Here is a 110,315-nt window from a genome sequence, read left to right on the forward strand (position 1 = left end):
GCCACTGGTTTAGAACCCCCAAGAAATAATGAATAGAAGTGCCCGCACACAGGTCTTTCCCAGCTCTGCGGTGTTTGCAGCACTCTCAGCACTAGGCTGCATGTGAGTCGCCAGCTGACAAGGCAGTGCCTGGTGACTAGTTCAGACACAGATGCAGATGACTTATCTATTAAATTGTTAATTCTATTTGAAGATGGTCCTCATGAGCATTCACTTCCCCGAATTTAACGTATTAACGCTCATTAACCTACCTTTAAACCCATGGCCTAAAAATAATTGTACCAGCAATGACATTTCATTCTCCTACTGTGAAAGGGGAGAAGAAATGGGTCTGGACCTCAAGTGTTGAACCCACAAGCAACATGACCAACCATATGGGGAGGAGGTGACTTGCTGTCCCCTTTCTCATCACGTTGGGGTTCGGGGGGTATTGGAATAGGAGTCTACAGAGGCCGGTCTGTTTCCAGGACCCCCTCCTCCTGCATGCCGGGCTCACACTGCCTTGCTCCCCCCCCCCCCCCACGCCCCCACCCCCACCCCCAGAGCCAGTGGTCTGCTGTGTTTTGTTTTTGTTTGTGTGTGTTTGCCTATAACTTTGCGAAATGTTCGGGAAGGAGAGACAGAAAGTCTTGGTCTCTGTGAACCAGCACAATGTTGCTTTCAGCTTAAATGTCCACTGGGAAACCTCAAGGTTTTCAATGTCATCATTATGGAAAACACAGATTACAGAAGGAAATAATTCAATGTCACTCCTGGCCCTCGTTGGGATTCAGTTTGACCTCAGTTTGTCTTCTTTTTGGTGGGTTTTAAGTCTTGAGAAAATTTGCCTAAGAATGAAGAATCCAAAAGGGATATGGTAGATTTGAGTTGGGGGTGGTGGGGTGGGAAAGAGGTTTAATTGTAGTGAATGGTCATATTCTAATACCTGCTCACGTTGTACCTGGGTGTTTTTCTTCTTTCCTTTCACCCCATTCGGATTAATACGCTCGATCGCCGGTTTAGTAGAAACTCCCCTAGCAGTCTAAGCAGCCAGCGTGTGAAGTAGCTACGCCCCGTGACCTGCTTCCCCTTCAATCTTTGATCTTCCCAGCTGAAACCAGCTCGGGCGCCAGGCTGCGGGTGGGAGCTATCGGCCCCGCCCGCCCGGCGCGGCCCCGAGGCCAGTCCTGCCCCCGGCCGCGCGCCCCGCCCCGGCCACCCTGGCCTCCGCGCCGCCGCCCAGACCCGCCGCAAGTCCGAGGTGCTGCTGCCGCCGCCGCTGCCGCCGCCGCCGCCGGGATGTGACCTTCAGAGCCGCCTCACAGGATGACCGGAGCCACCGCCCCGCGGCGCCCGCGGCTCGCCACGGCCTCCCCGGCACTCTGACCGCGCGCGCTCCCGGCTGCCCGCCCGGCTCCCGTCCCCCGTCCCGGTCCCCGGTCCCCGGCCTCGCCATGCCGCCGCCGCCCGGGCCCGCCGCCGCCCTCGGCACTGCGCTGCTGCTACTCCTGCTGGCCTCGGAGTCCGCGCACAGTGAGTACCGCGCGGGGGCCGCGGCGGGGGCTGATCCAGAGACCCGCTCCGAAAGACCCCGCCACCCGGGGGCAAGGGCCACGCCAGTGCCCGCGTGCCAACCCGGCCCGTGCGCCCCTACTCCGTGCGCTCCCGCCCGCCGCAGCATCCCCGGGCCCGCTGCTGGGAGGACGCAGCGTGCGGGGCCCCGGGTTGACAGCGTGCCCCCGCTCTCTCTCCCCTCTCTCTCTCCCCCCGCTCCTCCCCGCGCCGTCCTCCCACTCGCGTCCCGGTAGCCGTGATGCTGCGGGCGCGCGAGGCGGCGCAGTTCCTGCGGCCCAGGCAGCGCCGCGCATACCAGGTCTTCGAGGAGGCCAAGCAGGGCCACCTGGAGAGGGAATGCGTCGAGGAGCTGTGCAGCAAAGAGGAGGCCCGGGAGGTGTTCGAGAACGACCCCGAGACGGTGAGCGGGGGGGCCGGGCGCGGGCGCCGGCGGGGGAGGTGAGGAATGGGGAGGTGTGCCTCTGGCGCTCCGGGATTCCACGACTGGGCGGGACCGGGACCGCGGCGCGGAGCATTAAAGCGGCCAGGTCACCACGAGTGCTGTCCCCGCAGCACCGCATTTCTGCGAACATGCGTCCGTGCGCGCCCTTGTAGGGAGTCCCAGAGTTCCGCAGACTTCCCTTTGCTGAGTCTGAGATGCGTCTCCTTCACGTGGGGTGACCGTGCTGCAAGTCACGCCCAGAACTCTTCAATACGGAGATACTGCGTTTGGGAATGGTGAAAGGCCAGGAATATGGGGTATCTGGACCCGGCTCACCCTCAAGCCTCCTCCACACCTTTTGAGCCCCAATTCTCTAGGTGACCCCCAGGCGCTCCTATTAGCTGGGGGCAGAAACAGATCTTTGAGCAGGGGTCCTGTTGAGACCCTGCAGCTCTCTTCTTCAGTAGACTTCCGAAGGCAGCCACCTTAAAGGAAATATGCAACCTAGGACACCTCCATCAGAATAAACTAGAGGCTGTAAAATGTAAAAGAAATACCATGGTTAAAAACAAACAGCTTCCTACCTCTCCTCTCCCTTAACTGGATGGGAGGAGTAGAGCTGCCCACAGCTTCTTGATCCTCATGAAGAGGAGCAGAGGGTTTGCCTGAAAGAGGAATTAAAAGATGTGCAGGCTGGGTCCTGGTCGGTGTTGCTCAGTTTGTTGAGTGTTGTGCTGTGCACTGAAAGGTCACTGGTCTGCTTCCCGCTCAGGGCACATGCCCAGGCTGCAGGCTTGATCCCCAGTGGGGACGCATGTGGAGCCAGGCTATTTCACGTTGATGTTTCTCTCTCTCTCTCTCCCTCTCATTTCTTCTCTCTCTAAAATCAATTATATATATAGAGAGAGACTGGAATGACTTGTAGCAGTAGGTCCCAAAATATGATTACAGGAATAGTGCTAGAATATATATGGAGGGGGGTACCTGTAAGGGGGCACAAGGTCAGGGGGCCTCAGGGTGGAAGTTAGGAAAGGGCCTCAGTGCGTGCGCGCGAACACACACACACACACACACACACACACGCGCGCGCGCGCGTGTGCGCCAGCCCTTTTCAGCAAGGTGTTCTTTTAGAAACAGCTGGTGATTTCAGAAGCCTGATGGTGCTGGCTTAGGACATATTTCTATTAATAATGTCCTTGGAGACTGTAGGACGCCAGACAGCCAAGTGCAGGCAGGGAGCAGCCCAGGTGTGGGCTTGGCGTCTGTGCAGGAGCTGTGCGATCTTAAGGGGAGGAGATGTGTAAGAGCGTTCATGGTGGTATGACCTGTGGGACCCGTGAAAGCCCTAGATGTCTATCTGTTCCCGGGCAAGTAACTTTGGGAAGTAGTCGTGAAAGAAACGGGGTGGACTTACATTACTTCACTTCATGCTGTGAGGTCAGGGTGATTTCACAGCTGGTTTTGGTTCTACCAGCTTTTTTCTTTTAAAGAATCCTCTGGAATGAAATAAATGTCTCATGCAATAAACGAAAGGCTCTGTGTGACCAATGCAGTCTTCTTTTGGACTTGTCTTTCTGATCAGTTGACTTGACCATCCCTTCTAGGTCACCTTTCTGAAAACAAGCTCTAAAATGATTGACTGCCACTGTGTGGTTCTCTCTGGCACCATTAGTTGTTGCCTCTGCTGCGCTATGATAGGGTTATTTTCTCCAGTGTTACTGCCTTCAGTGTCAACACAGTTTCAATCCTGTCCTAAGGAGCAGTTTTGCAGGGTCTGTTCTGGCCTCACTGTTTTCCCTTTTTTTTGGTGATAAATCCTAATAGCCCAGTGACTCATGCCTCTGCAGAGGCTTTCTGAAGATCCTAGTGGCAGGGCTGTGTGCCTGGCCATCCAAGATCCCTGCCCAGCTGTGAGATTGTGTGACAGGTGCAGTGTTCTCCATCCACATGCCTAGCCTGGCATATTTATTCTGCTGAAAGTGTTGTCTGGTTTTGGCCGTTGGCTTGTATTCCTTTTCCTTGAGAGGCAGTGTGGAATGCTGGGAGGAGCTGGGTTAGGGTTAAGGGTCAGGAGTCAGGGTTAGGAGTTAGGGGCTGATTTGAGTCCCAGCTGTTCTGGTAGACCAGTTGTCCACTTGGATGTGTCCAGGTTTCCCACTCCATCTCCCTGGCAGTGGTGAGATCCTCCAAACACTACTCACTGCTAATGTATTTTAGTAAATATACCTGTTGAAAAAGGTAGTCCTATGAGTTCCCCTGCTCCAAAAAGTTTAGGGCTCTCACTAGAAAATATTTATTCCTTGCATGCAAAGATAGCTCATTTTGCATTTTTTGATTGAGGCTGATGGGGTGACCCAGGATGATGAGCACCGGCCTTATTTAGTTTAAGAAGTCCCCTGGACCTGGCCATGTGACTGTCACAGGACCTCCAGGGCCATAGTATCCTGATGTGAAAGGCTATCCCAGAATTGGCACTTCTTGGGTTGTAATCACCTGACCCTCTGATGGGTGTGCTCGTAGGCAGTGCCAGTCCTCAGAGGCCAGGGTCACCTTAGTGGCTGATTCCACCTGCCCTACCTTGCTGTCTGCTGGGTTAGGATGCTGGAAGCAGCCTGCCTGTCCACAGTGTGTCTGGCTCCATTGTAATCACACCTGCCCAATTTTGGTTCTGCCTTTGGTGGAGTTTGCAACACTGCTCTTTCTTGCTGGCTGAGAAGGCAGTGCTGCGTGTTCCGTTCCCATTCCTGGGCCTCTGGAGACACCCTGGTAGAGGAAGCCTCTAGGAGGGACAGGGGAAGCTGGGGGTGGGGTGAGGTAGACTTGGTCCCCTGGAGCCAGCTCTCTGGGCTGCAAACCCTCTTCCCCTGAGCTCAGAGGTTTGTGCTTGTTGAGCATGCGCTGTGCGCTGAGTGTGCTCTAGGTCTTCCTCTCTGATCTGAATCTTTCCAGACTGGGCTGTTTTCCTCTTTTGGACGAAAGAAGGAGTCTGACCTTCAAAGTTCTTCTTGCCCTAGCTGTTTTGGCTCAGTGGATAGAGCAGGGGTCCTCAAACTACGGCCCGCGGGCCACATGCAAATACAAATATTGTATTTGTTCCCGTTTTGTTTTTTTTACTTCAAAATAAGATATGTGCAGTGTGCACAGAAATTTGTTCATAGTTTTTTTTTAAACTATAGTCCGGCCCTCCAACAGTGTGAGGGACAGTGAACTGGCCCCCTGCTTAAAAAGTTTGAGGACCCCTGGGATAGAGCATCAGCCTGAGGACTGAAGGGTCCCAGGTTCAATTCCGGTCAAGGGCACATGCCTGGGGGTTGTGGGCTTGATCCCCGGTAGGGGGCATGCAGGAGGCAGCCAATCAACGATCTTCTCTCATCATTGATGTTTTTATCTCTCTTTCCCTCTCCCTTCCTCTCTGAAATCAATCAATCAAAAATATTTTAATCTTAAAGCTCTTCTTTAGCAGGTAGCTGTTAGTGCCATGGCTTTTCCTGATTCCTGGGGCTATCACATACCTGGCTGCAAAGGAAGGGACTCGTAGGCATTCTGGTCACCTGCTTTCCTCCTGGGGGCAAACTGTCTCCCACCCACATTCTTTCTGGCCCCAGGAGAGTGGCCCAGGGCCCAGGAGAGTGGCCCAGGCCACCGTTGTTGCCACTGCTAATCATGTTTCTCCTCTCCAGAGCCCAAGGGGTGATTACATTCCCTCCTTATCTTGTTTCCTTTGGTGTTGTTACTCTCTGTTCCTGGCATTTCCCTCTCCCTTGCTTTTCCTTGTTCTAGGGCCCTGGGTAGTCCGTCCCCCAGCTGTCTCCACGGGGGTTCTCCTGAATTCTTCTGAAAGGTCACCCAGGCCAGCCCCGAAGGTCATCTTTCTACGTAAATCCTTTAAGGCAGGTGGGTTCTGGACGCCTTAAAGACACCATCTCAGTGATCACCCTCTGCTTTCTGAAAGGATTCTGGACAAAAGGCTTACCCGCCCGCCCTGCTGTCCAGGTACACGTCAACACCTGGCAGCACTGGGCTGCCCCTGCCCCTGCCCCTCAGCTTGTGGGGAGGAAAAAATTCCAGGCTGCAGCTTCTTATCCCACCACCTGGTTTAATTTGAGATGCAAACAGTAATATTTACACTATTCTCAACTGGCTAGTGGCGCACCCTGAAGACTTCACAACATGCTTGGCCGCTGGCCTGTGCTGGAGTGCATTTGTGTCTCTTTGTCTCTGTGTCTCTCTCTCTCTTTTTCTCTATGTCTCTGTCTCTATCTCTCTCTGTCTCTAGCTTGGTCTCTCTGTCTGTCTGTCTTTCTGCCCCCCCTCTCTCTGTCTCTCACTCTTTCTGACTCTATGTCCCATCTCTCTCACCCCACCTCCAGCTCTTGCAAATGCAGGGGAACCCAGTTGTGATGGGTTCCCTACCAAGGAGAGTTTCGGGGTGCAGTCAGTTTCAGAACTGCATCTGCATTCCCAGGGCACCTGTCTTCCTGAGATCCCAGATTCTTTGGGGACAGCTTGGGAAGGAGCACCCCCATACAGAAGTGAAAGCCCCTCCCTCAAGTTACCCCTCTTTGGGGTGACCTAAGGGATATCATGGGGGCAGAAGTGGGGCCCCAGCAGGAAGGTGGGGAGGGAGTTGGAGGGGGACCTTGTCAGCCCCAGTGACTTCCCTTTGAAATGCAGGACCCTGAGCCGGGGTGGTGACACCTTGGCAGTGACATCCAGGATAGCTGCTGCTCACCTGCACCTTCCTGCCCCCCACCTGCCCTCCACACCCCACTCTGCCTCCCCAACACACACACACACACACACAGACAGCTTGTTGGTATGAAAAATTGTGAAGGCTACACCAGAATTGGCATTTATTGGGTTGCCTACACATGCACATATATGCAGACATACACTCAGATACATACACCCATACTGACACACAGTACACCCACACAGACACATAGACACACCTACAGGCACACACAGCCACACACATGCACATACTCTTCTCTCTGCAACTGTGGCCCCTCTTCACTGAGCCCAGGCCCCTCACCCTGTGCAGCCCCTGTCCTCTCTTTTATGGGTTCTGTTGCTTGGGGAGCATCCTGATATGCAGAGCAAATGGTTCTGCTCCCACTGACCGCTCTGGGCCCAGGCCTCCCCTCCTGGGACCTCTCCCACTTGGGCTGTTGCCACTGGAGGCCTGAGGAAGCCCGTCACAGGGGCTGGGTCGCTGAATTGTTGTTCGACCGGTTGTGCTTTCTCTGGAGTTGGCTCCTGCACAGCTCAGAGGCCTGCAGACGGCTGGTTAGACCCGAGCTGGCACCCACAGGTCCCGGCACCCAGGCTGCCACTGTCTGGGGGTGGGTCTTGAGCGAGATACAAACCCTGCCTGGCTACCCCCAGTCGCCTTCTGCTGTCCCTGTGCCTACCTATATGTTTGTTTTAATCCTAGGAGTCTGCAGGGACTTAGTGCCAGGCTCTCCGGCGTAATAACAGGCCAGGCCCATAAATTACACCTCATCCTCGCCAATGGGCTCAACATCTGCGGAAAACCAATTAAAGACATTTCAAAAAACACTGAACGTCTGCCTTTGTTATTTAGGAACAAAACGCCCTTTTAAGAAACTGATGCTGATGGCCTGTTTCTTGAAATTCCAAGGGGCTGGGCCAGGACATTTCAAACACCTCCCAGGTGAACAGTCTCCAGCACCATTGGCAGGTGTCCCAACTCCTTCACGCTTCGTTTCCCCTGGTTTTTCTAAGGTCAGACCGGGAGCTGTTTCTGTAATGCACAGAGTCGTTGTGGGTTAAGGGTTCGTATTTGATGTTGGAAATACTCTGCCTCTTCAGTGGTTATTATAGGCCAGTGATTTCATTGCACACCTGGTGCATATGCCTTGTACATTTGACCCTGACACAGTCGTTCATTAAAAGCTTTGAATTAATTTTTAAAGGGGAGTTGGAAGTGGAAGAAGTTCAGAAGGACATCAGTCCTTTATCTCCCTCTGACAAAGGCACAGTTCTGCTTGGACTGATTGCAGGGATTCAAAATGTAATATTCCCGAGAGATAGTAACATAGCACTGTCATACTTTTTAATACCATACTTGTTTTCTTTGGGCTTGTTTTTTTAAATTGCAGCTGAAATTTGTTTCTTTCTGGTGTTAGTGCCCATGATAATAAAATACATTTTCCCCACATTGGTCTCTAAAGCCTGCCATCTAGACCCAGTTTTTCAAAGATCTCTTCTTGGAATGTTGGGCTCCTTGGACATCACACGGCTGGGCTCCGCCAGATCCTGGGCGGGGAGCCCTGGTCACTGCTGCAGCCTCACACTCAGCGGCCCAGGGCCTCCCTGGGGCTGGCTGGGGCCATCTGCCTGGGATGGCTGGGTGACTGGCGGCTGCAGGTGCAGCCTGCCTGGAACCCTCTGCTGTGGACACACATTTCTTTAGCACGACGCTTCAGAAAGGAATGGAAGGCTGCTTAGGAGGGTCCTGTTGGCAGTTGTCCAGGGGCTGACATAGGCATGTGGGTTTGTGCTTACTTCCTGCCTCATTGGATAGCAAACGCCTCAACTTCAAAGGCAAATCCACCGTTTGTGATGTAGGAATCTGTTGCCTGCGTGCTTGCTACAGCCGTAATCACCAGATGCATTCTCCGAGTTATCCTTGTCCACGTCACGCTTACCACATGCACGCTGTGATTTAGCATGGACCCAGAGAGGCACCCAGGTGCTCATAAATTTCCCTTTCATAAGCTAGGAACAAACAAGAATTTTGCAATAATGTTTATGGCAGATGAGAGTCTTGGGCATCATCTTGTTTTAAGCACTCCCGTGAAACTGGGGCCCAAGAATCTATTAAGGGACTTGTCCAAGTTAACTCAGGACTTGTCAAGTTAGTGGGAGGACTCAGATGGAAACTCAGGTCCCCCAACCCCAAGTTTAACATGCAAATGCTGAAGTGATAGAGACCTTCAGAGCGTGGGTCCAAAGAATTGTCTATACAACCAGTGGGCAAACTACGGCCCGCGGGCCAGATCCGGCCCATTTGAAATGAATAAAACTAAAAAAAAAAGACTGTACCCTTTTATGTAATGATGTTTACTTTGAATTTATATTAGTTCACACAAACACTCCATCCATGCTTTTGTTCCGGCCCTCCGGTCCAGTTTAAGAACCCATTGTGGCCCTCGAGTCAAAAAGTTTGCCCACCCCTGGGCTAGATAGTGGCTTCTAGAGAAAAATACCTTTGCCCCAAATATTGCTTTAAACTACTAAGTTGTTAATCCTGTACTCTGGTAAGTATTTTCTTCTAGTTTACGTGATGGGAAAATGCCTCATTTTGTTTTTCCCAAAGAAAACATAAAAAGAGAAGTATAATTTTGCATTTGTGATGTTGGTGTGTATTCCTTAGTACCTGCCCGGTTTCCCTAAAGCAGGGAGAACTGTGCCATCCAAGGGGGGAAGGAGGAGGGGAGGTGGTCATGGGCTCTCCTCCCGCCACCGTTAAGCCTGTAAGCTGTGGGTGGGTGCCAACGGTGCTTCCCACCACACTCTCCTCTTCTCCGCTTCTCATCTCTCTCTTCCTCCCTCACACTGGCTTCTTTCCTCCTTCCCCATTTTGGTCCATGCTGCTCAGCCTCTCAGGCCTTGGGTAAAAGTCTCAATCCCCTCTGCTCTCCATCCCCTCCCACCACTGCCTGTAACCAGCGGCCTCGTCCTGAGGCCTCCTCCCGGGGCATGTCTCCTGCTTACCGCCTCCCTGACCGCCCTCGGCCATGGTGGACAGGCTGACATTCCCTCCCGTCTGTAAAGCTCCCCACTGGCCTGTCTGCGCCCATTCACACCCCCAAACAACCGGGCACAGCCGCTCCCCTGAACGTTTTGGGATCAAGCCCAACTCTCTCACCGGGCCTGTCGAGGCAGCGCACCCTCTCCAGCACCCGAGATCACCAGGCCTCTTCCACGTCCAAAACAGACGGATTTCCCTCCCTGTTTCTCTGCTCCAGCGATGCTCCTGGCTGTGTGTATTCTACCCGCAGGCACCCTGCTTGGGGCCCTCGGGGTGTGGTCTTTGATTCCAGCAGATGGACAGCGCTCAAATCTCAGCCCAGGGGCTGTGCAGCCAGGGCAACGGCTGGAGCTCTCCAAGTTCCAGCGGCCACCTGTCGCTGGAGACGGAGCGGCCGCCTTATGTGACTCGGTGAGGATGACATAAGCAAAGGGAGTACACTGCTTCCTCGCTGGGGCTGTGGCCAATCAGCATAAACTTACAGCTCTGGAGGTCCGAAGTCCGGTTGGGTCCCCGGGGCTAAAACCAAGGTGTCCCATGGCTGCTTCCTTCTAGAGGTTCCTGGGGGAGAATCCATCCTCACTCATCTTTCAGCATCTAGAGGGGCCACATTCCCTGGCTGGCAGCCCCTCCTCCACCTCCACAGCTGCCATTTCTGGTTCTCTCTCTGCCTTCTTCCACGTGTGAGGATAGTATAGACATAATTTTAATAAAGCTCTACTGGTTCGCCCCTGTGAATCTCGTTTCCCCAATAAGAAGGTGGCTGGCCTAGCAGGCAGGGTCCACCACCACGCCCCAATCCCGCGAGGGCTGGCTGTTTCCTGCTCCTTCCTGTCAGCACATCTTCCTCACTCAGTGAGTGACATTGCTGCGTTTGGCCTTGAGAACCAAGGAGTTTGCTGAGCAAAGCTGTTGATGATCAGCCAGCGCTGTGCAAAGCGAGAGAGGCCTTTGCCAGGAGAGCACATGAGTACAGGAAGAGAGGTCTTTGAAAGTGACTCCAGTTAAAACACATCACATTACACAGTAAGTATACAAATCAGTCTTGGGAAATGAAACTGTAAAATATAGAAATAAATTTGGTCCATCTCATACTCTATAAAAGTCAGAGTACAAATGCAATTAGGCACTAAATTTTTAGAACAAAGGAAGATGGAAGTAAGAATTTGGGGAGGGAGCCAGGCACGATTTTTCCGAAAACCATGATTTTTAGGACGTTTCTTCTGACCATAAATGGAGATATTTTTGCTAACAACAAAAAAAAATGTGTGATGGCTTTGTCCATATTCTTAATCATCAGGTTATTCTCTTGGAAGCAGCCATTCTATGACACTCACAGACGTCTCCTTCTTTTGGCCTACACCCTGACTTGTCAATGCCTCTGCACTGGGTGGCTCCCAGACATTCTCATGAACTCATGAGATCTTGACCCTTGGTAGATTTATAATTTCACTTTGCGGGTGATTACAGTTCTGTTGGCACTGATCTGTCAAATTCAGCTAGCCTGATATTTTTTGCTTCATACATTTGAAAAATGTAAACAAGGAGACAGAAGTGTATTTCTCGTGCAAGAGGCGGGAGGAAGGCTGAGTCGTGCTGCTCAGTAGCGCCCGCAGACTCACATGACCTGTTTGTGCTCCGCTGTACTGTGCGTGGCTTTTGTCTTCAAGGCCTCCTCACACGCCTGCCAAGATGCTGGAGCACCAGACATCACATCTGCACTGTAGCAAGGAAGGTGGAGAAGCAAAGCTCCCCTCTCCCAACTCTCTTCACTCAGTTTCACCCTGTGCTCACATCTTATTGGCTAGAATTTTGTCACAAGGCCACCCCTCCTTGCAAGAGAAGCTGGGAATGTAGTGTAGCTGGCTGAGTGCAGTGCAGCTCTGAAATAAACCCAAAGTTCTGTTACTAAGGATGGAAGGAGAACTGGGCATCTCTGCTATGGGGAAAAGTTATTTGGGAACAAACCTCTTTTAAAAAAAAAAGAGAAAAAATATATATACATATATATATATATATATATATATATATATATATATATATATATATATATATATTATTGATTTTTTTACAGAGGAAGGGAGAGGGATAGAGAGTTAGATGAGAGAGAAACATCGATCAGCTGCCTCCTGCACACCACCTACTGGGGATGTGCCCGCAACCAAGGTATGTGCCCTTGACCAGAATCGAACCTGGGACCCTTTAGTTTGCAGGCCGATACTCCATCCACTGAGCCAAGCCAGTTAGGGCCTCTTTTATGAGGTTAATTCCTGTGAATATTTCCAAGCCTGGTGATAGACACTGTAATTAGCCGTGCCTGAGAGTTTTTGCACAACCCACCTCTCAACACGGGTCTTTCCAGCTACGCTCACACAATCTGTGCTGTACCTTTTAATGCAATACTTGGTGGAGGGACCAGCCCTCCCCTCCATCCCTTGGTGTCCCACGCTGGGCCTGTGCAGTCACCTTTCAACCTGCAACTGGCAATGAGGGGAAGTGTGTATTTCAACCTGCAGCTGGCAATGAGGGGAAGTGTGTATTTCAACCTGCAGCTGGCCTGTTTCTTGAAATTCCTGCAGCACTCATCGTTGGGGGCCCAGGCATGGCTGGAGTGGAGCCCGGGCCTCCACTCAGGCCTCCTTGCAGTTGCCGGGTGCCCATAGCACATGAGAGCGTATGTGTACAGTGCAGAGGGACGTGCTGTGGGCAGGTGCAGCGTGCAGCGAACATGGTCACTAGGGTTCGGGGAGGGGATCAAAGTTTTCACACGCCCAAGAGATTCTGCTCATACCAGAGCCCTGAGCATCCAGAAGAGCATGAGTCAACTCACCTTGCTTACACGTGTTTCAGTTTTGTCCTAACACTGGCTATGAAAAGGAACTTGGAGAACTTGGCTTTCCAGTGGGCTGCATCCACTCCCGAGCTCCCTGCTGGTTTAGACCCCTCTCCCTGCCCCACCGTGTGTGTCGGGCACAAGGGGATGGCCGTGGAGGAGGAGGGTGCCTGGAGCTGGGGACTGCAGGCCGCACAGGCCCTGCAGAGCTGCAACCGACTCCAGGTCAGTGACGGGCTGTGCCTCTGCTCATCGAGCCAACGCAGCTCCCGGGCCCTAGGCCAGGGTTTACGCCCTGACCAACTTGTGATGCAGGTGGGGCCGGCTCTATGTGCTGTGTCTGGTGCCTTTATTCACAGAACAAAGAGGAGGACGATTTTCATAGCCCTCCTCTTCTGTCAGGACGTGGAAGGACAAATGGGAATGTCTCTTTCTCCGGGGAGAGTGTGCAGCACGTTTTATGTGTATTTGTGTTAGCTTTGCTTTTATTCGGGGTTAACCCTCTCTCTTTCCTAGATTACCAGGCAAATTAGCACATGTGCCCTCCCCCACCCCAAATAAATCTGACACACGAATTAGGATAAATTGTCACCCGGTTTTATGACCCTGTGGTTTCAGTAACCACATTCCCATTAGGTGTGGTTCAGTGAGGAGCAGTGAGCACGGTTTTTCTATTAATAATGTGTTGTTTTCACAACATTAGAACTCGTTATTAAAGCATGCAACACATAACTATAAACTAAGCACGATTTTGAACAATATGATACACCTTTCCGGGAAGTTGTGATCATGTAAATGTTTATGTGTAATGAGGATACTTTGCTCGGAGTTGTTCATTGTTTTCCATTCTTTCTTAACCTAATGATCAGTTTCCTAGGCCGGAGTGCACACTTTTTGCATTCATTCTAAGTCTTCTCTTTCGGAGCCAACACCTTTCCGTTTGTGACAAAGCTCTGCGGCCTTTGTTCTCCCTCTAAACCAGGGGTGGGCAAACTTTTTGACTCGAGGGCCACAATGGGTTCTTAAACTGGACCGGAGGGCCGGAACAAAAGCATGGATGGAGTGTTTGTGTGAACTAATATAAATTCAAAGTAAACATCATTACATAAAAGGGTACGGTCTTTTTTTTTTTTTAGTTTTATTCATTTCAAACGGGCTGGATCCCGCCCGCAGGCCGTAGTTTGCCCACGGCTGCTCTAAACCCAGAAAGATGTCACGGGCCTGCTTGCACCCCATGAAGGAGGCAGCAAGCCTCCTCCACCCTCTGGTCCGAGAGGTTTCACCGGCGCGCACCTGGCCTGGCCTCCTTTCCTGTGCTCGGCAGTTGGCCAGTCCCTGACCCAAAGCAAGAGAAGGAAGTGAAACCAGGAATGCCAGGGGCCTCTGAATGCTGGCAAAGAGGGGCAATCCCTCCTGCCTTCGTAGCTCCGACCTCCAAACCTGGCCTCTTTGTCACTGAACGTTATCTTTGCGACTGTCACACAAGCTGAAATAGCAAACTTGCTCTATTACCTTTCCTGTAACGGGTTTAAGAGTTTTGGTTTTTAAAATCACACCTTTACTAGAACATGACTTTCTAAAATCTCATCTGTGTGCATCTTAGCAAAGCGTTCCCAGCTCCACCCAGTCTAAGAACTCTCATTGCCCTCACGTGGTACCACCCAGCCTGCCTCTTTCACAAACAGCGAGGAGGGAGCTCTGGCCACACATTCGAGTGAAGGTGACGGACGAGGCTGTGCCAAGACCAGTGTATGAAGCTGGCAAATCTGTGGAAGAGCAGCGCCCTGTGTGGGTGGCCCTGGGGGCACCTCTGCCCATCACTCTTCAAATGCCACGCACCCGCTCCCGTCCACGCTCTTCCGGGATGCAGTGTGCCACTGGGAGCCCTTTCTAGCTTCGTGACCTCAGTCACACTCCACCACCCCCATTGAGCCTCAGTGTCCTCGTCTGTGATAATGGGTTAATACAAAAGACCTTCCTTGGATGTGGTTGTGAGAATCAAACAAAACAATGTAAAAATGTGGAATGTCACCAGCATGCAGTTGACACCCAACATCTAGTGGCTGACGTTGCTTAGTCAGCTGCTTGGTTCCATGAAGGGGGGTAATTAGGGCCAAACTGTTCCATGACTGGCCCAAAGGGGGAGATCAGAGTGGATGTGGTGGGGCTGCTTTAACCAGCCACAGCCTGAAGGGCTTCCCAGCAGGTCCCTGCTGCTCGCCGAGGTAGGGCGGGTGGTTCTCGTATTTGACAGTCCCCTGTGCAGTGCAGAAGTCTTTAGCTTGCATTTATGGACAGAAGACTCCTCGCTTATACCCTCCATAACTCACCCAGCACCACTATGGTTTACAAACACAGGCAAGGCACATCAGTGCCTATGTGTGGATAGTCACACAAGGTCTCCACGTGTCTGTGAGGACCCCTCCATCCACAAGGGTCTAAGACCTGGCCTTTACTTGCATTATTTCTCGTCCTCTGAGACACTTTGAGTGGCGCCTTCAAAGTCGCCACAAAGGGCATCGCTGTTGCTGGTTACAGAAAGTCTAACCACGTTCACGGTTCTGCAGAAGCCGCCTGGGCTGTCCCCTCTCACTTCCCTCGTGCCTCCAGGCAGGAAGTGGCTTTCTGGGTGGTGCTCGCTCTGCTGGCCCTGACACTGAGCCATCTGTGGAGAAATTCTCCGCTCTCCTCAGACACCTGCTCCCCGAGAGTCTATTTCTATCTACTGGGGGAGAAAGGCGAGGTCCGATGAACCAACTGGGGACTCTGCTGTGTAGGAAGCCTCATATTGTGCCAGTAAACTGTTGCCCTTTTTCTTTTTCCGCAGGAATACTTTTATCCCAGATACTTAGGTAAGTTTAAATCACTGCTTCCTTTAGTTGTCATAAAGGCATAGTTGGGGGATAGTCGTTACATGTCAGAGAAACAAGGGGTCAAAACCTCATTTACCAAGTTATTCCTGGAGGGAAGATCGCTTAATTATACAGAGAGTTTGAAACTATCCAGAGCACGTAGGTCAAAACACTTGTGTCTTTTGTACCATAATGATCCGTGTTAACCTCAATCCAATGCCATTATTTGCAAACCTCTTTTCTGCTCTGAGTCCAAGTTTAGCTTATTATTTGGGGATATGACCGATTCAGTAATTCTCAGACTTTTTGATCTCAGGACTCTGCATTTCTGACATTACTGAGGATGCCAAAGAGCTTTTATTCACGTGGCTGGTAATTAAAACTGAGAACATTAAAGAACGTTTTTATTTCATTTGAATGACAGGAATGTACAAGCAAACACGCTTGGCCACTGAGCAGTGATGTCATTGTGTGAGGGTGGCTCTACTGTACGCTGGGGGGAGAGAGAGAGTAAAGGGCAAACGACAACTGAGTCCTATCAGGACGATGACACTGACCTCCCCAACCACCCGAAGGGCCCTGGGTTCCCCTGAGAACTGCTCCTTCAACGAATACCGTTCTAAGATGGTTTGGGATGCATATCACTTACAATGAGAGAAATGTATTCCAGGTCTTCCTTGTTAATTTTATAAAGTCCATGTAGGTAAATGTCCCATTGGCCTTACATTTTCCTAGAGGTACCTTCTCTGGGTCTGTATCTGGCAACAGGCCGAATGGACCGGTGACTGGCCCTGAAAAGCCCAGGAACCCGCCTGCTTCTGGGTGCTCTGTTGGTCTCTGCTGGCCTCGCTCCTGGGTATGCGAGGTTTGTTTCCTGAGGCAAAGGATGACCAGTTATCCCATGAGCCCACCCTTTAGGGGCCATCTGTTGCCGGGCCAGTGTCCCCTTAGGCACAGAGAAGTAGCAGGGACCTGTGGAAGGACCCGATGAACTGGTTCAACACCCATTCTGCACAACTTCAAGCTTCCTATCATCCCGGGATGCATGTGCTCAAGAGGCCAAGCCTCCCGTCCCCATCCCCATGCCCGTGCGGAATAGCCAGTGTCAGTCTGCATACGCAGTGGTGGGCCTCGACCCCTTTGGCGGTCGAACAACCCTTTCACAGGGGTTGCCTAAGACCATACTGCATATCAGATATTTACATTACGGTTCATAACAGTAGCAACATTACAGTTATGAAGTAGCAACGAAAATAATTTTATGGTTGGGTCACAACATGAGGAACTGTATTTAAAGGGCCAGAAGGTTGAGAACCACTGGCATACAGCACCTCAGACAGCTTGACTTTCACAGTAAGGTCCATTTGAAATGGAAGTTTAGCTCTCTGACTACGACCAGAAAACTTACTGGATGTTCTTAGTGATTCTTCCGTACACGAGCAGAGGGAGCCCCTGGAGGAGCTGCGGACGGTGTGCACAGTCTGCCCCTCGGTGGAGGCACTTTCATTTGTTAAAGTGTATTAACAAAAGCTAAACGGCGTTATTGCTGGCGGACCGGAGCACTCAGGTCAGCGTGAATAGTCTGCTCTCCCAGAGGTCCCAAGAGGCTGTGGTATTGTCTCTAAAGCCTGTTTCGCCTCCTGCCTGAAGAGTGACACGCCACCCGTTTCTCTCTTGCAGCGTGCATTAGTAAACATGGATCTCCGTACTCAAAAAACCCAGACTTTGTTCAATGCGTTCAAAGTAAGTCCGTCTCCTTCCTGCCTTCCTCAAAGCCCCGTGAGTTTGGGTAACTGTAAGCTTTGTTGTGGTTTTCGGGGGGGTCTTGAATATTTCCATTATCTGAAGGGGCTATCGCACCTGCCTGAGGTCTCCCTTTTCAGTGAACTGTCTTGTTCAAGCAAGTATGTTTTGGTTTTGAATCAGCAAGAAGCGCACAGGGTACGAAACGTAAACCTTTCCTGAGGGTGTAAAGAGAAGGCACATCCCTGGCCCTGCCTCCTAGTGAACCTGGGAGTTCTCTTTCCCAGAGGCCACCACGTTACCAGCTCTAAGAATACATGATATGAGCAGTGTCGAGGGCGGCTCCCCCTACACACGATCTGACCCCACTTTTGCCACCAGATATGGTGGATACCTCCCATATCAGTACATACAGAGCTGCCCACTGTCAACATTGGCCATGGGTGAGGGGCATAATTTAACCAATGTGTATTGGTGGACTTGTAAGCTATTTCCAGGTTTTTTTGTTACTATGAACTAAACCAGAATGACATCCTTGTGCCTTTGTCACCTCTCACACATCTAAGTATATCTGCAGGATAAATTCCCAGGAATGGAATTGCAGAATGAAACCTATATTTATTTTTCCTCTTGATGAAGATCTGACCCTAATTACCTCAGTAGCGGGTGAGCAGGAGCGCCCATCCCCCACATCTTCAATAGTCTAATGTATTTTTTTAAACTTTTTTATCTTCTCCAATATAAGTGGTGAAAAATGACACTTTATTTGATATTTTATTCAGTCATTTCTGTTTGTTTTTCTTACTAATGGGTGAAGCTGACCTTCATGTGTCTAAGGCCTTGTATTTCTTCTGTGAACAATTTGTTCACATTCTTTTTTTTTTTTGACTTCTTAGAGATTTAATCTAACTAACATCGTGTTCTGAACTCTACAGGCTTGAATTTTGAATATTTTTATGCCGCGTTTTTTATTTTATTTTTATTTTATTTTTTTTATTGTCAATTTTTTTCTTTTTATTCATTTATTTAATTTTTTTAATTAGATCTTTATTGTTCAGATTATTACATTTGTTCCTCTTTTTTCCCCCCATAACTCCCCTCCTTCCAGCTCCCACCCCACCCTCCGCCCTCACTACCCACCCACTGTCCTCATCCATAGGTGCACGATTTTTGTCCAGTCTCTTGCCGCATCTCCCACACCCCTTTTCCCCCCAAGAATAGTCAGTCCATTCCCTTTCTATGTCGCTGATTCTATTATAATCACCAGTTCATTCTGTACATCAGGTTATTTATTCACTTGATTCTTAGATTCATTTGTTGATAGATGCATATTTGTTGTTCATAGTTTGTATCTTTACCTTTTTCTTCTTCTTCCTCTTCTTAAAGGATACCTTTCAGCATTTCATATAATACTGGTTTGGTGGTGATGAACTCCTTTAGCTTTTCCTTATCTGTGAAGCTCTTTATCTGACCTTCAATTCTGAATGATAGCTTTGCTGGATAAAGTAATCTTGGTTGTAGGTTCTTGCTATTCATCACTTTGAATATTTCTTGCCACTCCCTTCTGGCCTGCAAAGTTTCTGTTGAGAAATCAGCTGACAGTCGTATGGGTATTCCCTTGTAGGTAACTGAGTTTCTTTCTCTTGCTGCTTTTAAGATTCTCTCTTTGTCTTTTGCTCTTGGCATTTTAATGATGATGTGTCTTGGTGTGGTCCTCTTTGGATTCCTTTTGTTTGGGGTTCTCTGCGCTTCCTGGACCTGTAAGTCTATTTCTTTCACCAGGTGGGGGAAGTTTTCTGTCATTATTTCTTCAAATAGGTTTTCAATATCTTGCTCTCTCTCATCTTCTGGTACCCCTATAATTCTGATGTTGGTACGTTTGAAGCTGTCCCAGAGGCTCCTTACACTATCTTCGTATTTTTGGGTTCTTTTTTCATTTTGCTTTTCCAGTTGGGTGTTTCTCGCTTCTTCGAATTTCAAATCTTTGACTTGATTCTTGCGCTCCTCTGGTCTGCTGTTGGGAGTCTGTATAATATTTTTTATTTCAGTCAGTGTATGCTTACTTTCTAGATGGTCCTTTATCACACCATCGAGGGTCTCATTAGATTTCCTGTACATCTCATCAAGTTTATCGACAGACTCTAGAAGCCTCTTGAGAGACCTCAAAAGTGTGGTTCTGAACTCAATATCCTCCCTTGATAGTTTTGTCCTGTTTCTTTGTCTCCGCATTTTTTACGCTTTCTTGGTACACCCCCTAGTGGTCTTTGTGTGCAGTCTTGTTGTAGTTAAGCCTTGATTGTTATAGTTAATACTAGAGGGATTTGACCTCCAGGCCGACTGGCTGTGATAATCAGCTGTGTTTGCAGTGGAAGAACTTGTGTCCTCTAGGGAGGTGCTAATCTAGCCTTTGCCTGAGGCTATCTGGCAAATGCCTCTGTGCAGGGCTTGGGCGGGGCGGGTCCCACGGGATCAACAGGGCGGAGGAGGGAGCAGTTATGGCTGCTCTCAGTCCGTCCCCAGGGGCTCTGCCTCTCTGTCCCAGCAACAGCTGCAAACCTCGGAGGGACCGTAGCCAGACAGTCCTGCTTCTCCTGTTTGAGTCTGGGTCCCTAGAGACTCGCCCGGATCTGGAGCTCTGAGTCTGAGGCTCCCTCCAGATTGAAACAGACAACCACGCCCTCAGCCACCAGCCCACGCCGCACGCACTCCGCACCTTAGTATTTTACTTCAGCACTGCGCCTCCTCTGATTCTCGGTTCCTCCTAGTTGTAGAACTTCCATTCAGCCAGCCTTCCTGTGGTTCTGGATGATGTCCGTTCTGTCTTTCAGTTGTATTTTTGAAGTGGTTGTTCGAGGCAGCAAACTCCGGCGTTAACCTATGCCGCCATCTTGGTTTCTCTTCTCTGTTCACATTCTTGACCTATTTCTCTCAATTTATAGGAGCTCTTGATTAGATTTCTGCAAATTTGCCATTTGTACCAAAGGTAGCAACATTTTTTACTTGGGCCATAATGCTTCTTTTTATTATTGTTATTTTAAGTTATCATACAGTAAAAAGGATACTCTTGTTGCATGAATTTTAACCCACTCATAGAACTTGTAACCACCTCCGCTGAGCCTGACTCAGGGCCTTCCTTGGTCTGAGAGTTTCAAAGTACAGCCCGTGGTGTTGGCATGTTTACTGCACCTGCTCTACAGGTGAGGAAAACTGAGCTTTGAAGGGCACAGCCAGGCTCAACGTAGCAGGACTCGCCCTGTACTTGTTGTCAGACCTGCCATTGCAGGGATAGCCTAGAAGGCTGGCCAGACTCCGAGCTGCTCGTAGTATCTGGCTGTCAGAGGCTCAGGGAGTGGGAGGGCTGTGTGACCCAGAATCCCTTCTCCCCCTGGGAAGAAGCACCCGTTAACTCAGAGGGGCCAAAACCCATGGCCATGCATGGAGGGAAACCTGGAGCAAGCCCCTCCCCTCAGGGTCAAGCCATGACATCAGCCTCCCCGGGGTCATCCATGACCTCACTGGGGCCTGAGGCAGGCGTGGGAGCAGGTCAGCTTTGTGTCATTTTGGCTTGTAGTTTTTAGTTAGCACTTTTCTGTCCATTTGTTAAACCAATTTCTTATTTTATAATAATGTACTCAAATTCATTAGGCTGTTTTAGTTCCTGGGTTTTAAATTGCCCGTTTTTTGAGGTTATAACAAAAGTTACTTAAGTTTTATGTTTAACTGTATGATCCGCCTGGAATTTCTCCCGAGGAGGGAGGGGTCTGGATGTGTTCATATTTTCCCAGATAGCAGCCCCCTTGGTCCAACACCATTTATGTGAAAGCGCTGGGGTTTGGCTCAGAGAAGGGCCACCGCAACCCTGGGCTACTTTGTTCCTATGTGAGAGATTTCATGGCATTAAAGTGACTTAAATTGTTTGAACAACAAAGATGATTTCTTAATGGGATTGAGACTTACTCTCCTCCTGGGTGGCGGGCAGCCTGGGAAATGAGGAAGGAGGGAGAATCTCAGAGCTGTTTCCTGAACTGATGCTTAGAGGGGAAATCTCGTGCAGCTGCTGCTTATGCCAGAAGTTTTAAATGCAGTTCCTAGAAACTTAGGAAGCTGCCTCCATGCCTGGTCTCTCTGGCCAACTTGTCCCAACTGGGCAAGCCTCTCACCCTTCCCTCCCTGTGGACCCAGTACCTCCTCCTCGGGCACTGGGCCAAGGCACTGGGCTTCTCCGATGGCTCCTGGGCATGACAGGAGTCTCTGAAGCCTGAGGCCCTGCACAAATGCACCGGCTGTCCTTACGGAGGGACACTGTAAAGACTGCAGGGAGTTGGGATGTCATTCAGGGAAATACGCACACCCTGTCTTGTGGGCCCCGAAGATGTGCCTTCTAGGCATGAATGCACATGGGGTCAATTCAGGCAACTTTGCACTGTTTTTATTGCCGGAGGATTGAGCGGGTAGAATTTCTGTCACTAGTGGGAATGGAGTGCTTGCGATATATTGAGCAAAGGAATTTTCTAAGACTTGCAGGGGAGAAGGAGTGGTTTTTATGTGCGTAGAGTTACATCCCTCAGTTTGCAAAGTCTCGGGTCCCTTAATCCAGTCCTGGAAAAGGTGTGGCTGGGGTTCTAGCAGAGCCAAAAGCAAAGCCAGTGTCCAGAGTTTCCGTCCACGGTGGAGCTGAGTCCGACGTCGCATCGGGCTAATTGCCGTCTATAATCCACTGTGTGGGTCCTACGTGGTTGTGAGCGACATGGGTGACATAGGGGACACCACCCCCTGAAACAGGAGTCCCAAGAGAGAAAAGAGGGACCTTCCTTTGCTCTGGAGTGAAGTTTCTCAGATTTCACGCCCTTGCAGTGATGAACAGCCCATACATAAACAGATCTTGTGTTATAGAATACATCATGCCTGTTCTGACCACTGACTCGCTCCCAGGTGTGACCGACAGGTAAGCATCTTCCCATGTCACCCAAACCTTACTGGGCATGCATCTATTGTCTAGTCCCTCCAGCGATCTACAGGGAGCAGACTTGGAAAATCTTAACTACAGCTTCCTGGCAAAGCTGTATAAATGGCATGCCTATATTATGTAGTCTCCCCTTTGCTCCTTTCTTTTAAATAATAACCAGGTTATTATAACAGTACTAGAGGCCTGATGCACGAAATTCGTGCAAGAGTAGGCCTTCCTTCCCCCGGCTGCCAGCACCAGCTTCCCTTCCCTTCCCTTCCCACCCGGGACCCGGGCTTCTCTCGCAGCCCTGGCTTCGTCAGGAAGGTTGTCCAGAAGGACATACAGAAGGATGTCTGGTCTAATTAGCATATTATGCTTTTATTATGATAGATAATTTTCATCTGTTTCTTCCTAAAAATAGTCCTATCTGGTGATGATGGGCAGTTTATGGCTGAGTGCTTTGATTATCAATTATTGTTCAAATTAAAGCAAATGGCCTCAAAGTGTTCATCCCAGACAAGCCCCAGGCCTGGGGCAGACTTTCCCACTGACAGTTCCGCCTTCCCTGCTCACAGATTCCCTCAGCACGTTGGTGTGCCTCCAGCGGGAGGGCCTGCGGTCGGTTTCTGAGGCCTGGGTTTCTCTGCTTTGCCCAGGCCAGGCTGGAGGAGATCCAGGCCTGATTCTCCTCGTGAGGGAGGATCCCTTTGCCCTTTCTCTTCGGTCAGAACAGTGGGCCTCCCCACGGAAGCATGCTGTCCAGGCTATAACTTGTCATTACCTTCCAATTTGGGTGGAGTAAAAAGCACCTGAGGAAGCGGTCCTGTTGGATCTCAGATGTTTCACATTCCAGGCCACAGCCACAAAGGAGCTCCTTCCTCCCTCTCCTTCAACACAGCCGTCTCAAGGCCAAGATAAGCCCATTATCTCCTAAACAGCTCCTTCCATTCAGAGGCCTGACGTCAGGGCACAGATCACCTGTCAACTCAGAAACCCTCTGCAGGCTTGCTGGTGGGGAGAGGGAGGGGCGTCAGGGAGGGGGGCTTAAATGGATGCATTTGGGCCTGCAGAGGTTTGTCTCAATCCCAAAGAGGTTTGCTGGGCACCTGCCGAGTGTCAGGCTCTCAGATACTCATTCCTCCTTCCTTTTGTCCTGGGGATAAACTTTGTTTTTGTTTTTCTTTTTTTATTGAATTTATTGAGGTGGCATTGGTTAATAAAGTAATATAGGTTTCAGGTGTATAATTCTATAATATATCATCTATATATCGTATGGCGTGTTCACCACCCCAAGTCAAGTCTCCTTCCATCACTATTAACCCCCTATACATTCTTCTACCTTCTTCCACCCCCTTTCCCTCTAGTAATCACCATACTGTTGTCTCTGTCTATGAGTTGTTGTTTCTTTTGCTTAACCCCTTCACCTTTTTCATGCAGCCCCCTACCCCCCTCACTTCTGATAGCTATCAGACTGTTCTCTGTATCTATGAGTCTGGTTTACTTTGTTAATTAATTTTGTTCACTATATTCCACAAGTAAGTGAAATCATATGGTACTTGTCTTTCTCTGACTGGCTTATTTCACTTAGCATAATACTCTCCAGGTCCATCCATGCAGTCACAAAACATAAAGTTTCCTTTTTTACGGCTGAGTAGTATTCACTCATCTACTGATGGGCATTTGGGCTGCTTCCAGATCTTGGCTACTGTAAATAACACTGCAATGAACATAGGAGTATATATATTTTTTCAAATTAGTGTTTCGGGTTTCTTCAGATATATTCCGAGAAGTGGAATCACTGGGTCATAAGGCAGTTCCATTTTTAATTTTTTGAGGGAACTCCATACTGCTTTTCATAGTGGCTGCACCAATCTTCATTCCCACAAACAGTGCGTGAGGGTTTCCTTTTCTCCACATCCTCTCCGACACTTGTTGTTTGCTGATTTATTGATGATAGCCATTCAGACAGGCGTGAGGTGATATCTCATTGTGGTTTTTATTTGCATTTCTCTGATGATTAGTGATGTTGAGCATCTTTTCATATGTCTATTAGCCTTCTGTATGTCCTCTTTGGAGAAGTGTATATTCAAGTTCTTTGCCCATTTCTTTTTTCTTTCTTTCTTTTTTCTTTGCCCATTTCTTAATTGGATTGTTTGTTTTTTTGGTGTTGAATTTTATAAGTTCTTTATAAATTTTGGATGTTAACCGCATATCAGATTTATCATTGGCAAATATGTGCTCCTATTCAGTGTGTTGTCTTTTCATTTTGTTGATGGTTTCCTTTGCTGTGCAAAAACTTTTTAGGTTGATGTAGTCCCATTTCTTCTTTGATTTCTATGGTTTTGAGTCTAACATTTACATCTTTAATCCATTTTGAGTTTATTCTTGTGTATGGTGTAAGAAGGTGGTCTGGTTATTTGGGGGGGGGGGGGTGCACGTATCTGTTCAATTTTTCCAACATCATTTATTGAATAGACTACCTTTATCCCATTACATGTTCTTGCTTCCTTTGTCAAATATTAATTGACTATAAAGGCATAGGTTTATTTCTGTTCCATTTTTCTATATGTCTGTTTTTATGCCATTGCCATGATGTTTTGATTTCTCTGTCCATGTAGTATAGTTTGATATCAGGTATCATAATTCCTCCAACTTTGTTCTTCTTTCTCAAGATTGCTGTGGCTATTCTGGGTCTTTTGTGATTCCATATAAATTTTTGGAATATTTGTTCTGGATCTGTGAAGTATACCATTGATATCTTGATAGGGATTGTGTTAAATCTATAGATTGGTTTGGATTATATGGACATTTTAATGATGTTAAGTCTTCCTATCCATGAACATGGTATAGGCTTCCACTTACTTATATCTTCTTAACTTTCTTTCTTCAGTGTCTTATAATTTTCTGAGTATAGGTCTTTTACATCCTTGGTTAAATATATTCTTAGGTATTTTGTCTGTTTTGAAACAATTGTGAATGGGATTGTTTTCGTAGTTTCCTTTTCTGATAGTTCATTATCCTATATAATAAAGAGGTAATATGCAAATTGACCATCATGCCCTCGCACAAGATGGCTGCCCATGTGGTCAAAGATGGCTGCCACAAGATGGCTGGCAGGGGAGGGTAATTGTGGGTGATCAGGCCAGCAGGGGAGGGCAGTTGGGGGCAACTGAGCCTACAGGGGAGAGAGGGCAGCTGGGGGGGACCAGGCTGACAGGGGAGGGCAGTTGGGGGCAATTGGGCTGACAGGGAAGCAGTTAGGCGTCGATCAGGCTGGCAGAGGAGTGGTTAGGGCAGCCGTGGGCAAACTACGGCCCGCAGGCCGGATCCGGCCCTTTTGAAATGAATAAAACTAAAAAAAAAAAAAAGACCATACCCTTTTATGTAATGATATTTACTTTGAATTTATATTAGTTCACACAAACACTCCATCCATGCTTTTGTTCCGGCCCTCCGGTCCAGTTTAAGAACCCATTGTGGCCGAGTCAAAAAGTTTTCCCACCCCTGGGTTAGGGGGTGATCAGGCTGGCAGGCAGAAGCGGTTAAGGGCAATCAGGCAGGCAGGCAGGCGAGCGGTTGGGAGCCAGCAGTCCCGGATTGTGAGAGGGTTGACCTGTGGGATTGGGCCTAAACCAGCAGTCAGACATCCCCCGAGGGGTCCCAGATTGGAGAGGGTACAGGCTGGGCTGAGGGACACCCCTCCCCCAGTGCATGCATTTCGTGCACCAGGTCTCTAGTTGGTGTATAAACATGCAACAGGTTTCTGGATAATTAATTTGCATCCTACTATTTTATTGAATTCATTTGTCAGTTCTAGTCATTTTTTGGTGGAATCTTTAGGGCTCTCTATATACTGTATCATGTCATCTGCAAAAATGAAAGCTTTACTTATTCCTTTCCAATTTCAATCCCTTTTTTTCTTCTTCTTCTTGTCTGATTACTGTGGTTAGGACTTCTTCTATGATGTTGAATAAGCATGGTGAAAGCAGACATTCCTGTCTTGTTACCAATCTTAAGAGAAGCACTTGTAGTGTTTGCCCATTAAGTATGATGTTGGCTGTGGGTTTGTCATATATTACTTTTATTATGTTGAAGTATGTTCCATCTCTTCCCATTTTTTGAGGGTTTTTATAAAAAATGGGTGCTGGATTTTATCAAATGCTTGGTCTGCATTTATTGATATGATAATTTGCTTTTTATCTTTCATTTTATTTGGTGTATCACTTTTATTGATATACGGGTATTGTACCAACCTTGCATCCCCAGAATAAATCCCACTTGATCATGGTATAGGATCTTTTTAATGTATTGCTGGACCTGGTTTGCAAATATTTTGTTGAGGATATTAGCATATATGTTCAGCAGATTGGCCTAAATTTTCTTTCTTGTAGTGTCTTTATTTGGTTTTGGAAATAGAATAATTCTAGTCTTGTAAAATGAGCTTGAGAGTCTTCCTTCTTCTTAATTTTTTATAATAGTTTGAGAAGGATACGTTTTAGTTCTTTGAATGTTTGGTAAAATTCACCTGTGAAGCCATCTGGTCCAGGACTTTTGTTTTGGGGGAGTTTTTGTTATTTTTTATTACTGCTTCAATTTCACTAGTTGCAATCTATCTATTCAGATTCTCTGAATCTTCCTGACTCAGTTTTCGAAGATTGGATATTTCTAGGAGTTTATCATTTCTTTCAGATTGTCCAATTTGTTGGCATACAGTTGTTTGTAATATTTTCTTGCAATCCTTTGTATTTCTTTGGTGTCAGTTGTTACTTCTCCTCGTTCATTTCTGATTTTATTTGGGTTCTCTCTCTTCTTGATGGGTCTGGTTAACCGTTAAAGGTTTGTCAATCTTGTTTATCTTTTCAAAGAAACAGTTCTTGGTTTTATTAGTCTTTTATATTGTTTTTGCTAGATTTTATTTCTGCTCTGATTGTTATTATTTCCTTCCTTCACTGCACATTTTTTGGCGAGGGCAGGGAACCGTAATGCCTTCTACCGGTAAGCAAGTAGAAACTGGGTCCAGCGATCAGAGGAATTTAGTCATGGAGTAGTGGGTCACCCACAGCTGCCTCAGATCCACCTGAGGTCAGCCCTGAGGTCCCACATGCTGCATGGATGCCTTTCCAGGCTGCTGCCCTCGCTGTAATAAGAGTTATACTCTGGGGGCAGAAAGGATGGGGAGGGTGAGGTTGAGTCTAGACCCAGGACTAGAGAGATGAAGGGACATATCTTGGCAGGAAGGGGCTCTGAGGGATTTTCTTCTGGGATGGGTGTTGTGTAGGAATCTCCTAGAAAACCCCACCCCAGTAGAAGTTGGTGTTGGCCTCTCAACCCTGGGGACTATGTGAGTTGTTGTTTTTTAAGGAGGGTTTAGGCATTTTAGGCAAATTCTAGACAAAGTTAACCAGCTCTTCACGTCAAAGGTACATGTATGTACCTTTAACTTTAAATCTTTAACCAATATGTCAAGTGGAGACCCACACCACCTCCTTGACCCTTTTCTCCTGAGGGGGCCCATGTGGGCTTTGGATTGAGTGTTGTGGGAGGTGTCAGGTGAACCAGCTGCTCCGCCTGGGCTCAGGTGTTGGCCAGGCTGGTATGTCGCCTACCTCCAGTCTCTGACCCTCCTGCCATCAGAGCCCCTTCCTGTCAGGACGAAGTCAGGAAAGCAGACCTGTCCCTTCATCTCCCTAGTCCTGGGGCTGGACTTGACCTCACCCTCCCCATCCTTTCTGCCCCCAGAGTATAACCCTCTTTACAGCGAGTGCAGCAGCCTGGAAAGGCATCCATGCAGCATGTGGGACCTCAGGGCTGACCTCGGGAGGATCTGAGGCAGCTGTGGGTGACCCACTATTCCATGACCAAATTCCTGTGATCGCTGGACCCAGTTCCTACTTGCTTACCGGTAGAAGGCATTATAGCTCCCTGCCAAAAACAACTGTGCAGTGCCTCACAAATACTGGGAGACATGAGCGGTCTACACTCGCGAGTGTTTTGTGGCGGTTGTGACCATGCAAAACAAGCCCACTTTGAGGTGTGCCATGGGGAGGTCTCAAGAAAGACACAATGAGAGACTTGGGTTCCAGTTTTTAGACAAGGTTATGCAGATTCCCCTAGGATCGGGGTGCACAGACCGCGTGGGCAGCCGAGAACATAAAGCATAGCGACGGGGGCCCACGCCGGGTCCCGCGAGGAACGCAGAGACCACTGCCTTCCTGTGCTGGTGGCAGGGGAGCAGGTCTACCAGGACTCACTGTGGTGACAAGAGCAAGCCCTTCGGTGGGAACGCTGTCCCCAAATTTGGAGTCAGGCTGGAAACATCAGTCATTTTAAGAACAAAGTGATCAACTGTACGTGACACCTGGTGCTTTCAGCTTGGGCCTGTTCCCAGGGGCCAGGCAGTGGAATGCATGGTGTCTGCAGATCTGGACGGGGTGGGGGCAGAGGGGAAAAGCTGAAGAACCATTGAATCCTAGGTCCCCGGGGGTCAGAGGATCCTCTACTCACCTGCCACATTACCTAAGCTGGGCTATTCACTTTGTACATGAAAAAGGTGATAATACCTGATTCACGTGCTGTCAATGGGTGTGTGGCCTTTGGAAACAACACAGGTGACATGGTGTGAATGACAGTGGGTGCTGAGTGTCAGAGAGGGTGTCAGTGTAGCCGGTCTGGGCCGCGCACCTGGGTGGCACGCCCCTGGTGTCACCTGCCCTGCTGCTGCCTGGTGTGCCACCTGCCTGGGCCTGAGGGTTGTGACAGGCAATTGGCCTGGGTGACCACATCTCCAGGGCTGCTGAGGAAATGTACCCAGCTGCCCTTAACTAAAAACAAAACTGAGAAGCCGATTTTGCTGTCGGTTGTCAATGCAGCTAAAATCCACGCACCAGGGGCACTGACGAGTTTCCAGAGGGCAGTTTGGGTGCCTTGCCCATCTGACTGAACGAGACAGCCTCCGCCCTCAGCTTGGGCTTCAGCCATGAACCCTGTGCTGTTCGGGGCATGGATAAGAACTGGAGGAGAGAGAAATAGGAAAACAGCAGAGAGTCACCGGGAGATGTTTGATGTCTGTAGACTCATGAGGGAAAGACAGTCAGTAGATTCTGCGAGGAGCAAAGGCGAAAGCAGCTTTACATGAGGGAAGAGAAAGGGCCTTTCAGGAGCAGACGGTCACGTGGCGCTTTCTGTCTGAGCTGGACGGGACATGCTGCTGGAGGCCAGTGTGGACACAGCCTGGGCTGGGCTGAGTCAGGACACACCTGCTCTCGATGAGAGTCTCTGGGAAACCTCAACAGGTGAGCAGCAGTGGATGCAGTGCCTGCTGCTCCCAGGACCTGCCTGTGTTCCTCCACCGGCTGCGCCTGGCCAGCTCCGGGTTCCTCCACCTCCAGAAACGGCCCAGCCATCGTGTTGTCTGTAGGCATGAGCCTTCCTCAGGCCAGTGGAGTCCGGCCTCTCCACGGTGTCCTGATTGAGTGCCGATGGCAGAGAAAGGGCCGGAAAGGCTTGTCTCTCCCGGCCAGGCCCACATTGGTGTGGCCAGGAGCCTCGTGGGAGGATTCCTGGAATTCTGGGTGCAATCATAGCTCCCCCAGGACTCTAATCTCTGCTGCTTGAAGCATGGGAGCATGTAATCGCCACGCGGACGGGGTAAGTGCCCGGCTGGCCTCGGTCGTGGGAGTTTCAGCCGTGTTCGTGAGAAGCTCCTCCTCATGTGGAGAGCCCTCGGGAGGCACCCCACTGGGACAGTCTCTTAGCCGTGGTCCCTAAAACAGGCGGAAATGATGCTGGTGATTGACATGCTATTATCCCAGGCAGAGGGCTTCCCAAGCGAGTGGGTCGGGCACGTCGGCCTGGGCACTGCCACCCCAGGGCACTGTGGGAGCAGCCAGTGCAGCCTGGGCCTGGGGCAGTCCCCATCCTGGGCAGGCAGACTTCTAGGGGAAATGGGGTGGGGCTCCCACAGAGGCCAAGCCCAGTGGAGAGAATGTTGGCGAAGGTGGATGGGCTCATGGTGTGAGTGGGCAGGGGGCCTGGCCTGAGAGGGTGGAGATGTCCACTGGGGACGTCTGCCTGGAGGGCCCTGGGTCAGCCAGGGCTCTGTTGACCTGCTCCCTGGGAGGTCCGAGCTCATGGAGCTCACTCTCTCCTCCCTTGCTCCCTGAGGGGCCAAGACCCCAACACCCTGGCCCTGTGTGTGTGTGGCCACTCCCTCCTGGAACCAGCCAGGGGCCTGGCCAGCCTGTTCTGTGACCCTAGTTCTGCCCAGAGGTGGGGTTCTATGTGGCCGGCCTGGGCCAGTGGAGAGGACACTGGTGCCCAGGACCTGCCTCAGAGTGCTCCTGCCAGAGGCCAGTGTGCCCCAGGGTCCAACAAGAGTCTGTGCTCCTGCCTACCATGACTGTCTCTCCCCCCCCCCCCCCCCCCGGCCCCCCGCCTCAGCTGGCCGGGAGCAGCTTAGGACAGTTTCCTCCTTCCTTTCATCCCAGACCTGCCTGACCAGTGCTCTCCAAACCCCTGCAGTAAGGAGGGGACCCAAGTGTGCCAAGACCTCATGGGCAACTTCTTCTGCCAGTGCAAAGCCGGCTGGGCGGGACGGCTCTGCGACAAAGGTAAGGCCACCACAGCCTCGGGACAAGGGATGAGGTGTGGGCATCGGGACCTCCCTGCAGGGCCCCTCCCTCTTTTCCTCTCCCTGCCCCAACCACCCTGCCCCACATGGGGACACAGCCATGCTGGTCCGTTCTGGCTGAGACAGGAGTGGGAAGCATGGAAGTGCCTGCAGGCTGTCCTAGGATCCAGGCCCCACACTGGCCAGCCTCCACTCAGCTCCCGGGCGAAGAGGGAGAGATGGGTGGGCAGGGCACGAGAGTCATCCCAGAGTGAGAATGTTTACACAGTTCTGGAGGCCCTGCTTTGCCTCTTGGGACAGGGGCGCTGTCCAGCTGGAGAGGCCATCGGTCAGCTCCTGAGAGAGCTGGGGAGGAGCTGAGGGATTCCTCTCCGAGAGCAGGGCTGGAGCACGGGACGGGGCCACCGCAGGCAGTAAGACCCCCTCGCGGGAGCCTAGCGGCTGCTCACTTAGCCTCAGACCCTAGTGATTAAACGAGAGAGTAGTTTCTTCTCCCTCGAGTCTGCAGTTGTAAGTGTCAGCAAAGAAGTTGCAACCCCCCAACCCCTCACCCCAGATCTCAGGTGGGCCCTTCACTGTGGTGGAGAGCCGGGCCTCCCCTCAGGGCCTCCTGGTGTTTCCTCCTGGGGCCGCTGAGCAGAACTGGAGGCCCTGCCCACAGGTGGTCCGTGAGGGCTCAGCTCAGCCTGTGTGGGGCTTGGCCAGACTGCGTTTGGGCCTTGCGGCTGCCTGGCCATATCCACCCTCGGGCACTTCAGCCTTCTGCCCTCGTCCCATGCACACTCGGATGGCCACGGAGCTGGCACTGAACTATCACCACCCACAGCACAGGAGAGCTCCCTATGCCCTCCCACCTGTGGCCTGGGGGTGGGTGCAGTGGAGAGAGACGTGCAGACACTGCCACATGCTCGAGGCGGATGTGTGTCACCTCCGGGCTCTCCCCATTCCCTCTGTGTCCTGTGTGTGCCCAGATGTCAACGAATGCAGCCAGAAGAACGGGGGGTGCAACCAAATATGCTACAACAAGCCAGGCAGCTTCCACTGCGCCTGCTACAGCGGCTACGAGCTCTCCCGGGACAGCCGGAGCTGCCAAGGTAAGGCCTGGGCCCGACCGCGCCGGCCTCTCTCCTCCTCTCCCCCGCCCTCCTCGAGGCTCCTCCCCTCTTCCACTTTTGCAATTGCCAAGTTGCTGAAGTTGGCAGTCACGTTGGCTCCTCTGCAAGAGGCTTTGGCAGTGGCTGCTTCTTTGGTTCTGGAAGGGAGGGCAGGAGGGAGGAGGGTTTCTGCAGAAGGAGCACATGCCCAGGCATGCCGGCAGCCCGAGGGAGCTGCCCATCACCATCTCGGCAGCACCACAGACGGGATGATTCACTGTGTCTATGGAGATCGCTGCCCCGGAGGGAGTGCGGCTGCTGGGCCTCCTTCCAGTGCCACGGAGCCTGCAGGCTTTTCTGCGCAGCTGAGCGCCCTGGACATCGCAGGGGCCGTGGGCAGGGAGCCCCAGTGCCAGGGTGTCACTCCCTGCACACACCCCGCTCCCATCCCCAGGGCCCGCTCCCCGCCCAGTTGCCAGCATTCCTCCTAGAAAGGCCCCCGCTGGCTGAGTAGAGCAGGAAGGAACTCAGCAGCCCACTCCCCCTTCTGCTTCCAGTCTGGTCTGGGGCTCCCGGAGGCCCAGCACCCTGAGCCGACCCGCGAAGGACACTGCAAACTGTGGCCCATCCCCTCTGCTCCTGTGCAGCCCATGGTGTTGCCTGGTCAGAGCCACCACGAGCCACACAGCAGCTGCACCCCACTTTTCCGGGGGAGGCTTCTCCCTCTCTCCCCCCTTCCAATCCCAATGTGCTAGCGTCAGGCTGAGGGCCCAACGCAGGCTTGGCACCACGGGGCGCATCTCTGAATCAGGACCAGGGCAGAGCTCCCGGTTTGGAAAACAGCTTCCACTTTTGTCCACATCAGTGGCCCCCATTCCTGCATCCATAGGACAGTTCTCACCTGAGTGCACAGAGTAACCCATTGCCCTTCCCATCTGCCTCCTCAACCTGAGACCAGCAGCCTCCATCAGGGCTGCCGGCCAGGCACCCAGCCCAGACCCGGCTCGGCCATGCACCCTGCAGGCATGTCCTTGTCTCCAAGAGCAACCGAGGAGACTGTATTGCTGGGCAAAAGCGTTTTACACATGTGCCCAGTGGTCCCCCAATCCTGAGGACCTGTCTGCAGACCAGAGCTCTTGAACTCGGGTTTGCATCTGGTGCACCTGCAGCCACGGGGGGCGCGGGGGGCAGTCTGGGGCTGCCCATACGCATCGCCAGGTTCCAGGGTGAGGCTCACTACTGGGCTCTTTAGATGCCCCAGGCAGTGACGCTGTGCACTGCAGAGGGAAGCCCTGCTTTAACCTGGAAAGACCCCAAGTGACCACATCTTTAGTTTACTTTCAACCTCCCACCAGGTCTGTGAAGCTTGAGGAGGAGACAGTGGTCTGAGAGAACCCCTGCATCCTGTGGCCTTTTCCCCCCAGAGTGTGGGCAGGACAGCAGGGTGGGGTCTGCACCTGCCCGAGTCAGGGGGCCGAAAGGCACTCCCCGTACCATGACTGATTAGTAATCAGTGTGATGGCAGGAACCCCACCTGGTAGCCAGGCCTCAGCGTGTGCCTGCAGATACTGGCCCTCACACAGCTCCCTTCTCTTGGCCATTTCTTTTGGGACCTTGGGACACCAGACCTAGGCACAGGGCGCTTTGGGGAATGAGGACCATGGAAGATACTGGACTTTTCATCACGTCCTCCTTGGATGCTGGGGGGGAGGAAGAAGTGGGAGGTCCCCTGAACCCCTGTTTCAAGCACTTTCCCTGGGAAGCATGAGAAAAATGGGCACTGGGTTGTGAGTTCAGGGCTCAGGACTCTCCACCATCTCTCCTTGGCTGCAAGAAGGGACTGGGCAGCCTCAGGCCATGTGGCTGGGCAGGTGAGCTGGGCCGGCCCCTCTCCTAAGGAGAGAAGCAGATGAGGACCCCCTGGGAAGAGGGGGGTTGGCACCTGTGGGCCCCTTGGCCACAACACACACATTGGGCTTGGGCTTGGTCTTTATGTGCTCAGTGCCAACACCATCCGCCTGCCTGCCCACGTTCAGCTTTCCTGGGTCGCCACACTGTGATTAATCGTCGGACAGTGGCATCTTCAATGGGCAAAGTGTCAGGAGGACTGAGGAGGAAGGAGGGGAGGGGGGCTAAGGTCATGGAGGCTGCAAGGATGGGGGTCGGGCGTGGCCTGGGCCCCCAGCTCCACCAGCCGCATTGAAGGAGTCTCTGCAGCAACGCAGTTGCTCTGGGAGAAGAAAGTGAGGTGACTGGGGGTCATGATGGACACAGTGGAATTCGGGGTTCCATCTGCTGTTTCTTGTGGGGAAGAGATGGCCCAGTGCTGGGGCTGCTGGGCTGCAGCAAGGACAGACTCCTGCCAGGAGAGAAAGTCCCACTCCAGGCCCTTCCCTGGTGCTGCTCTGACGCTGGTGCCCAAGGGTGTCCCAGGCCAGCAGCTCTGGAACGTGGGAAAATGCCACCTCTCGGGTCCTCCCTGCCACCCGAGTCAGAAGGTTGGGGGTGGGCCATCTAGGTGGATCAGGGCCTCCAGGGGCTCTGGGGCACCTAGGGCCTGAGGACCCTGTGCAGGGCATCCTGGAGTGGCCAGCAGGATAGTATCTGCTATGGTCAGAGTTTGCTCGACCAGCCATCCTTGGTGCTGGGCGGCTGCTCCAGCACTGGGACAAGGCAGCCGCAAGTGTACACGGGGTGCTCACCCAGAAGAGCCGTCTCCTCCCCGCTCCCGGGGGCTCTGCCCGTGTCCCTGGGGCGGCTGGTGCCAGTCTGCACCCACCATGCACTTGCTGAGGGGAAGCCAGGTTTCTAAGCTCCCCGATGGGGGGTTGGCCAGCCTGGCTCCTGAAATGAAATACAGGTTCAGAAGCGTCACCACAGATCCATACTGACACAGGAGAACCGGCTGTTTTACACACTTTCTCTTGGGGAACGCATGCTGTTGGTGTTGGCTCATTCTTACATCTGTGAGCAAGGTCTTACAGCAAGCATGTCGAACTCGCGGGCCGCGGGCTGTGGGCCGCATGCCTCATTTATTTGGCCCGTGTTAGCCTTTGAGTTGGACAGGCTTGTCTGACAGTGTTCATGTTTGAAAGCCTGCGTTTGTTGGTAAACTATCCTTGTAAAGAAATTAGGAATAGTTGGGAAGCTTTGTAATACAGGGCTTTATGTAGCCATAGGAGGAGTCACATGTTATTTGAAATAATCACATTTCTAGAACCAACACTTTCTAGATATTCCTTCTGTTGCTGAAGGGAATGGGTTTTTCACAGCAGGGTTTTGGGTTGCCACAGTGGCAGAGTGGGTGGAAATATCAGGACAGAGCCTTGGTGATGTGTCATTACTGGGGTTTGATTTCCAAAGCACAGAGCCCAGGGTGCGGAGCGTGGAGGCCGTCCCTGGTGGTGGAGATGAGTCCAGGGTGCCCAGGGGGAAGCAAGGGCTCCAGGGATGCAGGGTGGGACTGCAGCTCAAAAGGCCCCCAGGGGGTGCTCTTTTACCTTCCTGTGCTGCAATTATTTGAATTAAACAACAATCTGTGCACACCTCTGGCCAAGCAGTGCTCTCTCCAGTGTCTGAAATGGACCTTTTCGGTCGGGACCCTGATCAGAAAGTCCCTCCATCCTCAGTCCCCGCTCCTGGGCATAGAGCTGAAAAGTCCAATGGATGGAAGGAAGGGGACAGGCAGGAAGGGGGGAGGGGGAAGAAGAAGAGGGCAGGGTCAGGACCAGCAGAACCTGGGACCAGGGTGCTCTCAGGGGCCTGTTGTCAGCCTGCCAGCAGGGCGGCAGTACATTCCTCGCTCACCACGGGCGGCCTAGGCCGGCTGCATCCTCCCAGTCAATCTGGACACAGCTGTGGTCCTCTGGGTTGTTTTGCAGACATAGATGAATGTGCAGATGCGGATGCCTGCGGGGAAGCGCGCTGCAAGAACCTGCCCGGCTCCTACTCCTGCCTGTGCGACGAGGGCTACGCATTCAGTTCCCAGGAGAAGGCCTGCCGAGGTACCCATCCCAGCCGCTGCAGGCACCACACACATACATACACATGCATGCACTGCACGTATGTAAACATGTGCACTGTATGTACGCACGCCACACATGTGTGCGCCACACATATGCACACACATGGGCTTCTTGGTGCAGCTGGGCACCTTCTCCAACATGCCACAGACACAGAGATAAACAACACAAGGCTATGCCTGTGCTCCTGCGGCTCCTGGGGCTTCTCTCCAGCCTCCACTCAACCAGCTGTATTTGGGGTCAGGCCTGTGAGCTCTCCCTTCCCTGCTGAGCCCAGACATGTCTTGGGGAGCTCAGAGAGTTGTTCTCTCTCCCGAGCTTCTTGCCTGGTGCCCTGGCAGCTGCCCAAAACTTGAGGGGGATGATAGGGTGGTCCCAGCCCCTGCATCCTCCTCCAGCACCCAGATCCACTCTCGAGACCCCCAAACACTCCAGGGATTACTGTCCTTGGCACAAACCTGCCCCAGAACCTTCAAGCCAAGCGTCGTACATACGAGATTGTTTGCTGACCTGAGAGTGCGTGGTAGGCTTCACTTATCCTAACATCCTCCCTCACTTCGTACAGTAACTGCTCCCCTAGGAAAGAGCAGGTCGGACGCTGGGGCTGCGGGCCTGGTGCTGAGCGGGAGTTGGGAGGCCAGGGTGGGGCCTCTGGGAGTGGGGGCTTGGAGGTGAGTGCCTCCCAAGTCACAGTGAACACCCCATAGATGTGATCAGAGAGCAAGCATGTGCTTGCACAAAGTGAGGTGAGGACGTTTCCCTTGTGGCCAACAGATGTGGACGAGTGTACGGAGGGGCGCTGTGAGCAGGCCTGCGTCAACTCCCCAGGGACCTACACCTGCCACTGCAATGGACGTGGGGGCCTCAAGCTGTCCCGGGACATGAACACCTGCGAGGTAGCACCCATCTGTAGCCAGATGCTCAGCCTTGCCCTCAATTGACTGGGCGTCCAAGCAGGCTCTTCTTTCTCTTTTTTTTTTTTTGGTCCTTTAGAAGCTGGTGGCCTTTTGCTGAAAGGCCTGGTATGCTTGGGGCTACGTGGAGAGATGTAGGGTGGAAGACATGCTTGTCCCACCCCAGGGGTTTGGTTGTATCTATGGCAGTGGTTCTCAACCTTCTGGCCCTTTAAATACAGTTCCTCATGTTGTGATCCAACCATAAAATTATTTTGTGTTGCTACTTCATAACTGTAATGTTGCTACTGTTATGAATCGTAATGTAAATATCTGATATGCAGGATGGTCTTAGGCGACTCCTGTGAAAGGGTCGTTCGACTGCCAAAGGGGTCGCGACCCACAGGTTGAGAACCGCTGATCTATGGGATTGCTACAGCAGCTCCCTACACCACCACGGACCAGGTGGTGTGGATCTGCAGTGTGCATCGCTGGCATGAAAATGATGTATCCTTGCCCCACGGTTCCTCAGGTGTGCCCTCCGAGCCTCCTGACTCTGAGGTTCCCCAGGTGTGCCCTCCGAGCCTCCTGACTCTGAGGTTCCCCAGGTGTGCCCTCTGAGCCTCCTGACTCTGAGGTGCCCCAGGTGTGCCCTCCGAGCCTCCTGACTCTGAGGTTCCCCAGGTGTGCCCTCCGAGCCTCCTGACTCTGAGGTACCCCAGGTGTGCCCTCCGAGCCTCCTGACTCTGAGGTTCCCCAGGTGTGCCCTCCGAGCCTCCTGATTCTGAGGTGCCCCAGGTGTGCCCTCCGAGCCTCCTGACTCTGAGGTTCCCCAGGTGTGCCCTCCGAGCCTCCTGACTCTGAGGTTCCCCAGGTGTGCCCTCCGAGCCTCCTGATTCTGAGGTGCCCCAGGTGTGCCCTCCGAGCCTCCTGACTCTGAGGTTCCCCAGGTGTGCCCTCCGAGCCTCCTGACTCTGAGGTGCCCCAGGTGTGCCCTCCGAGCCTCCTGACTCTGAGGTTCCCCAGGTGTGCCCTCTGAGCCTCCTGACTCTGAGGTTCCCCAGGTGTGCCCTCCGAGCCTCCTGACTCTGAGGTTCCCCAGGTGTGCCCTCTGAGCCTCCTGACTCAGGTTCCCCAGGTGTGCCCTCCGAGCCTCCTGACTCTGAGGTGCCCCAGGTGTGCCCTCCGAGCCTCCTGACTCTGAGGTGCCCCAGGTGTGCCCTCCGAGCCTCCTGACTCTGAGGTGCCCCAGGTGTGCCCTCCGAGCCTCCTGACTCTGAGGTGCCCCAGGTGTGCCCTCCGAGCCTCCTGACTCTGAGGTTCCCCAGGTGTGCCCTCTGAGCCTCCTGACTCTGTGGTACCCCAGGTGTGCCCTCTGAGCCTCCTGACTCTGGCTGGCCCCTGACCACCCGCTCGGGGCTCACACCGCAGTGTCTCTGGCAGGGAGAAGCTGCACTGGAGAGCAGCCTCCAGTAACCAGAGGAACAACGGGAATAACAAAGCATACCTGACTCGTGCAACCTGGTCAAGATGAGCTTCAGGGGAGCGTGAGTCTCCAAATACTGCTCAACTGATGATTTTTTTAAAATCACAATCACCATATCATTATCTATGAAGAATTCCTCAAAAAAAATGAAACGCATGCCCAGACAAGTAACACAAAACCTAGAAAATGGTCTGACTAATCAACGAAAGCATACAAATGCTTTCCAGCGACCAGAACGCTAACGTTTTAACCATTGCCCCTAGCGGTTCTCAACCTGTGGGTCGCGAACAATGAAAATACATCCTGCATATCAGATATTTACATTACGGTTCATAACAGTAGCAAAATTACAGTTATGAAGTAGCAACAAAAATAATTTTATGGTTGGGGGTCACCACAACATGAGGAACTGTATTAAAGGGTTGTGGCATTAGGAAGGTTGAGAACCACTGCATCAGGAAACCAATGTTAGTGAATGGCAACTATCCAGAAACACCAGCCTCCAAGCCTCCATATTTTATTGATTTTACAATATTTTGTAGTTACTTTTTATGATTCCCTATACTTTGTGTAGGTTTGAAATATTTCATAATTTTAAAAAAACAAGAGGGAAAGGAACATTGGCAGGGAAGGTGACAGTGGCATAGCAGGGAGAAGTGCTCTAGGGGATCCCGCTGGGAGCGCAGGAGCCTGAGGCTTCTGAGGAGACTGGGTCCAGCCTCACCTGGGAGCCCCACACGGAAGGTGGGCTCTCACAGAATCTTGAGGGGTTTTAGCAGGAATCGAGCCCTGACGCCAAGCACTACCTGTGTGTGTGCCGGGGCCCTCACTGGGCGGGGTGAGTGGCAGGACACAGAGGGCTGGGCCTGCGTCCTGGCGGGCCCTTCAGAGCCAGAAGAGGGGCTGAACCAGGGCATGCCCCTGCCTGACGCGCTCCCGTTCCCGCAGGACATTCTTCCCTGTGTGCCTTTCAATGTGGCCAAAAGCGTGAAGTCCTTGTACCTGGGCCGCATGTTCAGTGGGACACCAGTGATCAGACTGCGCTTCAAAAGGTTGCAGCCCACGAGGTGAGAAGGTGGCTTATCCAACAGGCCCCTGGGAAACGGCTGGCTGATGGCTCCGCTCCCCATGTTCCCAGGGTGACACCTAGAATGGTCCCTGGCTCCCCTGGCTATCAGCTCGGTCTTGGCACGGACTCGGCCACAGTGCGGATTTCATGCTGGGCTCTGGGTCAGCGCCAGCAAGACACGTCCCGTAGGCGCTCTGCCCCGGGTGCCTGTGGGGGCTTGGCAGGGGTTGCCGTAGGACACGGGCCTGCTTTCCTGTCTCTTGCTGGGGTCGGTCTGAGCTCTCACCGGCCTGCATCTAACCACTGTGTCTCGGTGCTGTGCTCAGATTGGTGGCCGAGTTCGACTTCAGGACCTTTGACCCCGAAGGCATCCTCTTCTTTGCTGGAGGCCATCAAGGCAGCAACTGGATCGTCCTGGGCCTGCGGGCCGGGCGGCTGGAGCTGCAGCTCCGCTACCATGGCGTCGGCCGCGTCACCAGCAGCGGGCCCATCATCAACCACGGCATGTGGCAGACGGTGAGCGTGGCCCCATGACCCCTCCTGGGCCAGCCTGGGTCTCCTGGGATGAGGCCCCGCAGTTACTCATTCTCTCACACACTCAACAGTTGGTGGGTACTGCACCTGGCAGGATAGGCCCTCTGGCCCCCCAAAACTTGAAGTCTGATTGGGGCATTGTCTCATCATGTGATCAGAGCATGGCTCCCACCTCGAGAGCCATGACTGTCAGCAGGGGCAATCCCACCAGGGGGCATGTGTCTGTATCTGGAGACAGTTTGTGGGTAGGGGCCCTGGCACTGGGTCAAGGCCAGGGAGGTTGCTAGATACCCCGCAGCACACAGAATGCCCCACTACAGCGAACCCTCCGGTTCAGACTGTTAATAGTGTTACAGCTGAGAAACCCTGGTCAGGGTCCAGGCACCTGCTCTGTCTCCACGTGGCCTGTTCAGGCTCCAGGAGCTCACCTTCAGCATAAGACAGGCTCAGATGGACACACTGACACCATCCCGGGCTCTGGCTTCTGGTGTCTGGCCTGTTCCTGCTGAAATCACCCTTGGGCGCCTCTTTATGGAGAAAGTCCTGCTGAGACCTGACCTGGAGGCAGCTGTCCTGCCAGATGTTGGCTTTGGAGCACTCTGCCTTGTCCTGCCTCCCACGCCCGGAGCAAAGCAGCCTGGGGTGCCACAGGCTCCCTCTAACAGTTCAGAGGCTCCATAGTTGGAAGTGGGCCTTGAAAAGTAAATACTTGAATGAGAAATGAGGAAAACGTTCTCTTTTCCTTTACAAGTGGAGATAAAATGGAAAAGTCGCCCAGCCTCTGTGAATGAAAACACTTAGATGTTTGCTAATATTTCCATCCTGTCAAGTACTACTTAGTTCCTTCTCTCCCAACCTCTTAAAGTGCAAGTATCTCCAAAGCGGCAACGCTGCAGATAAAACAATAGATCTGGAAGGAAGCTGCCTTCCACACGGGTTGAAGCAGGTGTTCCCTCCATGGCTGTGGGCGTGAGGGGTCCTGGGTGGCTGGGGATGGTGCCCAGGTGAGGAAGTGGGGCCAGCATGGCCAGTCGGTCGACAGAGGTACCGTCACCCTAAGAAGGAGCTGGTCCTTGAGGAGCAGGGTCAGCTCAGGGACGATTTCTTTCCAATCTGCCCACAGTTTCCAACCAGTCCCTGCCCCCACGGCACCCCACACACAGACACCATGCTCTTTTGACCAAACTCAGACCCAAGTACCTAAATGTTTCTCCACATTAGCCAAAGAGGAAACTTAGATTTCTGGGAGATACACGGTATATAGAGGGATAGGTTTTAAAATATTTTCTACACAGAAAGTAGGAAAGAATGAAAAGTCTTAGAATGAACTCATGTGTTCATTTAGCATCTAGTGGATGCCATGTTCTGAGATAAGTGTTGGAGATTTAGAAATAAAATGTGTTTTCCTGCCTTCAATGGTGCACAGCTAAGAATAAGAAGGACCAAAATGGGGGTGCAGTAATGTCAGGGCTGGCCTTAGTGGGGTGATGACATCAGAGCTGACCCAGTAGGGTGGTGACATCAGGGCTGGCCCAGTGGGGTGGTGACATCAGAGCTGACCCAGTGGGGTGGTGACATCAGGGCTGGCCCAGTGACATCAGAGCTGACCCAGTGGGGTGGTGACATCAGGGCTGGCCCAGTGGGGTGGTGACATCAGAGCTGACCCAGTGGGGTGGTGACATCAGGGCTGGCCCAGTGACATCAGGGCTGACCCAGTGGGGTGATGACATCAGAGCTGACCCAGTGGGGTGGTGACATCAGGGCTGGCCCAGTGGGGTGATGACATCAGGGCTGGCCCAGTGACATCAAGGCTGACCCAGTGGGGTGATGACATCAGAGCTGACCCAGTGGGGTGGTGACATCAGGGCTGGCCCAGTGGGGTGTCATGTCAGCCACAGTTCCCACTCCCTGGCTGAGGTTTAGGGAAGTGCTCGGAGACACTAGATGAGAAAAATGGCTCCAAATGGGCTCCCTTGCAGGGAGAGGATGGGTGGGGAGTGGAGGATGGGTAGCAGTGCTGGGAGGGAGCCCATCGGACCTGAGCCACACCACCAACCACATGGAGGCTGTGTGGGCACACGGAGGCCAGGAGGAGGTGTGGGTAACAGGCATGTCATCCTGAGGTGGGGTGTCTTGTGGTCCTGGGTGGTGATGAGCGTGGTCCCCCGAGGTCGGTGCCCCTCAGATGGCACACTCCCACTCTCATAGCTGGTTTCCCCAGGTCTCCATTGAGGAGCTGGAGCAGAGTCTGGTCATCAAGGTGAACAAGGATGCCGTGATGAAGATCGTGGTGGCCGGGGATCTGTTTCAGCAGGTCAGGGGCCTGTACCACCTCAACCTCACCGTGGGAGGCATTCCCTTCAAGGAGAAAGACCTCGTCCAGCCTGTAAGTATGGCACTCGCCCTTGGGGTCGGGGCCGGGGGTCGGGCTGAAGACAAGGGTTACTGTGAGCCGCCCTGTGCTTAGGGTTAACTAGGTTGGGCGAAGGACCGGAGGAAGGTCAAGTTTTCCCAGAAGTGAACAAGCAGCAGGTGCAACGGATAGCATCTGTCTCAACCATCACTTCCTATGAGACTCATGTGAGCTTTCATCTGAGTTGATAACAAAAATGTCAATTTTGCAGTGGAGATAAAAACACAATGAAATTATTCTTTAACGAAAAGAGCAATCTGCTTTTTCGGACAATTCCCAAGAACATTTGGGTTGTTGACCTTGCCAGAATCTTCATAGGGGAAAAGGCCTAACGGGACAGTCAGTACTAGTCAGGTTTAGAGTCCTGCCCTTCCCACCGCTCCCCGCACCACGCGCCTTCGCCCCTCATCTGTGCTTCTCCCTCTCCCAGCATGCTGATGTCCGGGGCCAGAGTCTTTGGCACTGTGACGATGGTTTCCACACCAGATATGAGTCATGAGTTGGTGTTCTGCATAGTGGGTGGTATTAGCACTATCTTCCCTCCAGAGGGGAGGGGAGGGACGTCCTGTCCTACCCACGGCCTCCAGGACCAGCCCCATTCCAGGGCTTCCCTCCCACAGTTACCAGTTACATCCCTTATGCCTCCTCATTCTACAGACCAAAGCTGATGTGCCCTGATTTGCTCAAAACCATCTACAAAGTGGGTGGCTGGGCTGGAACCAGTATTCCCGGCCCCGGGACTTACATCCATGGGTGCTTGTCCGGTGCCGGGTAAGAAGAGCAGGCACAGCTGTGGTATAAGTGCTGCCTCACCCCACATCCTTTCAGCTAGTGGCCAGTGCTCCCTACTGTGTTTGATAAGTGGGGACGCCGATGCAGACAGAGCAGGTGGGGTTCACGACACAATCCGCGTTCTCAGACTGCAGGGAAGGAGGGCCCACTGTGTGTGCCACACTCAGAGGGGTTCTGCAGTGAGTCATTTGTTGAGGACAGCGCCCCTTTGTGAAGTACACAGCCTCCACAAGTAGGGTTTGGCCATCTTGCAGCCGATTTCCACGGGCCTGAGCCAGAGGGTGCCCCGCCCATCTGACGAGGGTGGCACCCGCCATGTGTTCTCTCCTCGTGGTGTCTGGGAGACGGTGGCTGTGAGGAAGCCACTTGGATTTCTCTGTCTTTCCAGATAAACCCCCGCATGGATGGCTGCATGAGGAGCTGGAACTTGATGAACGGCGAAGACACCACCATCCAAGAAACAGTGAAAATGAACACGAAGATGCAGTGCTTCTCTGTGACAGAGAAAGGCTCCTTCTACCCGGGCAGTGGGTTTGCTTTCTACAGCCTCGACTATGGTAAGTCTGGGCTCCTAGGTGGGGAAGCCGATAGACACTAGGCAATGGAAAACCAAGGGACAGCCTCCTACCTGGGATGGCAGTGTCGGGGGCAAGCCGAGCCCACCATGGGCTGTGGGGCCAGAGGCAGCGGGCGGGCTGGGGCGCAGACCCCACTCTCGGGCCTGTTTTGAGTTAGCCCGTGAGGAAGAAATGGCAGGCGGAGAGAAGAGGCCCCCCCCTGCTGGTGCCGTGGTGGCTGAGCTGGGGAGGCTGGGGAGGACAAGAGGGCTCTAAGAGGGCCTTTGCAGAGAGCTCTGAGACGACACAAACTTGGGTTTGTCCAAGTGGATGGAGAAGCTCCCAGAAGTGTACTTGGCATTGCCATCTCCAGTGATTCACGAGGCACTGAAAGGGGGCAGTATCTGAACATCACAGTGTGGCTGACTTGGGGACTCCAGGGACCCCAAGTGTTAAAGAAAGAGGAGAATGGGGGGGGGGATGACTAGAAGCCGGTGGCCCCGGCCCAGACACTGCCCAGAAGGCTGTCACCCCCAAAAGAATTGAGGCTCCCAAGCCAGTGTTGAAAGCAGCCAAGGAGCTTTCCTTTTACACCTGGAGGCAGAAAGCACCATGAAAGGGAGGTGACGCTCTGTGTGATACTGCACAACGGGAAGAAGGCGGGAGACGGGGCAGACAGAGGCAGGCAGGAGTGGTGGGCGGGGCCCTGATGCCATTGGCACACACTGAGCTGTGTGGGGATGGTGGGGATGGTGAGGGGTGGGGCTGAAGTCAGCTGGGAATCCCTCCTTCATCAGTAACTCAGTCACGAGCGTCCAGGAAGTGAGGGTAGCTGCAGAGGGTGGGCCCAGAGGCCCTCCTGGCTTCTGTAAAGCAGGGCCCAATTTCTTAAAACAAAATGCAACACAGCTACCTCTTTCCCTTTATTAACAAGTGAGTGACAATTTACAGTAAAAACAAATGATCCTAACATGCTGACAAGTGAGCGTTCCCATAAACATAAACTTTACAGGAAATGAATTCACATCCCAAGTCACATTATCGATTACCCGATGAAAGAAAAACTGTTCTGAGGATGTGGCATGAGTGATTTGGATGGTGGTGGATGGCTAAGCAACTCTGTGGTTTGGTTCCGGACTCACAAGGTTTTCCCTAATCTTCTCCTTAGATAGGTTTAAAATCAACCTTTGTTTCTCGAGCATACCCCAGTTGGAGCCCTCGATCGTCACCGTGCCTGGGCTCAGAGGCCTGAGTGGCTCTGAGCTTGGGAATACTAGGAGAGCCATGCATCCTGGCCCAGGAAAATACACACTCACAGAATTGTGCACTCTCTTCTGGTGGGTTCACTGCCCCATGGAGCCCACAGGGCACCCTGTCCAGAGCCTTCTCTGTGTGATGGCTCTTACGAGTGCTTCCTGCGTCTCTCTGGCTCCTGGCCCGCACCCTGGTTCAGGCAGGCTCTGTGGGAATTCCTCATGCTCCCTTTTCCACAGCCCACCGCTGCCCAGGGTCCCAGCATCACTGCAACACCATCTCTCCTGGGGCCATTTCTGGCTTTGCCCGGCCTCTCATTCCCACCTTGCAAGAGTCCCACTGGGGTGCCCCAGCCCCTCCCTGTTCCTAAACCCTGGGCCTTTTATAGTTAAACTTCCACACTCGGTCTTTCACCTGCTCCTCAGCCCAGGGCCAGCAGCATGCTCCCTCCTTCAGACCTCATCTCCACACATCACCTCCAGCACGCAGCGGGACCTCTGAGTTCAAGGAGGGCCCGTCCAGCTCGGAGGAGGTGAGAATACTCCTCCCTCCTTAGCAAGACAGGCCATCCTCTCAGGACCCTGTATCACCAGCCCCCTTGTATCTTCGCTTTAATGATCAGAGCATTACTGTGTCATTAAAGGTATTTTGGAAAAAAAGAACCATTCACTCCTAATTGCACCTCCTAATATAATACATACATGATTCCTTTAGTCTTTATCTTTATACATACAAAGCGAGGACATCATCATAATGTTTAACATCAAATCATATAATATAAAAAGCTTAATTCTTTTTTCACTTAAATTATAAACATTTTTCATGGTGTAACAGAGACGTCACAGGCATAACCTCCAGTGGCTGCAAACGCTCCCATGACAGTACATGGCCCGGTCTGCTTACCCTCTTTGCTGTGTGGTTTGATCTGTAAGTTCTGTGACAGCAAAGTGCAAATGGTATTCAGAATCTATGCATTTTTAATGAGTCTTGAGCTGTACCACTAGTGTCCACTTTATAACAGAAGGTCTCATTGGGAAATCAGGTTCCGTACTCTTTCTTTCACTTGGCAGTAGTTCAAAGTCCGTGTGGACTCGCTAGGTCTCGAGGTCCGAGAAGCCGGAGCCTAAGGACAGTTCCTGAGGAGGGCTGAGGCACTGGTGCCCTCAACAGCGCCAACAACCAGCCGTGGGCCCAAACCCCATCACAGGGGAAACTCACACACCAGAGAACACTCTTCTCGCTTCCTTCACAACTAAAGGGAAAACTTGGCAACAGAGGAAAATTTTGTGTGTGTGTGTGCGCGCGCGCGCATGTGTATAAAATCTATAATTATTTTTAAATTCTGTGTGCATTCGATTCAATGGACGGTTACTGAGAATGGACCATAGTGGACCCCACTAAGGGACGGGACCCACAGATAATTTGAGGAGCTCACAGACCAGTGGGGAGGGACAGAAACAGCGTCGCGATTCACCCTTGGTTCACCTGAGCTCGAGCATGTGCAGCACTGCTTCAGTGTCATTCCGCCTGAACACGCTCCTCCATCAGGATTTTCAAGTTCCTGTGAGATAGAAACACTGAAAAAACAAGAGGGCAGAAGCTTTCTCTTGCTTCTTCATGAGCAGGTGATTCAAACATAAGAAACATGGGGTGGTATTTGCCCTCCAAGAACCACAATCCAGCCCTTCCCACCAAAATGTGGTTTTTGGAACTGTGTGTGTAAGATATAGACATATTATATACATACTAGAGGCCCGATGCACAAAGTTCATGGAGGGGCTCAGCCCTCGCAGCCCCGGCTTCGTCCGGAAGATCGTCCAGAAGGACATCTGGAAGGTCATTTGACTGTCCAGTCTAATTAGCATATTACGCTTTTATTAGTATAGATTTCCTTTAGATGCATCATATGTGGTATATCATATCACTTCTGTATGACATCTGATGCATCTAAATAAAAATCACTCCACTAAGGCATTGGAATAGTAAAAAAGCTGCAACTCAGAGTACACAATTGCATATGGTCTGTTGGGATGATGCCCGTGACAGCTCATAATTGAATTGCAGTTTGAACTCTCCAAAGTGCAGCCAACCTTGTAGAACCGCCTAAAAGCCACAGCTGAGATGCAATGGGACTGGGGCTGTGGCCTCCAACATGTTCTGGGGAAGAGGCGAGTCCTGCAGGAGAGACCGTGAGGGAGCTCAGGGCCCACACAGCACGCCTGCCTGTCCAGTCTGTGGTCACTCTCAGGGGTGTTGGGGAGACCAGGGCACTGGCATGGCCAGGAAGGAAGCAGCTGTCCTCGGTGGCCCTGGTGCCTTTTGACTGAATCAAGTGCCCGAGTTGTCCTGTCACTTCGCAGCTGAGGGCTGTTGGCTCAGACAGTGACAGCTTCTTAAGAGCCCAGCACTGAGCTCTTGGTCGGCTCCCCACCTGCTCCTGCAGCGCCAGGCAGGGCTAGGGCTACTGCGGGTGCTCTCTGCTCACTCCCATCTCTCCCGCGTCTGTATGGCCTCTTGATGCGCCGCCTTCATTGCAGCACGAACATCGCCGGACGTTGGGACGGAAACAACCTGGGAAATAGAGGTCATGGCTCGGATCCGCCCGGCCACCGACACGGGGGTGCTGTTCGCGCTGGTGGGTGACAACCACACTGTCACCCTCTCCGTGGCCCTGGTCGACTACCACTCCACCAAGAAGCTCAAAAAGCAGGTACCACTCCCCATCGGCCCCCAGGGTGGAGGGGCTGACCCAGCGTCCAGCAAGCAACCCTTGGGGCTGTCCACCCTCAGGGCCCCAGTGCCCTTCCTGGGGTCAGGTCACCCATCCCCTGGCCCTGGAAGTTCTGTCCCACCCTCACATGTCTCTCACCAAGTCTAACCAGCCACACTTGGCTTGGGGACACTTGACATAGATCCCCTGACACGATGTCCATCTAAACTGCGTGGCCTGGGGAGGCCAGGGGCCTTCGAGGCAGTTGTGTGATGGGGCGACCTTCCTGCCTATACAGCTGCCAGCTCTGCGGTTTAGAACTATTTGAATTAGTTGCTCATATTTAAATCGGGTGATTTCACTAACAAATTCAGATTTCCAGTTTATCTTGAAAAGTCAGATGCGCAAACCCTCTGAGAACATTGTTCTCTGGAAGCCACCAACACAGAACAGCAAGGGCGGGCGGCAAACATAAACATCCCAGCAGGCAGCCGGGCCCTGCGGCCTGGAGGGCTCATGCTGCAGAACACGCCTCTGACAACACGGGCCAGAAACACACTCTATACCAGGGGTGGGCAAACTTTTTGACTCGAGGGCCACAATGGGTTCTTAAACTGGACCGGAGGGCCGGAACAAAAGCATGGATGGAGTGTTTGTGTGAACTAATATAAATTCAAAGTAAACATCATTACATAAAAGGGTACGGTCTTTTTTTTTTTTAGTTTTATTCATTTCAAATGGGCCACATCCGGCCCGCGGGCTGTAGTTTGCCCACGGCTGCTATATACCATGGGTCAGGAACACACTCCATACCGTGAGTCAGAAACACACTCTATACTGTGGGTCAGGAACACACTCTATACCGTGGGTCAGGAACACACTCCATACCGTGGGTCAGGAGCACACTATAACAGAGCTCTGAGTACAGCTGCCCCTCCACACAGCCTGCCCTGTCCACTTCAACGCAGACCCCACCACTCCCTACTGTCCCCCCGACGCTAAGCCACCTATCTCTGGTCTTGGGGCTATTTTCTTACAGAACAGCTGAGAGGCCTGGAAGTAGGTTTTATTCCCTCGTATCTGTCCAAAGCAGGGAACGTTGCTGACCCTCAGGGGTGCAGGTTCAAGTCAGCCTGTCCTCAAAGGCAGGCAGGCTCTTCTGCTGACCAGGACTAGGCACTGACCGGTTCGGTTTACGCCCAGACGCACTCACCACCACCATGGCGCAGGTGCACGTTCACACCAGTCCCCGGTGTTTGCAATAAACAGCTGTTGTGACCACCCAGGCGGGGTGGAGAGGGCAAGACTGCCTGTGCTATCGAGGGTTTCTTCTGTCAGAGTGTGTTTCTTACCCGTGTTATAGAGTATGTTTCTGACCCGTGTCATAGAATGTGTTTCTGACCCGTGTTATAGAGTATGTTTCTGACCCACATCATAGTGTGTTTCTGACCCGTGTTATAGAGTGTGTTTCTGACCCACATCATAGTGTGTTTCTGACCCGTATTATAGAGTGTGTTTCTGACCCGTGTTATAGAGTATGTTTCTGACCCGCGTTATAGAGTGTGTTTCTGACCCGTGTTATAGAGTGTGTTTCTGACCCGTGTTATAGAGTGTGTTTCTGACCCACGTTATAGAGTGTGTTTGTGACCCACATCATAGAGTGTGTTTGTGACCCACATCATAGAGTGTGTTTGTGACCCACATCATAGAGTGCGTTTCTGTTCTGTGTTGTCAGTGTTTCTGGCCCATATTGTCAGAGGTGTGTCCTGCCGCCATGAGCACCCCAGACTGCAGAGCCCCGCTGCCGGCTGGGTTGTTCATGTTTGCTGTCCACCCTCACTGTTCTGTGCCGGTGGCTTCCTGTGATGCCTCCCGGCCGCAGGAGACCCCTGCCCCCACGGAGGGCGCAGGGCGCGGGGAAGGCCAGCAGGCCTCCAGTCCAGGACAGGGCACACTGGGTGGTTGCCGGGCTGCACCCCCCGCCACCCCTGGGTGCTCAGGTGTGCTTCTGCCCTGCAGCTGGTCATCTTGGCTGTGGAGAATGTCACCCTCGCCCTGATGGAGATCAAGGTCTGTGACAGCCAAGAGCATGTGGTGACCATCTCTGTGACGAAGGGAGGGGCCACCCTGGCTGTGGACGGCACCAAAGGCCAGACTGAAGTGAGCCCCGTGGAGCTGCAGGAGAGGTTGGCCGTCCTCGGGAGGCGCCTGCAGGACCCTTTGCTCACCTTCGTCGGGGGACTGCCAGGTAGGGCTCCCTGTGGGCTGCAGGCCCAGAGGTGGGGGCACTGGCTGTTCTGACCACCCCCAACTCGCTTGCCCCAAACTGAGCCTACGAGTTTCTGCACTGAGATGCACTTCTTTTTTTTAGAGCAAGAGAGAACACAGGTTTATTGGCTAGCATTGTGAGCATTCATGTTCATCAACACCAGCCTAGCAGCTTATCGGTTGAGGTTGAGAACATGTTCCTGGGAACAAGCGTCAGCCTGAACCTGCCCCCCCTCCCCTGCATCCTCCAGAAGCAAACAGCTGGGCATGCGTCAGACAGTGACTCCAGCCAAGGCCCATGGGAAGGCCCAGCTGACCTAGAGCAGGCTGCAGCCAGGTGCCCAGTGCCCCAGGCCGGCTTCCCCCTGAGGCCTGGTGCCCAGCTGCTGCAGCAGTGAGCCGAGTAATTACCAGCCCCTCTTGAGTTGGGCAGGGGGGCCGAGGGGGGAAGGCAGTGCACAGCTGCCGCCTACAGGCCGGGCTGGACCTGTTTCTGATCAGATGGAGAGAGTCCTTGCCCCTGGGGCCTGCCATGAGCTGAGTGATCAGGGCAAAGTGGTAAAAAGGCAGACGAGGGCCAGGTGCTGATGATGTGTAAGCCAGACTCCGTGTGCTCCCGTGGCCCTGCAGGTCTTCACTTGCTGGGGATAGCAGGATTTCAGTCTTGGCTACCAGACACAAATTCCCATTTAGTTTTCATAAACAAAGCTTTGAAGAGGGTGAGAGAGGGCCCAGCGGCCCTGCAGCATGAATGATTCATTCGGGCCAAGAAGATAATATTTATTTAACTGACTTGACTATCTGTGTGCACTTCCTTGTGGGGCAAAGGAGGGTTTCTTGCCAGAGCCTGGCTGGCAGATGGTCAGTGCTTGCCTGTGGGCACATATAAGAGATGGTGATGTTTCAAAGGAATCAGTGCCCTTGAGAGAAAGGCCGGGACTGAGCGGGCCCCACCAGTGAGCGCTGCAGCGGGGACGCCAGGGTGGGGAGCCCAGCCTCCTAAGACGGTGTTTGTTCTTTCCCCGCTGGCCCAGATGTGCCGGTGACCTCAGCGCCAGTCACGGCTTTCTACCGCGGCTGCATGACGCTAGAGGTCAACCAGAAGGCGCTGGACCTGGACGAGGCCGCCTACAAGCACAGCGACATCACGTCACACTCCTGTCCCCCGGTCAAGCCGGCCAGCCCCTAGAGTGACCGCTGCTGCAGGAGGAGCGGCCACGGAGCACTCCTCACGCTTTCTTTTCAAAACAAGCCAGAAGGGAAGGCGGCAGTCGCCCCAGCCCGCCCCGCCCCGCCCCGCGAGCAGCTCCCCGAAACACTGAATCCTCCTCTCGAGCCGAGTTTCTTTTGAGACCTTCTTTACCTTGTAATATATGTGTAAATAGTTGAGAAGACTAATGTAATGACCCAGAAGCACACCCTGACCCCCAGAGCACCCTGTGGGAGGCTGGGCTCCGAGGAGCCGGCCTGAGGGTGGAGGCAGGGGGCCCGCACAGGCCCGAGGGGACCCAGGAACATAATTCTCTGTTATTTTTATTACCAAATGCTTCTTTCTGACCTAAAAGTATGGGGAAATAAACTATTTACAGAAACCTTTTTAACTCTGTGTTGGCAGTCTCTGCTCCTTGCAGCGTCAGTGCTCAACAGCTCGGGGTGAAATGACAGAAGGAAGGACTTGTGCCGAGGGTCTGAGGCCGAGGGGGGCCTCGTGCACAGACCTCACCTCTGCCCACTCGCCGGCATCCCCCCAGCGCCCGCCTGAGCTCCAGGCCCGGGGGAGCTGGGCTCTGTGAGAGAGATGAGCCACCTCCCTGAGCGGGGCAGTGGGGTCAATGGAAGCGCAGGGTCGGCCCCTCAGCCCCACACCTTCTCTGAGGCCGTGAACAGCTGGAACGGAACCAGGAGGTGGGCCTCGCATTGGGCTCCCCCTGGGCCTCCCTCCTGGTGCTCCTGGTCCGTAAGGGAGTGGGGCAGACAGTCCTCACACTGACCCCAGGAGAGCGAGGGGCCATGACACCAGCTGTGGGGAAATGCACGTGGGTGCCGGGAGCCCCCCCACACACAGCGGAGGCCACTGCGGCCTGCGGTCCTGACCTGGGAGAGTACAGTGGGACATGTTCATGCTGTGCCTGACGTGACGGTCGGGGAGGGAGCCCGTGCCCCACAGCCGGGGGCGCCATCACGGTGATGTTCAAGCAGAGGGTCCCAGAGAAGCTTTCGGCATCTGGTGGGGGCTGCACTCGAAGATTGTGTTTCTTCTTTATTTTTAATACCAACCCCCAGTGTGTGGTCGGAGGCGGTCGGGCAGGTTTAGGTGTGTTTCCTTTCAGATCTCGTCCCTCAGATGGCAGCAGTGTCCCATGGCTCCGTCATTCCACCTTGATGGAGTTAACCCCCAAACGCCGCATTAGCCCAGCGCAGAATCAGGCGGCTTAGGTGTCGGTGTCTTTGCGTCCTCCAGGCTGCTGAGCATGAGTTCATAAGTCACGGAGATAAGCAGGGTTCGGGAGGGAGGATGGAGCCTGAAGAATCCACCCACCGCTAAATAATGACTGTGAAACGCACCGAGTGTGGCCCACTGAGGAGGAGCAACGCCCCTCTGGCTTTCCGAGAAGAGGGCAGGGGCCTCGAGGACTGCGTGCGAGGCCCCGCCTGGCTGGGTGGGCCAGGTGGGTGACCCCGAGTGCACCACGTGGCAGGGAGCAATAGTCCCTTTCACCAGAGGCCTGGCTCCCCCTTGAAGGGGCAGGGGTCCCCGTGTCACTGGAAGGAGTTGGCAAACACAGACACCCATCCCGAGGGACCTCCTGGGCCAAGCTCACCCCAGAGGACCAGACTGAGGCATGAAGGTACAAGGGTGACTTGGCAAGGACACATGAAGGCAGAGGTGTGTAGGCCCCCAGGTCCCGACAGGGCTGGCCCGAGTAGCCAGGGTCCACTCCACTGAGGGTCACCATGGGTCCTTCACACACTCACCTGTGTCTTTGGGGTTCCTACTGGCTCGAACCCACATTTCTGCTTCCCGGCCCATCCTACAACCCCATGTGTATGTCAGGCACCAGGTCCACCTGCCCCACCATCAGGGGCACAGCTCGCTCAGGCTGTGCTGGCTGCGTCCTTTACGCAGCATCTGGTTGGAAGTTTTGTTGACTCGGGACTTCAGAAAACTCGTCTAAGAGGTTCTTCGGGTAGTTTTCCACATCGGTGCATGAGAAATAAAAGATGCAGAGAGCACGTGGCAGGCCGTCCCTGAGCCACTTCAACCCACCGTGTCCTCGTGGAATACCCATCACCAGCCACGGTCCTTGTGGAAGGAGGGTCCTCACCAGCCTCTTCTCCCAGCTCTGGGGTCTCCCCACTCTCGGTCTGTGGCCCAGGTGGATGTGTGTGCCGGCTCACACTATAAGTGGACCCCAAGGCCAGGCACCGGGTGCTGGCTCTGGGACGGGCAGGCGGCCTGGGTGGGCTGAGCTGTGCAGGCCAGGGTTTGGAGCTGTAGGACATAGCCTCGGGCTGTCCATCTGGGGCACGAGAGCCCAGTTCCTGAGGACTCTGGCGTTGAACGGGAGGACTCAGGCAGGGATGCCCTCTGCTCAAGAAGCAGGAGGTCTCACCCCAACCCGGATGGCCCCAGAGCCAGCTGAGCACCACTCTGAGAAGCGTGGGATGCATAGCTCCACCTCCTACAGCTACGGGAGCCCAAAGCCACTTCAGGGGCCTCATCCGTTTCTCAGCCCTGTCACTGCAGCATTCCCCATGGTGTTCTCTGATTTTTGTCCACTATGGAGGCGACTCTGGAATGTTCTTGAGGAATGCTCTCCTGGCCGGCTAGGAGTCTCCTCCAGCCAGCCCCAATTCTCCCGAGAAGGCCAGAAAGGCCAAGACCAGGAAGGACACACGCTGAGCTCTGGGCCTGGACACTCTGGAACCCCCACAGGGACACACAACAGAGACCAGCATCTTAGAGGCTTTCTGACTACTTTGGGTTCATCCTCTGTCCAGGGAGAGCTAGGCACACCTAGGTTCCCTGGCGTGGCTTCCTTCGCCTTCCACTGGCTGCCAGAGGTTATTCTAACTACTGCCAAGAAAAAGCTTATAGCAAGCACAGAGCCAAATGCTGCAACACATTCCCCAGCTGTGCCAGCCAGGTCGGCGTCCTTGCCACACTCCAGCCCAGGCAGGGCCAGGCTGCAGAGGAGGCTGTGACAGAGAGTCCCATATCCTCCGACGGTGGGCTGTGACAAGGAGCTGGGAGGGTTCTGGGTGTGAGCTATGGTGATGGAGCTGGGAGGATTCTGAGTGTGCGCTGTGGAGACAGAGCTGGGAGGGTTCTGGGTGTGAGTTATGGACATGGAGCTGGGAGGATTCTAGGTGTGAGCTGTGGAGATGGAGCTGGGAGGGTTCTGTGTGTGAGCTGTGGAGGTGGAGCTGGGAGGGTTCTGGGTGTGAGCTATAGAGGAGGAGCTGGGAGGGTTCTGGGTATGAGCTATGGAGGAGGAGCCGGGAGGATTCTGGGTGTGAGCTGTGGAGATGGAGCTGGGAGGGTTCTGGGTGTGAGCTATGGAGGAGGAGCTGGGAGGGTTCTGGGTGTGAGCTGTGGAGATGGAGCTGGGAGGGTTCTGGGTGTGAGCTGTGGTGATGAAGCTGGGAGGGTTCTGGGTGTGAGCTGTGGAGATGGAGCTGGGAGGGTTCTGGGTGTGAGCTGTGGAGGAGGAGCTGGGAGGGTTCTGGGTGTGAGCTGTGGAGATGGAGCTGGGAGGATTCTGAGTGTGAGCTCTGGAGAAAGAGAGTAGATGATTTGATTGAATGTGTGGAGAGAGAGTAGGGAGTGGATTATGCTATTGACACATTGTCTGAGTTAATTTCAAAGTTTTTTCTAAAGAGAAAAGCAGTAATAATTTTATTTATTTTTGTTCTTTGTGTTTGTTTATAGGATACTATTTATTGAGAATGCCTTTTTGTGTGGAGGGCTATTCTGTGCATTTGAGTCATTTAATAGCATCCTTGCCAACTACACATTAGATATGAGTAGTGCACCCCCCCTACCACCGAAAGCGCGCGCACACACACACACACACACACACACACTTATGACGATCAAAAATGTCTCCAGATATTGTCAGATGTCCCCTGGGTGCAAAATCATCCCTGTTGAAAACTATTGCATTTTAGAAAAAGGAAATTTGACCCCTACCTCATATAACCCAGAAAGTTAACTCTAGGTAGAGTACTAGTATATATTTAAGCCTAAAAGTAATGTGTAACTGTAGCCTGTGGGCCCAATGTGCTCCTCCCTTGTTTTTATTAATAAAGCTTTATTGGCACACAGTCACACTAATTAATTTACTATTATTTACAGCTTTTTTTGTACCAAAATGGCAGAGTTGAGTAGTTGCTACACACCTACTGACCCTCAGAACCTAAAACACTATCTGGCCTTTTGCAGAAAAATTTACTAATCTCTCTGATAGAATATTTTCATGACTAGGGCAGAGGAATATTTATTTATTTTTAATTCATTGATTTTAGAAAGAGAGGAAGGAAAGCAGGGAGGGGGAGAGAGAGAGAGAGAAACATCAATTTTTGTTATCCCACTTATTTATGCATTCATTGGTTGATTCTTGTATGTACCCTGACCAGGGATCGAACCTATAACCTTCGTGTATCAGGACGATGCTCTAACCAACTGAACTACCTGTCCAAGGCCGATAAGTATTTTTTAAATAACACACAAAATGCCTTGATGATAAGGGAAAATATTTTAAAATCGGGCTATGGTAAAATCAAGAATTTCACCCTGGCCAGTATGCTCACTGGTTAGAGCATCGGCCTTTACACTGAAGGGTTGAGGATTCAATTCCCAGTCAAGTGCATGTACCTGGGTTGCAGGTTCGATCCCTGGCCCTAGTCAGGGCATATGTGGGAGGCAACCCATCAGTGTCTCTCTCACGTCGATGTTTCTCCCCCTCTCTCCCTCCCTCTCTTCCGCCCACTCTCCCTCCCTCCCACTCTATCTAAAAGCAATGGAAAAATATCCTTGGGTGAGTATTAACAACAACAAACAAACAAAAAAGAATTTCAAGAACAAAAAACAAAAAAATCAAGAACAAAGTTGGAAGACTGATGCTACCTGACTTCAAGACTTACTATAAAGCAACAGTAATCAATACAGCCCAGTATTACCAACAGAATAGACAACTAGCCCTGGCCAGTGTGGCTCAGTTGGTAGGAAGGTCATCCCATGCACTAAGGGTGGCAGGTTTGATTCCCAGTCAGGGCACATAACCAGGTTGTGACTTTGACCTCTGGTTGAGGGGCATGCAGGAGGCATCCATTCAATGTTTCTCTCTCTCCCTCCCTCTCCCTTCCTCTCTCTAGAGCCAATCTTAAAAATTATTAAAAAGTGGCCCAGAGAATAATTTTTTAAAAAAAAAGAACAGACAGGATAGAAACTCCAGAAATAGACCCACATAAATACAACCAATTAATCTCGGACAAAGGTGCAAAGACAATACAATGGAGCAAAGACAGTCTTTTCAACAAATGGTGCTGCAACAACTGGACATCCATCCACATGCAAAAAAAAAAAAAATGAATCTCGACACAGGCCTTATACCCCTCACAAAATTAACTCAAAATGGACCACAGACCTCAACGTATCAATAAACACACACAAAACCCATAAAACTCCTAGAAGATGACATAGAAGAAAATCTAGATGACCTTGGATATGGCGACAACTTCTCAGATACAACACCAGAGGCACGATCCATGAAAGAAAGAATTGATGAGCTGGACTTCATTAAAGTTAAAACGTCTGCTCTGCAAAAAGCACTATTAAGAAAGTGAAAGCACAAGCCACAGACTAGGAGAAAATATGTGCCAAGGACACACTAGTATCTGATAAAGGACTGTTACCCCAAATACACACAGAACTCTTAAAACTCAACAATAAGAAAACAAGCAACACAGCTAAAGAAATGGGCCAAAGAACCTAACAGATACCTCACCAAACAGAATATGCAGATGAGAAATCAACACATGAAAAAATGCTCCACCTCCTATGTCATCGGTGAAATGCAAATGAAAACAACAGGCGACCACTGAACACCTACCGGAATAACGGAAATCCTGAACACTGGCAACACCGAATGCGGAGCCCTCAAGCACTCTCGTTCGCTGCTGGTGGGAATGCAAAATGCTACAGCCACTTCAGGAGACAGCTGGTGGCTTCTCACAAAACTAAACACCCTCTCACCATGTGATCCAGCAATCACGCTCCTTAATATTTACCCAAAGGAGTTGAAAATTATGTCCAGAGAAAAACCTGCACACGGATGCCTATAGCAGCTTTATTCTTAATTGCCCAAAGTTGGAAGCAACTGAGATGCCCTTCAGTGGGTGAGTGGATAAACTGTGGCACATCTGGACAATGGAATATCATTAGTACTAAAAAGAAAGGAGCTATTAAGCTATGTAACAACATGGAGCTGTGGTCGGCAAACTGCGGCTCCCGAGCCACATGCGGCTTTTTGGCCCCTTGAGTGTGGCTCTTCCACAAAATACCATGTGCTGGCGCGCACGTATAGTGCAATTGAAACTTTGTGGCCCGTGCGCAGAAGTCGGTTTTCGGCCTGGGCGAGTCTATTTTGAAGAAGTACTGTTGATATTTGGCTCTGTTGACTAATGAGTTTGCCAACCACTGACATGGAGGAACCTTAAATGCGTATCACTAGGTGGAAGAACCTTAGGTAATCTGAAAGGCTGTGTACTCTGTGATTCCAACTACATGACATTCTGGAAAAGGCAAAACTACAGAGACAGTAAAAAGATCAGTGGTTGCCAGCGGTTAAGGGAGAGGGAGGGATGAATTGGTGAAACACAAAGGATTATTAGGGGAGTGAAAATGTTCTGCATGACACTGTAACACTCCCATCACACCACAAGGTGGATGGGTGTCATTATATATCTGCCCAAACCCACAGAGTGTACGGACCAAAAGTGAACCTTAACGTAAACTGCAGGCTTTGGGTGAAAATGATGTGTCAATGTTCATTGATTTAAAGGTTGGAACATGGAAAAGGGAAATATTTGCATAGATAACTATTGCCACTTAAGAAGCTGCTGATTGAGTGAGGGCCATGCCCCCTGGACTTCCTTCTGCTCCTGTGGTCAGAACAGCTCAGCCAAACTCTTCCCCCAAAATTCAGAGAGCATCTCTGCTCCTGCCACCTGTGTTTTCATCCCCACGCCCAGAGGTGAGGCAATCGGGCTGCAGAAGTTTGGGACAGGGCGGGAGTGGGGAGGCAGAGCAGTGCTGGGTGAGGACAGGCTGCTCAAGACCCAACCAGAGGTGGTTCTTTACGGTGACAGTGATGGCAAGTGGCCTGTTAACGGAGCACGTGCTGGTCCCAGCTGCTCTAAGTGCTTCACATGCATTCCTGCCCCACCCTTTTTCATGGAGATACAATTCACATACCATAATATCCACCCTTTAAGAGCATACAATTGGATGAGTTCTAGTTCGGCCACTAAAGGTTGTGCCACCATCACCACTACTTAGTTCCGGAATATTTCCATCGCCCCACAAGGGAGCCCTGCGCCCATTAGCAGTCTCCTTGACACCCCCACACCACCAGCCTCCAGCACCCACTGTGCCATCTGTGATCAGGAACGAGGGGGGATAAATTCAACAGGAGACCCACCCCAAGGTGGTGCCCATCAGAGCTGTGGTCCAGCTCCTGTGGGGCATCAAGACTTGGGCAAAGCCAGGTCAGGATCCGCTGCAGCGAGGCAAAGGCTTTGGCAGAGGTGATGCCCCACACGCACTGGGGCGTGGCACCAGAGCACACGGCGGGCCGGGTGTGACCAGACGCTGTGTGCCAGGGGTGGAGATGCTTTCCCTGCAGACTGGGCGACCAAGTGGGGGTGCCTGCAGTGTGCAGGGCGTGGGGGAGGTGTTCTGGGGCCTGGGGGGTGGGGCTTGGTTGTGTGGGAGCCACCCCGAGACTGGAAGTTGAATTGTTCACATATTTTTGTGGCTGGAGCAAGGGAGAAAGACATTTTTGTGGGCAAGAGCAAAATTATTGGCCTTGGAGCTTAATATTTTTTATCAGTCTTGGCTCTAGGTTAGATGAAAAGACTGCAAGACAGACAGAGCGGGTTGGGGGTGAACAGTCTGGGGACACTGACGCCGCTGAGTGTCTCTGACCGGGGGCATGTGTGGAGGACGAGGTTGTCCCTGTGATCTCTGGCACCCAGTTGTCTTCCGGGGTTGGTGACCCGGTCCAGTCGGCACAGGCTCGCTGCCAGGTCTGCAACTCAGCTTCTCTACTGTTAGCAGCGGGGCAGCATGGGCCTGATGCTGCCCCCCAAGGCCCAGCGGGTGCTCGGTGCACGCTCAGGATTCCTGCGGCCAACCTTCCTCCCTGTCCAGGGGCTCGTGCAATAGGAAACGCACCCCATGGGTTCAGCGTTTAGATTGCAAAGGCCTCCTGCCTCCGTGAGCAGTTTGGTTCTTAGACTCCAGGCAGAGGAGTGTTGCTCTTTGAGGCACTTGCTGTGTGACCCCAGACACACCAGCCCCAGGGCGGCCTGGTGGCTCTGCCAGGGTCTATTACTGCCAACATCCAGTCGGGTTATCAGGCAGAGGCGAGGGTCAGCCCTCTGTGCCTCGCGGCCCCGCTCTGGTTTCTGCTCCCCAGACCCCTGGCCGGGTGCTGGCTCCTGGGCTCTCACACTGCGTTAGTCTGTCTTCACGGGCCGCACTTCCCACTCTCCACGGTCTCACTAATAAAAGGAATTCTCCTCTTAACGACACAGTGCCTTCTTTCCTGTTTAGGAACCCTGAGGGTGGGCCCCTCCTGTCTTTGCAAACAGGAAGTGGGGGACCCCAAACCTGTCCTGTGGAGAACAGGGCTATGCTGGGCCACCATCAGATCAGGGTCTCCTGGAAAACACTAGGCACGTGAGTCTAAATTTAACAAAATGATACTCTTACTAAAGACGGCTCGCCAGACCAGCGGCCGGCCTTTCGCTTCCCAGTCTGTAATCAATAGCCTTTCCCAGATCAATTAGCCAGGCTTCTGGGGCCTGACTCCCCAAGTTTGCTATATTCCACATGTGTCACTTCCTTATGTGACGTGTGTGTTTACCTTCTCTACAGGAAGCGTTCTATATGCGCAGGAAATTAAATGAGATACTTCTGTACGAGGCTGAGAATATCTTGTCTGTTGGCCAGATTTGCCTTCACAGCCAGCAGCTGGGAGCAGGAGACTTTGTCCTCTTAAAACGCTCCTCCCCTCACCCCTCTCTCTCCTCCCCGCTCCTCACCCCCTCCCTTATCTCTTTCCCCCAGTGATCCAGGACTGGCATATGGGGGCTCTGGCCTGTCACTCAACCAGGATTGGATCATATCCAAGGACTGTGCTCACCTACTGCCTCAGGTGTGTTTGGCAGCAGGTGGATACACACTGGGCCCTGACTCAATAGCTGTTGGTCTGTGATAGGCAGGGCTGCACCCCAGGCTCTGGCTGTGGGGCCTCAGAAACCACCCACTCTAGTGGGGTAACTACACTGGGTGCCCTACCAAGCAGACCAGGCGCCTCCAGAGCACCCCATGAAGGATGGCAGTTGGAAGCCCAGAAGTTAAGTAGGAAGCACGCAGCTCAGGTAGCAAAACCCTCCAGGTGTGATGGCAAATTTGTAAAAGACAGAAGCACACACAGAGACCAGAGTCACCGCGGGCCTTGGAATCAGCGCTTTATATTTGAGCCAGAGAATCTTGTCGTTTGAGCAAATAAATGCAGGAGAACGCAGCCCTGGAGTGGAGACCCTGCCCCCTCTGGGGGACCCACGTAAATAAATAAACATTCAACACGTTTCCTTTGAAATGATCCTCACACATGGATGCCCCAGGATCATGTTCTCTTTGTAAAATAATAGTAGTAATAACTACCTAGTTAAGAGGAGATGGAAGTGTGTAGGGAAATGGGACTCAGCTTTATGTAAGTGGTGACAGATACCAGAGCAAGGAGGCTCCAGGTAGAACTTGTAGTGCTATTTGGCATCTGGTTTACACGCTGGGTGAGGCGACCAAGCAGAGGTGCCGCCCGAGCCTGGGTCACCTGGGGGGGCTCTGTCCTCACCACTGGTCCTGGCCTCTCCTTGACCCGGGGAGGGAGGGAGGACAGAGACTTCGGAAACGTTCTCCTGATGTCTCTAGGAGGTTGGCCACAGAAGCAGGCGTGGTGGAGGCTGCTTTTTAAAAAAACAAACCAAAAAGAAGTTCTTTTTCAATCTCCCCCCCTGTCATGGTGCGTAGGGGGGAGGCTTCTCCCCGGGGAGGAAAGGGGCTGGAGCATAGAGAGGCGGGGCGTTGGGCTGGAGCCCGAAGCTGGAGCTGGACTGGGACGGAGGCTGCGTGTCCTCGGACAGAGAGAGGTCAGTGGAGGACGAGGCTGGGAAGCTGCTGGACGGCTGCAATGGAACAGAAAAGGCTTCCTCAGTCCGTGGAGAGGGCCAGCCGCACGCAGTCCGTGCGGAGCACCCCTCCAAGAGCCCACCTGGGGCTCGGGCTCCCCCAGACCCAGGGTCACCCGCCTAACCAAGGCCCTTGGGGTGGGAACACTCCCTGACCAGAGTGAGTTCTCAGGGAGGCCAGGGGGAGGCCCTGCCCTGCCCAGCGGGGGCCTCCTTTCCACAAAGTCCGCTCTTGCAGCCGCCTGTGGAAACACCCAGCTGAGGAATTCCTCAGACTTCCCAGCCCTCACGCCTGCTGTGCAGGAGTCTCATTTTTCAAGGGCAAACATGTCCAAGGAGAAGGCTGCCCAGCTCATTTGGGGACCCCTGGGTTCACCCAACACGTCACACTTTAAGGAAAAGCCCAAGAGCTCAGCATTTGTCACCGAGTGTGATGATTAATTTTATGTGACAACTGGCCAGGCCTCGGTGCCCAGATGTTTGGTCGAACACCTGTCTGGAAGCGGCTGTGACGGCATTTTGAGGTTGACACTGAAATCAGTAGACTGAGTAAAGCAGGTCACTCTCCATGATGTCGGTGAGTCTCATCCAATCAGTTGAAGGCCTTAAGAGAACAAGACTGAGGTTTCCGGGGAGGAGGGAATTCTCCCAGGAGACTGACCTTGGGCTCGAAACGGCAACATCCATTCTTTCCTGGGTCTCCCGCCTGCCGTCCTGCCCTGCCCAGGACACCTTGCTCTGTCCCTGTCTCTCTATTTCTCTGTCTCAGTGCCTAATCTACATCTATGTCTACACATATGTGCATCCATCCATCCTATTGGCTCTCTGGAGAACCCTGACGTAGACTCAAGTAAAAGTGATTGAGAAGAAAAATGTTTTTCCAGTTTTTCTCCATCTGCCAACAAACCTGTTACACTTTTTTCTTTTTCAAGTTCTAAGAGTTGAAAATGCCTACTTAAAACCGATCTTTAAACAAATAAAGCACACAGGCCCTGCTGTGAAATGCCACAGGGCGAGTGTAGGGCCCTGGTCTCCTGGCGGTGCTGTAATTCCTTTGCTCTCTGCCCGCCACGTGCCCCAGGGCCCCCGAGAGGCCAACCTGTCTGCCTTGGCCTTCCCTGGAGACTTCTCCATGAAGGAGGTCCAGGAGCCCCAGACCTCAGGATCTGAAAGGAGGATTTCCTCATAAGCTGTCCCTGAAGCCAAGAATGTCACCTTGCTCAGGGTCAACAGCCTGAGTTTTCAGGATCTGACAGCCCAGGGCCCCTGCCCACCTTTGTTTCTTTCTTTGTCTCAAACTCACACTCTGACCACAGGGACAAAGAAAACCTCTAGAGAACATTCTCTGGGGAACATTCTGCTGGGAGCTCCCAGATCCCACCATGTATGTGTCCAGCTCTTCACTGGAAATGAGCACTGGGAGAACCACAGCATAAACCACCCAGACCATAGAGCAAATCACCAGGAACCAGGGAGTAAACCAGAAGGACCCACGAAGTAAACCACCACAAATCGCAGAGTAACTTGCCAGGAACCATGGAGTAAACACCCTGAACCACAGAGTAAACTACCACGAACCACAGACTTAACCACCATGAACCACGGAGTAAACCACCACAAACCACGGAGTAAACCACCACAAACCACGGAGTAAACCATCACAAACCACGGAGTAAAACACCATAAACTATGGAATGAACCACCACAAACCACGGAGTAAACCACCACAAACCACGGAGTAAACCACCAGAAACCACGGAGTAAACCATCACAAACCACAGACTTAATTAACCACCACAAACCACAGAGTAAACCACCACAAACCACAGAGTAAAACACCATAAACCATGGACTGAACCACCATGAACCACAGAATAAAACACCATGAACACAGAGTAAACCACCATGAACCACGGAGTAAACCACCACAAACCACAGACTTAATTAACCACCACAAACCACAGAGTAAACCACCACAAACCACATAGTAAACCACCACAAACCACGGAGTAAACCACCACAAACCACAGAGTAAACCACCACAAACCACAGAGTAAAACACCATAAACCTTGGACTGAACCACCATGAACCACAGAATAAAACACCATGAACACAGAGTAAAACACCACAAACCACAGAGTAAAACACCACAAGCCACAGAGTAAACCACCATGAACCACAGAGTAAACCACATGAATCACAGAATAAACCACCACGAACTGTGGAGTAAACCACCGGTAACTATAGAGTGAACTACACTGACAGACAGGGCCGGATCAGGGGGTGGACAAGAAATCCCTTAATCACAGGGTGTGAGCAAAATCTCTCCTTGTGTCCTTGTTCACAAAACTCATCAACACCAACCCCTTCCCTGACTTTCCTGACCAATCAACTCCTGGGAGCAAGGAAGGTGGGTTCTCTTCAAAAAAATTTTTTGGCCAACTGCTTAGATCAGTCACTGGCAGCTGTCTCGCCTCAGGCTGCTGTGCGGGAGCATTTTGCTGCTGAGGACACCCAGGGTCCCCTCCCTCTCGGCTGTCAGCAGAAACAGGAGCTCAGTTCTGTTGTTTTTCTGCTATGGAAACACAGGAACCTCATTGATTTGTCCTCTCCTCAAAATCCAATTATTGACATATATGTAATTATACTCCTACATGTGCTGGCGATAATAGCTGATTAGGCCAACGGGACGAGAGCTCAGGCCTCCCCCGGGAGGGTGAAGAGGGGGCATCTGCTGCTTGTGAAGAGCCAGAGGCCCCGAAGGAGGGAATATGACACTCAAGTCGAGCAGACCCACTCACCAGCACCGGGATTTAGGGATGGAAGACCATCCGCTCATCCCGCACTCCTGCAAGGAGCACGTCTCCTGAGGGAACACGGCAAGAGCAGGACACCACCCAGCACCCCGAAGTCAGGCTCCAGGCTTACCAAGAGCCCTGACTGCTGCCCACCCCCAAGGACCACCCATGCATACGGCAGTTGACACATGAAGATGTATGACTTCATTGCAAAGAATCAGGTCTGAGCCCCCCGCAGCACCCCTCCCGCCCAAGCACAGAAACACAACTCCGCGTGCATGTTAATATTATAAACTTCCTAGCACTTGCTGCTGGCATTGTTAGTAGTACAGGCAAAAGAATGCTAAGCCCATCTGGTTGCCCCACCCCGAAATGGAAGCCTAGGTAAGTTGTGTGGACCAGTGATTCTCATCTTCGAACCCCTGAGAACACTGGGCAACTTCTGGATACATTTTTGGTTGTCACAACGGGGGTATACTGACAACTGGTGGGTGGAGGCCAGGGACGCTGCTCAACATCCTATAGTGCACAGGGAAGCGTCACCCCTCAGAGCCCTCTGGCCCCAACGTCAGTAGTGCCACGGTTGAGGTCTGGAGTACATAAGGCGACAGATTATTAGGGTCTATTTCAACCAGAAGCTTCCTAGCTTATAAAGAAGGAAAAGCCGAAACCACAAATGGAAACAGAAGGACAAAGCAAACGCTGCTCTACAAACAAGGTCTCACCCCTACCAAGTGCCCCACAACAACTGCAAGGCCAACAGCAGTATTTTAGGGTGAATCTATGACATCGCCTTTGCTGTGGGCAGTGTGGTTGGACATTGGCAGATTCACATGGCTCCATCTAAGTAACTGTGCTCTGCTGATGGGGCCCAGGCACGTGGTGGTATGTCCCCAGCCGCTCTGGCCCGGAAATCACAGTGAACTTTTGTCAATTGAGAAAGGTTAGCCCTGGCCGGTGTGGCTCAGTTGGGTGTTGTCCCATTACACCAAGAGGTCACCAGTTCCATTCCCAGGCAGGGCAGATGCCCAGGTTGTGGGCTCGATCCCCAGTAAAAGGTATACAAGAGGCAGCCGATCTATATTTCTCTCTCTTTCTCTCTCTCCCTTTCTCTGTCTAAAACAAATAAAAACATATATTTTAAAAAAGAAAGAAAAGGTTAGAGTCCTGAAGGACACCAACAATTGGTCACCATGACCATGTGGAGCAAAGGATGTCCAAACTGCCAAGTTTGGCTGTGAAACGAAGGTCCCTGTGAGAGGCTGTGTGTGGAGTGACCGGCCACATCACCCCTCGGATAATCCCAACCCCTTTTCCAGTCCATGCCTGCTCCGCCACCACATCACCTCCATGAGGAGAGGGGAAGCCCTGGGTCTTCCTTCAACCCAAGCCCCCCTCCACGTCCCGTCTGACCAGCGCTGTCCTGCATGACTGCGGCCCGTGATGTGAGCACCGCGGCTTCAGGCAGGTGATGTTCAGCCTACCTGGAGAGGCAGAGGGTAGGACGAGCAGGTGGGGAGGGTCGCCGGTGCCGGGCAGAAGCTGGAGTAGGCCAGGATCTGCTGGGCAGGATTGTAGAGGATCTGAGGTGGAGCAGAGGGTCTGTAGGCCAGCTGGGACAGAGGGACCTGCCACCGAGAATGGAGATGCATCAGCCAGCCCCCCAAAGCCTGGAACCTTCAGCCTCGAGCAGTCCCTCCAGGGAGCCCCATGCTCAAGTCATCCAGGAAGGTGAGGTCCTAGCAGATCTGCCAGGGGGAGATGCCTCGAGTCCTCAGATCAAAATCTCTCGGATCGGAACTAAACACCTAAAAAAGGGGCTTACTTTTGCTTTTTATTTTTTTAATTTGTCCCAGAGACCCACTAAGATTCCAGGTTAGGCCCAGGCCCTCTTTGGTGCTGTTTTGATAAAGCACGAAAACCCCTGGTCCCTCCCCTGCAGGTGACGCAGTGTTACACCACCTCCCACGCAGCTTCGGCCATAGCGGGTAGACTGGCTTCCATGCTCAGACGTGGTCCTACTGGGCTTGCTTCCCTCATGTGCCAGCCCCGGGGACACAGCCCAGGGGTTTCTGGGCTGGCACAGCAGGAGCTGGGCCCCACAGAGGGCAGGGGGCGAGGGGAGCATCCTGGCCAGAGGAAACAGCTGCAGCCAGAGCCCTGGGGGGCTTGGGCTGAGCAAGGATGATGGAGGTTGAAGGTCAAGGTTCACAGATGATCTCATGGGCTGAAAAGGAACCCAGCTGGCCTTGCTCAGCATTTTTGCCATTTGGGGTTTAGGAAGGACGGGGCAGGGCCGGGGGTTCTCCCATGAGGGAGCTAAACATTTTGGCATGGGCAGCTTCACTCTGTCTGCAGGAGGCACTGGGAGGCCCGGCCCAGCTTTGGCCCTGGCTGCCTGCATCTGCCTGGTCTTGCCCTGGCCTCCTGTCTACCTTTCTGTGTTGGTGACCTCAAGGAGCCCCCAGCTGGGCCAACAGGACTGTCCACCTCGTTTCTCAGTACATACACCTGAGGCTCAGTGCAGACCCTTCCCGGCCAGACAGGGTTTAAATGACTGTCTGTAAGTGTCACGGTGCCCAGGCACCTCCTCAGGAGCCGCGCTGCAGACCCCAGACTCCCCCTGCCCCACCTGCTTGGCAAAGGGACTTACTCTGCACCAGTGTGATGAGCATGTGTGACCTGCATATGAAGCCCTCGTACGCTGAGAGGGCACACACAGCTGGTTCATGAAGGGCCTTCGTTCCTTAAAATAATTTTAAATTATAAGATCCATTAAACTTATAAGAGTACTAGTGACCCGGTGCACAAAATTCGTGCACATTAAAAGGGAATTAATTAGAGGAAATATTTTAATATTGCTATTTGCCCTTTCTCTATAATAGAAGTGTCAGAGATGAAAGAAAATTAGTAAAATGTATATGAAAATCTTTCTCCTGTCAGAGTCTGGGGTGCACCATGGGAACCAGAGTCAAGTCCCCACCCATGTGCACCTCGAAAAAGCACAAGACCCAGACCCGGCTGGCCCCACCCCCATTGGGCTAGATCCAGACCCGGCCAGCCCCACCCCCATCAAGCCCTACTGGGTGGGGGGGTGCAGCCTCAGGTCCCCCATCAAGCCCTGCCAGGCGGGGGGTGCACCCTGAGGTCCCCCGTTAAGCCTCGCTGGGCTGGGGACATGACCTGAGGTCCCCTGTCAAGCCCCGCAGGGTGGGGGGGCGTGGCCTGAGGTCCCCTGGCCCAGTGCCAGGGCAGGGGGCACGGCTTGAGGTCCCCTGTCAAGCCCCACCAGGTGAGGGGCGCAGCCTCAGGTTCCTGCTGATTGCTCGTTAAGGCTCGTTATGGGAACTCAGCCTCTGCTGTGAGTGCAGCCATCTTGATTGTTATGGTGTGGTGGTCAATTTGCATATTCCCTCTTTATTAGATAAGATGTACTCAGTAGGTGTAAAATGTTAAGAAATCATGCTTTTTGCTTCTCACAGCATCCCAGAGCTTTGGGTTGGAGAAAGAAAATTGTCCAGAGCAGAGTTTAGACACAACGCTGCGGTCTGGTGGGAAATAGGGGCCCTTCTGGGGCATCGCTACATTCCTGATAGAACACCTATACTGAGGGTTTTCGCAGAGGGTGCCCTGTGGGACCCTCTGCAGACCCCAGGCACCCTGGGAGAGCTGTGGCACACACTGGAGACTTTGCTGAAGGCATGGTGACCAGCGACTTTCATCCCTGGAGGGTGCTTGTCTTTTCCATGAGTGTAAAGAATCTTATGACCACAGCCAGAGCTTGGAGAGGCGGGCAGCCCCCTCCAGGGTGGCAGCCAGGAGGAAGGTTTGGGTCCTAGGGGACACTAAGATGTCCCGTGTTAGCTCAGATTTTATCTAGAGAAACAAAACCTTTTAGAAAATCACAGATCTCGGGAGGAATCCAGGCTCAGCTACTAAAAACGGTCAATGACCAAAGTCTCCAGAACAGCTGGGTAGCAAGAGACTCGGGAAGAGCTTTAGCTGCAGAGCAGGTGACTTGCCTGCAGGTGCGTTCACACTGACCTTAGAGTTAACACTGGGTCATGGTGGGTGGCTCCTCTCTCTGAGATGTTATGTGCATGCCGAGGGGTTTGCAACTGGGGACTCTGAGGGGCTGCCCTTCGCCTGCGGCACCTCTAGGATGAAGGGAGGGTTGTTGCAGGAGGTGGCACGGTGGTGAGAATTTCTAGTTTGGAACAAAGAGGTGCCACAGGGAGAGGACTGGAGAAGGGGGATCCTGCAGCCCAGCCCCAGGCAGGGCTATTTGCCTGTGAAAAGGGAACCATGCTGAGGGGAGGCTCAGCTAGAGCAGCCTTCACAGTGAGGCCCTGCAGTCACTGCCCCTTCCTGGCGCTCCGGCACACACTAAGCACCCGCTCTCCTTAGTTCTTGCATCAGAATCACCTATGAGTTTGGGAGAGTGCAGACCCCAGGACCACCCACCCCTCCAGATCTACCAAATCGGAGGCTCTGGTGATTGCACACGCAGTCGGGGTGAGAGGTGGTGGAGACAGACACATCTAAGCGTCAAGCTCAGGTTCTTCCTCGGAGGGTGGAGGCGAGTGCTGGAACAGACTCTGCTTCCAGAAACGACCGGCAAAGGCTGGCTGTCATTAAAATGTATGGCAGGTGGTGTTCATGAGCCTCAGTTTCCCCATTTGTGAGGGGGGATCACGAGGCCTGCCTTGTGTGCCTGCGAGAAGGTGGGCCCCGAAGCCCTGGTCCATCCCTAGTGCTGTCACTGCCCAGCCCAGGTGGCACTACTCACCATGTCCTTGAAGGCCCCCAGGACTGCGGCCGTGACGATGCCCAGGAACAGCCCCAGGACGTTGAGCACTGTCGAGGCCCAGAGCAGCCGGTAGAGGTGGAGCACATCCTGACAGCCGCTCACGCCCACGAACTCATAGTAGGTGGGAGAGTACTCGGTGCTGCACACGGGGAGGAGACAACAGTGTCACCTGTGCCTGCGAGGAGAGGACCTGCCAGGTGACAGCCGGGCTGGGAGGATGCAGGGCTGGGCCAGGTGAACTGAATCCAGACTGGCCGTGGTCTTTGCTCTCAAAGGCCCCGAGGGCCCCATTGGTCATGCCAGAGAGAGGCACCAGCCCAATGGCACCCTGAGGCCAAGGCAGCAAGGCTGTCCCCACCCAGGGAAGGAGCCCCGGGCTCTGAGCAGAGAGGATGGCACCATCACCTTGCCTACTCCCCAAACACAGGCCCTGCACAGGGAGAATGCAGACCCCAGCGCCCCACCAATGGGGCCCCAACTGAGTCAGCCTTCAGCAAGCGGCCGCGCTGATGGAGGGATTCATCCTGGCCCCCACAGCATGGCTGAGATGAGCCTGTATCCTGGCCACAGTAGGCTGCTGGGGGCAGTCGCCATGACCCACACATGCAGCTCCTCCATTTCATCTTGGAAATAGGATGGACCCTTTTCTCGGGGAAGGGGGTGCAGCTTAAGCCCCTGGGATTTCCAACAATTCAGGGGGGACTACCCCAGGAGCAAGCGTTAAAATTCCCCCTGGCTTTAAGGTAAGTGTTCAAGCTGTTAATACAAATGTAGAAGACAATGGGGGAAGGATTTCGGTTCCAGCTTAGACCCAACAACAAATAAAAAGCCGAATAGCCTAGAAAATCAACAACTCATATTGGGTCCTAAGAGGGGAGGATGCAGGACCCACGGCTGCTCCCAGACTGGAGATGCAGACAGGTGGATACAGGAGCCCAGCTCCGCAGACACACTCAGGAGCGGAAACGCCTGGGCCCCAGGGGCCGGGGTAGAAAGCGGATCTGTAATGGTGAGCTGCTGTGAATAAGTCTGAGCGTTAAAACCTGTGGGGAACCAGTCATAGGGGCCCCACAAAGCTGTGAGATTCACCTTCGGGAGCTCAACCTGGTCCCACACTAAATACCCAGAAAAATGCTCTCAGGCTTCCAGCAGGGGGAGGGAAAGGGACAGTTCTGAAACAGCCAGAGCTGCTTTCTCAACAGGCCTGGCCTCGGGGACACTGGTGCCCAGGGCCTAACCTGCTGGAGTGTTATCGAGGGGAATACCCAACTCCAGCCCTGTTAAGCCATCTGTCCCAGCTGGGGTGGGGGTGGTGGGGGGAAACAATAAGAAAGGCTGGTGAATTCCACAGGCCAGAGGCACAAGCTCACTACAGAGACATGATCATGGGGCTTATAGAACACTTCTCCTCCCCACACCGCACCACATCACTGAGCCTCGGTTTTCTCATCCCTTCCCTCACGTAAAGACTACAGGTGATGGTGTAGGTGCAGTGTCCAAGGACAGGGAAGAGCAGAGAGGCGGGAGGAGGGAGGCATGAGAAGAGGGGCTGCCTCCCCTCCTCCCATGAGGCACCTCCCCCCCCCCCCCCGCCAACTCCCTGCTGGACTCACCTTTGGCAGTTGTAGAGGTCACAGCAATAGCAGGTGTTGCTCTTCACCTTCAGCTGGCACTTGCCATTCAGGGAGTGACAGGTGACCTGCAAGCAGAAAGGCCTTGCCGGGTCTCAGGGACCTGTCCCCTGTGTGCCCGCTCATTCTCTTCCCATGATGAGCAGGGCTGCACCCTGGTCAGTCAGGCAGTTCTCCCTCTTGAGCCCACATTTCTTGACCTTCCCCTTCATCCCCTTATCCCAGGTGCTTTGGGGTTGGGGCGTGACAGGACTCTGCCCTGCAGGAGGAGTTAGAGGACCAGGCTCAGTCACAAGGAAAGGAAGAGGGTTCTGAGCACCATCCCTCCAGGCAGATTCCTGCAGGTAAAGACCCCTCCAGGCAGGGGTTCCTGTAGGTGGGGGTACCTCCAGGGAGGACCCTTCCTGACAACACAGAGAACAACTCCCAGCAGCCTGATCTGACCAAGCCACTGGCTGCCTAACCCACACAGGGGCCTCCCCTCAGGCTACAAATGTTTAGAGGACGTTTTGATTAAAAAAAATCAAGATTAGGGAAAAACACATGCCTTCCTCCTTCCCCCAGTGCTATACAATGTGGGGGCCTGAGACATGCCCCCCACAGTTTGGAGGTAAGCAGGGCAGAGACCACTGACTTCAGAAAGAAGACAGTGACATTTGGGGGGAAAGAGCTTCCAAAGGAGGAGGATCGTACACCGAGTGATGGAAGGAGGTTCGAGCAAACTTTCCCAGCTCTTTCTGCAGGAGCTGACGTGGCTCTGAGGGGCAGAGACCCGGGCACACCATACCCTAGAGGTCCTCAGAGCCTCTCTGGGGCCCCAGTGGGTCGGCAAGCTCAGCAACCCTTTGGGCACATGGCCTGCCTTTCCGAGTTCCGTGGTTAACTTCTGGAAACCACCCAAGCTGGCAATGGGGCACTCCAGAGCTCTTGAGAAGCGTTGCAGAAAGATTACTCTGGAAATGGCTTGGGAACCAGTCCCGATGGGGAGGAGACCAGACACAGGCAGGGAGCCATGGAAGTAGCACCAGCGTGACTCAGACCCGGAAGGAGACTGGGGCCGGGAGGCGTGACAGGTCACACTGGAGGGCTGGCAAGACAACAGTCCCGAGCAGGCACAGGGCCCGGGGGAGGAGGGAGCAAGGGCAAGGTGCGGCTCTGAGCCCAGCAAACAGCTCGTGGGCAGGTCAGAGCCCCGGCATGGGGAGTTGGAGGTCAAAAGGCCTGACCCTAACCCTAGGTGCCCCCTCTTGGGAGGTGCGCCCTCCTAGGAAGTGTGGAGAGCAATAGCAGGGAATGGTGGCTTAGACCAGGGTCAGCCACTAGGGGCCTGGAGCCAAGCCAGTCCACCCACTAGATCGTGGCTGCATCGCCGTGGCTGCTCCCACAGAGCAGTGAAGAGAGTAGCTGGCTTGCAAATCCTAAAACTACTGACCTTTTATGGAGAACATTGCTGGCCCCTTGTTTGAACTGTGTGGGCAGCTTCTTCCCCATTATCTTCGGGGAGCTTTTATTTTTTTTTTAATGTATATTTTTATTAATTTCAGAGAAGAAGGGAGAGGGAGAGAGAGATAGAAACATCAATGATGAGAGAGGATCATTGGTTGGCTGCCTCCTGCACGCCCCAACTGGGGATCAAGCTCACAAAACGGGCATGTGCCCTGACCGGGAATGGAACCATGACCTCCTGGTTCATTGGTTGATGTTCAACCACTGAGCCACACCATCTGGGCCTCAGGAAGCTTTTAAATCCCCAGGTCCACTAAACCTCCTCCCTAGGATGAGACACAGCATCAAGCTCCTGGGCTGAGTCCTATGGCCAGGGGTTCAAGAAGCCCTGGTAGAGGGGGTGGAGCTGCGGCAGCCCCACACATGGGCTGGTCATCAAATGGTCTGACAAATCTGGTCAGGAGGGGGCCATGCTCCTCCATGATCCCAGGAGCAGAGGGCAACAGTTGACCTTGAACTGGACTGAACACCTGAGTAGAAGGAAGGGAAGAGCAGCACCAGGGCCTTTGGAGCGCAGGGGCACACATAGAGGGCCTGGGGAGCCCATGACCACTCTGAACAGGACAGGTCCCCAAGGCTCCCTCCGGCCAGGAGAAAGGCCACACGTACCAGGACCAGCCTTTGGAGGAGAACTGTGCCGCCTGCTTGGAGAGGGCAACAGGGAGCCTCAGGTCAGCAGCAGGAACCTGGCCACTGGCCACTCAGGGCCTCATGCTACAGCATCCAGAATGCACCTTCTCCTCCATGGTTCTCGGAGCACCTCAACCACCCTGCAGGACGTTAACCATGCTGTTTGCCTCCGGTGTTCTCCTGCTTCTCCTGCTTCTCCTGGCTACTCTGTCCCCTCTTTGATATCTGTATGCAGTTTGAGAGCCCGTGATTAGTTAAACCAGCAAATCTGCACAGAGCTGGAGTGACACAGCCAGACGAAGGGAGTGGCGTGCCCTCCTGGGTCTGGGAGAGGACGGCATGCCATGGGGCACTTTGCTACTCCTGGCATTTCATGTGGCTAGAAATAGAAATGAAATCACCCTGCAGATGTCCTTGGCCTGGGGACCGTGGAGGAGTTTCTTGGCCAACGCAAATGTAGTGCACTAGCTTTTTATTGCAGCGATTAAGTCAATCAAAAGGCTCATCAGATAGGCCACAACGAACTGGACTAGTGAATTGTAGGACTGTTGTGGGTCAAAGACAACAAGTCGGCAGCTGTGATTCCAGAATAAATACAATACATTAAGATGTCAAAGCTAGCTCAAAACAAAGTCTCACCCAGGCACAGAGGGCAGACATGACAGGGAGAACTGTAAGAACCCAGACATTCAGATTTAAACTAGGGACGCAGGCACAGTGGGATCCGCGGATGAGCAGAGTGAAGCCAGGCACATCCGCCAGTGCTCCTGCTTACCTCCGTCTGGTAGACGTCGGGCAAGTATCCCACCCCACTGGAGTAGAACTGGCATCTTCCCGTGGTGAGGGGTCTTGTCTCCTAGAGACAAACACACAATGGGATTCAGAGTTTCCTCTCTAAACCGGGAGTGGCCAGAGGCAGTTTCAGACCTGTCTGCCGTTTCCAGGCCTCTCTACAGGAGAGTCGCCAATGCCGACTAACAGCCTGCCATGCAGAACACCCAGCAGGAAATGCCACACCTCGTTCCAGAGCAGCCAGCTCCTGCATCCCGGAGGCAGGTGACTAGAAGGCCCCAGGGGAGCAGGCACCCTGTCCCCGCAGGCTGGGCTGACACATCTCTCATCAATCAGCGTAGGGCAGCTGACAGGAGGGGTTGCAGGACTTTCTGAGGTGCCCTCCTACAACTCTCAGCAAGTTGACCCCTTGGCTCCTGTCTCTTTCTTGGAAAGCAAAACATATTTTTCCACTAGGAAGGGAGCAAGATGAATTTCAGACTAATTTATTCATCCAGCCAATCACCTAATCATGCAATCAATCAATTATCTATGCACCCATCCATCTATCCTCCATCCCTCCATCTATCTATTCTTTAGCAATCCATCCAGTCATCCCCATCCATCCACCCACCAACCACCCAAGCATACATCCACCTGTCACCCTACGTAAGTATTCATCCATGCGTCTCTCCCCAACATCCACGGAGTAGACACAGAGCCAAATTATAAGGGTGTAGTTCCTGCCCTTAGGGGATTAGTGAAGAAGACAGATCCGCCCCCCCCCCCTCCCCCTAAAAAACCCTGACAATTACAAAATGTTTATAATCTCTGGTAGAGAACAGCTATAAAATGCCATGAAACTACATAATCTGTAAGTTATAAAATGAGTTAGAATCCCAACAATTATAGTCAGGTTTAATACTGTGTTATGTTAGTTATAATTCTCAAAGCAGTCTTACTTCTGACCTAAGAAAAGAGTATAAAAAAACTACCAATGGCAATGGCAACAGAGAGGGACAGTCACATATTTGTTCACCCGGGCAGCAGCTACTGACGGACTGGGCTACTACACGCCAGGCCTGGTCTGGACCTATGGCAATTGGGGGGATGGGACCGAGTCCCTGTCCTCACAGAATCTATCTTCCTGCAGGAAGACAGGCGCCAGGGCACAGGAAATGTGCGTGGAACGTAGAAGGTGGTGGAAAGGGCTGTGGAAACAGGAGGCTGGTGCAGCTGGTGTACCGGGTCGGTTATACCCCAGAAGAACCCTCTGCCAGGGGCCCCCTGCCTGATTCCACTCCTCCCTTCACTTCCTGGTATCATCCCAGCCAGGCTCTTTCATCCGCAGCCCCGGCTCAGTGTCTGTCCCAGGGAGTCAGGCCAGTGCCTGCACAGTCCACATGGCTGCATCATGTGCAGGCGACAAGCTTCGGGTTCCAGCGGATGACCCTGTGGACAGGCGTTCTCCTTCGTGCCTGTAACCATGGGGAAATGCCCCTCCCATCTGGACGGTGATGCCTTGCTGAAAGGGTCCTTGTTCATGAGTCACCAAAAGTCACCCTCACGCCTTCCTGGTCTAAAAGTCCAGTCCAGCTCAAGAGCTGACTGCCCAGGTCTCAGAGAGCCTCTTCCCATGAGCTCTGTCTCAGTCAGCTCGGGATGCTAGAACAAATACACAGGCGGGATGGCTTAACAGCACACACTTATCCCTCACGGTTCTGAAGGCTGGAAGTCCGAGATCAGAGTGCCAGTGCGGTTGGGTGCCATCAGTCACTGACGATGCCCCAAAGTAGCCACTAACACACTCTGGGGTGACCACAACGTTGCTCTGCGAAAGGCAGTCCTCCCTGAACTGGCACAGGAGGCCCAGTGATGGCCACAAACTCCACTGTTTCCCATTTCTCCTGCAATGACCCGCGAACCCCCGGAGTCCACAGCCCAGCAGGCCTGACCGAATGCCTGACTGGGTGGAAACAGACAGGTGGGCTCATTCCCGACAGATCTGCCAGGGCTCACATTCCACTTCACCAGGTGCCCAGCCAGTTTGGAACACGGGAGCCTGGAATTTTATCTAGCGGTATTTAGACCTCGCCTGCAATGATGAAGGGCTTCAAAACATCCTATTCCTCCATGAAACAAGATGGGGCTGAGGGGCGCACGCCTCCGTCCTCACTCCTGCCGTGCTGGACGGAAGAGATCCTTCCACCTGGGAAACCGCTGGCTCTTAAGGGAATTTCTGCCTGGAGAGAGTCAGCGACACAGCCTCCGGGCGGGACCCACCTGCGGCTGCTGGGAGGCCCTCTGTCAGGAGGGACCCTCTTCCTCAGGAAGGCAAGGCTGGTTTTTCCTTCACAACCAGGGTTCCCAAAACCACCTTCCAGACCCAAGCCTTCAATTTGGTGGGGAAGGTAAAAACCTTAAAATGATCTCATTTTGAAAATGGTCTTAAGAAATTATTAAGTTGTTCTTATTATTAAGTTGTTCTTATTAAGTTGTTCTCCATCTCCATTGAGAGAGAGGGATGGGTTTGTGAGCAGCCGCAGACACACAGTCCGAGTTGGTCCTGGTACTGAGGGTCCTCATGCCCCACCCGGGCTTCACATGGGCTGCCTCGTGGTGAGAGGAAACCAGTTGGCTCGAGGTCAGGTAGCATCACTCAAATGCTCCTGTAAGCAGATGTCCAGGTCCCCCAAGTACACATCTGCCTTCGGGCACTCCTCCCACTCCACCAGCGCCCTGAGGGCAGACATGGATTGTCTCCGTAGAAGACCTTGGCATTGTCAACCCCCAGCTGGCATGGTTTGAGCACTAGGACGCTTGCTCCTCGAGGAAAGGGCAGAGGCATGTCCATCTTTGCACTCCCAGCTCAGGTGAGGCCCTTGATCAATATTTGCTGATTGAGTGACACTTGAGATAATGCAGGTTTGACAGTCCAACACCACAGCAACCTGCTGGCCTCAGTAACTTAGCACTGGATGGGAAATCAGGTTCGGATCAAAGGATATGCTTTCTGTTCCAACCAAACAGTGTGCTGAAACCATGACATCAAATATGAGCCAGGGACTCCTAGATCAATTAACTTTCCAAAAATAAGAAACAAGGGGGGGAAAGTCTGGGACAAAGTATACACCATTTCCTAAAAAGTGCTATAAATGTAAATATTTATTCGACAAACAGAGAATAACCTAGAACAGCGGTTCTCAACCTGTGGGTCTCGACCCCTTTGGGGGTCGAAGGACCCTTTCACAGGGGTCACCTAAGACCATCAGAAAACATATATAATTACATATTGTTTTGTGATTAATCACTATGCTTTAATTATGTTCAATTTGTAACAATGAAAATACATCCTGCATATCAGATATTTACATTACGATTCATAACAGTAGCAAAATTACAGTTATGAAGTAGCAACAAAAATAATTTTATGGTTGGGAGTCACCACAACATGAGGAACTGTATTAAAGGGTCACGGCATTAGGAAGGCTGAGAACCACTGACCTAGAAGGATAATTGTGGTGCAGTTCTGGCCTTGGCTGGGGGCGTTGGGCCTCCACCTCTTCCAGGTGGCTCTCTAGCCCACAGGACCTGGGAGGTTCTGCTGTGTTTTCCTCTGTCTCAGTCTTACCACTGGCACCACAGTAGGCTTGTTTACATCAGCATCACCACAAACATGTGAGTACTTCGTTGCACTATAACATGACGGTGGCTATGAAGTCACTAGGCGATAGGAATGTTTCAGCTCCATTGTAATCTTTTTTTTTTTTTTTTAAATCTTTATTGTTCAGATTATTACATTTGTTCCTCTTTTTTCCCCCCATAACTCCCCTCCTTCCAGCTCCCACCCCACCCTCCACCCTCACTCCCCACCCACTGAGTTCATCCATAGGTGCATGATTTTTGTCCAGTCTCTTCCCGAATCTCCCATTCCCCTTTCCCCCCCAAGAATAGTCAGTCCATTCCCTTTCTATGTCCCTGATTCATTATAGTCACCAGTTCATTCTGTACATCAGGTTATTTATTCACTTGATTCTTAGATTCATTTGTTGATAGATGCATATTTGTTGTTCATAATTTGTATCTTTACCTTTTTCTTCTTCCTCTTCTTAAAGGATACCTTTCAGCATTTCATATAATACTGGTTTGGCGGTGATGAACTCCTTTAGTTTTTCCTTATCTGTGAAGCTCTTTATCTGACCTTCAATTCTGAATGATAGCTTTGCTGGATAAAGTAATCTTGGTTGTAGGTTCTTGGTATTCAGCACTTTGAATATTTCTTGCCATTCCCTTCTGGCCTGCAAAGTTTCTGTTGAGAAATCAGCTGACAGTCGTATGGGTATTCCCTTGTAGGTAATTGAGCCTCTTTCTCTTGCTGCTTTTAAGATTTTCTCTTTGTCTTTTGCTCTTGGCATTTTAATGATGATGTGTCTTGGTGTGGTCCTCTTTGGATTCCTTTTGTTTGGGGTTCTCTTCGCTTCTTGGACCTGTAAGTCCATTTCTTTCACTAGGTGGGGGAAGTTTTCTGCCATTATTTCTTGAAATAGGTTTTCAATATCTTGCTGTCTCTCATCTTCTGGGACTCCAATGACTCTGATATTAGTCCGCTTAAAGCTGTCCCAGAGGCTCCTTACGCTGTCTTCACACTTTTGGATTCTTTTTTCATTATGCTTTTCCAATTGGGTGTTTTTTGTCGAATCTTTGGTTTGATTCTTGCACTCCTCTGGTCTGCTATTGGGTATAATATTCTTTATTTCAGTCCGTGTATGCTTACTTTCTAATTTCTTTATCGTAGCATCGAGGGTCTCATTAGTTTTCGTGAGGCTCTGCACAAATTTATGGCAAGCCCTCAAAATTGCTATTCTTAGCTCCATATCCTCCATTTCTGTCATATTTTTTTGTCTCCGCATCTTTTATGCTTTCTTGGTGCACCCCCTTGTGGTCTCTGTGCGCAGTCTTGTTCTAGCGAAGCCTTAATTGTTGTAGTTAACACTAGAGGGATTTGACCATCAGGCCGACTGGCGGTGGAAATCAGCTGTGGGAAAACTTCAGTCCTCAGGGGAGGTGCTAGTCCAGCCCTAGCCTGAGGCGGTGGGCAAATGGTTGTGCGCAGGGTTTGGGCGGGGCGGGCTCGACAGGGCGGGGGGAGGGAGCAGCTATGGCCGCTCTCAGTCCGTCCCCAGGGGCTCTGCCTCTCTGTCCCAGCAATCGCTGCAAACCTCGGAGGGGCCGTAGCCAGACAGTCCCGCTTCTCCCGTTTGAGTCTGGGTCCCTAGAGACTCGCCCGGATCTGTAGCCCAGAGTCTGAGATTCGCTCCTAATTGAAAACGACAATCGCGCCCTCAGACGCCAGCCCGCTTTGCGCGCGCACCCTCACCACCGCACCACCGTACCTTTAAATTTTCCACACTGCGCCTCCGCTGAACTTAGGAATGCTGTTGTTCTTGCTTCTAGTTGAAGAGACTTTCCTCAGCCAGCCTTCCCGTGGTTCTGGTTGATGTCCGCTCCGACTTTTAGTTGTATTTTTGAAGTGGTTGTCCACGGCGGCAGTCTCTGGTGTTTTACCTATGCCGCCATCTTCGATTCTCTCCCTCCATTGTAATCTTATGAGACCACCTCATACATGCACTCGGTCACTGACCAAAACATCATTATGTGGCACATGACTGTAACCACTGACAGAATCTTCCATCTCAGGCTTCCACACCATTAGGTAAACCTATAAGGATTTCACAGGTTACAGTGTCAAGCTGGAAAATTCTGTCATAACCTTTTTTTTTTTTAAATTGATTTCAGAGAGGAAGAAAGAGGGAGAGAGAGATAGAAACATCAATGATGAGAGAGAATCATTGATCGGCTGCCTCCTGCTCCCCCCTACTGGGGATTAAGCCTGCAACCCAGGCATGTGCCCTTAACCGGAATCGAACCCAGGACCCTTCAGTCCACAGGCCATCGCTCTATCCACTGAGCCAAACCAGCTAGGGCTGTCATAACCGTTTAAGAGAAACAGATTTGAACTATAAAACCTGTGAAGGCATGAGTCAGCAGATTTCGGGATGTATTTCATCTTGTTAAATTTAAAGAATGACCTGAGGAAAGTTACTTGGGAAGTTGAAGACTTTGATTCTGACTGATGGGATGGTGTGTGCGCACACGTGTGTGTGTGTTTGTGTGTGTGTGTGTGTATATGTGTGTTTTGCAGGCAATAAAGAAAAGTGACAGAAGGAAGGACATCAATTGACAAACAAAAACGGAGAGAGAAGCAGGGAAGGTCTCTGAGCTCCGGGAAGTTATTTCTGTATGTAGATCTTTCAAACCCAGGGAAGCGATTGAGAGCAAAATTAAAAAGATGGAACTCACTATGTGCCGAGCGGCAAACACGCCGTCCACGATGGCACAGCAGAAGGCGGCCACCACGCCGAAGCTGATAAACACAATGGCTGCCACCAGCTGGAAGCAGAAGACAAGAGGAGGGTGTGGGTGTCCAGTGCTTAACAAAAACCTTTTTTCAAATGCAGACCAGTTCCAAGTCCCGCCTGATGTTAGCCGTGCCTTTTGCAGAATTCTCACTTCTTCCCTACCACCTCTGTCCTCAGTGACTCACAGCCTCGAACAGACCCTGGGCCAGAGCTCACCCCATACAAGGCACATTCTTGTTGATTTTATTTCACACGATAAATAGGCTGCTTTGTGGGTGGGGATCTTCAGTTCCCGCCCCTCTGCACAATCCTCACGAATAATCAGAGATTATTTAACCAGCTCCTACAATGGGTATTTAAATGGTTTACAATTTCTTGCTATTACTTACTCTGCTACAAAGACCCTAAATTTGTTCTCCATATAAAATCTGTGTTAATGTATGAGTAGGATAGATTCCTGGAACATTCAAGAACCCATACTTTTAGATAGGACCCACTTAGGATCGCTGCTCTTAGACTCTGAGCGAGAAGGCTACGTTGCCCCATAAAGGGGCTTGGCCAATTGGACTCCCTCTCCCTGATAGTCTAACACCCATCTCCTTAGATCCCAAACAACGCTTCGTAGTATTAACCTTTTACGCTTTACCAACCTGAGGTTGGTGATCTTTTCTTACAGTTGCTGACCATTTCTTTAAATTTTTGCTTGTGAAATAATTTCAAGTTTACCAAAACAAATAGCAAAAATCGTACAAAGAATCCTGTCTCCTTCCCTCAAATTCCAACCCTTTCAAAACCACGTTCATGACTTTCCTTATCATAACTCCTCTCTCCAGCAATGAGAACTCCACTCTCATGAGCCACCATATACGTATTTCCTTGGCCCTAGAATGTGCATTAAAGTAGTTTGGGAATTACTAACCCAAACCTTGTGAAAAACAAGCTACTATCTAGAGTTCAATATTTGTGTGCAGTTCTTTTTGTCTCTAGCCTTAGAGAATATGGTCAAAACCTGTTTCCCCACGTGACTTAGGTTGGTTCCCTCCCTGTGGCTGAGTTACTCATTAATAATGCAGTCAGGCTCACAGGTGACTGTATTCCATATGGCCCTCTCCCTCTCCATCCTTGTGAGTCTGCATTATTTATATATCCAACTAAGTATAGGGAGTTGGTAAGAAACGTTGCCTGCCCGGACACCCCGGAACTTTGAGTTCAGTTTTGATGTGAACAAGGGGACAGATGCCGAAACGGGAGGCGCCGTCCATGCTGCTGTCCAAGGTGAAAGGAGGCCGGCCAGTTCCCAGGCTTGCCTTGGACACAGCCCCTTCCCTCACACCCCCATTCCAGTCCCATTCTGTGTTGCTTCCAAATGAAAACAGCCCCCCAACATTGCAAATCAGAGCTGTCTCCTGAGTCCTTTTGGGGGGATCTCTGAACTGGTCACCTTTTTGGTCCTCAGTTTCCCCATCTGGAAAGGAGGTGCGGGGCTATGACTTATCAGTGGGTTGAATAAATGCCTCTGGACACCTGAGCTGCTCTAGGTGCTGTGGGTGCACATGTGACAAAGCCAGCAGATGTCCTTGGCCTTTCCCACAATAGATGGCATTTTATGATGCGTTTATTAAAGAAGAACTTGGGGCCACCTGTGGCAGCTGTGCCTGCATAAGCCTTGATCTGTACAACAACAACAAAATGATTTCCTATTGGACTTTCTACGGTGCTGAGGCAATTTTAACACAGGGTCCTCTGCACAGCTGCTCTGGGTCAATGGACTCAATAATGAGTCAGTAGCTGCTCTGAGTGTTGGAGAGAAGCAGAATGGGATGGGTCCCCACCCCGAAGAGCGGACGCCCCAGGGTGATAACGCTGTAACAGGTGTAAATCAAGAGCTCTGGATGTAGGCACAAAGGAGGACCCACCTTACCCTGAGGATGATGGAGGCCCTGGAAAAATACACCAAATTTCCTCCAGAAGCCGTGCCAGCCAGGAGCTCCACTACCTACCACGGAACATTTGATGTTCATCAACACTAAGGAAATATGGCCTAAGGCAAAACTGCTTCCTTTATCTCAATGGGGAGGGGGGAATCCATGTGGCTTCTTCCCCTATGAAATTACTGCATACAAATAAAATCATTATAATGGACAGAGTTATGTAAAAATCTTTTGAGGAATTATATCTAGCCCAGTGGTTCTCAACCTTCCTAATGCCTCAACCCTTTAATACAGTTCCTCATGTTGTGGTGACCCCCAATTTCATTGTTACAAATTGAACATAATTAAAGCATAGTAATTAATCACAAAAACAATATGTAATTATATATGTGTTTTCTGATGGTCTTAGGCGACCCCTGTGAAAGGGTCGTTCGACCCCCAAAGGGGTCGCGAACCACAGGTTGAGAACCGTTGATCTAGCCGGACTTCCCTACATTTGTATTGTTGTTATACAAAAAATAAAAACAAAACATTGTCGTTATAAAAGATTCAGAAGCAACTTTCAGATTTCCCAGTAGGGAGGCCAGGGGCCTTTGCTTTTCTGGGGGGGGGGGAAAAGCCTGCCTCTAATTTGGCGGCTTGTCCTTCCAGCCTCTTCCTTTGACCTTCTTGCCGCTCCCAGATGGACGCTCTTTGTCCTCGCTCGGCGCACACCCTTCGAAGATGAAATACGAAGCCCCGTGGTTCATGCTTTTCTTTCACACTGGCCTTGAATCCCAAGTTCACACCAGCTCGATTTAATCAGCTGGGAGAGAAGGGTGGTATGTCACCATTATTCCTGCCAAGGGTGCTTCTGTGATTACCACAAGGACCCTCAACCCAGCAGCTGGAGGGGACGGACACAGCTCACACTCTGTCCCATAAGGGCACCCCTAATTCTTTTTATTTTTTTTACTTGGGAGCTTGAACTTAAACTCTTGTATGTGGTTTGCTTTGTTTTGTTTTATATTCTTTATTGTTTATAGTATTACATATGTCTCCTTTTCCCCGCATTGACCTCTCCCCGGCCACCTCCACCCCCAGCACATGCCCTCACCCCCCTGGTGTCTGTGTCCATTGGTTATGCTTTTATGCATTCATACAAGTCCTTTGGTTGATCTCTTATCCCCCACCCCCCACCACCACCACCTTCCCCTGTATTCCCCCTGAAGTTTTATAGTCTGTTTGATGCTTCTCTGTCTCTAGATCTATTTTTGTTCATCAGTTTATGTTGTTCATTATATTACACAAATGAGTGAGATCATGTGATATTTATCTTTCTCTGACTGGCTTATTTCCTTTAGCATAATGCTCTCCAGGTCCATCCATGCTGTTGCGAATGGTAAGGGTTCTTTCTTTTTTACAGCAGCATAGTATTCCGTTGTGTAGATGTATCACAGTTTTTTAATCCAATCATCTGCTGATGGGCACTTAGGCTATTGTAAATTGTGCTGCTATGAACATGGGATATATTCCTAGAAGTGGGATTACTGGGTCAAATGGCAGTTCCATATTTAATTTTTTGAGGAAACTCCATACTGTTTTCCACAGTGGCTGCACCAGTCTGCATTCCCAACCCCTAATTCTTGTTGGGCAGAATTTGCAGCCAAAGAGGGTGAAGGAGAAGAGACTCAAAGATGAACAAAACCACTTTGGAGTTCCCAAAGTCCTTTAGCACAGGGCTTCCCATCTAATTCTGACAACTGTGATGTTATTACCTGAGAAACCTCCAGAAACAACACTGTACATGACCCCCCCTAATGCCCTGTCATTTTTCTGAGCCATGTCAGAACCTGCTGCCCCATGAGGTTATGATGAACCAACTCGATGACTCCTCAGAGAACCCCAGGTGTCCTGGCCAGACGGCCAGCTCTGGCCCTATGTGCCTGGTCACAGCTGGGATCGTCGAGAGACCCTCATCTTTACCTCCACCTGATTTCATCCAGAAATTCACAGAAAGCACAAAATTTCCAAAGTACCCTTCAACACAGCAGGACTGCCCTCAACTGTCCAGATTTATAACCATGCTCTGATTTGGTCTTGCACAAACTGTCCCCACCATTTGAATGTCCTCATCAACTCTCACGGGTCCTGCCTGGTGGCTCTTCCTCCTCCCACCCCTGAGAAAAGTCAAGTTTAGTGCTAGCAGACCGTTCCCATGGTAAACTCATGACCACGCGTGTGGTAAATTCAGTGCTAGCAAGATCCCATGCATCATCAATGCAGTGCTGGGATGGTCACACGCATGACATTGCCCAAGAACTCCTTTGGTGGGTAAGCCCTGGAGTCTGTGTGAGAGTGTTGGAAGGATGCTGGAAATTCTCTCCTCCAACTCTTCTGGCTGGAAACGGAAAACTTGCCAGAATCAGCAACGGCAGAGCTGCCTCTTGGGAAAAACCGAGTTGGGTTTCCTGTCACAGCTACTTCACTCCTTTCACTAACTCTCCTTCACGCTAGTGGTGAGTATGACAATGCAGAGCAGAAGCCTGATCAGTTCCCTAAAGGTACAAACCAAATCACTTTCCATGTGTGAGGCCTGCCAGAACCTGTGGATTTTGCAAATAGAAACTGTCTGTTACTCTAGCAACTTTGAAAGGCTCTAGATCAGTGGTTCTCAACCTTCCTAATGCTGCGACCCTTTAATACAGTTCTTCATGTTGTGGTGACCCCCAACCATAAAATTATTTTCGTTGCTACTTCATAACTGTAATTTTGCTACTGTTATGAATCGTAATGTAAATATCTGATATGCAGGATGTATTTTCATTGTTACAAATTGAACATAATTAAAGCACAGTGATTAACCACAAAAACAATATGTAATTATATATGTGTTTTCTGATGGTCTTAGGCGACCCCTGTGAAGGGTCGTTCGACCCCCAAAGGGGTCGCGACCCACAGGTTGGCGACCCACAGGTTGAGAACCGCTGCTCTAGATTGATATTTTAATTTCACTATTAACATTTTGATAATTACTTATTAATATTTCATCGCACCATTTGGGGGTCTCTTCCCTTGGGAGAAGGGCAACCAGGTTATTGTGGGGGAAAGGTCACCTTCAAATCCCTGCTGGGCTCACCGATCTGCATTTCAACAGGGAAAGTAGATTAAAAAAACAAATACCAAATAGACGGATAAGGCTGTGGTGATAAGAGGAGACAGAAAGAAAACAGGGGAAGGTGAGAGCCTGTTGCTGGGAAGGCTGTCACTTGGGCGGTCAGGACTCTGGGTGCCCCTCATCCCCATGTGGCCCTCCATCTTCTTTTCTAAACCAGCCTCCTAAAACTTGCCCTGTGCCCTCTGGTGTCCTTGGTAAAATCCAGTAAGTCCGCAGCCCCTTTGTAACTTCTCCCCTCCTGGCTCTGATTGGGTCCCTCTGCCCCTCTCTTGGTCCCTGGGACTCCGGACAGGCCAGGCTCTGCCTTGGCACATATCACCACGGAGACCATTCTCTCTTCACCTCCCACAACCCCAGACGTAAGTCCAGGTCCCTGACTCACTCCTCCTGGAGGCTGTCATTCACGGACCTCCAGGTCATTCTCTCTTTCCTGGCTCACGGTCACCCTCACCAGTGTGACCACAGCCACGCTCCTTGGTGACTCTGAGGTCCAGGGTCACCCTTCCAGTGCCCTGGCTCTCAGCGCCTGGCCCATGTTCACCACCTTCCTCAGCGCACAGCCCCTCTCAGCGCTGGCCACACGCCCTGCACCGTCTGACTGCCCACTCAGCACTGCCACACAGGCACCAATCCTCCAACCACCCGGCCCTTCATCCTGGTCCCTCACTGGTCACCATCTGAACTGTGTGCACATTTCCCAGCTTACAGACCCTGTGAATACCCACAATCCCTTGCTCCTCCCTCATGGTCTTGTATTCACTTGCCAAAACCCACACTTAGTTAAATACAGCTCTTCAACTTCACACCTGAACAGGTGAGCTTGGGGACCTGTCCTCACTCATCTGAGGACCATACCTGCTCCTCCGACCAGGCCCACACCCTCCTCCCAGCAGCAGGTGGCCCTTTGCTCAGTTCCCTGGGAAAGCAAAAGCCATCAGAAGAGAACCTGTACAATGACCGCACCTGCCAGCCCTGCGCCGGCCCCACACTCAGGGCTGCACGCCTACCCGGACCAGCAGCTCCACGCCTTTGTGCTCCACAAACACCGCACCACCAGCCCTGCCTCCTCCCCCACAGCCCCCCGTCATCACCTCCACCTCCACTAGACCTCCACAGACAGGCCAGAACTCCTCCTTTCTCAAACCACAAACCACTTCTTTGATGTCCACTCCCCTGTAGCTCCTCCTCCTCCTCCTTTCAGCTTCCCTAACCTTCCGAAGGCTGCTGATGTTGCTGTCCGCACACTAGTGACTGTCCCTACCTTGCCAAGGTTAGCCATCACCTGCAGGTGTCTACTCCATCTTCACCCCTGCACTCTGTCTCCTCCATCTGTACCCCTACCCTTTGTCTCTTCATCTTTGCCGCTACCTTTCCTCCTCTCGACCACAGTCAATAAAGCTAAAAATCAATAACAAATGGAAAATCCACAAATATTTGAAAATTAAACACACCCTATTAAACCAATGGGTCAAATTAGAAATCACAAGGGAAATTTAAAAACAATTTGAGATGAACAAAAATGAAAACAAAAACAGCCAAACTCAAGGGACAGGGCAAACACAACGCTCATTAAAAAAGAAGAAAGATTTCAAATTAATAACCTAACACTTTAAGAACTTGAAAAATAATAGCAAACTAAACCCAAAGCCAGCAAAAGAAAGGAAATAATAAAGGTTACAGCAGGTATACAGAAAATAGAGAATAGAAAAACAAAAAATGTAACTAAAAGTTGGTTCTTTGAAAAGATTAACAATATTGACAAGTCTTTAGCTAAACTGACTACAAAAACTAGAGAAAAAAGCAAATGACTAAAATCAGAAATGAAAGTGGGAGCATTATACCAACTTTACAGAAATTAAAAGAATTATAAGGAAATACTATGCATTATTATACACCAAACTAATTCGATGATCCAAATGAGATGGACAAATTACTGACAGGCACACAAATTACCGAAATTAACTTAAGGAAAAAAAAATCTCAATAAACCTATAAAAAGTAAAGAGATTGAATCAGTAACCAAAAACCTCCCAACAAAGACAAGCCTAGGACCAGCTGGCTCCACTGGTAAGTTATACCGAGAGTTAAAGAAGAATTACATCAATCCTACTCCAACTGTTCCAAAAGTAGAAAAGGAGGGAGCACTTCCTGACACTCAATGAGGGCAGCATTGGCCTGATACCTAAGCCAGACAAAAATATGAAAAGACAGGATCAACAGCAGACCACATCCCTTATGAATATTGAGGTGAAAATCCTCAATAAAATACTAGCAAACTGAACCCAACAGCACATTAAAAGGATCACACCCCATGTCCAGGAATGCAAGAGTGGTTCAACACAAGAAAATCAATCAATGTAATATAGCACATTAAAAGAATGAAGGAAAAAAAACAACCAAAATTGTCATCTCAATTAATGCAGAAAAAGCACTTAACAAACTTTTTTATGATATAAACACTCAACAAATTAGAAATAGAAGAGAATTTCCTTCACATAATAAAGGGTGTTAACCAAAATCTCCAGCAAACATCATACTCAATGGTAAAAGACTAAAAGCTTTCTCCCTGATATAAGCAACAGGACTAGGATGCCCAATTTCACCACTGCTGTTCAATATTTTCCTGCAAGTCCTTGCCTGGGAAAATTAGACAGGAAAAAAGAAAAATAAGGCACCTACATTGGAAAGGAAAAAGTAAAACAATCTCTATTTACATGATTCCAAGTATATAAACTACCAAATAATCCACAAAAAAACTACTAATAATAATGAATGAATTCAGCAAAGTTGCAAGGTTCAAGATCAATATACAAAAAAAAAAAAAAAAAAATGAGTGGTGTTTCAATACACCATCAATGAACAACTTCAAAAGGAAATTAAGAAAAAAATCCATTTATAATATCACCCAACAAAATAAAATACTTAAAAATAAATTTAATTGAGGAGGTAAAGGACTTGTACACTAAAAAAAAAATACAAAACATTGTTGAGAGAAAATTTAAAAGACCTAATTAAGTGGAAAGAATCCCACGACTTAATATTGTGAAGATGGAAATATTCTCTCCAAAGCGATCTAGAGATTCAATGCAACCCCTAGCAGAACATCAATGGTCTTTTTGCAGAAATGGAGAAGCCATATGGATGTGCAAGGGGCTCTAAATAGACAACAGAATCCTGAAAAAGAAAAAAACATCATGAGAGGACTCACGCTTTCTGATTACAAAAAGTACTAGAAATCTACAGGAATCAAAACAGTGTGATGTTGGCCTAAGGCTAGACTGTGACATATAGACCACATATAGACTGTGGTCTATATGTCACTGAGATTGAAATTCAGAAAGAAACCCAAACACCTATGTCCAATTGATCTTCAACAAGGGTGCCAAGTTCATTGAATGGGGTAAAAGAATAGTCTCTTGAGAAAATGGTACTGGGTGCCATGCCAGCACGGCCAAGGGTGAACCTAAGTGGGGGTGGCTGAAAGGCTTAGAAAAGACAGACAAGAGAATGAAAGCTGGGTCTCAGTGGGACGCTGCTTCTCTGAGAGACAGCACGGACGCCCACAAGCCGTGTCTTTATTTTATAGCAGATGCCACGAGGCAAAGTAAGGGTGTGATCAAGATGTTTACAACATTCTCGTGGGTTTCCATCCTACTCAACTACACGCACCTGAACTCTATCAAGCCCACATCACTCAGGCATGTGGGGCCACATGTTCGGATCATAGGTTCAAGCTTACAACTACAGCTGTAGGTTATAATTGTGCTGGGAGGGCTCTGCCCTCCAAGCTGGGACTCGCACGTGGCAATGAGAGGACTGTGCCCTCTCATCAGTCCAAGGCTTGAACCTGTCCAAAACACTGTAGCGGCTCCCCACAGTACTGGAATAACTAGATACCCACATGCAAAAGAATGAAGCTAGACCCCTACCTTATACCATATGCAAAAATTAACTAAAAATTGATCAATGAGCTAAAACTATAAAACTATTCAAAGAAGGCATAAGGGTAAATCTTCATGACCTCAATGTGGTGATGAATTCTTAGATTTCACAACAAAAGCCTGAGCAGTAAAAGAAAAAATAGATAAAATGGACTGCATCACAACTTAAAACTTTGGGGCAGCGACCGTGTCCCTTGTGGTACCTAGTAAACTCTCGATGACTACATGTTGAAATGAGATGTATCTTTTCAGACACACAGGTGACATAATGCATTGCCTGAAATTGGACTTTCCAGTTCAGAGAAGACAAATTTCTGTAGGGAATCCTGCTGGCTGTCAGTCCAGCATCCACCCCTCCTTTCTTTCCTGCTAACTAACGTTGATTTTATTCAGGCCCCTCATGGCCACATAAGTCACCTCCCTCTGGGGAATGACCCCACCCAGCTCCTCAGTGAACCTGTTATTAGTGAGATAATCCAATGACAGGGGTTGGTTTTGAAATGAGCATGGACCTGGCCAATGAGATAAAAGGAAAAGTCTGTCATGGACTCGGGGAAAGTTTTCTCCTTCCTACGAGAGAATCAAAGGAAGACAACATCTGCTTCCTTCCTCTGGATGCTGCTCTATCAGGAGGGTGACAACCCTGTGGGAGAGGGGCCTCAGGACACACTGAGCCATCAAGTCAGCCGACCATAAAACCACCCACTCTGGACGTCCTGGAGGGATACAAATCCTCACAGTCTCTGCCAGTTAAGGCAGGAGTTTATGTTCTTTGCAGACAAAAGCTCTGCAACCACTTCCACCTAAAGTTCATGTCTTCCACAGAGTCATTCGTTCACTAAGCAAAGGTGTGTGGCGGTGAGAACACTAGATTGGCCTCTCAGGGAACATGGCATTATAAACAGGTAAGTGCTAGGACGGATAAATGTCATAAACGTATGAATCCCGGAGGTTAGGGAAGCTTTCCTGAGGACATGGCATTTTTGTTGAGATATGAAGGAGGAACTGGAGTTAATTAAGTAGAAGAAGGTGGAGGTGGAGGATAGAGCATTGCAGACAGGTAGAGAGAGACAGAGACAGACAGAGACAGAGAGGGAGAGACAAGAGAGGGAGACAGCTCAGCTAGCAGGAGCTTGGCAAGGAGTGGCACTCATTAAGTGTTTATTCCTTCCCTCAGCACCCAGAGACGAGGAGGAGGACAGCCTGACCTCTCCAGACTCTCCCAGGAGGTGGCTTTGGTGACCTGAGCCTGTAAGTAAAAATCCTAACAGGAATAAAGCAAAGGCTCGGCTCTGCTCTGCTTAAGGTGAAAGGAGGCTGAAAGTGGCCCTCCTCTTGTCTTCCCCACCCTCCCCCTCTTCCGAACAGTCACACATGTCAAAGATAGAACCTGTCTTGTAGAATAAGATGGAGGGTTTTCATCACCTGAGAGGAGACCAAACACTCCTATATGTTCCTTGGGATGATCAGTTGCCTGCAGCAGGATCTTGTCTATAATCACAGAGAAAAACAGGTGAAGGGAGATAGGGAATGGAGCAAAGGAGGATTTCAGCTGACATTTGAAGAAATAACAAGGGTCAAGGTCGAAGAGGAGGAGATGATATACAGGAAAAGATGCCAGTGGGGTCATGAAACCCTCCTGGGATTGGGGAGGGAGCCCCTCCATCGTATCTGGTGAAAGAACACTCACAGCACATCACGCGATGAAAGAGCTTGAGAGATGAGTTCAGACAGAGTTAACTCCACATTGACTTTCCGACAGGGCCATGGTGCCATTGGTTCTCCTGGTCTCATTTCAGCCTTTATCCACCAGCAGCTCCGCCTTCTCCTCCCAGCCTTGGAATGGAACCTTCTGGGCCCTTCTCAAACTCAACTGCCTCTTCTCTGCCCTCCCTCACAGCCCTCCCATGGTGCCCTCTGGTGCTCCGGGCATAAGCCGGAGGTCTGTGAGGTGATTCCCCGCCTGGTGCCTAACATGACACCTTGCACATGGAGTGCGCTTGGTAAATGTGGGTTGAGGAAAGAAATGGATGGATGACAACCATCCGTGTTCGGGGAACGCTTGTGAAGTAACAAGTGCCCTCTATGCAATATTGATGGTTGTTGACAGTTATTGATGGTTATTGCTGGGGTGACAGTTAAAGTAGCTTTGAGGTGGAATCAGTAATTTCATTTTCCCTCCAGAGATGCCCATGCGCACATCAAGGCTGTAGTTGCATGGTATGCCTGGTGGAGCGGCAGCAAAAACAGACCTGGTTGTAGCTTTCCATCAGCAAATTCCCAGGGCCCTTTCTTAACAGGCAGATATTTGGATCCATCTGGAAATTGATTAATTTTTCCCAACAGGCCTCCCATGGACATGGCTTACAGAGCAGTAAATATAAAAGTTCCGGGCATTTCTTTCAAACAGAGCACTTTTGTGAGCTCATGGCTGCACAAACAGAGATCCAGAGCTCCGATAGACCTAATCACTTTGTCCTGAGATGTTTGCTTCCAGGGCCAGCGGAGTACAGAGCGAGGCGCTCTCTCACGCCCACCCATCCACCTTCGCTGCTTCTGAGTTGGACTGCAGGACAACATCGCTTCAGAGCAGCTCGCGGTCAAGGGGAGACCAAGAAAAGAACAGGCTGGCAGTGCCCTCGGCAGTCCCGCATCAGTCTCTTGCTTCAATAGTGTTTGGACAGAACAGACCCAGGGCCGCCCCTTCTTCCAGCCTCCGACCACTCTCCTGCGTCTCATCCAGTCACCACCCTCAGAACCACCTCCGGGACCAGCCAACACACCGGGTTTTTTTCCCACCTTAACTCCTTATGCTGAACAGCCATGAGCTCCCAAATTCGTCACAATTATTCCACTGAGGTGGAGGCTGCCGTCAACCGCCTGGCCAGCCTGCATCTGCGGGCCTCCACACCTACCTCTCTCTGGGCTACTACTTCAACCGTGACGATGTGGCTCTTGAGGGCATGGGCCAGTTCTTTTGCGAGTTGGCGGAGAAGAAGCACGAGGGCACTGAGCATCTCTTAAAGTTGCAAGACAAGCGTGGTGGCCGCATTCTGTTCCAGGACATGCTGAAACCTTCCCAAGATGAGTGGGCCAAAACTCAAGACGCCATGGAGGCCTCCCTGGCCTTGGAGAGGAACCGGAACCAGGCCCTTGTGGAGCTGCAGGCCCTGGGTTCTACCTGTGCAGACCCTCGGCTCTGTGACTTCCTGGAGAACCACTTCCTGGATGCGGAGGTGAAAGTCATCAAGAAGATGAGCGACACCTGACTCACCTCCGCAGGCTGCCGGCCCCCAGGCTGGGCGAGTATCTCTTCGAAAGGCTCACCCTTGAGCACCACCAGGAGCCTTTGGAGCCCAGAGGCCTTTCAGAGGCCCCTCTGCATCGCCCTGGTGTCCCTGGCTCTTACCTGAGCCTCTCCCCGAAACTACTAGCCATGCCTTGGACCAAATGAAACAATAAAGCTTTTTGCAGGAAAAGAAAAAAAAAAGAAAAGAACAGGTTGCTAGGGAGCCGCTGGCCAGAGAGCCGCATCCAGGCACACACTCGCAGCCGCAGCGTGGGCAGCTCCAGGTTAGTGCAGCGAGACATGTTCTGAGTTGCACAGCCAGCCCCGCATGCTGGGACAGGATGGCCCACAGCCCCAGTGGCTGGATCCTTCAAACTAGAAGGAACAGAAGGACCAGGGTCCAGAGGCCAAGACCGTGTGGGTGGAATGGAGGCTGGTCCTCAGAGGTCACACCCCAGCAAGTGGCAGGGCAGAGGTCCAACTTCACTTCTCCTGGTGGTCCGTGGAGAAGGCAGGTGCCACCAAAGGAATAGTTCTTATGTAATCAGAGTGCTGAGCCTCCTCAGTAGCAGGTACACACGCTCAAAAGCCCCAACACTCAGGTGCTTACATACTGGAACTTGACCTGTTTTCTTATAACCAGATCTAGTTTCTGTCACACACACCCCAGGTGGCCAGGTGGCAGGAAAGGTGGGCAACTCTGGTGGCTTCTCCATTCACCCTCCTCACCCCAACTCTCCCCACCCCCTTCTCCCAAAGTTAACCAAACTTCTGGAAGGTGTAGGTGGCAGCATCTTCAGGGGAAGGTATACCTCAGGGTCCCTTGTCCTTCAGCCCCTCCCCAACAGACCAAAAGTGGAAAAGAAAAAATGGTATCTCCAGACCAGACAAAGGCTGATGCCCTCACCCTTCGCAGGAAATGTTTTTCACCTATAAGTTACTTATTAGTCCTTATTGGTTCTTCTAGTTCAGTGGCTTTTAAACTTTAATCCAGGAAGATCCCTGTGTGTGTGCATGTGCATGTGCGTGTGCGTTTGCGTGTGCGTGTGCGTGTGCGTGTGTGTGTGTGTGTGCACATATGGTGGGGAGGAGATCAGCAACTAACAAACTTTTAGGCCTTTAACTTCTCCATCTCTGCCTTTGGGACCATGCTAAGCTACAGGACTATTAGTGAAACCAATGATTCATGTGTCTGTTTCGGTGACTACAAAGTAATAACTCATTCATCAATGGAAAAGTATCAAAAGCTGACTCAGTTTGGAGCATTCCTCAGATATCACTGGACACTAACATAATAATGGGCAGAGATAATGGTGAAGCCACTTCTAATGATTAGATTGAACAGAGTGAAATGATACCACGTAATGATATCATTATAGACGAAATGAGACCATGTCTGGGATTAGTTTCAAAATAACATGAGAAGGGAAGAAATGGGTGGGAGCCGGCGCAAGACTGGCCCTGAGTCAACAGTTGATGAAGTTGGGAGATGAGTACAAAGGGGTTCCTTCTACCAGTCTGTCTAGTTTGGAATATGTTTAAATTTTTCTGTAGTAAAAATTAAAATTAATCAAGAAAAAATAAAGCATTCTTCATATTTAGGAGCATCTGAAATACAAGCATTCTCTCTTCCACTGATTTTCTCAGCCTGCTATTGTCTCTCTTTGAAACAACTTGCTCTGACTAACCGATGTGCTTAAACACAGCATTCAACAATGGCTACTAGTCTCTGAACACCTGCCATGGGCCAGCGTGTGCTAGATATCCTCCCGTGCATCAGCTCAGATGCTCCAGGCACCCCTGAGAATGCGGGCACTGAGGTTCAAGTCTGCCAAGTAAGTTTCCCGAGATCACGCCGCTACTGGTGACGGACACAGGTTTCGGCTTTCACAACCATTAAATTGTTAGACAGTGAAATATGTGTTTATCATTCAAAGTTAGCGTTGGAAGAAGCATTCCTTGAAAAGGCAGAAATGAAGTTGTGGAGGCATCGCAGACAACGCCAGTCAGAAGGCTGTGCTCTGAGGAACCGGGGCCCTAACTTGCCGGGTGTTCAGGGAAGCTAATAGGGGAGCTGGACCCCACACTGTTTTGGCAGCTGCTGTCGATTCCAGATTTTCATCCTTCCATTCCAAGGCCCACATTTCTTTTACTAAAACTATAGAAATGAACTTCCAGTATCCAGACCGTGGGAAAAAAGAAGCAAAACTATCTATATCTGCAGGTGATCTAATCTTATAGATGGAAAGTTCCAAGGAATCCACTAAAAATAAAAACTATGAGACCTAATAAATGAGTTTAACATGTATTAGGTCTCACAGATACAAGACTAAATAGAAAAACCAATTGTATTTTTATATACTTGCAATAAACAACCTCAAAAAGGAAGTTAAGAAAATAGTTCCATACTATTTGGCCTTAAAAAAAACAAAAAGATGAAGTATTGCCATTTGAAAGTAACAATGTACTCTCTTACCATTTGCCTTCGATTCTCCACCAGGTTGATGCCAATAATTCCTAAGAAAGACCCGAAACCCAGCTGAAAGCAAAGGAAAAAGCATCCAGTTAGCACGCTGGTAGCTTGATGCTGACTTCTAACAGTAAAGAATGCATAGGAGACTGCCGCCTTTAAAGCATCTCACCAAAGGCCCACGTCAGGCCACTCCTGCCTCTCCAAGTTCTGACCACTAAGTGGCAGATGATCCATGTACATTTGGGTGGACTCCTCAGGCTCAATGGAAGCCGGTGATTGGAATAGAAACTTCTGAATCATGATCCATCCCTTCTTCTTTTTTTTTTAATCTTTATTGTGGAAAGTATTACATATGTTCCCCCCCTTCCCCCAATTGACCTCTTCTAGCCCGCCCCCGTTCCACACCCCAGGCCTTCACCACCATATTGTCAGTGTCCATGGGTTATGCATATATGCATACAAGTTCTTTGGTTGATCTCTTCCCACCCACCCACCCTCCCCTGCCTTCCTTCTGAGGTTCGACAGTCTGTTCCATGCTCCTATGTCTCTGGTTCTATTTTGTTCATCAGTTTATTTTATTCATTAGATTCCACATATGAGTGAGATCATGTGATGCTTGTCTTTCTCTGACTGGCTTATTTCACTTAGCATAATACTCTCCAGGTTCATCCATGATGTTGCAAAAGATAAGAGTTCTTCCTTTTTTTTACAGCTGTGTAGCATACCATTGTGTAGATGTACCACAGGTTTTTTTATCCACTCATCTGTTGATGGGCACTTTGGCTGTATCCAAATCTTAGCTATTGCAAATTGCGCTGCAATGAACATGGGGGTGCATATATTCTTTGTGATTGGTGTTACTGAGTTTTTGGGATATGTTCCTAGAAGTGGGATCACTGGATCCATCTCATTTTCTATGTTCAAACATTTTAACTCTTAGGTCAGGAAGAGATTACAGGAAAAGATAGCATTGTGTGTCCCCTTTTCCCCTCATGGAGGACAACCTCTTTATGGTAGCCCAGACCACTCACGACTCATCTTCTGCATCTGGGCATCAGGTGAGAGGCCCACCTGGTGTTTCTCCTGGGCCTGTCTCAAGTCCCATAGTCAGAGAAGGACTCCTCCAGTAAGATATTAGGAAACTAGAACCATGGGTGTTTCAGAAGGGTTACCCATCACCTGTGGACATGGCTGACACCACTCAGAGATAAGCTTTTGACTCAGGTGAGCAGACAAACAGGTAACCTTGGGGAAGAAGAGAGGGAGAAGTGGGGAGGGCCCTAGAGGCTCCTGAGAATCAGTTGTAATCATCAATCAAGGCTTCTTGGCAGGTATCTTTTAAAGCTACATGCCCGTTTTATGAGGACTAGTTCAGTCAGCTTGGTCTCATGGGGCTAAAATCTAGGTGTCATGGGGCTAAAATCTAGGTGTCATGGAGCTGGTTGCCTCTGGAAGCTCTGGGGGAGAATCTGGGCCAGGCCTTTCCCGTGTCCAGAGCTGTTCACTCCTTGGCTCGTGGCCCTTTGTCCATCATCAACTTCTCCCATCACACGGCTGAGGCCTCTCCTGCACCCTCCCCACTTCTAAGGACCCTGTGCTAACACTGGCCACCTGGATGATGCAGGATCAGCATCCACACCCTGGACCCCCCGTTGCTGGGTAGCCCACCACAGTCACAGGTCCAAGGAGTAGGACGCAGATACCTCTGAGGTCATCATTCTGCCAACAATAACCACCAAAACAAGTTTCCATGCCCTAAACCTCCAGCTCTGGGGAGCTGGAGCGAAGTGTGTCACCACCACACAGACATCTGTGGTGCCCAGTGCCCCTCCCTCAGACCCCTGGGCCCCGTCACTCACAATGATCCCTGGGTAGTAGCCCCCCACGGTCACATTCTCCGTCCTGGTGGTGGCAGCGAGGCCGATGGTCAGGATGAAGACAGACACCACAAGCAGAGACCCCACAAACCAAAGGGAAGTCTTCTTTCTTCTCCCAAACCCTTCTGGGAGGAGGATAAATGAGGAAGCTGTTAGTATGGGGCAGGCTCCGAGCGGGGTCCTAGCAAACATGAGCGCATTTGGTGTCTGCGTGGCCCTTGTCTCTGAGCCTTACAGGCTCTGGGAGATCTCTCTGTCCCGGACCAGGGGCCCATGCTAACTGCTCTCTCCTTCGTCAGTGCCCACCTCAGGTGCATTGAAGCTTAACCATCTCAATCCCTATGACCCCACAAAACAGGGAATGAAAGAAACACATGGTGTTTCTTCTGGTGCCAAAGGTAAATCGTGTGTGTGTGTGTGTGTGTGTGTGTGTGCACGCACACACACACGTGTTTAATGGGGAAAACAACTTAGTATCTCATTGCAACCACTAGCTCAGATGACCACCTGAATTGCAGACATGCAGACATTGTTCACACTCTAAAGCAGGGGTGGGAAAACTTTTCTCTGCCAAGGGCCATTTGGATATTTATAACATCATTTGCAGCCCATACAAAATTATCAACTTAAAAATTAGTCTGCTATATTTGTTCAAACATTTAATTAACTCACCCCTAATGCCTTGGCAGGGCCAGACCAAATGATTTCTTGGGCCTTATACAGCCCGCGGGCCGGATGTTCCCCAGCCCTGGCTCTAGGTTTGCCTCCAGAGATTTGCACTTCTGCAGTCCTAACAACAAGGTTGCAACACCCAAGAACAGGATTGTTACATACTCAGAAATAGATTGCATGAAACTATAAATCGATGTGAAAACTCAGAAAAACTTGGCTTAACTGAGTACACTGACCTAGCAAGGGTCTTAGGAAGGACACTTCAGTCCGGGGGCTAAAGGGAACCTCATGCAAGACCCCCCCCCCCCCATCCCTTCACCAGCACCCCTCTCAGACTCCACACAGCCCTGGCACAGCCTACTCCCTCCAGACCCTTGGGAAGACACTTCTCCCAAGAATCTCATCCTAAACCACCTATTACCTTCACCCTAGAGGGGATAGATCAATTCATTCACTAAGAGAATAAACCACCAGAGAGCTGAAGGTCTGGGCCCAGGCGCAGCACCTGGGACCTGGGCTTGCATGGCGGAGTCAGGAGGGGGCTTCCCTCTGCACAATGGCCCTGCCCTAATGTTGCCTGCAAGGCTCTGCTCTGCAAGCCCTGGCCCAGCCTCTTTAGACTCAGACGTGGATATTTAGGATTTAAATCCCAGCCTTCAGGCTCCACAGTTCCTTCTGTTATGCGCTCCTCTCTCTGGCTCCCTAAAGATGCAGGTTTATCTACATCCACAGGGAGGACTCTTGTACCTGCTCCCTGGCTTTACTTGCTAGAGCCAGCTGTACCTGGGAGAGCCAACTGTTGCAGAATTTTGAGCAGCACTGTGCTTGCTGTGTTGAGAATAAACTACAGAGGAACAAGGGTGGACTATATAAAACCTTTTCCAAAGGCTCTGCCTTCAGGATGGACCAGCTGGGCAGCCCGGCCACGCAGTAAAGGACAGAGCCTTCCTTAAGAGCGGTGGCCCACTGACGATGGCGCTGTGCAGCCCCCAACAAGAGCACAGGTAAAGCAACAAAGTTGTCGTGATCACAGCCCCCCGGGGCCAGCCACATGCCACACCTCTCATTTAAGCCTCTCGGACATGCCCTGGCAGGGGGCTCCCCGGTCCACCACAGTAGCCTCTGCAGAGTTTTTGCTGAATGAGCATTGAGGGGTGAGTACGGACCCAAGAGCGAATGCGTAAGTGGTTGTATGAGTGGACCCATGAGTGGATGCATGAGTAGACACACAGGAGCACAGAGATGATGTGGGAGATGATGCTGACTGCCCACGGCCGCGCCACCAGGCGCATCACTCCAACACGGTTCTGCAACATCTCCCAATGTTTCTAAACTCCGCACATATTCTAGTGACATTCCCTACTTTCTGTCCAGTCATACCAGCCACCTCGAGGGCCACCATCCCTCCCAAGGCACTCTGTCCTGAGGGCACTGGCCAAACGACAACCCATGTGGCCTGATGCCCACAGTTGTACTCTTATCAAGAGGACGGGCCCTGCTTGCTGTGTCAGCAGAAGCAAGTCACTTCCTGTACCTGCTGCAGTTTTGTGGATGGCGAGGAAGTTCCAACTCAAATTGAGGTTTGCCGGGGTATCTGAGAGGTGTCTTGATTGATTAATTATGTCTGCCCTGAGCATGGGAGGAAGGAGCTGGGGCACATTTGCCAGCCCTGAATAGGAAATCCAAGGCCCCTCCAGATCCAGCGTTCTTGGATTTTTCTCCCCACTTTGTCTTCCTCAGTTTCACACTTTTTTTTTCTCACATGTAACTTTTTCAGTGACCTCAGGAATTTCTCTTTCCAACACCTCTCATTATATTTGTGAACAGAAAACCAACCCTAATTGGGGCTGGAAAATATAACCAAAGTGATAATGACATTTTTACAAGAGAAAGAAATAATGTAAGTTTTCTATTTAAAAGGTATGGTTTTTATCCTGTTCATAAAAGCAATAGTTATTTATTGTAGAACAGTTATAAAGTACAGGAAAATACAAAAAAAAAAATTCACAGTAATCTTATCACCCAAAATTGCCAAGTAGGCATATAACCTTATGGTCTTTCTTAAATTGGGGTCAAAATGTTTTCAAAATTACCGCCATTTGCAACAACATGGATGGACCTTGAGAATAGTATGCTAAGTGAAATAAGTCAGTCAGAAAAAGCTAAGAACCATATGATTTAACGCATATGTGGGGAAAAAAACTGAAACTCATGAACACAGACAGCAGTGTGGTGGTTGCCAGGGGGAAGGGGATGGGGGGGAGGATCTTAATATATGATGCTGGGAGAAGATTTGACTTTGGGTGGTGGGCACACGGTACAATACACAGATCTTATAACATAGAAACCCACACCTGAAACCTATGTGATCGTATTAACCAATGTCACCCCAATAAATTTAATTTAAAAATAAAAAATAAAATAAAAATTTGTGTTTTTTTACCTAATAAACTGTAAGGAGGTGTTTTTTTACAGCTTTTAAAACACTTTTCTAGACATAATGTTTATTTATAATGTGTATTCCACTAAATGGATGTGTCAATTAACCTATCCCTACTGTTGTATATTTGGGTTGTTTCTAATTTGTTATTATTAAAACACAATGCGGAGCACAGGGGATTTGAGAGCAGTGAAACTGTTCTGAAGGATATTATACATGTCATTATAAATTTGTCCAAACCTGTAGAATGTACAACACCAAGAGTGAACCCTAATGTACACTATAGATTCTGGGTAATAATGATGTGTTGATGTTCGCTCATTGATTGTAACAAATGTTGATAACAGGGGAGGCTGTGCATATGAGGGAACAGGGGGTGTATGGGAATTCTCTGTATCTTCCCCTCAATTTTGCTGTAAACCTAAAACTACTCCAAAAAAAATGAAATACAGTTTTAAAAAAGAAAAGCACAATATGATAAACACTTTTTTAGGATGAATTTCTACAAGGGGGATTTTAGGGCAAGAAAGCAAAATATTTTTAAGGACAAAGTAAAAGTTTTGAAGTAAAATTTAACTTTACAAAGAAGAATATAAACCTACAGTCCTTGTACAAGCTTTGGAAAGAATTCTCTGTAGCTCCACAGAATCCTTCATTTACAAGCAAGAGAAGTATATATAGTTTTATCTGATTGTTGTTAAATTGCTGTTTTCTAGTAGTTTTTATTACAAACATAGAATTGTTGAGGGCGACGCATGTGTGGGAGTGTTCCAGGGGAAAACACAGCCACAAGTGCAAGCAGACACTCGATGTCTTTGGGACACTGCGTTTGCATCTGCTCTGGGAGTTCCCTATAGTGGACTTCCCCTTGACTAACATTTACAGCATCTTACTTGCAAAGAAGGGTGCATGCAGATAGAATGGCTCTTTTTTCTTGCATTTGTTTAAAGCCTGAAACCAAGGCTACCTGTACAAGGTAGTGTGCCTGGGAATCAGATGGGCAGTTCCAGTAATGATGGCAGCAGATGTGGGGTGTCTGTGGGGACACAGAGGCCTGAAATGGCAATGCCACTTTGAGAACAAGTGGCCAATAGAGGAAAACAAAAGAAAGAAACCTCCCCAGGAGTGAAATTCTGCTCTGGTTTGTTAATTTTACAAAGATAGGAACATTAAAAAAAAAAAAAGGACACAAAAGTTAAAAATATATATGCCGGCTGGTGTGGCTCAGCAGTTGAGTGTTGACCCAGGAACCAACAGGTCACCAATTTGATTCCTGGTCAGGGCACATGCCCGGGTTGCAGGCTTTGTCCCCAGTAGAGGTGGAGGGGGTGGGGTGGCAAGAGGCAGCCAATCGATGATATTTCTCCCTCATTGATGTTTCTATCTCTCTATCCCTCTCCTTTCCTCTCTCTCTCTCTAAAAATCAATAAAACTTATTTTTTTAAGTTAAAAATATGTTTTCTACATTTTGGAAGTTAATGTAATTGTTCTTGTGGACGTTCATAAAATAATCATATTAATGATAACAATAATACCTAGTAACTGGGTAGCAACTGCGGCTTTTCTCTAACTCTCTTCATCTCATTCCATGAAGATCAGAGGATTAATCTCTCCTGATTCCTGTGTTACCCTTCCCAGCCTCCACATATCTGTGAACAGAGCCAAAGCTCATTGCTTTTAATCAGTGCAATTTCCTCTTCAGCTTTTCTTCCTTGACTATTTTTTCCCCTTAGTTTCCCATTTCAATGTTTTGATTGTTAAAATGGGATTTAAGATCCATAGGACTTGTAAACTGAATTTTATGGGACTAAGTATTTGAGAAAATTATCAGACAAATGCCTTCCTCCTCAAAGGATTTTGTTTTGCTAGTTTTCTTAATTAAGTTCATTGCATGTCTGTTATGCCCAAAATAATTAGTGAGGTGCCTCAGCACTTACTTCAAACCACAGTTATAACCTTCTCGGTGCCTCATCTCTTAGCTCCCTTAGGAGTCTGTCTGCAGAAGCCCCTGGACGATATCCTGGTTCTTCAAGCTTGTGATTCTGTTTCTTATTCATCCCCTCGGGGATGCTGGCATGATGAACGAGGATCAGATCCACCAAGCTAGCAGCATTTGGTCAGCCCTTGTCAAATTTGTTAGTGACGTTCTGACTTCTAATCACAGAGTAAAACGTTAAACACATCTCTGAGCTCGTGAAAATCTGCCGATGAATCATTTTCAATATAACTTTACCATTTCACCCCCTTTTCCCAAGTTGGGCTCTTCCTCTGAAACGACTACACGATAAAAAGCAGAAGGTGTAAGCCATCCTTTTTTGTCAGCATTTAGATCATAGGTTCCCAGGTTCATAGAAGGCCAGGAAAGAGAGCCAGCATAATTCACGTGGGACGCCGGGGACAAATGGTTCTGAACAATCTTCTTCTATTCACACCTACTGTCACATTTGACTCCAGGTACAACAGAGATAACAAAAAGAAGAATCTTGACCTTATTCTTTATAAATACAGGATAGTGAAAAAAATAAGAATCAAAATATTAATTCAAGAAAGGTAAGACTAGGTTAAGATTGCCTTATAATTACCATGAGACATATGCATTTTTAGATTAGGTTTTGGAGAGAAAGGAGATTCTGAATTGGAGGAAAACAACTAGAATTACCTGAATTGTTCCCTAGACTCCCCTACCCCATTAGCAAGACTATTATTATGTGCATTGCTTCCATTAAAGCCCTCTTAAGACAGTGCCTGCGAACTAAAATACCTACTATTAGGTGTGTACCTGTGGTGAGTTTCCATGGACTGTGTCTAACCCAGGGGTGGGCAAACTTTTTGACTCAAGAGCCACAATGGGTTCTTAAACTGGACCGGAGGGCCGGAACAAAAGCATGGATGGAGTGTTTGTGTGAACTAATATAAATTCAAAGTAAACATCATTGCATAAAAGGGTACGGTCTTTTTTTTTTTTTAGTTTTATTCATTTCAAACGGGCCGGATCCGGCCCGCGGGCCGTAGTTTGCCCACAGCTGGTCTAACCTGTTCAGGATCTGCTCAGACCAGCTGTATGATCTTAGGCAGCCAGCCATCCTCTCTGAGCCCAGTCGAAAGAGAACTCTGTGAGAGCAGGGGCTGTGTCTGTCTTGTTTCGTGCTGGACTCCAGGGCGAGCTCACACTGGGAGGTAGCGCATTTCCTTGTGTTGGATGAATGAATGAACTTCAGTTTCATGAGCTGTGATGTTAAGGTAATAATAACCACCTACTTTGCCACCTCTTAAGACTGTTATAAGGATCCAGTGAGAGAATATATGTGAAAGGTCTATAGATGTTTCTATGAATGCAATGAATATATTAATCATGGCACTCACAAATATATTAACCATGGTAGTGTTAATGTTAAGATGGCATAGCACTTGTTCTGAACCAGTGCTTCTCCAGGGGGGAGTTGAGGGGAGTAATTCTGACGTGTGAAGCTCAATGGGCCAACAGCTACATCTCACCTGTCTTGCTCACTGTTTTTCCAGACTCCAGTCTGTCCCCCTGTGCATCCTATCTAGAATATCTCAGAATATCACTTTGTCACTCCCCATGAGCCCCTCCAAGTTCTCTTGCCCCTACCTGTCCCTATGCCCAGCCTTGGCCAGAGTTGCTAAACCACAGCTCCTGTGACAACCTGTCTGGAAGAAGTGCAAGGATGGGGGGCAGGGAGGGCGGGGGGAGCAGATTCTGTCTCCATCACTCAGCATTTTCTCCACTTAGTAAAGCCAGGAAGGGAAGGGGGATTTCATAAAGACTTGGGGAGGGGGTCAAAGTCATGGCCTACCTGCTGGTAGGGTCCAGGCCTCCCTGAAAGAAGAATGAGTTCTTTTAATCATGGGGGGATACCCAGTTGTGGAGGTAAAGTGACAGTCCCTGGGAAAGTAGACCAAGGCAGAATGACATAGCCCCAGCCATCAATCTTCCTTTTTTATGATTTTAATGTAACATGTGCCCAAGGTGGTGAACACAAAAATGTAAGAAAGAAAATACCCATAATCCCACCCAACTACACTAAGGTTTTGTGTTTTGACATAAAAGACCAACTCCTAGTGTTTTTTTAAATTTGTAATCCCTCTTCACAAGAAAAAAAAGGCAAATGCTATTTTAAACCATCAAGTCATTCTAGTATAATAATACAGTAATAACTAGTTAATAACACAAAGTTATTAGTAACTAATTCATTTCCTGGAGGATGAAAACGCTTGTAAGTAAGTTTTGCAATAGAGCATTTTGCTTTAGAGAGTGGGGGGGAATAGAATTGTTTCTTTGAAGAAGAAGCCGGAGTCCTTGATTATTATTTAAAAATCAAACAACATTTCTAATCTGGTTTTTAAAAAGAGATGTTCCAAAGATACTCCAAACAGGTTTCTGAGGTTAAAAACCCATAGCTTTCAACGGGATCGTTTCTGAAGCAAGGGGCAGGGCCCGGGGAGAGCGCCCGTGGCCCCTCACTGCAGCTGTCAGGACATCCCTTACTTGCAACTCTTTCCCTTACTTTCAAAATCTTCTCTGCCCTCTCCCCTTCAGGAAAACACATCCAACATGACCCCGTATTGGCCACTTCCCAGGAGAGAACCTAGGCCAGTTCCCCAACTTGTAACGTGCAACAGGTTTCCTGTTTTCCCGCTCACGCCTGGCTTCCAGGCTGCATCGGTCTTGATTCCAGAAATCAAAGGATTAGAGATCCGGAGTATTTGTGGGGTTGAAGTCTGTGGAAGTGCGCATTGGAATGGAGAGAAAAAAAACTGTGCCTCTGTGGCTTTCAAGCAAGAAGAAGCTAACTGGCTCCTTGAAAGGAACGTGAAGAAATTTTAGAGACTGGAATAGGGAGAGACGGAAGCGGGGGAGTGTGGGTTGCCCCATCCATACATATGGTGGCCCGTTGTTCCTAATGACAGACAGTAGGAAAGAGGCAGGGAGAGGCACACAGAACGAGGCGGAGGAGAGGAACTATGAATGAAGAAGGGCCTGTGCCAGGGCCAGGGTCCCACGGCTACAGGAGGCGGGAGGACGGGACCTGCGCTCCGGGCGGGCGGGCGGGCTGGGACCCGCGGGGAGCCTGCGAGGATGCGCGGGCCGCGCTCACCTGTCGTGTCCAGCAGGGCCAGGGGCCCGGGCACCGGCAGCGCGGGCGGCTGCATCCCTGGCTGCTCCTGGGCGCGGCGCGAGGTCGGCTCTCCCGGTGCGACAGTCCAGGTGCTGCGCGGTGGCTGAAGGATCTGCCGCCCCTGAGCGCCGCCCTTCTCTCTGTCCGCGTCTGTCGGCTCCCTTCCCACCTGCTCTCCGCCCCCTTCTCGGTCCCCTCCTCTCTGCCCTCCTCCCCTGCCCCATCACTCCCCCTTCCCCCACCCCCATCTTTCCCCCTTCCCCCACCCACTTCCTCCACCTCCCCCACCCCCCGTCTCCCTCCTCTCCCCCTCTCTCCCTTCTCCTCCCCGCCCCCAGCCTCCAGCCTCCTCCAGCTTTCTCAGAAATCAGACCCTCCAGCTAGGACGCCAGGAGCGGGAGACAGGCCCAGGGTGGAGTACACTCTGGATCTCCGGCCTGTGTGCCCACCACTGGGGCCAGGAGAAGTAAACTCAGAAGTGCGTGGTTGTCATGGAGACGTCCACTTGTCTGAATTGAATAATTGGTAACATTTTAAGATGAAGAAACTGAGGCTCAAGGTAAGGTAAGTAGCCCAAGGCCACACAGCCGGTAAGCGCTGCCCAGGCAGTCCCACCCAGCTCACCCCCGCCACCCTGCGCACAGCCTGTTCCAGAAGCTGGAGGGGCTCATCCGAAGTTCCAAAGGTTTACTGAAAATACGTTTTTAACATGTGTGTGAGTATCGCCAGGAATGATATCCTTTTCCAACGAATACATTTGTCACAGAAAATTTTAAATGCTAACGTGAAGGAGCAAGATTTTGAAAATGCATTTTGGGCTAATGAGCCAAGAATCTCGAAAAGCACAGCTCTAAGGGGTCGGTCGAGGCAGGTGTAAGCACACCCCAGAAGCACGCCTCACCTACATCCCGTCATCCTCCAACAAGCTCAGTATCACTCCCCTTTCACAGATGAGGAAACTGAGGTCCAGGAGGTTAACTGGTGAGACCAAGCGCAGATCCAGAATTCCTACAAAGCCTGTGTGTTTAATTATCGGGAGGGAGGGACGTTAGTTAGAATTTTCTCCTCAGAACCCCTCCCTGCCCCAAGTGTGTGAGGTGCGTTGGTGCCAGTTTTGCCAGTCGACAGCTGGTATAGCAAACTGCCTCAGGCCGACACAGGAGGCCTGTAGCAAACTGAACTCTGCAAGGAGCAAGAGTCTGGGATCAGGTTATTTTTAAAATGTAATGTAATTTAGCTCTTACAAAGGCAATTATGAGAAGATGAGGAAATCTGTCTTATACTAGTCTGAGGATAATCAGAGGGACTGAACAAATTATTATTGACATGAAGATAACCTATTAAGACAGTTATAATAAATGTATGCTGTCCTCCCTAATACCAAATTCCTCCTGCTTAGAGTAAATGTTTAAAATATCCTACAGTGTCTCACCTTGACTGCCCTTACATGAACACAGGTCCCAGCCGGCCCCAGAAACAACAGTCCCCTCAGAGGCTCTCACCCAGAGGCACTAGTCCAATAGGAATGAGGGCGGGACTACCCTGTGCCTACTCTTGAGCACCTACTACATGCCTCGCACTGTGATCGCCACTGTTCAAATGCTGCCTTCTTTAATCCATACAGTAGTATACCCATTTCACAGATGAAGAAACTGAGGCAACGAGAATTTAAATAATTTTTCCAAAGTCAAGTAGCTGGTCAATGGCAGAAACAAGACACAAAACAGGTCACTACAATTTCAAAGCATAATTATATCTTACGAATGGGAAAGCATGTATTTATTTACCTGACTACAGACATTTAGTTTAATTTTTTATTTATGCAATCAACATATATTTACTGCATTTCCTCTATGTGTAAGATACTAAAAGAGCTGCAAAGATGAATCATATAGACATGCCCTTTAAGAAATTCACAAATAAAAGTGAGAAATGGGGGGAAACAATGTACTATCTATATATATAATCTATATACACTGAGTGGCCAGATTATTATGACCACTCCATCAGTACAATGAAGTGAATTAGTTATGCAAATAATAATAATAATAAAACCTTGAGAGTATTTGCTTAGGAAGTTTTCAATATTCAGTATTTTTGGAAGTGTCAATGAAGTACTGATGGGGTGGTCATAATAATCTGGCTGGTCATAATAATCTGGCCACTCATTGTATATAAAAGGCTAATATGCTAAGTGTCCATCCAGGTAATGATTTCACATAGCAACGCCTGGCTTCCTCTCCCTGGCAACTAGCCTCCTTGCAGTTTCTTCAGCCCAGGAACATGACTTGCTTTATAGGTAGGTGGAAACATTTCACTCTTTAACCAAATGTCTGTGAAGCATTTTCCCGTGCCTCATCTCATTTGATCCTCACAGAAGTCCTGGGGTAGGTAGATAGGAGACTCAGTGGAATCCTATTTTCTTTTCATTAGCCGGAAAACGGAGATTTAGAAAGCTTAGAAACTTGACCCAACTGAAAAGAAGTAAGAAATGGTGGACCTTGAAAATGACTTCAGGTTTTCTCACTGTGCAGAATATAGTCAATCACTGCTACAGTTAAATATTTTACCCTTTGTGCTCCCTGCGTGATCTACAATAGTAATCTGCTTTGTGTTGATATTTACAGCTGTGTTGATGACAATTACCTGAAAGAGGAGTTGGGGTGCTTCATCGGGCTGGAAAAAGTTTAGCTAAATCAGAAAGCAGGTCTAATTAAGCAAGTTTATTCTACATCTATAAAAGGCTAAGTTGAGTCACGCATGCTCCATACATATAAAGCGCTCACTGGCACCAATCGCATGCGTGTGTTTCCATCTGTCATTGTTGATCATGAATTTTGTTGACACTTCTATTATAAAGGGCAAATAACGATATTAAAATATTTCTTCTAATTAATTTCCTTTCAATGTGCACAAATTTGTGCACCGGGCCACTAGTTATACTATAAAGCAGACGGTGATGATAGTATCTGTGAGTGCAATTACCTTATGAGACCACTACCAGCATCCCTCTGGGCATGGCCCTGCACGTGTAGAGGTCAAGGCCTTTCTGGTGACCACACAGTGACCCTCAACCTTGCCTCCCACTGGCCGGGTGCTCAGGACACTTCAGCCAGAGCTCTGGAGGTGGGGAACAGTTGAGGTTCCTGAACGGGTCCGTGATCAGCCAGGACTGGGAACCACCGCGTTCAGGACAGATAGGATGCTAAGGGAGAGAAGTGGAGGATAAGCAGTTCCAGGAAGAGGCAGTGTTTGTTTCAGGCCTGGAGGACGGAGCTGGAGGGGGGCGGAGGGGCAGAGTTTCAGAGACGCCAGAGCAAAGCTAAGTCAGAGAGGTGGAAAATCGCCATTAAGTCCCACGATTCCGGGCCATAGGTCTCCTTGCATCCTGCTCATACCTGGTGGCATACTTTTCCCTGCATGAAGGCCAGCGTGACCTGCTAATGTCCCTGGAGACCCGTCCAGCATGGAAGAGCTGATGGGAGAGGCTAGCTCCACCCCAGACTAATCTTCCTGGATCCTGGGTCAGCCCATTGTCTTTGTGGGCCCCACACAATCATGTCAGCACACGTGCACACACAAACACACACACAAAACACACGCACATGCGTGCACACATACCAGGTTGGCCCCAAGTTCCAGCCTAGACAGTGTTATGTCACCAATTGCCCCCTGTCTGCCACTGAGCCCAGTTGGCTGTGGCCAGCATGCCTCTGCCAGGTGAGAGGGTGGGGTCTGGGTGACCCTGTGCCCACTGCCCAGTCGTACTGCAAAAAGGCTGGCCTGGGAAGCAGGGCACTGACCACTCTGGGCACTGACTGACCTCTCCCCTCCCCCTCTGTCACTGCCCTCATGTGTCCGAGTTTAGGCTTTTGAGAAGCCACAGATGGAAAGCCCTGCAGGGACTTTGCCTGTCCACCCTGCCACAGGCCTCCCTCCCTGCAGCCATGAATGTCGCAGGCTCCAGCTTGAAGTGGGGGAGGAAGTACAAGAGAATTTAGAACTCAGGGTGATTTTAAAAAAGTAGGATCGAGCTACCCAAGAAGGGGGTGCACACAGGCCCTCTCTGGTTGCCCCTGCCCCTGCCAAGGCCGAAACTGGCCAGGACAGAGAGCCAGGAAAGGGCCTTTCCAGGGACGGTAAGAACTAAAAGCTTTGCCTCCTTTGGATAAAAGCAGGTGTGAGGGGGTGGTGGGCAGGGATGGCCACAACACTCAGTTCTATTATGAAAATAAATTCACCAAGAACAGGGACTTGTGCCCTTTTGTCCCCTGCTTAAAACCATGTCCCGCTCATGGCAGGCACTCAATAAAAATACATCGAAGGAAGACTGAATACACTTGATTCCCAAACACCACTTAGCACCTGCTCCCTGCCAGGTCGGGCCACATGCTGGGCACATCAGCCCTCTCCCACCTGCAACCTCCCCTCCTCGGCCCCACCAGCCGGAGAATTCGTTGGAAGAGCCGTCACTTCAGTCTGACTGATGGGAAAAGCCGTTTATTTGAGCAGATAGGGGTCAACGGGCTCTCACAACAAGGACATGGGCTCTACCGAGAGAGGAATTAACCACAAAGCAAACCTTTGCCAGCCATAGGCATAGTTTGGTTCGTCTGGTTTGTTCCAGAGCCACGGGCCACTTGGCCCTGTGCAGGTGCGAATCATCACAGGAGCGTGTGTGTACACAGCCCAACCCTGGGCTCTCAAGGGTTAGTGGAGGGCAGAGAACAGAACACGACTCCTTCCTGTAACCGAATAACCCTGAGATGACGCTCAGGGGATGAATAATGCAGACAAGCAACGAGGGAAATGACAGGTGGCCCCTGCCGGTCCGTCCACGCAGATGAGGAGGGTGAGGCAGCAAAGACGAGACAGGAGATGTTCTCAGAGACATAAATTTTTTAAATTAAAAACACTCTCGGGCTTTGCTAGAAGGCCTTGTAACCATGATCTCCCGGATCCGGAGCGCTCTAATGAGCCCAAGCAGGAAGGTTCCACTGTCCCAGACGTCTCACGTTGCAAGGTTCTTTTGCTCCCCTACCTCCCATGACTCCTCGGAGCAGGAGCGCCTTCCTGGTCTTGGATTTGCAACCACAGGCTTGACCAGTGTCTCCTGTTGTAGCCAAACAACCTGCCAAGGGCACGTCTCGGCAGCCTGGTGGTTGCCTTGTTGGAAGGAGCGAACCATGCCCCGTGCACTCCCATCCCCCTTACCTACAGCGCAGATTGAATACTGTGCGCAGGAAGGACAGGTGCCCCAAGCTTCCCCAGAACTCAGGGACAGGACAGGAACCAGGACGATGAGCACTCTCACCCAGGCCTGGCAGGGGGGGCGGGTGAAGAGGCGGAGGGGTTAGGGTTAGGGTCTGAAGCCAGGCTGCAGTGCTCCACACGTGTTTCCATCAAACCCCACACCATGCATTCGCCCTTAATAACCTGCATCCCTCAGCCCATTGATCTCACAAGTAAGAAGGTTGAACGTGGAAGAACATTTT

General features: G+C 50.8%; 2 protein-coding genes and 1 long non-coding RNA gene across 3 annotated transcripts; 2 read left to right on the top strand and 1 right to left on the bottom strand.

Annotated features, from left to right (window-relative positions):
• The first annotated feature begins 1,216 nt into the window (after positions 1-1,216).
• GAS6 (growth arrest specific 6) lies at positions 1,217-51,453 on the top strand. Its single transcript, XM_070408540.1, has 15 exons — positions 1,217-1,512; positions 1,788-1,954; positions 15,416-15,440; positions 17,121-17,183; positions 30,618-30,740; positions 31,732-31,854; positions 35,736-35,858; positions 36,651-36,772; positions 39,204-39,322; positions 39,651-39,840; positions 42,080-42,244; positions 43,452-43,620; positions 47,412-47,584; positions 49,604-49,832; positions 50,887-51,453. The coding sequence occupies exons 1-15, from the start codon at positions 1,434-1,436 to the stop codon at positions 51,039-51,041; spliced, it is 2,025 nt and encodes a 674-aa protein (XP_070264641.1). The 5' UTR covers positions 1,217-1,433; the 3' UTR covers positions 51,042-51,453.
• On the top strand, positions 5,876-7,537 carry LOC139006055 (uncharacterized). Its single transcript, XR_011470738.1, has 2 exons — positions 5,876-5,968; positions 7,413-7,537. It is a non-coding gene; the product is annotated as an uncharacterized lncRNA (long non-coding RNA).
• Positions 51,454-60,613: 9,160 nt separating the features above from the next.
• Positions 60,614-104,880, bottom strand: TMEM255B (transmembrane protein 255B). Its single transcript, XM_070407411.1, has 9 exons — positions 104,800-104,880; positions 96,550-96,692; positions 94,694-94,756; positions 79,841-79,930; positions 73,485-73,565; positions 70,556-70,641; positions 68,922-69,081; positions 65,617-65,760; positions 60,614-61,330 (listed from the first exon to the last, which is right to left on the bottom strand). The coding sequence occupies exons 1-9, from the start codon at positions 104,852-104,854 to the stop codon at positions 61,163-61,165; spliced, it is 990 nt and encodes a 329-aa protein (XP_070263512.1). The 5' UTR covers positions 104,855-104,880; the 3' UTR covers positions 60,614-61,162.
• Positions 104,881-110,315: the final 5,435 nt, after the last annotated feature.

The sequence above is a fragment of the Myotis yumanensis genome, unplaced genomic scaffold (assembly GCF_028538775.1).
Source record: "Myotis yumanensis isolate MYYU_CA2020_CCGP unplaced genomic scaffold, mMyoYum1.0.hap1 SCAF_3, whole genome shotgun sequence".
Classification (NCBI taxonomy): Eukaryota; Metazoa; Chordata; class Mammalia; order Chiroptera; family Vespertilionidae; genus Myotis; species Myotis yumanensis.

Excerpts from the sequence above, each read along its gene's own strand:
- GAS6 (XM_070408540.1), top strand. The coding sequence starts at position 1,434 with ATGCCGCCGCCGCCCGGGCCCGCCGCCGCCCTCGGCACTGCGCTGCTG. Across the intron at positions 31,855-35,735 it reads GGACAGCCGGAGCTGCCAAG|ACATAGATGAATGTGCAGAT; the intron begins GTAAGGCCTGGG and ends GTTGTTTTGCAG. Across the intron at positions 36,773-39,203 it reads GGGACATGAACACCTGCGAG|GACATTCTTCCCTGTGTGCC; the intron begins GTAGCACCCATC and ends CCGTTCCCGCAG.
- TMEM255B (XM_070407411.1), bottom strand. The coding sequence starts at position 104,854 with ATGCAGCCGCCCGCGCTGCCGGTGCCCGGGCCCCTGGCCCTGCTGGAC. Across the intron at positions 69,082-70,555 it reads GACCTCTACAACTGCCAAAG|CACCGAGTACTCTCCCACCT; the intron begins GTGAGTCCAGCA and ends CCCCGTGTGCAG. Across the intron at positions 61,331-65,616 it reads CCTACCCTCTGCCTCTCCAG|CCGTCCAGCAGCTTCCCAGC; the intron begins GTAGGCTGAACA and ends GTTCCATTGCAG.